The 144,179-nt window shown below is 41.5% G+C and overlaps 4 protein-coding genes and 1 long non-coding RNA gene across 7 annotated transcripts in view; 2 read left to right on the forward strand and 3 right to left on the reverse strand.

Moving 5' to 3' along the window:
* Positions 1–15,681: 15,681 nt before the first annotated feature.
* Positions 15,682–18,287, reverse strand: LOC306967088. Its single transcript, XR_013793153.1, has 6 exons — positions 18,078–18,287; positions 16,850–16,867; positions 16,661–16,687; positions 16,532–16,576; positions 16,355–16,405; positions 15,682–16,282 (listed from the first exon to the last, which is right to left on the reverse strand). It is a non-coding gene; the product is annotated as an uncharacterized lncRNA (long non-coding RNA).
* A 295-nt stretch (positions 18,288–18,582) lies between these two features.
* dhdds (dehydrodolichyl diphosphate synthase) lies at positions 18,583–24,579 on the reverse strand. Its single transcript, XM_079561261.1, has 9 exons — positions 24,430–24,579; positions 24,174–24,251; positions 23,493–23,609; positions 23,272–23,414; positions 22,081–22,197; positions 21,618–21,719; positions 19,771–19,885; positions 19,590–19,697; positions 18,583–19,335 (listed from the first exon to the last, which is right to left on the reverse strand). Exons 2-9 carry the CDS (start codon positions 24,234–24,236, stop codon positions 19,099–19,101), a joined length of 1,002 nt encoding a protein of 333 aa, XP_079417387.1. The 5' UTR covers positions 24,237–24,251; positions 24,430–24,579; the 3' UTR covers positions 18,583–19,098.
* A 2,355-nt stretch (positions 24,580–26,934) lies between these two features.
* Positions 26,935–59,333, forward strand: ago1 (argonaute RISC component 1). The gene is made up of 19 exons (XM_079561885.1): positions 26,935–27,437; positions 32,663–32,849; positions 34,279–34,399; positions 35,013–35,194; positions 37,507–37,643; positions 37,934–38,068; positions 38,204–38,291; positions 41,774–41,921; positions 42,013–42,132; positions 43,533–43,655; positions 47,593–47,726; positions 47,988–48,172; positions 49,741–49,900; positions 52,207–52,297; positions 54,993–55,187; positions 55,262–55,396; positions 55,469–55,570; positions 56,467–56,666; positions 56,750–59,333. The coding sequence occupies exons 1-19, from the start codon at positions 27,413–27,415 to the stop codon at positions 56,856–56,858; spliced, it is 2,577 nt and encodes an 858-aa protein (XP_079418011.1). The 5' UTR covers positions 26,935–27,412; the 3' UTR covers positions 56,859–59,333.
* A 1,165-nt stretch (positions 59,334–60,498) lies between these two features.
* ago3a (argonaute RISC catalytic component 3a) lies at positions 60,499–106,408 on the forward strand. Of its 2 annotated transcripts, none has more exons than XM_079561883.1 (19): positions 60,499–61,302; positions 81,446–81,617; positions 82,378–82,498; positions 82,573–82,781; positions 86,500–86,636; positions 90,080–90,214; positions 91,771–91,858; positions 92,367–92,514; positions 93,903–94,022; positions 95,820–95,963; positions 99,031–99,164; positions 99,365–99,549; positions 101,183–101,342; positions 101,437–101,527; positions 101,870–102,064; positions 103,440–103,574; positions 104,068–104,169; positions 104,879–105,078; positions 106,276–106,408. In XM_079561883.1, exons 1-19 carry the CDS (start codon positions 61,281–61,283, stop codon positions 106,382–106,384), a joined length of 2,607 nt encoding a protein of 868 aa, XP_079418009.1. In that variant the 5' UTR covers positions 60,499–61,280; the 3' UTR covers positions 106,385–106,408. The 2 variants fall into 2 exon arrangements, with proteins under 2 accessions (XP_079418009.1, XP_079418010.1); XM_079561884.1 differs by having other exon boundaries at positions 95,820–95,942.
* Positions 106,409–129,523: 23,115 nt separating this feature from the next.
* LOC306966885 (uncharacterized protein) overlaps positions 129,524–144,179 on the reverse strand; it is an 18,479-nt gene continuing 3,823 nt past the window's right edge. For both annotated transcript variants that reach the window (XM_079561709.1, XM_079561708.1), the window contains exons 3-6: positions 141,361–141,729; positions 136,121–136,360; positions 131,209–131,311; positions 129,524–129,649 (exon numbers count right to left, since the gene is read on the reverse strand). In XM_079561709.1, coding sequence (XP_079417835.1) covers positions 129,586–129,649; positions 131,209–131,311; positions 136,121–136,360; positions 141,361–141,729 — 776 coding nt within the window. In that variant the 3' untranslated portion in view covers positions 129,524–129,585. The remainder of the gene's footprint in view (positions 129,650–131,208; positions 131,312–136,120; positions 136,361–141,360; positions 141,730–144,179) is intronic.

Below are 144,179 nucleotides of genomic sequence, written 5' to 3' on the forward strand. Positions count from 1 at the left end.
ATGTGTCAAATGCAGAGGACAACATTTTCTCAATGGGCCCAATAAAGCATAACTTTCCCTATAGCACCGGTGTCCAATTTGATTTAATTCGATTTTTTTTGGCCTGCAGACAGTAAGGAGGGCCACAGAGGGGGGTTAGAGTGGGTGAATGCGGTGTTAGGAGGAAGTGGAGTCCAACACACACATTCAGGAAGGACACAGGAGATCATCAGAATTAGGAGCAACATGACCACCTCTACTACGTCATGAAGACACAAGTGAAACGGAAACACCGTCTGAAAAGAGAAATAAGGAATGGCTTTATGACAATGCAGCAGCTGGGTTTGAAATGCCTTTACCGAGTCCAGGCATTCGGATCAGAGGAACCATACGCTTCAATAAACTTATGAAAACACGGACGCAGTAAAGAACGTAGATGGGGTTTTATTATGACATGAGGCATGACAGACAGGTACTGCACACTCCAAACCACACATGCTGAAATAACATCCAGGAGAGGCAGGAGGGAGGAGGAAGGCAGGCCGTGGTTTGTTTTAAGTGTCAAGTGTCAGAGAAAGGTAGTAAAACTATTCCACTGTCACTAAAGCACAAGCAAAGAATCAGGAAGCAATTTTCATTTACAACTTGTTGCTCAGCAACAGCACATGCAAATCCAGAGGTTTTTTTTTCAGAATTGCGCTGAAGCAGCAGCTCCTCCTGAAGTGAACACGTGAGCATCTGATTGCAATCCTTTCAAGCGACCAAATAGAAGCGGTAGCACGATTCAACCAGTTAGGCCTGTATGCACCTTTACTGTTTGTATGGCCTACTTGAAGTTTATGGAAACGGCAATGTAAGAATTTCTTAAAGACCCTATACCTGATTTTCTGATTACTTTGTTTGCCATCATTGTTAAAACGTCAATGGTTAGATGTGTTCAAACTGACTTTTAACCTTCCTCGTGCATTTCTAAAATTCCATTTCATCACAGGAATGAGTTCATAAGCATGTTTTGCAACTTTCAGGGTCACTATTCATGGTCACAAACAATAAAGACCCTGTCTGCAAGTTCTTGAGGGAAATTAAAACAAGCGTTAGATGCACAGTGTCTTTTCACAAATGTTTACTTTAACAATTTACTGAAGGAGATTCCTTTCCACTACCAGGAAATATATTTGTTGCAGGGCCTTCAACATCAGGTTCTGTCTGTTTATTTGCAGGTCTTTTACAAACAAAGTCTTTTTGCATTATATCAATATGATAAAATGGTACGCTGTTGATATAGGTCAATTCTATATTACTTAAGAACTTGAAGACCTAGTATACTGTGGGAACCATATGTTCACATACATTTTACACATTTTTTTTTAGGTCAATTAGAATTAAAAAAAAATATTTCCATTTGTCAAATTCCAGAAGAATGAGACAATTTTACACAATTTTGTATTACTTTTTACAAAACCAAAAGTTTACATACATTAATATTTGGTTGCATTGCCTTTAAACTGTCAAATGTTTTGAATTTCCTTCCACAAGCTTCTCATTATAGTTGGCAGGAGTTTCCTCCAAACATAAAGTCTAAAAATTGTAACATAACTTGCGGGGTACCACAAGGATCGGTCCTAGGACCCATACTTTTTCTTCTATATGTAAATGATATTGTGTCTGTGTCTCCGTTACTAAGGTGCATTCTATTTGCTGATGACACCACTTTATTCTATTCAGGGAAAAATATTAAAGATGTCCTGCATATCGTAGAGAATGAATTTGAGGAAAATTATGCGGTGGTTCAATACCAATAAATTGTCCCTAAATATTAGCAAAACCAAGATTATGATCTTTTGTAGTAAAAGGAAATATGTCGAAGCGTCATTGTTTATCAACAGATTAGAAATTGAAAGGGCACATGAGATTAAGTTTCTAGGTATCATGACTGATGAACACTTGACATGGAAATCGCATATTGATAATGTCAAAGTAAAGGTATCCCAAATAATAGCTGTGCTGTATAAAGTCAAAGATTCTCTCAATAAGAATGCATTGTTTTTGTTGTATAACTCATTGATTGTTCCATATCTGACCTATTGCATTGAAGTGTGGGGAAGTGCCTGCAAAACATACATTAATCCAATTTTTCTGTTACAGAAAAGAGCGATTAGAGTCGCCAGTGGAAGTGGATGCAGAGACCAGACCAATCGTTTATTCATACAACTAAAAACACTTAAATTTTCTGAATTTGTAGAGTTCAACCTTTTAAAAACCATGTATAAAGCTCACCTGGAAAGTCTACCAAATAATTTACAAAACAGATTCAATAAGAGAAAAAGAAGATATGAACTAAAAGGTACTGAGGTTTTTACAAAACCCAGGTTTCAATCGGCAGCAAAGGAAAGATGTATCTCAATCAAAGGAGTCACTCTGTGGAACAGTCTTGATTGTAAAGTTAAAACTTCTAAGTCCATTGATGTGTTTAAGAAGTATGTATAATTATCAATGTTACAAAAATATGACATACATAAAATATTTTGTGTTTTGATGTCTTGGACAAGAAAAAAAAAAGACCAAAACAAGAAAAAAAGACGGCTGCATGAGACAGTTTAACATTTAAATGAACTGGAACTGTAAATAATTTTGTGTTGATTAGGAGCAGACATTATAAGTTTTTACTTCTTTCTGCTCCTTTTCATTCATGCTAAATGCTGTTGTTGCATTTTTAAATGAATGAAATAAATAAAAAAATGAAAATAAAAAATGTAACGTTCATCTCTGGGACACAGAACCCGCCTTCTTTCTGATCTGTATGATGATTGGTCCCAACACCCAAGGATGAACCCAAGGATGAACCAAACCTGTGCTTCCAAGGTCATGACATCATCATCTGGGCTTTCCCACATTGTTTAAATTAGATATAGAAATCATTTATAACATTCTAATTGACCTAAAAATCATGTCAGTGAGGAAAAAATGCAAATGTGTCTTTTTATGAAGTGCATGTAAACATATGGTTCCTGCTGTTGCGTGTTTCGTATTATGATATGTTGGCATTGCTTGTGGTCAACCCAAAATGAAAAATGGTGACAAAAAGGGATCAATTTTCAGATTTTAACACCAAAGGATGACCATGTTGGTAAAAATGCCCTTATTAACTGCAAGGTATTTCTTTTCAAAACATTGTATTGCTAAAATCGTCATAAAAAAGGTCTTTAATATGACAATTAGTTCAGTATATGGCATATATTTGTGTTTTTTGGATGTGGGATGCTCCTGGGGAACAACTGAAGGCCATGAGCCCAGGACAACGCTCCCTTTTGCAGAAGAATGCTCTTTGCATTATGTGCCGACATCCATGTAAGTAAATACTGACTCGGCGCAACCTACAAAGACACAACTGTACGTGCATGCTATATCATGTTTCAACTTATATAACCTCTTGTTTGCTTAGCCAGAGTAGGTCATTGCCTGCAGACATGATCTCTGCCACGTTTATGTGTTCCGAACTGCCACTGACTTTTGCATGTTTAACGTATCTTATCCAAATGGCACTTTAACCTATGCTCACTTTACGATTTCCTGGAAAATCTAGAACTTCCCCACTTCAACAGTTTCACAAATGTGGGTCAGTGCACACCCTGTCAATGCATTCACAGAGATTAGATTGGATGCATTAGGGTGCTTGGAGCCTGGAAGATAGAGAAAATGACAGCTTTATCCAGGTTGATGGTGGTGAAGGTAAAAACTTAGGTCTGCCTTAGTGTCTTTTGTACTGCTGGGCTTGGCCCCTCTGGTCACTGGCGTTCTCGTGAGCATCGCTTTTATTACAGACAGGAAATGGCGAGCTCACTGTGCCTCCTGCCTTTGTCCAGAGGCTCAGCAGAAAAATGTGCTCATCAAGGCCGCACTGGTCATTAAAAACTACACTGTCAAACTGCGGGAATCCAAAGGCGTTCTGCAGGCACTGTACCGTCACGCCACAGAAGGTACCTGTCAGTAAAAGTACTCTCCAAGTCAATTATCAAAGATTGGTATTGGTTTCAAAGTCGCTCAAGGCAACACCGGCGCTGACTGAAGTTTACAATCTCACACGCTGAAATGACGAGTGCAGGCAGAAACTTGATTGTGTTGTTCAAAACCTCAGGCCTCTGAATTATGGCTACCGTGTCAGTGCAAACACATTTTACTGAAAAGTGTTTCAAGCTATCGCTATCAGCCTTCATTGTGGCAACTTCTTCACTTTCTCTACAATAGCAATGATTGTCTGATAGGGTGACCAGATTGTCCAATTCGACCTCCTAACCCCTACTTCAACTGAGCTTTGGCTTTTTAACCCAAATGTAAAAGCTGCTCGACTGGAGAGATCACAGCCAGGCCAGTGTTATGCCTCATTTGAAAGCTAAGACCAACAAAACTGAGAGTCTTTCTTTCTTTTTTAAGTAGAATGTGTAATTTTGGGACTATATTGGCCAAAAACCGGGACAACTGGGAAGAGACCGAGTAAAACTGGGATAAATCAATGGTTTTTGGAGAAATCCATTGGGACATTGGACAAAAAAACTCAAAACTGGGACTGTCCCGGGTAAACTGGGACATCTGGTCACCCTATTTTTCCCCCAAAATGTACTTTTCTCTGTTTTCTTTGTTTCTTTGCCATAAACCATTACGCTACATAAACAGAGTAACTTTGGGGGCCAGGGGCTAAGCAGCTTTCCTGTTAATCCTGTTGAATGAAAGCCTGCAGGGAGATCGCAAAAAACAGAAGAGAGTCAGATTAACAGACAGAGCAGCAGCGGCCTACATCACTGGACCAAAGGAAAATGCAAAAAAAAAAAAAAAGAAGGAAAATAACAGTAAACTCTAAAAGGGTGTCTGTTTAAACCCTGTTTGTACAATCCCATAATTACTGCAAGCTTATACTATCTGTTCGTGTGCGTTTTTAGACACATGTCGTCCCGCGCCCCTGTCACATCAGCCACAGCTCCCGGGGCTGTGTCTGCACCGGCGTGACCCCGATTCGGGCACATGCCTCCTGCTTGCACGTGGAGCTTCCCCTCCGCTCCCAAATCCAAACGTGACCTGTGTATGCCAAATAACTGCTTGCTGTTATTATTTTGATATTGCTGCTAGAAGAGAGTTTGGGGAGAAGTCTTATTTGGACCAAATCTGTACACAAAGGACAAAAGTCAACCTAACCTTACTGTCTTTTTGTTCCGTTATTCATTTCTCCAGGTGAAAATGTAATCAAAAGCGGGATCTGACTTCGCCAAGGCCCAATGTTTATGAAAAAATGACAGCAAAGACAGCGAAGATCTATACTGGATCAAAAAATGTGTTCAGAATTCAAATTTCCTCCTGGTAGGAAAATATGTGTTGCATTTCTTCTACTGTTTTCCCTTTTAAGTTCTTAGTTTGAAGCACTAAAACAGTTACACCTTGCTCTGAATGCATTTCCACTGCTTCCTCGTAAGTTGAGGTGGTGACTAACAAAACACAGTCAAAAAGCACATGAGGCCGACGTCCATATCACTCTTTTATTTGAAATAGTTTGAAATGATTGACAAGAGAAACGGGGAATCTCATCTTCCCCCGGATCAAAAATAGCTACAGTACATTTGATACAAACCTACTTCATGTTAATAGCTTGTCCATCAATACAATATTGCACAATCAATGGTAATCTATACGTATGTACAGAGTCTCTTGATATCTTCATAAGGTGCTTCAGTTCATACATTCAGTACGTTCTTGTTCTTGCTTACACTTGCTTGAAACTCCAATTGTTTTATCCCAAGAAAAAAAAAAAAAAAGGTTGAAGATTCACCTCAGAACCGTCACTTTGTTTGGACTGGCCTACTTTTACTGCGATCTTACGTCAGTGATAAAAAAGAAGAAAAAAAAGGACGAATTCAGTGACGTTGCCCATGCTCTATGCAGCTAAACCTCAGAGATATAACAAAAGGGGGTAATGTTATATTTGTTAAAGGGTGGGCGGAGTCAGGGCGGGGCTTTAGGGCATGGTGCAGAGGTTGTGTCGTCATCCCGTCACAGAGCATCACATCAACCAGCCCGACAGGAAAACACGCATCCGGCGAGACGACGACACGCTTGGACAGCCGGATCAGAGCTGTGTTTGCAGGGAGAGCGATGGACATCGTAGCAAAAGTAGGGCCTGAAAAGTGACGAGTAGAGTCTAGAATCTCCAATCTGCGCGTTATCTGCTTTATTTCCCCCCCCTATTCATTCCACTTGCTTGTAGTGAAGCCTTTGCCAACAGCTTTTTGAGCTTGAGTTGGACCATCAGCCGCTTTAATCGCACTTTAGTCGCTCTACTACAACAACAACAAAGATATAGTCCAACGGGCCCCATCTAAGTGGCTTATAAAAGTGAAATTTTCTTGCTTTACCTTATCCGTAGCCAACATCCAGTTCATTTGAGCTCACGGGATCTCAACCAAACACACCTGTACACCTATACATGACTGTACAACGTATTCACAGCTTTATTGATTTACAAAAGTGACACATTCATTCATCATCAACAATAAAAACAAGAATTCATATGGGGGTTATGAATCGGCACACCCATGCAATGTTGAAGACATTTGGGCTCTTCCACAAGGCCGCCAACTAAGGCAAAAAACAACAACAAAAAAAACATTGCAGTGAAAACAAAAACGGGTACAATTCTCGGGACAAAAACGACACGGTGATCAAAACAAAGAAGGTAGCGTGTCCCTTTGACGAGTCTGACATGAAAGACACAGGGGTTTTGTGCAAATAATCCACAAATCTAAAACACAATAGACATTTTTAGACAGTTAGCTCTGTTCAGAACTTCAGAAAAGCTCTGCAATGCTTTCCCACTTTTGGGAAATGTATATAAAAAAGAAGAAGGTTTTTACTAACTCTTCCTTATCTGGGCCCGGCATCACTTCGTTTCAAGGTGCATCTCAAAAGCAAAGGGGCAATACTGTTCTTATCGACCCATTCTATTCAATTCACAGTAATGCACGAGTACGCCCTCTGCTTTTGGGGGGGATGGGAACAGTATTCTCCGCATGTTGCTCGCATGGACCTTTTGAAACAACTAATGCACAGACCCACTTTGGAACACGCCGGACTGCATCACCCCTTTGTGAACTGCCCAGAACCAAACCAGACCCCGGAGAGCGACCCCATCCTAAACATCCCTGGAGGTCATAGGAAAAAACAAACAAAAAAACACTAGCAGCGGTAGTGACGGTGCTAGGATTTCTTTCCGGAGCTGACTGTTGAGGAGACGGAAAGTGCGGCCCTCCACGACACTTCCGACGCCCTCTCGCGCCTCTCGGCTCCTTCACTTGCCATCGGCTCGTTCCGTTTGAAAAATATCAACAACAACAAAAAAGGGTCAAAGATCGGAGAGTCCCTTTCCCTTCAGGGCGTCTGCTGGGCGTGCACCTTCTCGGTCATCTGTTTGGCGCTGTAGTAGGACAGGCTCAGGCCCATGATGGCCAGCATCATGGCGATCTGGTTGAGGGCGCGGTCCTGCGGCTTGGTCTGGATCTCACCCGCCACCTGCCGCTGCAGAGACACAGAGAGGAAGCTCAAGGTTAGGGATGGTTACGATATGAATGTTCTGACATGGTGACGTCCTAAATACAAGGGCCTGCGCTTTATGTCTGGACTGGCTTGTTAAAAATACTTCTTCTCTACTTCTCAAGTTGAATCAGTGTCAACAACAACAATGCATTTTTTGTTTGTTCAGCCAACCAGCAAGCGTCTTCAAGATCACAGTAGATCAAGATCACGAGAACTCACGCCATTTGTCACAAATTCTTTCCTTACTCTTTTGAGACTCAGACAAAGGGATTTATTTACACATTTTGAAGTATTTAGGAGACCAAAGAAGTGCATGATCGCTTCAACTATTGGCATTCACATAGGAGCTGAATGCATGCACAGCCTGCGTTAACTATCAGACAGCCGCCCACTACCACTACACTTACTTTTTAAGATAAGAGGCCATTTTAGTGATAGGAGGCATAGAAGTGGAAGATCGTGGAACCTATATATCGACCTGTGAGGACTCCCTTTACACTGGAGGAACTTTGCCCAGTGCTCTATTAAAAAAACACTTTCTAAACAAGGTTCAAATATGGGCCAATGTTTTTCCAAATTACAAAAATAGCCATTACGTAAAAATTAATTGTTTTGCTTGGAGAACACTTGCCGCCATTTCAGCCCTTATGCAACTTCCGCTCACTTCTCTCCGCTCTGTTGAGCTTCTGAGTCCATCTAAAGCCGTATTACCGGACAGCCTTTGTCTCCAAATTAGTGTAAATATGCGGACAGTAATTGCGTACAATGGCGGTGATGTACAGACGACAGCTCCGTCGACGAGCGGACTATGATGACAGTAATGTACACAAAGGAAAGCTGTGACAGTAATTAGTGTCCGCTCTGTTTTGATCAGGGATGTAAAGATATGGCTGGTTTGAAGAGATCACGGGCCCCTTGGCCGTTTGGGGAAAGGTTTTGAGAAGTAGTCATCTGGGTAGGGTGTCACCCATTATCCGGTTTGGGGAAAGGTTTTCAGAAGTAGTCATCTGGGTAGGGTGTCACCCATTATCCAAGAAGCTTCTTCAGTACAAAAAGGTCTGCAGATCTGGAAACTGGATCCAGACAGAGGGAGGCAAAACGCAGTCGAGATCTGAACTGTTTGAAAAAGGTGGCCTCTAAGAGATCTAAGAGTAAAGCTCAAAATAATAGTAGGATTCTTATCTTTTATATTGAAGCTAAAGGCTCTGTACCCATTTTTGCCAGTGAAAGAGGGAGTTTGTGGTGGGCGGACAACTCTTACCAAACACATTCCTGACATCCCCAATCTTGGTGGGGATACGTTTACTAGCCTGTTTTACAACGTTTGGGGAGAAAAGCAAAGCTCTACTGGCACGGCGCGTCATATAGTCAGTGCTACTTCAGATGCGACGCCGCAGTTTGACTTTTTTTATTTTGGAAATGGCGATTGCCAACTTTGGCTGTACCTGCAGGAGGCGGAAGTATCCAGGAGTCAGTCTGCCCAGTCTGATGATCATGTCTGCTGATGTGGTTGGAGGTTTTAGCAAGACAGAGGAGCTCCGGAGGCTCTGGGGACCTGCGACAAAAAGAGGAGAGAGAATATTTTTTAAAAACAAATAACCAACCCACACTTTCAAGTTGAACAAAACAATGGAACTACAAAGCGGCATTACTAAGAGCAAAGTGGCACGCACAAATGCCAGGCCATGTCAAAAGAGGAAGACAAATAGAAAAGCCAATTTCTGAGCATGAGGAAGGATGTCCATGCCCTGCAGCGCGCATATCGAACATGCTCGTATTTCTCACGCGAGCGACCGTTTTACGCTTTCACCAACTTTGCCTCTTCCATCCTAAAAGCGTTGAGCCCTGACATATTAAATTTTCAAGCCGATCCACATTTAGACCAGAGCAACAGCGTGCCTATTCATGCTGCGCCATCAGCTGAACAAGTGGGGCAAGGATAATTCAACTTTGTGCAAACCAAGTGGCACGAATGACAGGCGCAAAGTGTTAAAGAAGACGATCAAAGATGAAACATTTGACGGGCGCATGCTTGAGGAAAGGTTCGGAGACCGGAGTGACTTGGGGAGAAAGGAGGAAAGTGTTGGGGGAAACCACAACATTTGGGATTTTAAAAAAGGGGAAAGACAGGAAGCACTTTTTTCAGCACCTGGGAAGAATCAAATGAATGAAATCCCAAGCGCAAAGTCAGCCCCCGGAGGAGAAAGTCAAGCGCGCTCGCTCTGAAACCCAATTTTTTTGCATTCGAATTCCTTACTTTCCGAGACTTCTTCTCACAAAATCATGGAAGCCACGTTGTGAATCCCCGGCCCGAAAGAGTTGAAGTGAACTTGAACTACTGAGTGAGCTGCTATGCCCGAGCTCCGCCTTTTTATAGCCTCGTGCTCGCTCACCCAACCAGATCGGCGGCATATCCCCGAACGCACACACCCACTATCCCAACAACACAGACACGCGCACGCACAACTGTCCGAAAACATTACTCTCAACACGCCCCCCTCCCTCCCTCCCCAAACACAGTCACTTATGGTTAAGTCGTTTTGGGACAGCGCATCCAAGGTGAAGAGTGGAAGAAAAGTAAAGCAAAGTGAAGCCACGCGAGCGCTCACAGATTGGAACGGGTTGATTTGCCAACAATATCAAAGATTTGGAGACAAAGAAAAATGAATTCCTTTGCCTTCTGGGTGCTTTCCTTTGGGTAAATGTCATGCAAATATGCGGAGAACATGTGAAGGCATTTGCGGCGCCGCTTCGTCACTGAACTTCTTGCATGCTCTGGCAAGACTCCAAATGAATCACATGTCAAGTATTCCAATTTTAAAGGGTAAAAAGGCGTTTCCCCTTTGGATGTGTTAACAAGAAACCAGGTGTTGTCTTGCTCATCGAGTTAGTGTATGCCTCATTTGAACCCAACAAGAATTCCATTTGTAAATTTGGACCTTACTTCCAAGACACTGCAGATCTTCATTGTCTATCTCTGCATATTGATCCAATATCCAGATCCGTTCGATAAAATTCATAATAACTTCATAAAATATTCATACAGGCTTTGTTATGAACTTCCATATTGGATAAAAATCATTCACTGTTATGTTGATCCCTATGCATTTCATAGATTCACAGGGTACACCGTGTTCTCTCCACTCAGCCAATGAAATGTCATGGCAGCTCCTCTCTGTGCTCCCCCTGGCCCCTCCCCCTGCATCATGTATGACTCTTGAGCAGCAGCAGCGCTTTGCCCGTGAGCAGGGGATCTCCTCGTGTGGACATGAGCGAGGCCAGGCGAGAGTTCAGTGCACAACACTCTCCCCAAAAATCTACCAACCGACGTTTTCATATCCAAAGTCTGGCCAAGTGTCTGGGTGTGGGCCGCCCCTTCCTCACCCATGACAATAGCCTGTTCTTTGCCATTACCACTAGATGAAGACATTGTGTTCCCATGTTGCACAGCAGAGTGATGACAGCTCTGACTGAAAAGAAGCCTGTGAAATACATTTTTTACAAGATCAGCACATTGTGTTCTTAAGCGGAAAAGTTGACAATAAAATGTATGCTTCCCAAGGAGAGGTCAACTTTGAATATCTTTTACCAGGCAGCTGTTTAATAGTACGTGTGTGATTAATAAGGGTAAGACATGTAGTGAGCAATATGTGATCTTTGCTTTGTTATTGACGGCATTAAAGCTGTACATGAATGAAAAAAAGTCAAACCGTCTCTACCGTTTGCCCTCGCAGCTGTAGAAGTGAATGTTTGAGGACGTCCAAGGAATGAAAGTGTTTCAAAAGTCACACAAAATGAACCGCTCTAAATGAAGGGACTTTCACAGCGCTCTTCTTAAAATCCAGTGTATTTAAGTGCTGTTTAAAGAGCTCACTTGCACAGACGCACCAGCGCAAAGCCCAACAACAGAATGCCAAGAACCAAATGGTCAACAGCTGTCTAAGAAAATGCTTCTCGACTCAAAAAGCTCTAAAATGTTTTTAACCCCTTAACGCCTATTGGCGTAAATCGGCAACATACCTCTTCTTGCCAGACTGTGGCTAAAATAACGCACGTTTTCCCTTGATACCTGTTTGCGCACATCCATGCCGTACCTAGGAACGTTTTGCAAGCACTAGTTTCTCGTAGGACCGGTCAGAGAAGGAACCACAAGCGGGTCATGGTAGCTATTTAGCGGAAATAGCATTTCTGCAAATCAAGGCAGCAACTTTGATGAAATCTTCAAATGTAAATTGAGTTGTGCTAAAATAAAATTATGCAGCAGCTCCTTGTTTCCATCTTTAGATAATTGATTGGAATGAACTTCGTGTGATGGATTTTTTTTTTGTTATTTGAAGATTTAGGTACGTTGCCAATCGGCAACATCAGGCCATAAAGGAAAACTGCAGTAGCTCCATCTGGTGGCCACAGTGACCGCATTTTAGTAGTATTTAGATGTATTACAGTGCTAAAACGTTTTTTAGAACATGCCATTTTAGTGAAATTCTATAATCATTGTAACAATAACATACAAAGATATAAAAAAAAAAGTTAGCCCTTTTTTTACACAGAACAAAATGAAACCGTTGGTGTTGTTTGCAAAGCGACCACAAGGTGGACCTACTGGACCACAAACAAGAGTTCCACGTCCGAAAATAATGTGCAATTATAATATAATTTGCAAATAAGTAATGGTAAATAGAGGTATCTGATGTACAATGTATTATAAAACCTCAGGAAAGGGAGCAAAATCTGATAATTAGTCATAAAAATTGTAGATATTTTGTAGATAAATTGTCTGCACCTTTATAAAGTGTTTTTTTTCACCTCCCTACATCAGGTGATGAAAGCAGCAGCAGCAGGGAAGGCACTGATGACAGGAACAGCAGTAATGAAGATGTTACTGAACATCCTGATGCCCTTCCTGTTACCAGTGCTGCTGCTGCAGGACGGCATCAGCTGCTCAAAATCAACACTTTGCAAGAATTTAGTGAAAAGCGTTAGCTCTGTTTACTGTTCTAATATCCTAACCTGAATACACAAGTGTTCAGTGTATCTTACAGTGCATTTACATTTGTAATAATTGTGAATAAATACATTTTGTCATTTTCATACATTTACAACTTTTGCCTGTTGTTGCCGAATTACAACATACCCAAAATTGCACTTATGCCTGTTGTTGCCGATTGGCAACATACCTAAAACTATATCTATACTATGTGCGACATAAAAATTTACAATCTCCACTTAATTTAGCATCAGCTTGAAAGCAAAAACACTGATAATAAATTTTTTTATATAATGGGAAATTAGTTCAGGCGTTAAGGGGTTAAGAGACTACTAACATGTGTTTATATTCTTTTAAGTTTGAGACATCCAATGAAGTGTGCCCAGAGAGGAGAGAGAGTGATGTCTATACTCGGGGTACAGAATGTACAGTTCAGAGACCCAAGATTTCAGAACACACAAAGACTGACTACTTATATATCACTTAAATACACAGGTTAACAAACACAAGCCATATTTTAAACATCAAAACATACAATGTCATTAAGAGAGTATAAATAATGATCAAAGATTTGAAAAGTTAGATGAAAAATAGGCTATGTTTTACTTTAAACAACAAAGAAAACAGTGTTATTATTATAGAAATGACAATCAAACTGTACTTCACAGTTTACCAAGCTATTATTATCTTACAATATCCCCAACCATTGAAATGTCGAATTCCATTGTCTTAATAAAGATCAGAAGAATCAGCAAAAGTATAACATTACATAAAACTAGGTTTTCTACTGTCTTTAAATTGATGAATATAGAACTTTATTTTAACCACAGAAGGAAATTTGAATGAACATGCAGCTGACAAAATGTAATCCTACTGGCACAACTGATCACTTTGTTCCACTTCAATCCACTGCTCACAAATGCACATAAAAGTTGTTCTTATCTGATTATTAAAGAGCTACTTCATATTACAAACAAAAAAGATTGAACTTACCTGGAGTTGTGCTGAGGTTTGGGCAGCTTTCAGGACGGACAGCCTTGGCTGGGATGAATAGTACACTGTGTTCACGCCACTCTGTCTTTATAGGAAGCCGGGGACATGTTCTATATGCTCAGGGGGGTGGGGCCCTGAACCATGAGCGCTCACAAGCCATGCCCATGAACACGGTAACTACATGGACCCCCGCGCACTCCGGAATGAGCTCGTCCACACTGCACACATGTGCACACGTGCTGCCTACCGAAGTCTGCACTAGAGTCGTGTGTTGAGAACATTTTGTCCATTGTTTTTACTATTCAGACACAGTGTTTTCGTGCTTTAGGCCTATTTGACCTGGCATCTACGCGTGGTTGGTTCAAGTGAGATGAATTAAAGGAACATGGTGTGGAAGGGCATTGGTCACGATTGATCTCCAACCTCCAATTCGGTCTGTCTTCTTAATGGCACAAATAAAACACTGGATATAAGAGGTGACAATGATATAGGAATGTAAGCATGGTGTGCCATGTGTGCAACATGTGCATCATTCTGGCTGTGTGGCCTTAAAAAAAAAGAAAAAAGTTTACTCACGTAACGCACGCTCCAAACGTAAGACTGCCCTGTGTGCCCTCCACGAGGAGGGGTTTCTTTTGGTATTACCTTTCACCCCATGGTCATGTGCCATAACGTTCATGTAGGTCTCTGCATGAGAGAAGTGCAAACTGTTCTCGTTCTGGTTTGCACAGCACATGGAGGACGTCTGTCCATCGTGAGGAAATCCCTTTCTGCAGGCTGCCTTACTGGACTTCTCGAGTCTTAAAGGTTCCGTTCGATAACCTATTAGGCCTCCCATGCATTGAGCCACTTCATCTCAGTCATTCCTCACGCACTCTGAAACCGGCTCCATTTGTGTTGAATGTGTGACGTATAACAAGGCTGGAAGCACTGCCAAATGCCAATCTATGCCATTTTGTTCAAAACAAACCTGCAGCAGCTTCTGTTTGGCTGTGTTTGTTTAGGTTTTTTTTAAGAACGAGTCCGGCCGCAGCTCCTACGGACCTGTAGTGACCTGACATTGCCATCTGGTGGCAAGAAAACGCCATAACATGCAGACAGAATATTGCAGATGAAGATTTGAAGTGAAAAGACGATCTTTTTTAAACAGATATCTCTTTGGCATGATTTTTTAGTTTGTTAGATTGAGAGTTCTTCCATAATCAGACCCTCAACAGGATAGAGTTAACTGCTTTTGCTCCTGGGCAACAGTGTTCATTTCGTCGACTAAAATTAGTCGACTGAAATTGGACGAAAACTAAATTAAAAGATTTTTTATGAGACTAAAATGTCCAAATATTTTAGTCGACTAGATAAAAATCAATAAGAGACTAAAATCATCCAAACTTCCACTCAGTCTGAAAGAGCTTGAACAGCTCTGAGCTTTGTTCATGTGGGCGCAGATCAAGCAGAGGAACAAGATTAAATATGATTCTAATGAACATTATAGCCTAAATGCAAGATTAAATTTACTTTTAATTTTAGTCGACTAAAACTAGACTAAAATTAAAGATATTTTTCGACAAAATCTCGACTTATTTTCATAAGATTTAGAGTTTAACTGCATGGTTTAATCACGTGATCTCCTCATCTGCTCCGTTTCATTCAAGCTGTTTTGGTTTGGCGGTTTTGTTGGGATTGTTTTGGATGCCACTTTTGAATGAAAAAAAAAAAAAAAATCCAAGCAAGTGTACAGATCAAACATACCTTTCAATAGGCCAATCAAAAATGTAATTTCATATTAAGCATAACTCCTATATTATGATCTGCTTTAATCACTGCATTGAAGGATCTGAGCATTTCAGGATTTCTACAAAACAGTCAAATTTAGCACAATTACAAGGCCTAAATTCTGTATTTTGAATGCTACTAAAGTAAAAAAAAAAGTTTGATACTCAAACTTCAACACAATGCAGGAAAAAGCAATGTCATTGTGTGTTGTCGCTAAGGAAAAATTATATTTTCAGACATTTAGGTTTAAGGCCAGTTTGAATCTTTAAATGACTTTCAAGGTCTTAATTTTAGCAAGGTTCATTTAATGACTGTCAACACCCTGCAAAAAAAACATATATATTTTTTTTTTTGCTTGAATTCACTTAAGACGAGAACACATTTTGAAAAATTTATTCAACATGAAAAGCAACCATTCAGCCAAGAAAAGTTTCCTTTTCCCCACATATAGAGCATAATTTAACAGTTTTTTCAAACCCAGGTTACATCATGTTTTAGCAATGTATCAAACTTCATCTACAACTACTTTCAAAGACATTTGATGTTTTACCATTGACTAGATTTTATGATTCTAAAGTAGTTCAAAACATTTGGTAAGCCATTCTGTGTTTAGACGATAAATGTATAGGGAGTGTTTTAATTCCTATTATCCCCATGTTTGTAACAATGTTTTAGCTGCCACACAATGTTTCAAATTACTTCATTTCAACTCGTTGCAGTCATTAAATCAGCAGTTAAAAAGAAAAGGTACGGGCAGTGTGTCATACAGAATATGGACGGTACTTTAAAGAGGATATAAAATTGATATGAAGGTGAAAACAACTCATGTTACATCAAGTGCAAGCCAAAAACAAATCTATGACATTTATAATATAAAACTTGGTAAAAAATACTTATTTTAAAACTGTACAATCACCAAGTACACAGAGTAAGCACAACAGCAATTCATTTGGCTTCTGCGGCTTCAGCCTTTGGCTCCTGTGAAAGAGAGGGCACATCATTAATACAACACACTTTCCATACAACGGATTTTACAATTTCCCTACAAACCTCAGCCTTGCTTCCATTCTCTGCTGGCTTGGCCTTCGGCTTGGCTGCCCTCTGTAAAAACAACAACCCTCCATTAGTACAATGTGCAAACATATGAACTCAAACCAGATCTCTCAGTTGTGAATTCCGTGAAATCATCTGACAGATTTGCAAAACAACTAAATAAAATGAATTAACCTTGACAACCCTTTTCTTGATCTCCACTGGTGCAGCTTTAGTTTTCTGCAAAGGAAGCAAAAACATTCATACCGCCGTACAAAGACAAAAGCGAAGGACAAAATGTAAATAAACCAAAAACAAACTTACGCCTGCCAGACGTAGAGAGGTTCGCCTCTGTGGAAACACAACTTGTTAGTACAGAGTCACGATATAGGTCTACGAAGTAACAACACAAAGACTCCTGCAAGATGAGAGGGGACAATGTGGCAACTCATGCATGACTAATACTCCCTAATGAAGAGAGATAAACCCCCCAAAATGTGACAAAGTACAAACCTCGGACGTGTCAGATGACTGGAAAACAGAAGAAGAGACAACATATGTTAATAAAGGGACTTCTACATGTTTATTAATGGCTAACTCTTGTTGACCTATATTAACAGCGCAGTGACTCCATCATGGGCCGTTGTGAAACGCCCAGATGGCTTTAGTGTCCTACAATGGGGGGCCCGGGGCTGTCGTTAATTTGTTGACAAAGACTTTCCCGCTCGTTTCTGAATTCAAACCGCGGCACGTCGTGCGCGGTGACGTGGCTTTGGCGCCTGACAGCTTCCTTTGTTTTGTATCGGTTCGCGCCGACGGACAGCTGTGGTGACACACGGGATTATTGCGCCTTGAAAAATCACTATCTGCCCCCAGACAATAACCCGAGACGAATGTCCGACGGAGGCTTTTGACGATGTGTTTTTCTGCGGATGCGTAACTCAAAAGGGCAAATGCGGAGCCTTTTTTCTCCCCCCCCCACATCTCCTTCTTATGCAAATTCAGCACAAACTAATCCACTGCAAGGTTATTACTCGCAATAACATCTTTTAAAGGCATCGCTTTGCCTTTGATGCCAGTTCATCGTTTTAGGTCCGGCGTTACATTTGCGACGTGCATTTGTGAAAACGTCATTAAATGCATTAACTTCAAAATCCCGTTTGGTAAAAAGCTGCTGCGACTTATCTTAATCTAAAGAGGGCATAAGAAGGGACAAGAATAGCCGCCCCTCCCCCAGTCTCTTCCCCAAATAAATAATTTGGCGAGCTGGGAATGTGTTTTCTGGTTAAGAATTTTGGCGGGCTTTGCATATTATTCTCCTAATTCCTCCCCCGCGTGTGCAAACGCGTTTTGGACTATGTAAAGTTCGCTACTGCGTGTAACCTGTCAGGATTTGCATCCCCCACAGGCGGCTGCCCTGCGAAGACAGGCGGCAAAATCCTGCACTCCTTTTCTACAAAAGAGCTGCGACTCAGAACACCAATGTGTCCTTTTGGTTTTTATCATTTCAACCCCAGCCTTCCATCGGATTAACCTTTTAGCGCTCAATCCGCACGAATGCTCGAAAATTGCAATGCAGGAGAAAATGAGAGGGCAGATCAGTGCCCGCCATCGCTGTTGCGTTTGAGGATGATGACGTCCCGCTCATGCCCTTATTTTCTTTCAATACAACCCCGCGTTTCCCCCAGTTATTCGCAAATACCACGCAATAAATCCAAATTAAATGTAAAAAAAATATTACCTTTGTTTTGCCCATGTTGTTCAGAGGAAATGCAGAAAAAATCTGAAAAATATAACTGTAGAAACGGAAGTTTCTCAGGAAGATTTACACACGACCACCGGCGAGCTGCTGCGTAAAATGGCGAATGTATAATGCAAACGAATGTTTTTGTAGTTTATACTCTGAAATGTAAGAACGAAACCGGTTTGAACCGGTTTGGTGTTTCGACGGTATTCATTGGACGTACACATGTCACGTGGTTTGTTTCACAGACCGCCCATTTGTCTGAAAAAAAAAAAAAAAAAACAGGCGCTCACTCGCAGATATAAACTCAGACGCACGGGGGCGCTGTCTGTTTTTTATACGTCGTGGAGTTTTTCATTGACAACTCAATTTTACGTTTTCCACATCAGAATCTAGGAAAAGTCGAGGAATAATATATTTTATGTTTATAACAAATGCAAAGAAACAAAGACAAACGACACTCATGTAACGATTTATTGTTTTGTGAACTATGAAAGTTAGTCAATTTGAGGGCTTTTAGATGTTCAGTAAACTTTTGATACTATATAAAATAGTTTAATCAACATGGAACGCACGATCCAAGAACAAAGCCTTGAAGGGACTGAAATTGATTTTACATTATTCCTTTTTGCCACATAGTGATTCTCAATTATGTTTTACAAATCTGGTCAAAATCTAGTTAGATTAAAAACCACTCAACATTCAACATTCACCTTGGACTTTAACAAACGCAAAGACTTTCAAAACACATTCCTTCCTTGACATCATCTGTTCACACCAAAAGCATGCTGACACAGTGCACACAATGATTTAACTACATCTTGACCAGACATTTCAACATAGTTCTTTAAAAATCTACAATCATAAATAATATCACACTTGCTCTTACGGCCCCATAGGGGTAATGTGCCCTCTTGTATAATTCAGGAAGAAAAAAAAATATCTGTCCCAGTTTCTGCACACAAGTTTCCCACAGAAGCGAGAAAGGACGTTTAAACATGATGGTTCTTTAGTCTTCCTAGGTAGAGACCGCTTGACTGCTTAAGTCACTAAAAAACAAGTCTCTCTTGTGCTTCAGGGCCTGTAGGAAGTCGTGAACGCGCTCTTCTCGGCAGGCGCTGTATTGCTCCAGTGCTTCTTGCCGTCGCTTGCTGTCTGCGGGTTTTCCATTTCCCTGGTGCTGCTCTGCGACACAGGCTCGATCTGCCTCCAGCTGCTGTAACGACTGTTGCTCTTGATAAACATCTCTGGCTTTCTATGACAGAAAAGCAAGAAGAAAACAATACACTAATCAAAAGGTCTTCATTTTCATTTTGATTCAATCTAGACTTTCACTATGAGGTAAAAACAGATAAAACAGATCAATACAGACATAGGAAAGGCAGAGGTTTGCTTCTTCACAGCATTTATACAAGTGTGATACTTTGCTGCAGAAAATGTTGTGATAAACAATGACATGTCCCACCAAATAGCAATACTAACCCGTTTACCCCAAGGGGAAATAATTACCTGAATGGACTTGTGATTCAGCTGATACTGGATAACGGCTTCACACAAATTCCAAAACGTGTACTCGGGCCACAGAACTGACTGAAACACTATACACGAGTGAGAGGTCTGCGTGGGGTGAAAGAAAACAATTAATGCATTTATAAAGTTACGCTTTTTGAAAGTTTGCTTTTGTACTAACCTGCCAAAGTAGGAAGTCACTTAGCCGCACTTCTCCAGATGTTCGAATGAGCAGATCAGGATTGGGAGAATTATAGCTGTACAAGCACTCGCTGAGCAATAGTTCAGAAACGTCACTGTGGACAGAAATTACATTAAACAATTGACATTGATCGACCAAAGGAAACTCCCCCCCCCCCTGATGTGGGGGACGCAAGATGATTTTGAGATTTTTTTTTTTTACAAGTCTGACATTTAATTTGATGTATTTTTGACTGAAAACAGCATATTTTAGTGAAATTAAGCCATCTATCAAAATACAGTCTCCAATTAACCTCATTAAACCAGATTTGAAATGTTTTACACCTTAAATTATGACAAATGCTTATTACATTTTCCTGCTCTAGAACATTATGCTGCCTGTAGCATCATCCAGTCAGTCCAGCGTGTTGGCGGGCCAATGACGGTCCAGACTTAGGAGAGGGGTACATCCATAAAGTGAGTAGAGGATAAAGAAAACGACAGACCGCCTGCCGGTGCACTTCTGACTTGGTTAACTCCACAGAATACTTTTAGGACATTTAGTTTAGGTCCTGCTGGTGCTGGAGATGCCTCTAAACACCCCAGTGTCTCACTACGAGTACTTTATTTCAACAGGGACAATGTGCAAAAAGCATTAAAGATACTTTTCACCTGAGTTAAAGGAATAGGCCACCGTTTTTACATACTAAGATATGTTCTTACCTAACCTTAGTCGAGTTAATATATACCCGTCTGGTCTTTGTCCGTGCGCTCTGTCACGCAAACGGAGCACATACGCAGCCTCTCCCACATGTCATATAGCTCCAAAAAAGCTCTCGTAGAAGCTACCAAGCTCTTCCACGTGTTCCCTATTTAAATAAAGTTACGTGAAGTGTTTTCATGCGAAGTGTATTTACACAGAAATGTAACATGTCGATTTTATAAGCAAATAAAAAGGGGGACTATATTGTGAGGCGTAATGATACGAGGAGCACAGCGTCCACGCAGTAACTCCTAAAGACTTCCCCGCTCACTTCCGTCAATAGAAGCTGCGTATCTCAGTATGTAAAAACGGTGGCCTATTCCTTTAAGTTACTTTCCATCTACAGTCACTGACCAGATGAATTGCAATGCAACATAGACAATATAAATACACACACAAACACACAGTCTGCCATTCACCCGTGACAACCACTCTGGGCGGCACGGTGGTACAACGATTAGCACTCGTGCCTCACAGCAAGAAGGTCCTGGGTTCCCACCTGGACGGGGCCCTTCTGTGTGGAGTTTTGCATGTTCTCCCCCTGTTTGCGTAGGTTTCCTCCGGGTACTCCGGTTTCCCCTACCACTAAAAATATGTACAACAGGATACCCCTGTAAAAGAGATTCTTAATCTCAGTGGGACTTTCCTGGTTAAATAAAGGTCAAATAAATAAACTCTACACAGAATCATGTAAAAGTACGACAAGTATGCCACGCGTTTCTAAAGGAGTCAAACACCATACCACTGTTGTGCTTCTGGAATGAGACTTCTGTAAAGTGGACTGGCCAGCCACATTGTGTTTGGGGATTTTTAAGCTCTTTGTGGAGTGATGGTTTTCCACTTAAAAGCAGAAATCACATCACTCTTTCCACATCCGTGTACATTTGCTACATTCATTTCCACATTGACGTACAGTATGATGTGTTTTTTAAGTGTTCCTTTAATTATTCTTAATAACACAAACATTGATGTGAGTCGTCTGGGCTTTTCAAATCAACATTTTAAGAATCGCCACCTTTACATTTCTCGAGCCGTATCCTCAATAAGCCAATCAAGACTAGTTACGTGCAGTGCAGTGAACTTACCTTGGTTTGATCAGGCCCTTCTCCACACCCCAAGCCATTTCTCTAACTGCATTTGTGATTTCATATCTTGATGTGTAAGCAAAACATACATTGAGGAAACATCTGTGAAGCAAAGCAAACAAGATATTACTACGGAGAACCTGTAAGTGCCCAGTAATTACAATTGCTCAATACATAACAACATACTGTTAATAAAAGTGTATGTTTGTGGTAAAGTTCATTCAGCGACCATCATGTTACATCTGCCATTTAAGTGTGCATTTTAAGAATAAAAATAATTTGAACTTTTAGTATTCATAATAACAAAGGAATAAATAATACTATATAGGCTAGTACATCGTCTGTAATACGACAGCCGTATAGCACATGTTTTGGAGAAAAAGTAGCACTAAATAGCATCATGTGCTTAATACCATGAGTCTCATGACACACAGTATATTGTTACATTAAAAGCATAACTTACTTATTATGATGTTTAGTTGAGACAACAGCTTTAGCAATAAGCTGTTGAAGATCAAGTGGCAGCATATTCAAATCTCCTAGTACTCGAACGCAAACTTCATGCTTTTTAAGATTATCCCTGAGGAAAGAGACACGTTTCACACGTTAGATCTTAGAGGACAGTATTGCAAAGGCATGAAAGTTTAATCTTAAACTGTCGGTGACTTTTCACAATGTGGCAATATTTGAAGCATTGTAGGGAATGTGGACACATGAACCATGAGCCACAGAAAAAAATATCGTTAGCCACGTAGCATAATTGCCTAACGCATTTTTGTTTTGTTTTTGGAAAACATTTATAGGCAACACATTGTTTTTCTCTTTTTGCCATTTTAACAAAATGACTTAGGAAATTATGCCATGTGGCTATCGATATGTAGGTTTCTAATAGACATAGAAACGATGGTTATCACGTGCTGTCAACTATGTGTATTTTTTGTATAAAACAGTGGTTTCTTTGTGCTCTGTTATGTGGATTCTGTGGCATTAACGATGGTTGACACTTCAATGCGATCGATTAAATTTGCCATTCAGTTTTATATTGGTGACTTCTAAAACCTAATATGGGCTATGGACTACAAGATCAAGCCACAAATAATGTTCTGGTCAAAACGTTTGTTAAGTGATGAGGTCATCGCTCCACTTCCGGGTCCAACGGAGCTTTAGCCCTATTCACTATAATGGGATTTAGCTGATTTTAACCTGCTGTAGAGCCGACTACAAGGCTCTTTTTAAAACATCTGATCACAAAGAAATGTTACAGTTACTCAGGATTTCCATTAGTGATGCTTTTCTGGCATTAACGATCAAATTAGTTTTTTCCATTCACAATGAAGGCTTAACATACAACCATAAAAATATCTTGTTATTTCAGCAGGATTTTAATTTTTTTGCTGTGTTTATCAGAGGAACGCTCAACATTTTGGACCTGGAAGTAGCTTCTTATTGCGTATGATGTCACACTTAACAAACGTATACAGAGAACTAATGCATTAGGCAAAGACTGAAACACTATGAATAACCGGCAGTGTCTAAGCAGAGCAGCACCTCCTATTACACTTTGAGGAAGCTGTGGATCATGTGATGGGCAAAGTGAGTGTTGTCCCACGACACCAAATACATACGCTTCAATATAGCATTACTTTTGACTTACATTTCATCCAATAATCGTAGAAACTTTTGCCTGGCCAGCTCCATCAATCCATCCACTTCATCTTTAGTCCGCTTGAAGTTCTCAATACTGAAGGCATACACTGTGACTTCCTGGATGTCCAAATGTTTACACCACCGCAGCGTCTGAGATTTTAAGAGCAAAACAATCACTTATTATAATACAAATGGTCAAACTTCACACAGTTTAGTCAGCAGCCTCACCTCTGCGAGCTTGTTAAAGCCTTGCATGTGTCCTTCTTGGCGATCCACGTTTTTCTTTCTCGCAAAACGTCGGTTGCCGTCCATGATGAAAGCCACGTGTTTGGGCATGGGTCCTGCCTGAGTAGAACAGCAATGTCAGTGGGGCAACATGACGGAGAAATCATTGAATTAGGGCTGGGGGGGTTTTCAGCAAATTGTGTCAAAACCACAAAAAAACTTAATTAGAACAACAACAAAAAGTCTAAAATGTAACTGAAATAGAAAAAATATGAATAAACCTGAACAGTTTTGATTTACAGTGCATTTAGGGGTCATACCAGCGTTTGCAAAATGTGTAAATCTCAGACAGACCTCAGTGATTTTGCCATTTTTGAGGCTCTTTGCAATATGAATGTATTGGGGAAACAACAATTTGCCAACACTGTGTTGTGCAGCCCTACATTGTAAATTGCATTCGTGCAAAACGGTAAGAAATGTGTGCTGACCACGCAAGTCCATTAAATATGTTGTCAGTAAGTCTAAAATCTAATACACAATCTCAACAATGTGACAAGTGTCCTTCCACTAAATCCATCCTGAATAAGTGCCATGTCAGTCAGCAGATTATGAATCAGTCCATTGTCACAGCAGTCCCACAGGCGCAGGCAACAGCACACACCTGATTGTTTTTGTTAACTTTACCTTTAGAATATTTGCTGCGATTCTTTCAAGGAAGTTCAATTCGCCTTCTTTTATCCAAGACATGTTAGCTATATAAACCTGTTGGAACAAAAGAAGGCATCGTTGAGCACTACACAAGACAAATCGGACGTCCAACCAAGCGTTTAATTTCAGCAATCTTTCACCATAAGCGGATAGTGATCGGCTAAATATGTAACGCTACTGATACTTTGGCTAGGAGGCGTGCGTGCAATGAATGAAAACTGACGTTACTAACCTAGCGGCAGCCGTCCCGAAGAGATGTGTAAGTAACAGCGCACGCTTCATTCAGTCAGAGCGTTTGTTTAAATTGGCTTATGTTGGCAGGTTTGACAGACCTTGCAGGCGCTTCCAACTCACAGCTCCCTGCTCTAGCGATGACGACCACTTCCGCGTTGGAGTAAAGTGACGTACGGGTGTTTTGATGACGACTTCCTGTTCACGTCCAGTTGATTTTTGAATCTCGTGCATGTGTGCATCGTCATGTGCGTGGCATGTAGGCTCGCGGGCCAGCCCACACACACTTCTTTCTCTTTATTATTTTGAAATATATTCAATTCTCCCGTTTAGAATAGACATAGGAGAGTAGTCTTCCGCGTCAGGCTACATACTGTGCACGTGGACTGTGCAGAATGTCACACGGCAGTGAAAACACGAGCATTGTTTTTCCTGTGTAGTCATCAAATGAACGGAATATTAACCTCTTAACCCCCACCTGAACCAACCGAGTACAGTTTGGCTTTAATCTAGAAGCTTCTGGACGGGAGTTTACAGTGTAATGCCTACAAAACTGATCTAGGACCTCCTTTTTTGATTTTTTAACTCTTCCAACGGTCTTATGGCCACGGAATCCAAATTTGTATTTTAACACTTGTTTGCTTTATTGTATTTTTGTTGTAATTAATAAAGAAATGTATACTTTTGAAATAAAAAAACGGAGCTTTTTCCTTCGTAGTTGCCGTTTTTTCCATCTAAAAAAAAATGTTTCTAGTTTTTGTCTTTTTTTTTTGCTGCACTTTCGTCTCTTTTTTTTAATCTCATTTTTGTTGCTCTTATTTTTTTAGCTGCACTTTTATATTTTTTGTCACTTTTGTTAAATTTATGTTGCTTTTTAGTGGCTTTTTTTGGGTCACCTTTTTGCCACTTTTTTGTTTCATTTTCATCCTTGTGTTCTCATTTTCTCTCTATTTTCACACTTTTTCCAAGAAGCCTTTAGATTTGTGTAAAGCCAAACTGTAGAAAATATGCTCAGTTCAGGTGGGGGTTAAGGGGGTTAATACACTGTGTCTGACTGCACGTGCAAACCATGTCAGTGAGTGTGAATGCAGCGTATTAAAATCAACTCAAGCATGCCCTGAGAATCAATTTATAAAGTATGTGATCATGTCCAGGCAGCAATATTATATCAAATACTTGATTTGATCCGCAACAAGTCGACTAAAACGATGAAACAACAATCATGAATGTTTAGTCATATTCCCAGATTGCTGTCATTCCCCCCACACTTTCCTCACATACCTCCTGACCCATGTCTGCGTTGCCCACACCAGTTTGGGAAACCACTGGTGTAACATTTTAAAAATCCCGTAGATTAATAAAGAGGTAATGAAAAGGCAGGAATTCTGTTGTCAAACTGGCCTTTTAACATCCAAAATGCAGATGTTTAGACCTGGATTATAATTTCTAGGTCTGTCCATGAGAAACAAAAACGGCCAAAAAGTTCAGCCTTCTCTATCAGCACTGGCGGTCCCCAGTGGTTTGCCTTTTTATAAAACATTTGACCATTGGTACCACCATGCCTCAAGATCAAACTAAACTATGTGACTCATTCAACCGTGCTCAACAAGAACATAAGTTTATGTTATATATAAGTCATTAATGCATTAGATAAACTATGTCAATGTCTATGTCAGCTTTATTTGTATAGCACGTTTACAACAACACTAGGTGCCCAAAGTGCTTCACATACAGGTACACAATATAAAATTACAGGACAAAACAACAAGAGAAGCACACACAATAGCGTTATAATACAGCTCAGCTTGAATTGAACGCCAACGCAAACAGATGTGTTTTAAGGGCAGTCTTAAAGGTTTCTATGGTTGGAGCAGCTCTGACATTTAGGGGGAGACTGTTCCAGAGTTTGGGAGCAGCCACACTAAACGCTGGATCTCCTCGCGTCTTTAAACTTTAAACTATCTCTTAATACAGTCTAAAATGGCAGACCCTGCTTACCATCTGAAGAAGTCCTCCAGAGAACAACCCAGAGGACCACTGCCGTAGAACTTGACTTCCAAAATGCAGATGTTTCGACATTTAATATCCCTGCAATTGCTGAGTCGCATGTAACAAAAACTGGCACGGAGTTCTCTTTCAGCAAAAAAAAAACCAGACATAGGCTATAGGGATTGTAATTTGATCTCAATATAGGTTTTAACATTTGTGGATTTGCTGTTGGGCAACTGTTGTCAAAAGCAGTGCATTAGCCTAGAGCTCCTAATTTATGGCCCCTCCATCTGAAATCGTCACATCTGGGCCTGTAGCTACGGCTGCGAACCATGGACCAGAAAACTATCATGAATCGTTCCTGTTGCTGCGTGCACCATGGTTATCTTGTGTCTGATGATAAAAATGTGATATTACTGTGTGTCCCTTTACCTAAACTGAACTCTGATTCATTTGCATATCTCTGCTGCAGTTTCCTGCGCAGCCACTAGAGTGAGACGGTAAGTTCATTACCAATCCCGCGGCTCTTTTCTAATGGAAGAGAAGAAGTTTGAGATTTTTGGGGGGTGAGGGGCTGGCCTTTTTGTTCGGCTGGAGGAGAATCCTGCTTGAACGGCAAGCAGGAGCACAACAGAGTGTGAAGACAGCCCCGCGCCGCGGATGAACGGCTGCAACACGGCGGAGGAACACGTCTGACGGTCCGCAGCGCGCAGCCTGCCCAGTGCCAAACCCACAGACAGCGGTGCGCCGTTCTCCACTGCGGCCGTCTGCAGCGCCAGGGTCAGCGGGCTGCTATCGCTTAGCCTCGGATCCTCTGCGGGTCTAAAGGGGTTCGGGCAGGGGCAGGGGGCGGGGGTGCACCGAGAGGGGAACGACTACACGCCGAGAGGAGGGGGCTGGAAGTCTGAGACGCTTCCAGCCTGAAGGGGCCGGCTGGCTGTTTGGCCACAGCTGCACGGACTAGCTTGCCTGTTCGGAGCGGCTAAGTGAATGGGATGGAGCCGGGACCGTCTGGCGCTGGTAGGTTCATTTTTAATTTGATGCTTTACGATTTGAGCTTTATGGAGATCCGAGTTGTCCTTTCAGTGTTGCAGCGGTGCGCACAGATCACCAGCAGCAGATGTTGTACGAGTGATAGCCTACTATACCGCATCATATGCTTTTGGAACAGAGGGTACACTCAGTACTAAACGAACCGGTTTGGTCAGATTTACAGCTGGACACAGGATGAGGTTGGTTCATCTGGTTGTGCGCATGGCTGGGGAGGTCGTGGGAATCTCTGAGAGGAAACCGAGGTGAAGCCCGCCTTGCAGCAGCAGCAGCAGCAGCTGTGTGCAGCCTGCACAGCCCACACAGCCTGCATGCCCATTGCTCAGTGCCCACTGACAGCCTTTAGAGTTTTGGGAGGACTGAGGTTGGGAACAAAAGGGTTCAGTTTTATCTCCAGAGGCAAAATCTAAAAAAACGTTGTACATGGAGAGCTGCAAGTATCAGTGCTCGTCTTAATGTGGGATAGGCATGAGTAAAAATGTTATAGCCTTCCTGACTTATGGCCTGATCTGAACTTTGGCTGTCATAATGCAGCAGTTATTCAGTGTGTGGCAAAGTGGTTTTCCAAAGGTGCACACTGACCCCTGTACACAGCACACACTTGGCCAACTATCTGTTTGAGAAACTGATGATTAGGTTTTTTTGACTTTTGTATAACAAATGAGTTCATATGAGAGTTGAGTGTAGGATGGGCCTGAAACATCCAGTTGTGGAGATGCTTCGATTTAATGAACGACTGATGATGTCCATGAACTTCAGAGTGTCAAGCTAATCTTCTTGGCCAGTTTTTGGACAGTGATGTGACTGCCTTGTAGTCTAATGATGAGAGACGGGAGCTGTAGAAGAGTCACGTTTGTGGAGCTGTACTTGAAATCACAGAATAGCCTTCAAAGTTTCATTAGCCACATGTGTACAGCATCAAATGATCCAAATGATCAGCGTCCCCATATGGGTACAACGTTACGTCATCGCCAAAACGTGAGTAGTGAGTGTGCTCTTGTTGCGATGCAGAACTAAAGCGCTGCTTCAAGACTTAGCACCAGGAAAGACAGCTATTGTCTTGGGGTTTGTGAGAGAGCCCTGGCTGCGCTTCTCACCATCTGCCTTCACTGGCACGGCCGTGAAGAGTCTGTTAGCGCCGTGTGTGAGTGCGCTCGGATCACAACAAAGTCTGGACGCACATCGTACGCGCTCTTTCTCACATGTGCGTCGAGCGCGCACAGGGAACCCATGTTTATCGTGTTTGGCACGTTTGTCCAAGTGTGATTTTATGCGTTCATACATCGAGGACGCCCGCGTGTATTGCCAACTAGAACTCGCATGTTAAAGCTAAGCCACCTTATGTCAGTGAGGCATTTGAGGTTTGGAGCATATGATGGAGAAACGTGCTCGACCAAAGGTTTCTACTGTGGCTATTTTAGGCAAGGCTTTCCCTGGTTGGGAGGAGGGCTGCATGGTATTGCAGTATTGCTAAAAGGGTGACAATGAAATTAATATTATCATGGCTACATAGGGGATGAGACAGGTCATAAGAAAGTCTGGGGAAGCTGCAGAGTAGTTAAGATTCTGTTGGACCACCTAACTGTGATTAGGTTATGGTTATGTGGTGATTTCTTTAAAAGATAAGTTAACACTGTGTATGCTTTTTTAGCTTTAAGGACCCTCCCACCCAACATCTTCTTACTTGACCAAAGAATGTCCACAGTGGTCTGTTAAGTCTTGATGTCTCAGTCTGGGATTGTGGTTGAACTGGGCACAGCACTTCATCATCTGTTTTATCAGGGGCCGAGTCATGGAGGCCGTAGTCAAAGCACAGATGCTCAGACTTCTCTCATTGTAAAAGCATTGTCCAATCATCTGGAGTCACAGTACCTGCAGAAACAGAATGGAATGCAGTTTTCAACTGGTGCTTTCTCTGTCCTTTTGGGCTTAGGTTAATTAATACAGCCAATCCTACATTTAATTAAGTTAAAATTACTCCAGAGCTACCTTGAGATGAAAGCAAGCAACCTATGGATGCACAATATATTGCAAAAATAATCAACATTAACATCGCAATATTAGGTAACGTAACACCATGGAGTTACACATGGTAATAGTTTCCATTATGATTTTTCTAATTGCCTTGCTTTGGTCCTAATCTAGTATGTTTTCTCTCATTCATGGAATATTTCATATATCATGAAATGGTTTAGTAAAATGCTGTATGTAGCTATTGTTTCCCCTGGGGTGACTGCACACATCTGCGCCAACCAGACCACCACCATTCATTCATTCACACACACTCAAATCACTCATCCTGGCCTATTGTACATGTTTTTAGTCGTATGGGTCTGTGGAAAGTGGAGTGGGAACCTCTGCAGACACGGGTAGAACATGCAAACTCCACACAGGAAGACCCCGTCCAGGGATTGAATCTGGGATCTTGTTCATCAAATATGGCACTTTCTCATGTTCGGTGGCGTAAAACAAGCTGTTATTGCTTGAACATAAGGTGCAAGCTCCTAAAATGATACGATTACATTTTAGCGGGCAGGTTTTGATGCACAGGCATCTTGGCCCACAGTGGGAACTAGTTCACTGTTGCACCCGAAAGGCCAAGGTCTTCTTCAACATGACCAAAAGTAGCACCCTACCTCCTCCAACAACCCAACGCACACCGCTCCCTGATATCCATGACAATACTCAGTTGCCGTGGAGTCTCCATGGTGAGGCGGGGAATGTGGAGGGGGGCCCCCAGTGTTTGTGTGTGCGTCGATCGGGGCCTGGGCACTCCCTCCGTACGACAGCCGTGTGCGTGCGTGTGCATGCGTGTGCGTGCGGCTGGGACACACTGGAGCGGGGCAGCTGGGGTCTTTGTTGTGTTGGAGGAGGGCCGGTCTCGGGGGACCCAAAGGTTAAGGCATGGGCCCCTCTCAAGCAGGAGTCACCGAGAGGCTCACACACAGCATCCAGCCTGGGACCCCCTTCTGACTGGGAGCGGAGGCGCTTTTTGAAACATGCAACATATACAGCCACTTAGAGCGACTCGCCACTGTGACGAAAGCGATGGGCGTCCCGGGTTCTCTGGGACTTTTACTTCACGCTGCAAACACGCTTTGATGGAGATAGTAACGGTTGGAAAGGACAATAGGCTGCTACAAATGTCTTCTTTGTGCAGAATTTCTATATTGTTTTAGAAGAATAATTTATCGAAATATTAAAACAACACAAAACATGATAAGACGATCCACCGCAGTGTTGCCCAGTCAGTCACACAGGCAAAACATACATCGTCCCTGTTCAAACTCGACACCCTCCTTGTATGAATGTGCCCCGTAAACGCAGATTTTGAGTCAATTTTTCAAACACATGACCTGACTGTGTCTCCAGATATGAGGTATACGTTCTATTTGATTTACTGAAAACAAAAATAATGTTGATTTTATTCACAATTACAAAAAACAAATTGCATTGCAACAACTTACTTTCAGTCTTAAGATGATTATATCTGAAACCAGAGTGATGGATCCTATGACTTAAGTTTTGGCCGTGTGGAAATGAGCATAGATAATCATAAGGGTCTCTCACAATACACGTGTCCCTATTAGTCCTAATTAGTGCCAGTGCCGGCCAAGTTAAAGCCCATTTTCTGAACTTTTTGCATAAGAAGTTTCCTCACACATTGTAAAACTTGTGCTTGTGTCCTCTTATGCAGCTTAAAGATGCATTATGGAATTTGTTATGTGAAATGAAACTTTTTCTTTGATTTGACCTTTTAGTGACCCTGTATGAGTGGTCAGCATGGCGCCTTTGCTTTCCACTATTTTGTTTTTGGAGTTTCTGGTAGAGAACCTACAAAACAATTGATCCTGGAGTGTTATAGAGGCCGCCGTGATCCAAAGTAAAGGCATCGCCCTAACCACCCACACTGTACAGCCATTGGGTCACAAGAAGGTCAATTATATTTTTGTTTGCATAAAAAGTTTCATAATGCTCCTTTAAGGCAACAGAAGTTCAGTTGTAGCTGTAAAGCCAAACCCACATGACTTAACAATAAAAACAGCTGTTTCATCACACACAGAGAGTAAACAAACTCATGCAGGAGTACTTCATTACTGACCAGGTCTTACATTATAATATTCATTTAAAAAGCTACATTTAAATAAAGTTACATTTTAGATGAACAAGTTACCACCTCAAAAACACCTTTATCACAGGGAAGAGAAAACTTCCTGAGTTTAAAGATGGGGCTTCTTTGTTATTTTTTTCAATCAGGTAAATTCAGCTCACGTCACATCTTGATATGTGGCCAATCACCGTGCGATTGATAGGTGTCACATGACTGGCATCAATATGGAAAGTTCCAACCGGAGCTGCTCATCACCTGTCTGAAAAAAAGCAAAACATTTTAGCTGTCAAAGTCTCCCAGAAGCACCCTCCCTCCTCCTCCTCATCATCACCTGAGCCTCTCCACACTCACCCCCCACCCTCACCCCCCACACTCGCCGGGGTTCAGTCATGTGTTGATTTACAATTCATGTCAGAAGTTGATGAAGTCTCAAGATAAAATGTAAGCATAAATTTCAAAGTTCAAGTTTTAAGAATTAATAAAACCCAATCCAGATGTGTCTTGGAAACTTTTCTCCATGAATTTCAAGTTCACTGAATTTAATCCTTTTGTGTGCTGCTGCATTTTCTATGAAGGCATGATTTATTACTGCAGTGCAAATTTCACAACATGACATGTTTGTTCAAAAGCTGCTTTTTTAAAAGATCAGAGAGCATTGATAATGAGGGCGTTCCTTTCAAAGTTTGGCTGTGTGTCATCTTTAAAAGATCTGTGTTCTTGCATTTAATAAAAAAAAAAGTTGGTAGCGTGTTGGTAGTTGTTTGTGTGGTAATATAGTGGTATATATGGTTCAAGACCAGCCTGAGCATAGTGTTGAGTCCTTGGGTTCCAGTGTCACTTATGGGCCTTTGTGTAATGCTCCAGCAATCCCAATCAAAACGGTATACAGTATATTGACATATTATATTTGAATATCTCTGAGAAATCCTGTTTAAACGATCACCAACATTTCTGATTGTATCACAGTTTGTTCTGTTTTCCAGGGGATCTTCTATAATACAACGTTCTGATTTGTCCCAACATTCTGCGTGTGTTGTTTTATACCTTGTCCTCATGCTGTGTTTATCTTCTCTTCTGCCTGCAGTGCCCTTGGGGGCCTTCCCCCCACCCCTGCAGCAGGTGTTCCATGCCCCCCGCCGGCCGGGCATGGGCACAGTGGGCAAGCCCATCAAGCTGCTGGCCAACTACTTTGAGGTTGAGATTCCAAAGATGGATGTGTACCACTATGAGGTGGACATCAAACCTGACAAGTGCCCTCGACGAGTCAACAGGTAAGTTAGTAGGTCAGGGTTTGTGCCACGGCTGCTCCGCTAACTGTTCTTACTTGTTCTTACTTGTTCCTTCTAGTATTGGGAACTTTCCCGTCAGTGAAATTTATTCAACATGCAGCGCTTTCTTCAAATGACAACAAATTGACTTCTAAGTTGCCTTACATCCCCCTCTCTCAATGATCCCTCTTTCTTTGGGGTCACATTAGCATTCAGAAAAATGCTAGTTATTTATATTTGTTTTAATTCATATATTAAATCAGCATTTGTTAAACTTTTCATACAAAGTACCACCTCATAAAATACTTCACCAGAATCAAATCAGAACTAAACGGAAGTCTGAACTGAGTGTGAACCATGTCTAAACCAGAAAAAAACACAGAAATTAAAGGCATTACTAAAGCAGTGTTGCAGTGTTTAGCCCGGACAGATGGAGGAGTCCAAAGCGAATGAATTAACTGACCCATTACTTCTCCACTTCCAGAGCGGTCAGACTCATCAGCTGCATGGGAAAGGTGCCCTGGTAGATCCGTTAACCAGTTAGGATAATATAAGCAGGGAACACCGTTAAACATGGTGGCAAATTTGTTGTAATGACACCTTCAAATCTTACCTAATATTCAAACAAGTCGTTGAAATTAGAGACGATTATGTAACAAAAGCATCATTTTAACAGATTCAGGACAGTCCAGCGTGAAAAGGTGTGACGAGCGGTTGTCAAATTGTCAGTGACGGGAATTGCTCTCATGATGCTGAGGAAGACAAAGTGGCCAGCATGTGTGCTACAACCTTAACCATTAGGCCAGTGGTTCTCATACTCGATACTGCGTTATGATTTGGTTTAAAGTGTCGGTATCTGTTGTCATTGTTTGCCTTCGTTGTGATATTATTTCTTCTTAGCTGAAATATACGGCCTAGCAGGGAACACACAAGGAGAAACACATGTGCTCCTCTTTCATTCCTTCTGCCTAAATATGCAATTGAAAAACAAAAAAAGAAAAAAAGTTGACAACATGAGTGAGGACTGCTGAGCAAAAACACAACAACATCTTGTGTCAAAAAAGCAGTATTTTGCTTATGGCTCTTCTGGCAAAAAGGTTCCAGGAAAGGTTTTAGGAAGGCATTCACAGATCATGACACTTGACCCTGTCCCATTCAGAGCGGGCACTCATCCCCCACACTTATGTGAAGGCCAAGGCACAGCTTATTGAAAAGTGGCCCCATGGTACACCCCTCCATCTTTTTGTCCTCTCCCCCCCTTCCGTGACCATGAAACATCGCGTTCAGCAGCTGTACGCCCTGATCGATATGCGTCGAAAACAAAGGGGGCGCCGATCGGGAGATGGATTTAATTGGCAGATTTGCGCCCCGGCCCCCTTGTGCGTCCGAAACAATAGGAGCCCGTGTTGATATTGTCTTTCCATTCTCGCAGGGAGGTGGTAGAGTACATGGTGCAACACTTCAAGCCGCAGCTCTTTGGCGACAGGAAGCCAGTTTACGATGGCAAGAAGAATATCTACACGGTGCTAGCGCTTCCCATCGGGAGTGAGAAGGTGGGTGCTGGTGTTGGTGGTGGCGTGATCGCAGAACCGCCACAGGAGAATGGTGATCAACAAAGTTCCTCACTGCTGGTCTTGGTCTTTCCAGAGTGCTGTACCGTGTATGATCATCAATACACTGACAACCAATGAGTTAAAGCACCATTTACTCGAGAGTAAAGTTGCTGACTATTTTGCAAACTAAACAACGTGTACAATTGGCTTCCCTGTTTGTTACGGGCTATCCCGGTTAAATAAAGGTCAAATGAATGAAAGGACAGCAAGGGATAATGGATTGTATCTAAAAATGACAAGGTAAAAACAATTTCATCAATATGTTCAGTCTAAATATAAAGAGTAAAGTAGAATAAAACTATAAAAACTTAAAGTATTCACTGTTGTAACTAGCACTGATCGAATCAAAAACTGCTATATATTTGATAGAGACATTTTAGCCACAAATCGGGCCCCTTCTACTGACATGTTGTCCCTGGGCAAGCGTTTCCCAAATTACTTGAAAAATCAAAGCAGTGGAGTTAGGAGGTGTTGGTGTGCGTGTTGTTTGTTGCTGCTCTACGTACCCATCTTGAGGTTAACCTGTGATTCTCCTTGGTCTTCTGTACTCCAGGTGGACTTTGAGGTAACAATCCCGGGCGAGGGGAAGGACCGGATCTTTAAAGTGTCCATCCGTTGGCTGGCCAAGGTGTCGTGGCGCCTGCTGCAGGAGACTCTGGTCAGCGGTCGGTTGCAGGTTCCCCTCGACTCAGTTCAAGCCTTGGACGTCGCCATGCGCCACCTTGCCTCTATGAGGTATTGTTCTGTAACAGACGAGAAGTAGACGCTTAAGGGACAGCCCATTGTAGCGGACATTAACGCTGCATATCACAAGAAGCGATACCGCAAATTCCCTGTGATCTTCCATTTAACTGAGATTTACACATTTTTTGCCAACACAGCCTTAATAAAAACACATAGTACTCAGAAAGTTTTACTTAGGATTTTCCTAGTTTAGTTCAATTTTAGCCTCGTTTTGGCTTTGATTAAAGGGGGGGTATTATGCAAAATCGACTTTTTCAAGCTTTACATCACGTTATTATGTCATTCCCTCATTAAAAACATGCCTGAAGTGTTGCCTTGGCACATTCACATATTTTTGAGTAATCTGTAAAAACTCTGATGGCGGCCATTTTAGGGATAGGTTTGCCTGAGTCCTCCTAGGAACGCCCCCACCTCCTGGAGACGCCTCCGAGCTTTCGTCACCAGCCGAGTAACCAACCACTGCTCCTCAGCAGAACCCCCTCCCCACTGATGCCACAGACAGTGTGTGAAGGGGGCGTGTCTGAAAGGGTCAGAGGTTCTTAAAGAGACAGAGGCCTATTTCAAGACATTCACTACAGCCATTTTAAGAGAGCAATTTATACAAGGCAGTTATTCTAATTTACTGCATTTACAGACCAACAGAAGGTTTCGTCATCATTGTAGTGTGATATAGACTGGTGCTATGTGACTGAAAAAAGCATAATACCCCCTCTTTAAGTCTTTTTTAGATCTTGATTTAACAAAATTCTCTGAAAAACAAGTGACATTTTATTTCTAACTTAATAGAAGGTATGGTATTGGTAATGGTAATACTGCAATAATATCGTTATTACAATACAATCATGCAGCCGTGGACATAAAAAGCCTTTATATTATGTGTAAGCAGCATTTGTAAAAGTCGTGATTTTTTGCCCTGAGGAGTGAAAGTCACTTAATGGTCAAGTGATACTTGTGTGACAGTGTCGTCTCCGCGCTGCTGCTGCTGAGCCGCCCAAACAGGGAATGTGTTCAATGTCCTGAGGGTCGGAAAATCCCGTTGTGCAAGATATAAAAAAAGAAAACCCATGTGCTCCAACTTTACTATAAAAATGTTCCCTGAATCTGACATGCTTCTCTATCGTGATGTAACAACTTATTCCCAAGTTTTCAACTAGTAAATCATTGTTACAATAATCAATGGTTTTGTATAGCCCTGTATCACAACAGGAGCTGCCTATATTATATTTCACACTCTCAATCCTCACTACAAATGTATTATTGTCCCAAAAGTATATAACGGAATTATTACAAAATGTCAGTTTTTGTGTTGATCACCTGTTGATAAACCAAATGAGTGTCTTGAGTTGAGAAGTAACTTTAGAATCTGGGTATCGATGTTTTGAAGTTTTGTGTTTGTATTCTCAGCTGAAGCTTTATGTAGTCAATATAAAACTCTATGCATTTTGTCGTAGTAAGGATTTTTAAAATTATTTTTATCAAAACTATGGGATTTCAGGGCGACATGGTGGTGCAGCGGTTAGCACTTCTCACAGCAAGAAGGTCCCGGGTTTGATCCCCACCTGGCCGAGGCCTTTCTGTGTAAGGTTTGCATGTTCTCCCAGTGTCTGCGTGGGTTTCCTCCAGATACTCCGGTTTCCCCTGCCACTAAAACATGTACAATAGGGTCCCCTCTGGGGCCAGGACTCCCCTGTAAAAGAGATTCCTAATCTCAGTGGGACTTTCCTGGTTAAATAAAGCTAAAAAAACAAAACAGTGAAGGTTCGGAGCATAGATTCACTGACCCCCCAAAAAAGCCGTCTTCATAAACTAAGCTTACACGTTCTAATATATCGTTAGCTTTCATTACAGCATCCGTTCACTGTGGCATTGTTTCAATAAGCACTGCTATGTTGAAAGATCCGCAATGTTGCATTTATCTTTTCCCAAGATCTTGAATTGACGATGGGAGAGTGTGACCACTACACAAATCTCAAAGATTCTCAATGGGGTTAAGATCTGGACCCTGTGGTGTCCGATCCATGTGTGAAAATGATGTCTCATGCATGCTCACAATGTGAGTCTGATGAGTCATGTAGGAATAAGAACGTGCCATTAGAGAAGAACAAATCCATTGACAGCCTCTCAGTGTTGCTGAAACAAGACCTGATCAACTGCTCTAAACCCAGATCGTAACACTTAGTGAACACTTAGATTTTCAAGACAGAAAATGCTGATGATTCACCACAAAAAAACGACTAATTGCAGACTCTTGTTAGGCAGTCCCCAGCTCAAACATGATCCTTAACTTCCGTTTCCTTCCATAGGTACACTCCGGTTGGGCGCTCATTCTTCTCCCCACCCGAGGGATACTACCACCCGCTGGGAGGGGGCCGGGAGGTCTGGTTCGGTTTTCACCAGTCTGTTCGTCCTGCAATGTGGAAGATGATGCTTAATATTGATGGTTAGTCATCTTCACACTGACACATAGCAGTTACCGGAGCAGACGGAGGGGGGTTAGCTCAGCCGTGATATCACATGCTGAGATTGGATGGTAAAACAAGTCCCGAAATCTCGCATCACTTCCACCACAAAACATGAGTCACTCTCGCCAGCACATAAACGAACTCTCCTCTACTTTTAGCATGCTACCTAAAGAAGGTTTTTCAAACATTGGTTACAGGTCGCTTGTCTGCCTGGCGGTTTAATCTTCCCCTGTTACTAAGGGCTTTTCTGCTCTCTGTCTCCCTCTAGTGTCCGCCACGGCCTTCTACAAAGCCCAGCCTGTGATTGAATTCATGTGCGAAGTTTTGGACATCCGCAACATAGACGAGCAGCCAAAAACACTTACCGACTCACAACGAGTGCGCTTCACCAAGGAGATTAAAGGTGAGCAAGGACACGATGTGGAAATGTACCCAAAACGTCCGAATAAAGACTCTTTGTGATGGAAAATTATTGAGCGTGTCCTTTTAAATTGCTTTTTCAAAACATGTCGTTGCTGTTGTTGTTGTCGTACCATAGGTCTAAAAGTGGAGGTGACCCACTGTGGACAAATGAAGAGGAAGTACAGAGTATGCAATGTCACACGACGTCCTGCCAGCCACCAGACGTACGTGCCAAACAAATTACAATTGAGACAAAGTTAGACCCGAGCATATTTTTGTTGTATTAAAGGAACAGGCCACCGTTTTTCCATACTGAGATATGTTCTCACCTCAGCTTAGACGAGTTGATGCGCACCTGTCTGGTCTTTACGCGTGCGCTCAGTCACGCACAAAGATCAAAGATGTTGTTAGCATTTAGCCTCTCCCAGTATAGCGACCAAGAAGCGACCAAGCTCTTCCATGTTTTCCCTATTTAACCTCTTACCACCCGCCTAAACCAAATGCATTCTGTCCTCTTTGGCTATTATATAGGCCTGTGTAACGCCTCATTTTGGTCACATTTTTGTTGAATTTTTGTCATTTTGTTTTGTTGAATTTTTGTCACATTTTGTTGAATTTTTGTCACATTTTTATTGAGTTTTTGTCACATTTTTGTTGAATTTTTGTCATTTTTTTGTTGAATTTTTGTCACATTTTTGTTGAATTTTTGTCATTTTTTTTGCTGAATTTTTGTCACATTTTTGTTGAATTTTTGTCATTTTTTTGTTGAATTTTTGTCACTTTTTGGTTGAATTTTTATCACATTTTTGTTGAATTTTTGTCATTTTTTTGTTGAATTTTTGTCACATTTTTGTTGAATTTTTGTCATTTTTTTTGCTGAATTTTTGTCACATTTTTGTTGAATTTTAGTCATTTTTTTGTTGAATTTTTGTCACTTTTTGGTTGAATTTTTATCACATTTTTGTTGAATTTTTGTCATTTTTTTGCTGAATTTTTTGACACATTTTTGTTGAATTTTTGTCACATTTTTGTTGAATTTTTGTCATTTTTTTGTTGAATTTTTGTCACATTTTTGTTGAATTTTTGTCATTTTTTTTGCTGAATTTTTGTCACATTTTTGTTGAATTTTTGTCATTTTTTTGTTGAATTTTTGTCACTTTTTGGTTGAATTTTTATCACATTTTTGTTGAATTTTTGTCATTTTTTTTGCTGAATTTTTTGACACATTTTTGTTGAATTTTTGTCACATTTTTGTTGAATTTTTGTCACATTTTTGTTGAGTTTTTGTCACATTTTTGTTGAATTTTTGTCATTTTTTTGTTGAATTTTTGTCACATTTTTGTTGAATTTTGGTCATTTTTTTTGCTGAATTTTTGTCACATTTTTGTTGAATTTTTGTCATTTTTTTGTTGAATTTTTGTCACTTTTTGGTTGATTTTTTATCACATTTTTGTTGAATTTTTGTCATTTTTTTGTTGAATTTTTGTCACATTTTTGTTGAATTTTTGTCATTTTTTTTGCTGAATTTTTGTCACATTTTTGTTGAATTTTTGTCACTTTTTGGTTGAATTTTTATCACATTTTTGTTGAATTTTTGTCATTTTTTTTGCTGAATTTTTTGACACATTTTTGTTGAATTTTTGTCACATTTTTGTTGAATTTTTGTCATTTTTTTGTTGAATTTTTGTCACATTTTTGTTGAATTTTTGTCATTTTTTTTGCTGAATTTTTGTCACATTTTTGTTGAATTTTTGTCATTTTTTTGTTGAATTTTTGTCACTTTTTGGTTGAATTTTTATCACATTTTTGTTGAATTTTTGTCATTTTTTTTGCTGAATTTTTTGACACATTTTTGTTGAATTTTTGTCACATTTTTGTTGATTTTTTGTCACATTTTTGTTGAATTTTTGTCATTTTTTTGTTGAATTTTAGTCACTTTTTGGTTGAATTTTTGTCACATTTTTGTTGAATTTTTGTCATTTTTTTGTTGAATTTTTGTCACTTTTTGGTTGAATTTTTATCACATTTTTGTTGAATTTTTGTCATTTTTTTTGCTGAATTTTTTGACACATTTTTGTTGAATTTTTGTCACATTTTTGTTGAATTTTTGTCACATTTTTGTTGAATTTTTGTCACATTTTTGTTGATTTTTTGTCACATTTTTGTTGAATTTTTGTCATTTTTTTGTTGAATTTTTGTCACTTTTTGGTTGAATTTTTATCACATTTTTGTTGAATTTCTGTCATTTTTTTGCTGAATTTTTGTCACATTTTTGTTGAATTTTTGTCACATTTTTGCTGAATTTTTGTCACATTTTTGTTGATTTTTTGTCACATTTTTGTTGAATTTTTGTCATTTTTTTGTTGAATTTTTGTCACATTTTTGTTGAATTTTTGTCATTTTTTTGTTGAATTTTTGTCACATTTTTGTTGAATTTTTGTCACATTTTTGTTGAATTTTTGTCATTTTTTTTGCTGAATTTTTGTCACATTTTTGTTGATTTTTTGTCATTTTTTTGTTGAATTTTTGTCACTTTTTGGTAGAATTTTTGTCACATTTTTGTTGAATTTTTGTCATTTTTTTTGCTGAATTTTTGACACATTTTTGTTGAATTTTTGTCACATTTTTGTTGAATTTTTGTCACATTTCTGTTGAATTTTTGTCATTTTTTTGTTGAATTTTTGTCACATTTTTGTTTAATTTTTGTCATTTTTTTGTTGAATTTTTGTCACATTTTTGTTGAATTTTTGTCATTTTTTTTGCAGAATTTTTGTCACATTTTTGTTGAATTTTTGTCATTTTTTTGTTGAATTTTTGTCACTTTTTGGTAGAATTTTTATCACATTTTTGTTGAATTTCTGTCATTTTTTTGCTGAATTTTTGACACATTTTTGTTGAATTTTTGTTGACTTTTTTGTTGCGTTTACATCCTTGTTTTCTTTTCATATTTTGTAGCTGTTTTGGTGGCTTTTTTCCGAAGAAGCTTTTTGATTAGGGTAAAGCCAAACTGGATAAAATGGGTTCTGTTCAGGTGGGAGTTAAGAGGTTAAATACGGTTACGTGAGTAGTTACACGATGCGAGTATAGTTGCACAAAATGAAACCTAAAAGTAAAAGCGGATTAAAAGGGGACCATAGGAATATGCTGGGAGAGGCTAAGTGCCAACAAGATCTTTGGTGTTTTTGAGTGAGCGCACGCGTAAAGACCAGACAGGTGCACATCAACTCGTCTAAGCTCAGGTAAGAACATATCTCAGTATGTGAAAACTGTGGCCTGTCCCTTTAAAGCTACTTCAGATGTCCAGTTCACTCTATGGATTGAGAAAATGCCCATAATGTTGAAACCGGATCTTGTAAAAATTTACCTTAACCAAGTGCATTTTCCCCAGGTTGGCTTCACCCAAATCTAAAAGGGTACAGCCTGTAGGCCAGTGCAACGCCTCATTTGAAAGCTAAGACCTACAAAACTCATCTAAAGGTGTTTGGCACATTTTTGTCACAATTTTGCCACATTTCTCACATTTTTGTCACATTTTTTTGGCTCTTTTCTGGGTTTTTTGTCACTTTTCCGTCTCATTTTTATCACTATTTTGACGCTTTTAGATTTGGGTAAAACCACACTGGAGAAAAAATGTTCCCGGTTCAGGCGGGGGGTTAAGAGGTTAATAAACTATTCACCGACGAAAATCCTTTTGTTTTCATTCCAGGTTTCCCCTCCAGCTCGAAAGCGGGCAGACAGTAGAATGTACAGTGGCCCAGTACTTCAAGCAGAAGTACAACTTGCAGCTAAAATACCCCCACCTGCCCTGTCTACAGGTGGGGCAGGAGCAAAAGCACACCTACCTGCCTTTAGAGGTACTTAATCCGCTCCCGAGAAGCCTTTTGAGGCGACGTGTGACAGGCAGTACACCATAACGCTATCTTATCTTTCTTTCTTTTGTACTAGGTGTGTAACATTGTAGCAGGCCAGCGTTGTATCAAGAAACTGACCGATAATCAGACCTCCACTATGATCAAAGCCACAGCCCGCTCGGCTCCAGACAGACAGGAGGAGATCAGCAGGCTGGTGAGTTTTTTTTTTGTTTACTTCATTGCCCCTTGGCCAGGACACTCAAACCAAATCGAACACAGAATCAAACTCGCCCTATTGTTTTGACTGGAAATAGACTCATCTTCACAATTTTAGAATTTAGTGACGTCAAAGTCTCAGAAGGACAAGGGCTTGCGTATCTGTGGGATTGCCAGTTTTGAAGAAAGCAATCAAAACCAAAAATCATGTTGGCCTTGATTATTATTCATTCGGTGTAAGGTCCCCAAACCTGCCACGTTTGTTGTATGACTTGCCGTGCTTTCAATTTGTAACAGTTTCTCTGCTTTCACCATTATCTGCCAAGTTTAGCGAGCACTAGGGCTGGGTACCGTTATTTGTTTTTCGATACTGGTACTTTAATGCTAAACTATGCTAAACAGCTTGATGTCTAGAACCAGAAAACGGAATCAAAATCAGAATTGTTTTTATTGGCCATTGTTGGTGAACAGGTTCACAACTAGGATTTTTTTCCCCCCCGTTCAATCGTGCAACATGAGACATAAAACATATAACACATACTGTAAGTTGTACAATAAGACTGTGAAGTAACGCCGACTGTAACAAGTGAATTTCTCCTTTGTGAGATGAATAAAGGTTTATCTTATCTTATCTTAGAGACATGATAAACTATAAAAATGCAGAACTATGAGAGTATAAGGGCATGCATAAAGACGATTAAGATAAAATATGACAAAGACAACAACAATTTGACATAAAACAACAATGATGTGTGGAAGATCTGCAAATTTACAATATCATCTCCAACGTCAAGAAATGTGATACTTTGGGGGGAAAATGAGAAAAATTGGGAGAAATTAGGCAAAAACATGGAAAAATTGAGAATAAATTGGGTAAAAAAAAAAAAGGGTAAATTTGGAACACATTAGGAAAATGAGAGAAATTGGGGCAAAATAAAAAAAAAAGATGTGGGGAACATGGGGCAAACATTGGGCGAAAAAAGTTGGGGAAAAACACTTCCTTTTAACAGTATCAAAACTTGGATCTAAAGATATTAGATTTATTTCGGAACCTGCTTTTGATACTTTAATTTTTTCGAAACTGGTAGTAAATTTGTTTTTTCGGTACCCAGCACTAGCACTGTCTATATACATTTACATTAGCCTATACAATTTAATGATAAGTTAACAGTGAAATTGTTCAGCTGCTTTGTCTCTTCAGGTAAGAACATCTAACGTCCTAATGTTTCAATGGGAATGATAACGCCAGTATTTTACATTTTAATTCTCCATTGGCTTTTTATTATGGAATGTGCCATGTTACACGATGTCATGAGAGCGCGTCCTATTGTTGAACGTTTTTTTTATTTTTTAAGACTGTAGGATGTTATTTCATTGTATGTCTTTTGTTCTCTGTAGATGAAGAATGCAAACTTCAACCTAGACCCGTACATCCAGGAGTTTGGGATCAAGGTGAAAGACGACATGGCGGAGGTGACGGGCAGGGTGCTCCCAGCCCCGATCCTGCAGTACGGAGGACGGGTAAGGCCTAGTTGCTGGATGAAAGTAGCTGTTTTTTTTCTAACCTCTTAACCTCCACCATAACTGAGCACATTTTCTTCAGTTCGGCATTACTCAAATTTAAAAGTTTCTTGGATAAAACAGTGAAAATAGAGACAGAAACTCAACAAAAAGAGCCACAAAAAAGGTGATTTAAAAAGAGAGACAAAAACATGACAAAAATGCTTTAAAAAAATGTGATAAAAATGCAGCGACAACGTGACAAAAAAGTTAGGTTCAGTTATGCAGGTCTTAGCTTTCAAATTAGGCAATTGGCGAAAATGTGCTCGGCTCAGGTGGGGGTTTAAAGGTTAAACAGAAGTATTTCAGGTTTACTTGGCTTTATTGGCCATTCCACCACATGGAAATGCTTTAGAAAACAAAAGTACATTCTTTCTACTGGACTAGTTTTGATGTTATTTCTTTTAAGACGGTTCAACCAAGCAGTCATCCAGCCGTCCTCATCTGTTCAGTCAGTTTGGGCCCTGTCCCAAAGCTCGCACTTCCACCCTCGCGCCCCTCATATGCGCGTTCCCGATGATGGGTGCGAGTGCGTAGGGCGTCCCAAATCCTCCACAGAGGTCTTTGGCTCCGCCCCCTTTGCGCCCCTGATCCACACTTCGCCGAAGCCCGCATCCAAGCGGACTTTGGCGAAGCATATTGCCCATAATTCTTTTTGCGGTACAGCCCAAAGAGACAGAAAAATGGCTGCATCCGCGGATCTTGTGCTGAAAAAAATGTACTTTTAATGAAATATTTCAACTTTTCTTATGCTGTACATCTGTAAATACACTCAAGGTTTGCGGGGCTACTTGGAAAGAAGCATACAAATATCTGATGGAGTATTACGATGATTTGCGCACCGGTGTTTACGGACATTATGCAACAATTTCATTACTTTCTTTGTGCAATCATTCATGTAAAATTCAGTTTCAACTTTTAACTTCAACAAAACGTAGGATGTATAAAAACATAAAACTTACCAGATACCAGTTGGTTACACACTCTACATTTAAAATAAAATTTTTACAGCGAGCTCAAATATATTACTAATATCGAATATACATTAATTCTAACGCGTTTTAACGTCAACTCATTTACTACTATTTTTTCCCCAGGGCTGGACGAAATTACATTCAACTTTATTGAGTTTAGGTCTGAAAATGACGTCAGCCGCATTGTCCCAATTCTGCCATTTTTTGCACGCTTGTAACCTGCGCACTCGAACCCTTGCGTGCACTTCAAACAAGTGCACACTTCGTAGAGGAGCGTAGGGTGGGTATTGGGACAGGGCCGTGGAGCGCTGGTCTTACATACACAGCTGTAGGTGATGACCCATTAGGCCACACCTGCATCAAACTGTGTTGCCAGTAGTGATGGCAAGATGAAGCCCCATGAAGCATTGAAGCCTCAAAGCCGATTGCGTCACACATGGTTCGAAGCATCAAGGTGCTTTGCTCCACTACGCCATCATGTGGATAAGAAATGTATCAATCAATCAATCAGTAAAAGTTTATTTATATAGTACTTTACAACAACACCAGGACCAAAGTGCTTCACAGAAAGATAAAAACAATACAAAAAAAACAAAAAAAAAACACCATATGTTTACAACCTGGACACAATTCAGTGTGCTCTAAGTATTAAAAGCAAGTTTGAAAAGATGAGTCTTTAATCTGGATTTAAAAAGGGACAGGTCCATGAGCATGTATACAATAAATGGTGGGGGCTGAAAGACTAAATTTGCGAATTTATAGAGTTGTGATGGAAAATGTGCTTGTGTTACTTTGTTTATGTCCAACCCAAATACAGAAAATGTCACTGTTGCTTTTGTTTTGAATCACGCTTCAAACCCGCAAATCATTTCCTGGATCAGTCACGTGGTGCGGCCGCTTCCCGAGGCTTCGAACGCCACCACACACGTGATCAACACACGCATCGATACGCGCTTCAATAGACACTCCTCTAGATTACTCGGCACACGCTTCGAAGCCTCGACACGATCGGCACATCACTAGCTGCCAGATAAAATGGTAAATTTTCCCAATCTCGTGCAGTGAATACTTAAAGTTGGCATGAGATTGGGAAAATACACCATGTTATCTGGCAACCCAGTCTGACCCAGGTGTGGCCTAATGGGGTCATCACCTCCAGCTGTGTAAGTCAGACCAGCTCTGTCTCAGGGCGCTTTCACACAGGTTCTAGTTAGGTCCACCTAAAGTGGCTTTCGACCGAGAGCGGCACTTCTGTGTCAGTGTGAACTCAGTCGCAGCAGTCTGGGCCGGTCCGAACAGCCTGAGCCGCTCTGAGGACGGGATGTGAATGTGGCCAAATAATAGAATAAAGGATGAATGTACGTGCTCCATGAGGACATTTGGACTACTGCTCTGACAATGCAAAATGGATCAACTTTTCATCATCCCGGTAGGCTATTAAAGTGCATTTCTCCTCGCTTCACATTCATCAGCCTCACTGTATTTAATCACGAGAGGGAGAAATGACCAGAGCGTAACATTGGGGAAGTGCGCTGGTGACAGCTGGACGACTGTTTTGTTTAAACCTCGTCTCAACCTCTTCCCACCGCCTAAACCCAATGTATTTTCACCACTTTGGCGATGGGCCAGTGTGTCGTCTCATTTGAAAGCTAAGACCGACACTGATCTTTTTCTCGCGTTGTTGTAGGTATGTGGATCAAATTTTCAAACTCAACAGAAATGCAAGTAAATAGTTGAAGTGGAAAGACATAGCGACCCCCTACAATATGCAATGAAATGTGTGTGTATATGTTCAGTATGAAGAAAGTTACAGCGGTTTCTAGTTCAAAATCAGCATCTCTCTTTAGCCCATTCCATAGAAACGAATGGAGGTCAGTGTGACCTAAAAAGAGAAATGACCAGAACTTTTTAAATATTCAAGATTCTTTCATCAAAATGTCAGTAAACATTGATTTAATATATTTCCATTGGTTGCTTGAGTTTGGTTTAATTAGGCTATTTTCAGTTGTGTCATTGGACAGAGTAAACAAAACTAATGGTAGTGGACAGAAAGTGGGAAAAACAAGCAACAAAAGTGGAGCTGAGTAACTGAATGGTGTTGGCACTGAGGTTTATCTCTTCCACACGTGCATTGGCAGGAGTGACAAAAAATGTTGGGGAGTTTGAAAGATCACGAAACTTTGAGCAGTAAACGACAACAAGACGATCTTCTTGTCCACCTCCTTCTCCACAGTGTCCACAGGATTTGAAAGGTGTATATTAAATTCTTGCATATTGAAGTTAAAATATATATTTTTTAATTTGCTACTGCGGGAGTAAATGAAGACCGATTCTCTCCATTTCTACACGAGACAATTATCCTGTCACGTAGGCCGTCTAATTTCAGCCAAAAAGGCCATTTGCTGTCCCGCTCTAAAAATGATCAGGGCAAAACCCGGTCACAGATATTGGGGACAAAAATGGCAACTCCATTTTAGAAATCTCCACATACCTAGTTGTTGCCGTCACTTTTTTCACGTTCTCTTTCATCCCATTTTTGCCATTTTTTGGATGCTTTTTTTTTTTGTTGCGTTGACATGCTTTCTTCTCGTTTTTGTCGCCATTTTTTTTTGTTTTTCAAGAAGCTTTTACATTTTGGTAAAGCCAAACTGGAGAAAATGTGCCCGGTTGAGGCGAGAGTTAAGGGGTTAAAAGAAATGACATCAAATCAAAACGAAGTCCAGTAGAAAGAATTTATGGATGTGAAAACAACTCATTTACACAGACACCACATGTCACACACATAAAGAGAATCGAAATGGCATTACCATCAAACCCCTCAAGCCCTTTGTGTTAAAGAGACAGCCCTTTAATCTCCTATTTCTGTTGGTGGTGTGAGTTCCTTTTTGTTTTGGGGAATACTAATATTTTAATTTTGTCCACAGAATCGTGCCATCGCGACTCCCAACCAGGGCGTGTGGGACATGAGGGGGAAGCAGTTTTACAACGGCATTGAGATCAAAGTGTGGGCTATTGCCTGCTTTGCCCCACAGAAACAGTGCAGAGAGGAAGTCCTGAAGTAAGTACTAATGAGCGGGAGAACATGTTTTCATTTGGCACACTTATTAACCGGCTAGTGGGCTAATTTGGAAATGGATCTTGTTGCAAATCTTCTGATGTTGTAAATGTAATAATTGCTGCCTCATAATCCGCTAAATTTAAAAGTTTTGTTCCTGTGTTTGTAATTTAGCACCGTTTTTGTCCTTATAGAGCCTGGATGATCTCATTAAGAAAAAATCTTCGATGAATTATATATAATTTGTTGTGTCTTTCCCCTCAGAAACTTCACAGACCAGTTGCGTAAGATCTCGAAGGATGCTGGGATGCCGATCCAGGGCCAGCCTTGTTTTTGTAAATACGCCCAGGGAGCAGACAGTGTGGAGCCCATGTTCAGACACCTCAAGAACACCTACTCCGGACTGCAACTCATCATTGTCATCCTGCCGGGGAAAACTCCTGTCTATGGTAATGCCCGTTCATCCCAATTGTATAAAACCACTTAGATTGTACAACACTATAGATACAGACGGCAACGCGTAATACGTGGCCTGGCCGAGGGGGAAGAAAACCTCTCACTATAAACTATAAACATAACACACGAGTAACGTCAAGCCAGAATCAGGCCCATGTGGATGTTTTTTCACAGCAAATTGTTCAGAAGAAGCGAAAACAATGCCATTATGCTAACACTAAAGCAAGCTAGCATACTTCCTGGTTAGCATTGTCCGTTTTTCATTTTTTGTTTATTTTAGTATTTATGGGCTGTTGAACCACTTTCCTCCATGTCTCTGTATTTTTATTTAATAGAAAAAAAAAAAAATCTTAATTCAGTATCTGTTAAAGGAATAGGCCACCGTTTTTACATACTGAGATATGTTCTTACCTTAGCTTTGACGAGTTCTTTAGGACCTGTCTGGTCTTCACCCGTGCCTTCAGTCACGTAAACACAGCGCAGACGGCGTTAGCATTTAGCCGCTCCCCCTCTCCTCTATAGCTCCAAAACAGGTCAAGATAGAAGCTACCAAGCTCTTCCACGTTTTCCCTATTTAAAGAGGGGGAGAGGCTAAATGCTAACGCCGTCTGCGCTGTGTTTACGTGACTGAAGGCACGGGTGAAGACCAGACAGGTCCTAAAGAACTCCTCAAAGCTAAGGTAAGAACATATCTCAGTATGTAAAAACGGTGGCCTATTCCTTTTAAAGGAGAACTAATTAACTTTTGCCCCTGGAGGCCACAAGCGCCACTGCAGTTGTCGTTGCTTGTTGCGTTTTTTACTCATTTATTGTCCATGAGAGTAAATACTACACTGAGAAAAGACAAAGGGAGAGAGGGATATTGTACATTATGCCACAACCCAATAATGCATTGGAGATATTTTTTTCCACTCAAACTTTGCTGTAAATACTGCTAAAGTGACGCTAGCTCATAGTTAGCTTTGCCCGTTAGCCTGTTGGCTTCTTCCGATTGTGATAAACCAAATAAAGTTTTGCAAAATGTTCATCAACAAACTGAAAGCTTTAGACAGGCTTTAGGCTGCTGAGTCGGAGGCAGAGAAAGTTGCAAGCGTGGTAACACTCCCCGGGGGAGATGAAAGACCCCTTATCATCTCATTAACACTTGTATTATGCCCAGAGGGGCTATGAAAAGGATTTATTAAGGTAAAAAAGTTACTTAGTTCTGCTTTAAAATAACGGTGGGGAAATGGAAGAAAGTGAAGTTTTTCCTTCTTCTTTGTTTTCACCCTCTGGCTGCTTCAAGCATAACCATATATGGGCATTTGCAAAGATGCCTTCTGTATCGATGCTATAAGTTTGAAAACCTATAGTTAAAAGTCAAACGAAATCTTCTAATGGGCTCAGAACATTTTTGGACCTTTTTATATGGTGCTAAAATTGTACCGTTTCTATATCAGACAACATCAACATGACTTCAACATGATAACGAGGGATATGAATAGCGGGGTATGGATTCTCCCCCCAAACCCACTGTACCTGTGTAGAATTTGAAATAAAGAGGCCAATTGTCGCTTTCCAGCGGAGGTGAAGCGCGTGGGGGACACTCTCCTGGGCATGGCCACGCAGTGTGTTCAAGTGAAGAATGTGGTGAAGACCTCTCCTCAAACCCTCTCCAACCTCTGCCTCAAGATCAACGTGAAGCTCGGAGGCATCAACAACATCCTCGTTCCTCACCAAAGGTATTTTTTACAGCATCACAATGCTCTCTGTAAGTTCATTATTATCATCATACATTATTACTTTTGTGTTCCGTTCAGTGGATGTATTTTTTTTTTTTTTTGGGGTTCTTCTGAAGTATTGCCATGAACTAACTTGAGAAATAATTGCTCGATTTGCGAACTGCACGTGCTCAGATGGTCTCGTGCCTGTGTCACGGTGTGCAGAGTTACTATGGCAACACGGGGAGAAACCATTTCTAATATGCTTCCGTTGGATTTCACCTTCTTTATGTTCATATACTGTCAAATGTAAACATGCCTTTAAAGGGCCAATAAACCTATTTCAGATTAGTATTTGCTTGGTTATTGCAGCGGGTCCAATTTTGGACGCTCTCATGCAGATTAAAGCATAAAAACATAGTCAGCTGAACAGACTGGCTTGCTTGATTTTTTAATATAAGGGTCCAAAATTAATCGCCAGATGATAATTCAACCTGAAAAGACTCACAGAAACGGAATGAAGGTATGAGTGTTTTATTAACGAACATGAATCATCACATGGGACTCAGACCCCGGCGGAAGACTGAACGAACGATATGGAATGCATGGCTTTTGACGAATGATAGCCATGATCTTCCCCGGAGCCTGGACCCTGGCGGTGGTGGAAGAGACCTGGGTTGGCCACTTGATGAGCGGAGCCGAGGAGGAGCCAGGCGGAGAAAGGGGTGGAGGAGGGTCGTAGCACGGCTGGCAAGCGGCTGAGTGATTGACCAGGGAGCTTAAAAAGGGGATCCTGAGCGATGACAGGCTGGTGAGGGGATGAGCAGCTGTTGTGAAGGTGCGGCTTGAGCGGGGTCCGTGATTGGATGATTGGAGTGCGCTGCCGGTGATGAGGTGATCCAGGTTGAATTTGCGCACAAGCTTCATTTTTCAGCACATTAACCTTTTACCCCCCAACTTTAACCAAGCACATTTTTTCCAGTTCGGTTTTAAACAAATCTAAAAGCTTCTCGACTGACTGGACTATCGGCCAGTGTAACGCTACATTTGAAAGCTAAGACCAACGTAACTGACTTTTTTGTCACATTGTCACCGCATTTTGTGCAATTTTAGAAGCGTTTTTGTTGTGTTTTTGTCTTTTCTGTCATGCTCATCACTTTTCTGTGTTTGTCATTTTTAGTCGTTGCTTTTTTGTCGCTTTTTTTGTTATCGGCATGGTTTTCTTTTGTTGCTATTTTATCTTTTTTTTTTTTCTTCAAGCTTTTAGATTTGGGTAATGCAAACTGGATATATAATATATGCTCTGTTCAGGTCAAGTGATTAGTCTTTGTGATGGGTGCATGTGATCACCCGCGATACTGAAGGCTTTGGGGTTGAGATGGATGGAGTAAATGTCCGGGATGGAGGCTCTGTTCGGCCGTACCACACAGTGATGCAGCTGGTCAGGATGCTCTCTGTCGTCCATCTGTACAAGCTGCACATGATGAGGCCGCGACTCTGACTGATGGTGATGTAGTGTCTGTAGACCAGGACAGGTTCTCTGTTAAGTGCAGACTCAGGAACTTGGTGCTGGTCACGCATGTTGGATATGCACTCTTCGGAAATTCACAACAATCTCCTATATATTCTCCTTTTAAGGTCTAGTCAAGACACAAAAAGTCTGATGCTGTGTAACCTCTTACCCTCCGCCCTAATAGAGCGAATTTTAAGTTTTATCCATATCTTAAAGTTTCTTGACTTGAGTTTACAGCCTATAGTGTAACGCCTTATTTGTAAAAAAATTTATGTCTCTTTGGTCATGGTTTTGTGTTGTCTTTTTTTCATGTTTTTGTTGCATTTTCCTAATTTTTCTTTGTGCTTTTTTGCCGTTTTTTTTTTTTTTTCATCACATTTTTGTCACCTTTTCGTTGCTTTTTCATCACTCTTTCGTTGTGTTTTTGTCCCTGTTTTGGGGGATGCTTTTCTTTTAGATTTGGGTAATGTCAAACTGGGGGCGGGGTTAAGAGTTTACTTGGGTCACATTTTTGCCAGACATTTCAGCCGTAATAAGCTGCAGTATTCATAGCCACTCATGCTTTAGTTTAGTATCCGAGTATTGATTTATTTTTTGACAACCCTAACTAAGTATTTTTAGCAGTAGAGAATACATACAGTGTTGTTGAGAGCTGAATGTAGCAGGGAAAGTGATTTCAATAGTTGAAGTAGAAGTCATTAAAAGTGGTGGAAAGTTGGTGAAGCCACCGCACATCAACAACTTATCACCACAGCAGCTCTTTGACACTTTTTAATTAGCCGCTCATGATTTCCCTTGTTCCATGTGCGCTCAGGTCGGCCGTGTTTCAGCAGCCAGTGATCTTCCTCGGAGCAGACGTCACGCATCCTCCCGCTGGTGACGGCAAGAAGCCCTCCATTACTGCTGTAAGTGTCTCCATAATCGCTAAACCCCTCATACGCTGGGTAAATAAATAAAAAACAATAAGCTGCTGTATAAAGTCGTCTCCCAGTGCGAACGCCCATGATGCTGTTGGCTGGATTCACTGATGTCATTACCTAATTCAAATCAGTGCACCATCACAATGCTTGTTCATTTTCTATTTTATCATTTGCAGCTACTAAGCTGCTACTTGGCCCGAAAAAATACTCAAATGAGAACAACATCTCTTCAAAATATTGTTTGACTCAAGTAGCAGTGAGAAATAGTGTGCCACAATGATTACTCAAGTAAGGACCATCAGAAAAAATCCTCTAAAATAAAGTGGGAAAAGTCATGCATGTTTAGATTATACTTATGTGTGAATGGATAAAATATTATAACATTCATATTTGAAATCCAGTACGTAACATAGATTAACCTATGAATCAGTAGGTCCAGAGTAGTGAAATGATCAGGTGCGCTTTGAGGACAAAACCCGTGAAAACATGGCCTGAAAGGACAAAATGCGATGTCTGAGGCACTCCTTTTATTAAAATAAGTAAGTCCTGTTTTTGAACGAGGGACGCCAACGCGTTTCATCAGGGCAAGTCATTTTAAAACCACAACAGGTGGGCGGCGCGTGAGACGATCACGTGATCCCCTCCCAGTGAAGGGTAACCCTGAAATAAACAGAATATTGAAAAATAAAATAATAATATTCTCGGAGGAGAGTATGTAGTGAAACATCCATGTAAAAACAACATGCACAAATGACAATGTTGAATATTACAAACATGGATCAGTCTTTCACATACAGAAAACTGACAATATACAAAGATGATCTCAGGACCTTTTGAAATGAGATAAGTGGTTTGTTTACATTCATTTGTAGGCTAGATGTTTTTCAAAATACTTCTGTACTGACTTCTAATTTTGTTCAACAATGGCCATTGTGTACTAATACATTTTTTTTTAAAATATATTTTAATACATTTCTTTTAAGGTTTTATTTGTTTGGTGTTAAGCTTTATCTACATAATATAAATGATAAAAACATGTTACAATCACAGCCCCGTGACCTCATTATACTACTGAAAGGAACGATCTCATAAGAGCGTGTGAGAAGAATAAACAATTACAAAAAGACAGAAATCTGTCTTTGTCTACAGGCCACAAAGTACCCAGGTCTAAACAGTCGATCCAAAACCAATTCTTTTTGGGGGGGCAACCTTATCCTGTCCCACCTCGTATGTTATGAGTGAAAACAATGACCAGAGATGGATTTACCTGCACTCAAAAGTGGAGAGGAGCACGAAAGTAATATTTCAAATGCCTAAAAAATATGACAGAAAAAGTATTCCTAAAACAATTTCTTGTTTGTTTTGTCCAAACAAATGAGCAAAGAACATGCATATTTTGAGGAAAAATTTAAATCACTGTTGCTTAGAGACAGTACTTGAGAAATTCCAAAACGTTATGCCACAATTAGATATTTTTAAGCTTTATATCCACGTTTTTACTGACAGAAATGATTAGCCCTGACATCAGTGGCTTCCGCTCATTGCTTTTACGTGCAAAACAAAGGCAAGCCTGGAGTTTGTGAGGGATAATGGGGAGAAGAGGTTCATCGCTGACGTTGGCACAGGAAGTGACGTCAGCGCCTCGTCTGCCCTTGGGCTCTGGTTGGTTGTGCTGTTGCTTAGAGACAACAAGAGATGCCAGAGTCAAACAGTAAAAGAATGTTAGTGGTTTTTCTGGCAATAAATGGGGAGCAAGAATATACTGTACCAGCTTCACCTCTCCTCCCAAGAGAGAGTATAGCACAGTGCATGCCAGAGTTGAGTTGAGCTGTTCTGCAAATTGAAATTATTCAAAGTTTTCAGAATACAGCACTCTGATTAGAAGTTACGGAATATGTTGCTAAATATATTTTAAGGTGAGTATTCTGTAACTAAATACAATTTCAAAGTATTTTCTCCAACACTGACTGGAGAATGGTGATGGACTTAAGTGGGGGTGGCTTCCTACATAAACCAGTTCTCAATGTGGGCTAACTGGAGCTAACTGGGTTTTCGGAGGCAGCTCCAGCTGACCTTTTATTTAACCAAGAAAGTCCCACTGAGATTAAGAACCTCTTTTCAGGGGAGTGCTGGCTCCAGAGGGGATCCTATTGTACATGTTTTTAGTAGTAAGGGAAACCGCAGTACCCGGAGGAAAACCTACACAGACATGGGAGAACGTGCACAGAAAGCGCCACCGTTCTGTCCCATTTAGAGCAGTGGTTCTCAACTGGTTTGGCATCGGGACCCACAATCACCCTGGGATGACGAGCCATGACCCAATTAGAGATGTATGTTAGTAATATATTGTAAAATATTGTCTATTCCCTAAAAAAAAATGTGTTGAATAAGCATTAAATAAGCCAAAAAGCAGAATTATGACAAGAACAAGCCAATAACAGTCATTTTAACAGGCTTAAGTAGTGATCCTATACACTGTTTCAATAATGACCTTAAAATGAAGCATAGAACTGCCAGAGCCCGCCCCAACAAAGCCATTATTCAGGTGGTATTAAAATATCCCTTGCCCAACAAAGTTACACGCCTGGTCTGTGGGAAAGTGAAATGTTTTGCAGTATGGTTTACTGTTGTCCTATATTGAATGGATTTGTCTTTCTTTTATCCACTTTTCCTGCACTAGGTGGTAGGCAGTATGGACGCCCACCCCAGCAGGTACTGTGCCACGGTGCGGGTGCAGAGGCCCCGGCAGGAGATCATAGAGGATTTATCTTACATGGTGCGAGAGCTGTTGATTCAGTTTTACAAGTCGACCCGCTTCAAGCCCACCAGGATCATCTTCTACAGGGATGGAGTGCCCGAGGGACAGCTGCCACAGGTAACCCACGCCCATGCACTGCATTACGATTATTAATTAAAGGAGGTCTAAGTCCAGCGTCCTCTCCTTTTTAGATTCTGCACTATGAGCTCCTGGCCATCAGGGACGCATGTATCAAACTAGAGAAGGACTACCAGCCTGGCATCACTTATATTGTGGTGCAAAAACGGCACCACACGCGCCTCTTCTGTGCGGACAAATCTGAAAGGGTAAGAAATGGAACCAGTCTAATGTTTATATTAGAGATATTCCAAATAACATGTTTTTTTTTGTTTTGTCAGATTGGAAAGAGTGGAAATATTCCAGCAGGGACAACAGTGGACACCAGCATCACTCATCCCTTTGAGTTTGACTTCTACTTGTGCAGCCACGCAGGCATCCAGGTGAGTCTCACACACCAAGCTTTGTCTATGATTAGACGATTGTAGTAGTATTTTGTTTTGGGCTAACAATGATTTTAAACCAAGCTGCATCCTGCTTCCATACTAATTAACATTTAGCATTTTATATTTCCGTTGTTTTTGATCAATTAAACGGACAAACCAAGACTGCACTTTCCAAATAGTAGAATATGTGCTCATTTTTTCTTTTTCATACTAGCTTTTTGAGTTGTTTATCGAGCATGACTCAGGATGAGTCTGTTTCCTGGAACTAGAATGACAACGCACTGAGCTAGACTTACTGGGGTTACTAGCGTTTGAGGATCTGGTGGAGTGGTTCATGGCCGATTGGCATGAAAGGGGGGCAATGTAGGATTTTTGTTATTTTATAAACGTTACGCATCTATGTCTCTAAATCTGAAGTAAACATGTTCAAATGAAATATTTACTTTACTGACTGCAATTGTAATGTTGCTTTATCGAGCAAAAACGATAAAGACAAAAAAGTATAAAAACTCTCACCACCAAAATATCAGCACTTGTGGTCAGTTAAGGCTTAATATTTAGTGCTAGTGCAGGACTCCAGGAGTTAAAGGAATAGGCCACCGTTTTTACATACTGAGATATGTTCTTACCTCACTTTAGCCGAGTTAATATATCCCCGTCTGGTCTTTGTCCGTGCGCTCTGTCACGCAAACGGAGCACATACGCAGCCTCTCCCACATGTCATATAGCTCCAAAAAAGCTCATGATAGAAGACTTGAGTTATGGCTTGTGATTGCAGTAAACTGTGTCATGTAAAGCGCTTCGTGACCATGTCTGTGAAAGGCACTACACAAATAAAGCTCTTCTAAACCACTGAGAAACGTGCTACATCTTCTGAAATGGCTTGTTTCCAGGGTACCAGCAGACCGTCCCATTACTACGTTCTTTGGGACGACAATCGATTCACTGCGGATGAGTTGCAGATCTTAACCTACCAGTTGTGCCACACGTACGTGCGCTGTACCCGCTCGGTCTCCATTCCGGCTCCAGCCTACTATGCGCGTCTCGTAGCCTTCCGTGCCCGTTACCATCTGGTGGACAAAGAACATGACAGGTATGCCTAACTTTACAGGAGTTGATGATTTTTTTTATTGGCATAATATTTAGCACACTTGTTTTGTTTTTTGTCATTTTCAGTGGCGAGGGCAGCCACGTGTCTGGTCAGAGTAACGGCCGGGACCCTCAGGCGTTGGCCAAAGCCGTGCAGATTCACCACGACACCCTGAGGACCATGTACTTCGCCTGATCCATGTTCCCCTCCACCTCATATTTACGTGTGTGGGCAGATCGTCCACCGCCACCTCATCCCCATCCCTTGTTCCCAATGACTGCCCACAACACATCCTCTACAGACCTGTCTATCATTCAACCCACAACCAACAATTCAGCTGTACCACACAGGCTCTCAGCCTCATGCACTCACGGTTTGAACTTTTTGTTATTGTCGTTTTGTTGATTTTTACTTTTACAGAACTGTTTATTATGTTGAATTTTTAAAACCTGGGTATTATTATGAAATTGTATTGTAAGCTACCTTCACACTCCTATCTATGTAAGTATGCAATACGGATAGAGGAGAAATTGGCAAAAAAAAAAGAAGAAAATCTGAATCTTTTTATTGCCGCCACAATGCTGCCTCCAAACCTATCCAAATGCCAGATACCAGTGTTCTCCGCCCATCCATATGGGAATCCTGGGTGGCACTGGGCGCACACTTACATGGGTCATGTCACATGGTTTTGTCATGAATTAGTTTCATGTTTTTAATTGTGTATTTTTTACAGCATTGATGAGTATTTGGAGTTTTGGTACATTAGCACTTAGTGATAGCATGTAGGTGCCACAAGTCCTGCACATACAAGGTTGTCAGTACTGTAAGACTAGTCTTCTGGCCTGGGACTCGAGGAGCAGGCAGAGCATATCATAGACACAGAAGAGATACTCTTTACAGTCTCTGTGCTGGCTGGCACGTCCCTTTTTAGAGAAGTAGACAACTTAGAGTAACAGTAGAGGGACCATTTTTAGTGTGTCACATATGTTGTACTTGCACCCCATGCACCTAAACCAGCATTAACCAGCCAAAAGTGATGCCAACTAACAAAAATGGGCACTTAGACAGGAAGATATTTCTGCAAATTTTAATTTAGGACTTTGAGGCACTTTTTAGGTTTTGTTTTTTTTTTAACTGCAAAATGATGAATTTATTCCCCGATGCTTGACATAGCCTCTACAGACTAAGTTCTCACACTTTGTTATCTTACATAACGTAACCCTCAGCTTTCGTGAGAAAATGGTAACAAAGGTAATAGGCAAGGTCACCACACCTCAGTAGATTCGAATGCAGGCAACTACGTCTGTGATCACACAAGTGCTGCAACGCTGAAGTTGAATTCAGTCACTGACCTTGCTCCGATCATTCTGCACATTCCAGCCTGTATTAGCAAAGATTACACCGCGGCATGCTCTCCAAACATGCACCCACGCACTTCTCCTCATGCCTCTGCTACACGCTACGCTACACTAACGCCATTATTGCCCACATTGTAAAGATTTTCACGTCACAGCCTTGGTAGCCGAAGTGCGCATCTTTCTGCCACTGTAAGCATCTATTAATGCACTTGTCCTCTTTTTTTTTCTTTTTTTTTTTTTTTGTTGTTGCTCAAAAACGACAAACAGTGGCTCACTACCCGCGCGCCATTCTCCCCATCCTCGCCGTCTCGTGTCATTGTTCTCACTCAGAACAAACCACACCCGCAGCACCCTTGGCCCGATCCCCTGGCCTGTGTCTGCCACTCCCTAATGGTGCTCTGTGTGCATGGGCGGCACAGTTGGGGGACTGCTGCATTTAGAAAGAGTGGGCGATTATTTACTACTTAAAAACATGCCCTGCCTTTTACATCTAGTCACTTTCGGGAGTTGTTGAGAAGGAAAAAAAAATGCATGTAATATTTTTTTATGACTGGATATTCTGAGCCACCTTATCCTGGTTTCTTAGAGGTAGGAGCCTTCGCGCTCACCACTGCCTGTCAGTCGTTTTTTGCCTCGATTGTGTAATAGTTGACTGCTTATTTTCTTCGTTTTTGTTATTGATATGAATATTGTGACTAGTGTCAAAGTGTATCCTCAAGAGGGCACTGTAGAGACTGTCTCAAAGTTCCACCTCAGATGCCCTTAAAGCGCCTCAAACCTTGTCTGATGGGTTTAACCCCTTTGAGCTGAAAAGGGGGATCAAAAGAGTCAGATGAGTGTGATTTTTAAATGATCTTTATGAACTTGCGTAATCAAAAATGCCTTTGTACACCATTTTACTGATTCTCCATTGTGTCCAAGGTGATTTGTATATATAAATGCATATATAATATTAAAACCTGTTATGTATTCCGGCTCACCCGTTGCTGGGCCTGTCACATTTGGGGCCAGTGTCCTTACCCCCCACCCCCCCTTTCTGTACTTAAAGAAAATGAGTCTGGGGGCATTATATCCAGATGCAGTTCTTCACTCACTGAAGCCACAAAGCACCTTGTTAAACGGGGGGACACCAAACGGCAGTCACCCTTCCAATGCATCACGTGGACAGCGGAGAGGGCCCCTCTTCTCCACGCAGCCTCACTGTCTAAGCAATATCGAAGCCACTGATCAAGAACAGTCCTTGTCATAGCACTTCCCAATAGATTTGAATGAAAGGACATGGAAGTGTAATATTTTGGCTCTGTGTGTTGGGGAGGGTTATTTTTTAAAGAAAATAAAGTTGTTTTTTATTACATCCGCGTCATGTTTTTATTATGAAGGGCTCATTTTAAGCTAAGCTAACTTAAAAAAAAAAAATACATAAAGTACCTATCTAAAGTTTGTAAAGGCTTTTAATGTAAACTATTTGCATCGTATGATTCTCATTGAAGAATTGAATGGAAAAACTTTGTCTACCATGCACAATGATAGCAGACATTTCCCTTTGGCTTGACATGACATGAAACTATGAATGAGCACATGGGACAAGGGTGAAATGTCTATGAAAATGTCTAAAACTATGTTTTATATTTAAATTCTTAGACATTTGAACGTGTTCATTCACAAATGAATGCCTTCACTAGTTTTGAAATGAAAAAATTAAAATAAATGTTTCTTGCATCATACATTTTGTCTCGAAACATTTTCCGCCACCCGCTGATGTCACAACTTGGTCTCTCACTACGAGTCCAAACCGCTTCGCCTGGCTCACCTGACATTCTGCCCATTTCAGCTGTCAAATTGCCTCAATGACAAAGCATTCCTTGCCAATAGGTTTGTTTGCTGTTTCAAAAAAAAGCTTCACTCCCTTATGTATTTGCAGTGGATGAGTCCAGCCTCCATATATGCTCATATGAATTCATTTTATAAGTTATTTAACCTCTTAACCCCCGCCTTAACCAAGCATTTCCCCCCCTTGTTTAGCTTTACCCAAATCTAAAAGCTTCTCGTCACAGGCTGTGGGCCTATACGCCTCATTTGAAAGCTAAGGCCACGTTGTTCCCGCGTCGTCACATTTATTTTGCCGCTTTTTTGTCACGTTTTTGCTGCCTTTTTTTTTTTTTTTTTTAGAACAATGTGTTTCTGTAACTTTTTGATTGCGTTTTCATCCTCGGATACGTCTCGTTTTCATCGCTATTTTGGTCCTTATTTTCAAGACGCTTGCAGAAGAAACCAAACTGGAGAAAATCTGCTTGGTTCGGGTGGGAGTTAAGAGGTTAAATAAAAAAATAGCAACGGGGTCTCCAAAAGTATGTAACGTAGCACGCTTAGTTTAAGACACTCTGATTTGCACTCGATAAAAATGCATCTAAAACCAATATTTAGAAATGGAATGATGCGTAAAAGTCCATACATTAATGGCATCGTAGAATAGGCGGGGTACTTCCACAGCTTTTTCGGAAGGCGGAGTGAAATTCTGACGTAGGGAGTCTCGGGGCCCACCTCTTCCTGTCGGTGTCAGCAAAGCAACTTCACCATATTTAGCCCCGCAGAGTTCATCTGTCATCCAGATCGAAAAATTTGAACACTTCTTAGCGGATTCTACGCGGGGCTGACAGCTTTATTTTCGCGCAGAAACAACATCTACCGAACACGGCGTCGTTTGGGATATGCTGGGCGGCGAGTGGGGTCGTGTCACGGGCTGTTTTTAACGCCATAAAACTACCTTCGTCTGTCAGAACTATCCACGGAGCCAGCGGAAGCTAATTACCGACGCTAACCGCGACCGCCGCTGCCCGCTCCGCCGTAAAAACCAATACATGCCGTCCATTTTACGCATCGGTTTCTGTTAGTCATTTAGACGAACTCGCCGACCCCGCTGTGATGATATCCTGACAGCACCTCTCTTCCGCTCCTGGCACTTTCCAATCCTCGGGCTAGTGAGCTAAAAGCGGCTAACTAGCAGCCCCAGCAGCCGCCGCAGCCGTGGCACTCGCTCCCCCGTCGGAGACGTGCGTAAAGTGGGGACCGCCGACAGCCCGGACCCGGTGAAGCGATTGCGCACCGAGGAGAGGAGCTGGGGGGGGTGACCCGTTGGACGGTGCACACGGGAGAAAGGAGGAGGAGGAGGTGGGGGGGGAATTAAGCCGAAGGAGACACCGGGTTGAACGGAGGAAGAGTCCCGAGATATTTGACAAGTGTGAGCCACAAGACCTCATGAATGGACATCGGAACTACTACAGGTAAAAGCAGCCGCAACGCACTGACCGCACGTTTACGGCAGCACTGTTAATCTTACAGGTGTTTTGCCCCAAAAGCATGCATGTTTTATTTATTTATTTATTTATTTTTTGTCATATTGAATTTAAATGATCCTGGAATGACTTCTTTTTCTAATTACCCACCTGACTGATCAAGTCATTTGACAGTCTGTTGTCTTTGCTCATTTATTTGCCCAGTTATGTATTTATGTATGATTTTTTATTATTATTGAAGGTTATTTTCATTAGGCTAAAGAATGTAATAATGCCATACTCGCAGATGATGGGGCCCAGTAGGCATAAAAAGACACATTTAGAAATGATAAACAACCCATAAAAAAATGGCAAATTAAGAATGTTTTTGTGACGTCAACCCAGAATTTGCCCACTAAAAACTTGACAGAATCCTTATTTTGTAAATGATACAGTGAAAGGTGTACCTTTTTAACGTAGTCTTAATATCTAAATATTGCTTGGCGCCCTATAGTGTTGAAGTGAAGATACTTTCACTATAGCATGACTCACGGTTTAAATGCTTTCCCTGTCTCCATGCAACAATGACTTCAACTCTCCATTTTACTACAATGCCAGCAGAGGTTTCATAATTAGTAAAGCTCGGGTAATTTCCCTGAGGGCCCTTGATGGTGAAATGTTTGTAAATTCCTTCAACTTTTCGGCAGGTGTGTGTGTGTGTGTGTGGGGGGGGGGCTCCTGTCGCCAAATGCCCCGGTGTTCCCCCTTTTGAATGATCTGTTTAGAAGCCCACCCACACTGTTTAATCATGATGCTCTCGGTGTAGCCCCTACTGTTATGTTTACTGCCTGCTTTACCCTCAGTGTGTGTCGTGCTGCTTTTCAACATACTGGGATTGTTCGCCTTCCCGACCCCGAGGCGACCTTTGGCACATCTGACGGCCGCCGTCGCTGCTGTCACCTACAATAACAAAGTGCTTTTCTTTCGACGTGCACCGTGTTTTTTAGCTAACTTATTGCATAGCCGACTGCTCTTATGTCAGCCGCTGACATTTGATCCAGCTGTAAAGTTCGGGATCACATCCTTCTCATCCTCTTTCTCTCATTAACAGCGGAGCAGTTTGTTTAAGGACACCTGCCCACGCTGTGTAACATGACTGGCTGAGTGTGCCCGGTGCGTTTAGAAGTTTAGAAGACAAAAGATTGCATTTCAACCTGGATTTACAATTTGTGTGCTTGTCCACCGGATGATATTGTCATGTTGTTGGCCAAGAACACCTTTATGCGTTGGTAATGCACGGCAAGTTTAAATGGAATGACTCCTTCATGCCAAGCGTTTAGTTGCCGATTTAGAAGATTTAGAAAACTGCAATATGAATTACATTTAAAAAGATCATTCATTATCACAACGATATATTTTTTTTTACTTGATATAAACATTGTAACCTCTTCTTAACCCCCACCTTAACCGACCACATTTTCTGCTTTACCTAAATCTAAAAGCTTCTTAGGAAAAAAAAAAACGGCGACAAAAACATGACAATTATGCTACAGAAAAAGTGACAAAAATACAATAAATCTCCAATAGCTTTTAGATTTGGGTAAAGCCGAAATCGAGAAAATGCGCTTGGTTTAGGCCGGGGGGTAAGAGGTTGACATTAGGGCTGGGACAAAATATCAGATTGGATCGTATCGCGATGCTTTATGCTGCAATACCAAGTATCGATACTTTATCAAGTATCGCAATACTTTCAATACTTGTGGAGGCGTTTTTACCGCGCACTCACACATTTTGTGTTTATGCATTTCAATCTTAACACTTCAATAAATGTCAAATGGCCTTTGGTTTATAAACTTTGGACACATGGCTTGTGTACTTTTTACACATTTTACGGTAAACATATTTCTGATCATGATACTTAATGCATCGTGACAAAAGTGGATCGTCTCAGCCCTAGTTAACATCATCACACCAGCGTATTTTTAATAACTTTTTGTCACTTATTAATTTGACTTTTTAGTAACTTGTAGCATAAAACTATTTTTTCTAACTTTGTCTGTCTGTGCCCAGCATAAGCAGATCTGTATTTTCTGACATCATTTCGTATTGCCTTGGGAACATACTTGGGGTTGTGCTGTCTGTTATAACTGCTTAAATTCTGTTGTAGCATTCGATCTCGAGCTCTGTTAGCTAACAGCAGCGTACAGTCCATTCACTGAGCTACTCCAGACCGGGAATGCATTATTTGGTTATTTTTGTTGACTTCCGTGGAGTGATTAGTTGCTTGCCAGTTTTCTGCCCGGCCTTGTTATTGTGTGTTCATGATTCCATATCACTGGCTCCTGCCCAGCGAGCGCTGTGCTCAGTGAATGATTAAAAGAGGCCCTCGCCGTCACTGCTCCTACAGTGGCCCAGAGAGCGGCGTGAGAAAATGCTAATGAGCTGCACGGCGTCCTTAGAAACTGTCAGTCGACTCGTCTGTCTGAGCAACAGCATGAGGCGTCGAACCGAGGCACGAGACAACGGAACTATGTGCGGAATTTGGAAATCAGGCCTTGTTTATAAAATGACTGGATGAATAAAACAGTTTCAAGTTTTGATTTTGGCGTTTACCCAAATCTAAAAGCTTCTTGAGAAAAGCGACAAGAACGAGACAAAACGTGACAAAAAAGCCACAAAATAGGAACAAATACATGAGGTAAAAAGTAGGACTGAAAGATATATATATTGTTTTCGTATTGATATCGAGATATGAGTATTCAAAATATTAAAATCGAAAAAAGCAAGATATAAACGATATAGATTTTCGTCAAAACTGCACTCTTGTTATCTTATTTTTCTGAGAAATGCTTAGTTTTCACCTAACCCGTAGTTATATCGTATCGTATCGATATCGAGACATCTGTCATGAATATCGAATATCGAGATCTCTGTCATGAATATCGAGATATCTGTCATGAATATCGAGATATCTGTCATGAATATCGAGATATCTGTCATGAATATCGAGATATCTGTCATGAATATCGAGATATCTGGCATGAATATCGAGATATCTGTCATGAATATCGAGATATCTGTCATGAATATCGAGATATCTGTCATGAATATAGAGATATCTGGCATGAATATCGAGATATCTGGCATGAATATCGAGATATCTGGCATGAATATCGAGATATCTGGTATAAATATTGAGATATGAAATTTTGTCCATCTCGTTTGCCAAAAAGTTCCAAAAAAGCCACAAAAACCAAGATGAAAACGAGGATGAAAACCCAACAAAAGAGCGACAAAAAAGTGCCAAAACACACAATGAAAAATTGACAATAATGCGCTGAGGAAAAAGATCAGTTTAGATCATTTTTTTTAGCTCTTGGCTTTCAAATGAGGCGTTACACTGGCCTAGAGGCTGTAAGCTGTAAGTCCCAAAGACTCTCAAAGGGGTTCGGATCTGGACTCTGTAGTGGCCGATCCATGTGTGAAAAGGATGTCTCCATGAATCACTCTGGCACAATATGAGCCCGATGAATCTTGGCATTGTCATCTTTGAAAATCCCTGTGCCATCAGGAAAGAAGAAATCCACCGATGGAATAACCTGGTCATTCAGGATGTTCTGCTGATCTCATTCTTTGGGCACATGCTGAACCATCTGCAGCAACCCCAGATCGGAACAGTTAGTTAAATCCAGGTGCTGACTTTTTTTTCTTCTTTTATTTTTAGTTTTACTCAGGCAGTGTATTTATCAACACCATTTAAATTCTATATTGCGTATCAGCAGCTGAATCGGAGCGACGGTGGCTTAGTTGGTTTGTGCGTCCACGGATTCAAAGTTGAGCGCTTGGAATCCCGACTCCCGACTATTCCTTGTGTCCTTGGCCAAGATACTTCGCCCACCACCCGTGTGTGAATGCTGTGCGTGAGTGAGTGCTTGATGTTTGTCGGTGGGGCGGATATAGCACAGATTAGCAGTCTCGCTTCCGTCAGTCTACTCTACGTACCCCTACTCCATGGCAGCTGCTGCAAGTAGCGGCACCAAAACACAGTGTTCTGGCACAGAGCTCTGTTGAGTCATGCCGTGATCATATGACGATCAAAACTATGATGACAATTTATTAGTGTTCAATTTCAGCAGAGATCAGCGACCCACAGAAGCTTTTCTAAACAATCCAATTTTGGCAACTAATACTTTGTCCCCGATTGTTTTAACCTTGATGGGGAAATGTAGCTGCTCAACATAACATGGTGTAACAGCGTTCTTATAAACCAGTCATATCATTTCTGAGATTGCTATGGTACTTCTCAGAAAAAAGCTTGATTTGTTGCTGTTGACATTTTTCCTCGTCTGGCTTCACGTTTCCCGGAAGATAATGTGGCAGATACAGACAGAGCAACATTTGCGACCGCTGCCCCCTCCCTCGCACTTGCTCAACTCACTTAAAGTGACCAGGTGGGTTATGAGTTGGAGGGAAATGACTCAGCTCAAAGCCCGTGTTGGTGGAGGTAGGCCGGTGCTTGCTCATTCAAGTTCTGTCATTATATATTTTGTTTTGGAAGCTGAGCTTTCGTTTTAAGTAGTCCCCTTCCCCATTATTGTTCATGTTTTCAGTGATGTTGCTCAAGTTTGTTTTTGGCTGGCTCTTAGGTGGATATTTTGGAAGAACATTCAAGTGGACAAATGTTGTACCATGAAAGAATTCTGAGAATGTTTCACAAATCCACAACTGGCCCTTGCGTCACATGAAATCTCCAGCCATTCGCGAGACGATTAATTATCTTTTAGGACTGATTTGCTTTGTGAACAGTGACACGCGTGTAGAGCTGTTCAATAATCTCAATAGATTTCATTTTTTGGTTATGAAACTGAAATAAATGTAGCTTTTTACTGCTATCATTCATGAACATTGGCACATTAGAACTTCCAAATAAGCCTCAGCTCAAACCAAAAATGAATGCTTTCCACTCCAGCGCCATTTAACGTCCAAAAAGCTTCCATCGTTCTCCGCCAAACTCCGAACCAGGTGCTCTCACTTCCTCAGAACTGGCTTCCAGACCTGACAGTTCAAAAGCCCAAGACAAAAATCAAAATGTACCATACTTTTGATCGAAAGAAGACTATATTATCTATCGTCGTGGCACCTTTTTGCTCGGTGGAATATCGTGCGAGTCCACATTTTGCCAGAAGTTGATGTGCTGAAATGAAAAATTGCCCGGTATACCGCATTAGGGCCAGTCTGTGATTTCTGGATGACAGGTTCTGAGAGTTTCTCCCAAACTGCAGCTATTATGGGATGTTATCTGCCAGCAGTGGTCAGTAATGGTATCTGTCAAAAGTGGATGGATGGGCGGGGAGAGTGATTTGTGAACTGACCCTTTGTTGCACGTTGGACTTTACATAAGTGATAGTTTTGATGATTCTGTGTCTGATCGGAAATGATTTGATCTGTGATACTTCTTGAGTACTGAGTAACTGTTTGAGTGCGAAAATCCTATGTTTTAGTGTGACTTGAATCTTGAATCTTGAACAATGGCAGCCTGGGAATACCCATGCTGCTGTGTGCGGCACAGCAGTCTGGGGACCATGGCTGAAATTTTCACATGGATTTGGGGACCAATCACAGAACGAGGAGGGACGGCAAAATGACGATGCACTATTCGACATACGGAAGCTTGCAGTTTGTCTACAGATGAAAACCTAAAAAGAAAAAGTTTATTTACAGATCCAACATGACAGCAGTGGCTCCATCTTTCGATCACGCTTTAGACCGTGTTCTAAATAGTTTTGCTCGAAAGTTTACAGCGGGTCCGTCATCGGATACAATTGGCTATGGCTCCGTGCAGACACATACACATTGGTAGCGCTCAATAAATGACTATGGACGATCGTAAACCACACCTGTCCTACGAGAAAAGGAATTGGTTGTCCCCACACTAAATATAACTTGTGATATTTTGTCTGGCAATAGCCAGGCTATTAAAATGTGACAGCCAAGACGGAAAATAACGCTTTCTCATATATATAAAACTTTAATTAAATATTTTTTTCATTCTAGTTACAGAAAATCAATTCTAATTTAAAATACTTCAGTTTTATATGTTGACATCAAGCTTTTGTTACTCCCTGGTTTACTCACAGTGGGAAGAGTAACCAAGTGTATAGGGCTGGGACAAAATATCGGATCGGATTGCAAAACCAAGTATCAATACTTTCAATGCTTGTGTTTAGTGGCATTATTATCATGAACCTTTTTATTTTCCAGTAACACTTTTGCGTTAATGCGCTTTTCAATCTAAACATCTAAGCATTGTAGCCTAAGGATAATTTCCATCCGTAGCCCCACAGCAAGTACTGTTACTTCAAAATAATATTACTCAAGTAGAGGAAAAAAGTCCAGTGTGGAAAAAAAACAAAAGAACATTTACTCCTCTGCCCCACTCTTTGATGGAGCAACCTGTCAGGTCAACTGGGAAACTGAAGAAAAGCACTAGTGACGGGTAATTGAGAACGATCCTGATCTTGGAGACGTTTATTTTGAGTGAGCCGGTAGAGTCCCGTACATGACAGACGAATCTTCAGCTGCTCCACCTCTGATCTGCGCCAATTTATTTGACCGCGCAGCCAATCACAATTGACGACTTTTTAACTCATTGTGTGAAATCAGTAGGAAGGGGATCCGTAGACAGTGAAGTGTGGTAAACCGAGCGTGGCGACGGGCAACATGAAACGGGCGAGAGGAAATCTGTCTGATCGGTGATTATATGAAAGACAGAAATCATCCACAGCGAGTCGCTTGGGAGCCGTAAAACCCGGCTCTTCACCAGATTCAGCCCATCTAAAATAAACCGAATCATTGCCAAAGTGCGGTATTACCCACACACTAGGGCTGCTCGATTATGGAAAAAATAATAATCACGATTATTTTTGTCATAATTGAAATCACGATTATTCAAACGATTATTTGTTGCCTTTAAGAAAAAGTCTATCTTTATTTTATTAATTTATTTATTAATCAAAAGTACAAATGATTTCAAGTTTGCCTTGATTAAAGAGAGGTCTCTGTTTCACACCTGCCCCCTGCTGGCCAGCCCTCACACCTGCGCAAGTAAACTAAGCAGCGCGGCCTGATGACATCATCACACAGCGCCGTTTGTTTTCTATGTCGGACAAAAGCATGAGCCATGGCACGTGAAAAGCGAAGGGAAAATAATCCCAGCGCCACGAAATAACGCAAGTCTGCTTTGCAAAAAAAAAAAATTGAAAAAATAAAATAAAAATTGAAAAAATAAAATAAAAATTTGCAAAAAAAATAAATAAAATTTGCCCCAAAAAAATTATAATCGATTTTTTGAGATTATGCAAATTTTGTAATCGTTTACTGTTGTAATCGAAATCGTAATCGAATTTCGATTCATTGCACAGCCCTACCACACACAGGTTACTCTGCACTAAAATACCCAAATATGACCTGGGAGTTGAACCTGGGACGTCCTTGCAGTGGGACAGAAACGCTAATCCTTCAGCCACCTAATTTGATCCCTAGTAAACACTATAATGTTATTTCTGAATGTCCCTTTTACCCTTTTCTCTTGTGTTTCCCGCTCTTTTTTTTTTTTTGACCCACAGACAGACACTGGCCCCCCCCCCCCGCCGTCCCCTGGTTACCGCCTCTCGTCCCCTTTGAGAGCCCCGGTGGGAAACCCTTCACTGTCATTGTCCTAATGGCGCGGGACTATCGAGGACTTTGTGTGTATAGTGGGCTTGGCTTCTGGGGAGGTCCAAGTGCTTGATTTGTAGTCTTTTCCCATCGCGCTCGGCTCACATCTTCATCGAACCATAAGCCCCCCCCCGTCTATTGCCGTATTGTGTTTTTTTTTTTTTTTGGTGTCCATGGAGAATGCGCTTTGATGTTTTGGTCGAAGATTTACAGCCGATATTATTACCGTTTTTTACTTTTGCTTTAAAGGAATAGGCCACCGTTTTTACATACTAAGATATGCTCTTACCTCACTTTAGCCAAGTTAATATATCCCCGTCTGGTCTTTGTCCGTGCGCTCTGTCACGCAAACGGAGCACATACGCAGCCTCTCCAACATGTCACATAGCTCCAAAAAAGCTCACGATAGAAGCTACCAAGCTCTTCCACGTGTTCCCTATTTAAATAAAGTTACGTGAAGTGTTTTCATGCGAAGTATATTTACACAGAAATGTAACGTGTCGATTTTATAAGCAAATAAAAAGGGGGACTATATTGTGAGGCGTAATGATACGAGGAGCAAAACGTCCGCGCAGTAACTCCTAAAGACTTCCCCCGCTCACTTCCGTCAATAACCTTTAGGAGTTACTGCGCGGACGTTTTACTCCTCGTATCATTACGCCTCACAATATAGTCCCCCTTTTTATCTGCTTATAAAATCGACACGTTACATTTCTGTGTAAATATACTTCGCATGAAAACACTTCACGTAACTTTATTTAAATAGGGAACACGTGGAAGAGCTTGGTAGCTTCTATCGTGAGCTTTTTTGGAGCTATGTGACATGTGGGAGAGGCTGCGTATGTGCTCCGTTTGCGTGGCAGAGCGCACGGACAAAGACCAGACGGGGATATATTAACTTGGCTAAAGTGAGGTAAGAGCATATCTCAGTATTTAAAAACGGTGGCCTATTCCTTTAAGGGAAAAAAACAAACAAGGGAAAGCATGTGTAGATAATCCGGTGATCCCCGCTTACACAAGTGCTCCTTCAGATTAAAAAAAAAAATCTTTCTTTGTGGTAAACTTCTACCTACATTTTTTTTGTCAGATTTTACCATAAAATCTTGTGTCTTTTTAGCCTCACGAGATCTTAGCCCATCCCTATTCAATGTCTATCGATTTTTCCGGCCCTTTATTCACTGAATCCAATATACTCATTGTAGAAGGCTTTAACCTCTTAACCCCCACCTGAACCGAGTGCATTCTCTCCAGTTTGGCCTGATCCAAATTTAAAAGCTTCTTAGAGAAATGAATAAATAAAATCAAAATAGTGACATAAAGAAGGATGAAAACCAAACCAAAAAGCGACCATGAACGCAACAAAAAAAGAGACAAAAACATGCCAGAGAAGCAACAATAACACCTTAAAAAATGTGGCACAAAAAGAAACTATAAATACCACAAAAGAAATGAAAACGTGATTAAAAACGCTGCAAAAATGTGACAAAAACGCGATGAAGAAAAGCAACGATAAAGCAACAAAAAGTGACAAAAATGCTTCATAAATGCAGCGACAACACAATGAAAAAAAAAAAGTTTAGGCCAGTTTTTTAGGCCTTAGCTTTCAAATTAGGCATTTACTATCACAAATTATGTCAATCTTGCCCCGTTCTTGTGTCTTGGCCCATCCTAATAATGAACAAATGTTTTTAAATGCAATTTTTTGTTAACTAAAACTGCCATGTTTTACCGAAATGTTGATCATTGTCCCGGTTCAGTCAAATGAATAAGGGAACTAAAACAAAACCCGTTTTCTAAAGTAAAAATGAAGAATAATCGCAAACGCTCAAGTTAAGGGATACAAAAAGGGGAAAAAATAAGATACGGAGCCACTGTGTCATTTTTAATAACGTCCTGTCACATGCAGCCTTGTCTTAGGTTAGCCTTGTTCTCAGCTGCTGGTTTTTGTGTCCATGGGCAAGACACTTCTCCCACCTGGCCCGTGTGAATGTGCAGGAGAACTTAATTGATGCTACGATACCAATACCTGAACGATCCTTTTTTCCGATACCTACTCACCTTAATAACCCCGTGGGCGCCTCCATGAATTGTGCCCGCCCCTTCACTCCCATTGGTCTATACAGGACTGGAGAAGTCGAGATAAAATCAGTTCTACGCTGTTGACTTGGTGCAAATGAACATTGGACATTTTACCCAAATCGATCTACTAAACATCAGATTTTAGTGGCGAACATTATCCCTTATTCTCCGCTGGACTTCGGACTTCGTAGCGTCAATACAAAGGCAGTGCCGATCCGAGGCCAAAGTGGGCGGGGTGGAATAAGGTGATACCAAAATATTTTTCATCTAGAACCAGGAAACAAAACAATAATGCTAGTTTCTAACATAAAAGACCATCTTTTATTATTATACTTGAGTGGAAACAAAAGTAAAATGGTCCCAACTTACAAAGCACTTTACTCATTCACATGGGGGAGGCGTCTTTCCCGGATCCGAAACCCCCGACTTTCCGATCATGAGACAACCCGCTCTACCATCTGTAACGCAAGTTTTTCGGTACCTGCTTTTGATGCTTTTGTTTTTTCTGTACCTGTAGTATGTAAACTTTTCTTTCAACACCTTACTGGGATCGTTTAATGGTACCCGCCCCTAACCGTGAGTGGCTGGTGGTCGGACGGGCCGATGGCACAGATTGGCAGCCTCGCTCCCGTCAGTCTACCCCAATATGCAATACAAATGTAAGCCATTATTACTTCACAATATATGTATCTTTTTTACCAAGGTAATTAACTTCTCCAGTTCAGCTTTACCCAAGTCTATAAGACTTACAGCCTCTAGGCCAGTGTGAGGCCTCATTTGAAAGCTAAGACCTACAAAACTCATCTCATCTTTGTGTTTTCATCACTTTTTTGTTGCTTTTTTGTCGTGTTTTCGTCACACATTTTTGTCATTTTTCATCATGTTTTCGTCACTTTTCTGTTGCCTTTTGGTTGACTTTTCGTCACTCTTTTGTCACTCTTTTGTCACTCTTTTGTCACTCTTGTCACTCTTTAGTCACTCTTTTGTTGCATTTCCTCCTCGTTTTCCACTCATTTTTGTCGCTCTTTGAACGCTTTTCTCAGGAAATCTTGTTAGATTTGGGTTAAGCCAAACTGGAGAAAATGTGCTCGGTTAAGGCGGGGGTGTCAACTTTTAACATCTGAAATTTCAGTACTCAGTTGATTTGTTTTTTGTTTTGCGAATTTTCCTCAACATCTGCGTCTCAGTTGCTAAACAGTGTTTGGTATGTGTCACTTTCCCACATTATCATGATTCTGTGACAGACCTGACTCACTGATACTCGAACAGAGATCATCCGGTGGAAGGTTCTGAAAAGAGAAGCATAGCACTGTATTCTGACGGAAATGCAAATATTACTCACATGGCCCTTTCCTTCTGTGTACTTTCTGAGTAGACCTTTAACCATGAGGCCCGCGGTGGATGTTGGGGCTGCTGGATGACACATGTGAGGAGTCATGTTGGCGGAGGCTCGGGTTAAAAAGTCAAAGGAGTGTGTGTGTGTGGGACGTGACTGCTGCTGCTGCTGGAGGGAGTATGTCACACAGCAGCCAGACCCTGCCCCGCCCACTCCCTCCTTACTTCCTCAGATGTGTTTTGGGGGGGCTCAGGATAAGGGGAAGGTTAGGGACTTGGATGAGGAGGTCTGTGTTTTCACTTGAGGAGGCCCACTCAGGGACAGACAGCAGGCTGTTTGTTTTCAACATCGTCTGACCAGTTCTCTGTTGTTTCTTTCAAAAATTGGTCAAGATCTCGTATGTTTATCATCTTTTTAGATTTTTAAACATATTGCCATCTTTGTAACAGCTTTGTTGTGAGAATACAAGTTATTATTATTTTGAAAATCAGTGAGTGTGATAATCTGTAAGTTAGTTTTCAATGCAAGCAAGAAGCTGTAGATGAATAGTGGAAAAACTGAAAGTAGATATCACTTTGAAATTCCATATAGTAAAAGAGGATTTTCTGCAATCATATCATCAACTTTTATTTCACAAGGGCTTTTAATGAGGGCGATTTTGAATATTTGGTCACATTCTAGTAATGGGATTTTTTTTTTTTATTCATTTAATTGATAAGGACATGTGTGAACAATAAACATGTACCACACTACAACATTTATAGCCAAGGCTAATTTGCAATGTCCGTCCCGAAGGGCTTTTCAAATTCACCCAGAAAGTACAAAAAATACATTTACAGTAACATTAAAATTAATTAATTCTGACATTACACAAAGGAAGTGCATTGAGTGCAGACTAAAAATGATTGCAGACTTGATCTCTTTTTAAAATACGTTTTAGTTCATTTTTAAAAGCCCCCAGATCTAAGTCCTGTTTCAGCCCCTGGACAGTAAACGCTGACTGTGCAAAGGTCTTTTTTCTAACGGGTGCTTTCACATTTCCATTAGCAGCTCCTCGTGTGATGGAGCCACTTATGACTCTTTACTGGGAGTCGAGTCTTTGGGATCTGTTCATTCCAAAGAGCTGTTCAAAATACTAGAGGTCGACCGGTATGGGTTTTTCAAAGGCCGATTGTGATATTTGGGGGGATTTTTATTGGCAGATGCCGAAATGCTCCACCGACATTTTTGGCCGCATGAATACTTGGCCACTCCAGCAGTGGCTGATTTTATTTAATTACTTTAGGTGATTCGATCATAGTTCTGTCTAAACTTTGACTAGTTGCCATAAGCATTAGCATGCCGTTTGCTAGCCACAAAATAAACTGGAGTTTAAAACAAACTCAGAAATGAATTTTTCAGGTTCTGTGCTTCGAAATGAATATTCACTGAGGTTTAGTGAAACTTATATTCAACAAACTTAACCAATTGTCATCACTCTGTTCCCCTGAGGCCGAGGGAGCTGAGGCGGGACTCAAGCCCTAGCACTTTCAGTCCCAGATATGTCTGCTTTTTTTCGCCTCTAGTTCGGCCAATAGCCGATATTGTAAAATCCCCAAATATAAAATAGATACATCGACCTCTACAAAAGACTGGCTTTGTAATGTCAAATTGTAATAATGCCAGTCAGATAATTTATTTAAATCATCTAAAATTATAATGGGACCTATATTTTATTCACAAACATGTTTTTCAAAGCGTAAACCAATAAAAAGAGGCTGCAACTGTCTGACAGATCATTTTGAGTGCATCTAACTTTGACTTTCACGTGTGTTTCCTGCTCCATTGTTGGGCTGATTCTTCTTTTCATTCGGGGACAAATCTGTGTAAAATTGCCTGAATTCCGTTTAGAACCGTTCACTGTAAAGAGCCGTTCAAAAGAGCCGGTCGGGCATGAACATCAACTTCACTTTCGGATACTTTCAGGACCTGACGTCGTGACGCAATATCTGAAACTGAATGTGAATGGTGGAACTCTGCTCAACCCAAAGGTGAAGCTACAGCAGCAGTTCTCTGCCACGGCTCACTCTCTGGAGGTTTGTGGGACACCCTTCAACTGCCCACTGTTGTCTTTGGGCCGTGTCTGGATCATCTGGTGTCTGTGCTAATATTATTGTAGGGTTTTGAGCATGTTTTGGGAATAGTCCGAGGCTTGTATCGTACGTGTAAGTCCTCGTGAATGGGGAAAGGCAGTCGGTTGGTGTCGTACATGATTCTGCCGGTGCCAGATATCCGAGTGTGTCTGCAGAGCTTGTATGAGAGCGCTCCTGGGCCGCTGTGACTGACGCCATTGTGCCTTGGCCCGGAGCTCTTGGCCTGTTCCCACCGCTCTGGCCCCTCTGGATTAGCACAACAGCTGTATTGTGTGTGTGTGTAGCATGTATGTGTGCGCCGGTTCACTGGGGGATGTGGCTGTAGCTCTGTCGGGCCCTGGATGTTAGCCTTGCCCCGCTCCTCGCTATCCAGTCGTCCTGGCTCCCGGCCCACTGTGTACAGTGTGTAGTGTTGTGTTGCACAGCGGCAGAGTGGAACGAGTTCACATTGCTGAGATGTTTGTGCAAAAGGCTCATGTGCTAAGTAAGGCCCGCTGGATCCGCCAGCGTGCTACTGCAGGAGCGCGGCATTGTGCACGCTCTCTCACGCAACGCAGCCATTGGTCATGTGTTTGTGTTGTCATGTTTAGTAAATGAATGCAGCTGGTAGCAGACAGATGAATGGAAGCAATGGTCTTTACCAAGTTATTCAAATGAAAGCGGTAAGTGTTCCAGCAGACGTTAACAAGGACTGCATTCACTCTACTTTCACATTACAGCATGACCACATATGTTTAAGTGACAGATTGTTGCCATGCTGTTATTGCATCATGATCATAAGCAATTTCGTTGTCACTTAGTGGAGCCACAGGATCTTGTAATAATGACCTTAGATCCGTTAAAAGCCTTTTTCGCCCTTTGTTTGGGTGGGCAGGCTGTTTGGTCGGGACGCTCAGCTGGGGCCTTTCGTTTACATCGTTGTTGCTTCCTAGATAACTCTACATCTGAGAGCGCTGCTAGTTTCGGCTAGTTCTTCTCAGACGTACTGTCCATTATCTGCTCCACACGTTGAAAGTCTCCTCGCCCACATAGACATTGCCACCGTTTAGCCCTGTCCGTTTTTTGTTTGGCCTATTCCAGTGTTAATTTCGTCGACTAAAATATTTAGTCTTAATTTTAGTCAGTGATATTTTTGCCGACTAAAATTTGACTAAAACTAAATTAAAAGTTTCTCATGAGACTAAAACTATGACTAAAATGTCCAGATATTTTAGTCGACTAAAATAAGACTAAAAAAAAATGAAAAGGAGAGACAAAAATCAGCCAAACATCTATTGACAGTCTGAAAGAGCCTCAGATCATTTAAATTCACTGCCAAATGAACAGGTTTGTTGTTCATGTGGAAGCAGCTCCATGAAGTCGAGGACCTTGATTAATTATGATTATAATGAATATTATTAATGCATAGTCGCCTAATTTTGTCTTACATTTAGTCGACTAAATTGACTTGCAATTTTTGTCGACTAAAACTAGACTAAAATTGAAAAAATAATTTTAGACTAAAACTCGACTAAAATTAGATTACATTTTAGTCAAAAGACTAAGACTAAAACTAAAATAAAATATGTTGTCAAAATTAACACTGGCCCATTCTCTTTCCAATTGTTGTTGAGTCCGAACAACTGTGTGTCTCCGCTGTTTTCCGTCTCATGGTGAGACTTGAGCGCTCTCGTGGACCCTCCACCAGAGCCTCAGTCAGTGAGGACTATGTGCTGCCAAAGTTTAGAACTCTCTCGCCACTGGACTAAAACTGCAGAGTAATGTCGGCATCTTCAGCTGAGAGCTCAAACAGTGGCTGAAATCCTAAATTGTCCCCATGTGTAAAACCTGCCTAATCGTGTTCTGGTGAACGACACAAAAAGGGTTTAACCTGCTGTAACGTAGAAGCCCCCAGTATGCAGTAGTTTATATGATTTAAGGAGATGTCTCATTTGTACATGACCTTCTGCTCTCTGGGAGGAAACTGATTGTACCTGCAAAACTGATCTACACTTGTCATGTTCTCAGTCACCTTTTTGACTAATTTTGCTGTTTTGTAAAGCTGAACGCTTTTTCCTCGCTTTTCCCCATGCTTTTTTGTTGTTTTTTCTTCGATCTTTGGCACTTTTTCATTGCTTTTTTGTCACGTAATATCCGTATTATATTGGCTATGTCTTGGGCTACCTTTTGGCATGTAATCGATTAATCGCGAAAAATAATGTGCAGATTAATCGATGAATTTGCTTGGCTGTGAAAGGCTGAAAGCTGTTTTTTCAAACTTTTCCCCACATGAAGCTAAAGTGACGCCACTTGAGGATATGTTGATGCAGTAAACTTTAAGTTACTGTTTGTAGGAGGTTTTTGGTGCTTTAACCTCTTGACTCCCACCTGAACGGATCCCATTTTCTCCAGTTTGGCTTTACCCTAATCAAAAAGCTTTTTGGGAAAAAAGCACCAAAGCAGCCACAAAAAAATGAGAAGAAAACAAGGATGTAAACGCACAGAAATGTGACAAAAAATCAACCAAAAAGTGACAAAAATTCAACCAAAAATGACAAAAATTCAACAAAAATGTGACAAAAATTCAACCAAAAAGTGACAAAAATTCAACAAAAAATGACAAAAATTCAACAAAAATTTGACAAAAATTCAACCAAAAAGTGACAAAAATTCAACAAAAAGTGACAAAAATTCAACAAAAATGTGAAAATAATTAAACAAAAATGTGACAAAAACTCAACCAAAAAGTGACAAAAATTCAACAAAAAATTCAACAAAAAGTGACAAAAATTCAACAAAAATGTGACAAAAATTCAACAAAAATGTGACAAAAATTCAACCAAAAAGTGACAAAAATTCAACAAAAAGTGACAAAAATTCAACAAAAATGTGAAAATAATTAAACAAAAATGTGACAAAAACTCAACCAAAAAGTGACAAAAATTCAACAAAAAAAAGACAAAAATTCAACAAAAATGTGGCAAAAATTAAATAAAAATGTGACAAAAATTCAACAAAAATGTGACAAAAACTCAACAAAAAAAATACAATAACTCAACAAAAATGTGACCCAAAAAAATAAAATAAAAACAACATAAAAATGGTTTCACAACACAGCAACAACGAGAGGAAAAAGATCAGTTTTGTGGGTCTTAGCTTTCAAATGAGGTGTTACACAGACCTATGTAATGGCCAAAGAGGACAGAATGCATTTGGTTCAGGCGGGTGGTAAGAGGTTACAATAGTCACTGCAGCTGAACTCGGTCTAGTTAAAGCCGCACATGAACAGAAGCAAAAGTGTCTGAACAGGTCACTCCTCATTTGAAAGCTAAGAACCTCCAGAGTTCAGCCACTGAGCTGTAACGACTGGAGCCTGCACTGGCACTGACCGGGAACTTTACCACAATGTACTGTATATTATCTAAATGTGTTGGGCATAATCCACTGTTGTGGCAGCAACATCCTTGGATCATCATTTACCTGAACCAAAGATGGAGAATACATCAAACACTCCGCAGTTCCTAAGCGAACAATAACCCCAGTATTTTCCGTTTAAAATCGGTTGGTTCTTGTGCCGCTAAGCCCAGAAAACGCGGTGGTTTCTTTTTGACGACACAATCCCTCGCTCTATTCCTCTCAGCAGCGCCGCGTCCAGAAGCAGGATGTCGCTCCCCGGGTTTCCGTGGTTACGCTGTGACTCACTCCACAGCAGCCCCGTTCCAAGTGGCCGACGAAAGCCGGAAAACCGTGTAGGCAATGCCCCGCTGCCAGGCGCCGAGTGACCCGCCACTCCCTTTACGCTCTGCTCCACCAGCTTCCTTCCATCACCTACCTACACCAGCGTCCATCAAAAACAAACCAAATCAATCCCTGCTTACTCTGAAAGTGTTCTTCTGAAATGTCATTCTTGTGGGTGAAATTTGGCTTACCTCAAGTCATCTGGCCTCATGGGAATTTTCGCTTGGATGTATAGGCTCGACTCGCTTTATACTGGATTATAGCTCAGCAGGCTATTAAAAACACATGCCTCCGCCAGCTGTGGACCGCGCTTGGCCCGGCCACCCCGGTGAGTGGCCCACCAGCGCAGGTATTCCAAGAAGGGAGAGCGTAAACAAACCTGCTCGTGTTGTCGCGTTGTTGTCTGCCCCCCCTTACCTCACACGCGGGCCTCTGTGTTCCAAGGGTGCGTAAACTTCCCCCTCCACGGGTCCCCTAAGTTCAGCCGCCCACTCACGAGCCGCCCGTGAGTCAAAGCGAGGATGAATCAGTCAGTGCGGTTTGCATCCGACCAGAGGCTTTATAATGTACGGCGTTTGATTTGTGAAGGCACGGCGTTCGAGACGGCTTTGAAGTTTGTCGTTTCGGAGGCTTCCTGTTGGTTTCGAAGGGGGGAAAATAACACACATCTAGCAGTGATTCATGGAGATTTTGCTGACGTTCGACAAGCCCAAGCTCAGACGAAATAGACAATCCTTTTCTAGAAAGATAACCTTTACAGTCACGTAGGGACAGCACTGACGCATTGGCGAAGCGTGGCTGTCGCTGTATACTGTGGCTGTGCCCTCAGGCAAAGACGCCTTACCTATACGGTGCGCGAGTGGAAGATTCGGGTTGATCCAAGAGCCGTTGGTAGAGATTGGCACAATTTGGCAATTGGCAATTTGGTGAGTTTGCTCCCAGCAAAAGGTACGAGTCAAGTCTGAGGAAATAGGAGGTAGGCAGTTCTTGGCAGCCAAACCCGCCCCCCAAAACATCGGAAAAAAACGGCCAAAACCCACGGGCATATGGCGCGGCTGGATTTTTCAAAGTTTTTAATTAGTTTAGAGCCTCCTGGGATGATGAAAAACTGCCCGTTTCGTCTGCTTCCTAAAAAAACGTTTGGTATTTGAAATAGTGTTTTTGATCAAGCCTGTTTTACATTGCAGTTTCACCCATGGCAACCTGGCTGCTCACAGTAACGTATTCCTAGAGTCAATAAAAAAAACATATAGTGAGCAATATGATGAAAAGAAAAGCCAAGTGCAAATGAAAGTCTTTATTTTCTCCATATGGTGCTCTTATGTTAGTTTGCTCTTCTATTGAGTTATAGTGGGGTCTGAGGATTTAGCAAGGAAACTGTAGATCATTTTCTAAGCAACCAAAAGTAGTATTAGTAGGAAAATGTTATCTATAGCCGTTTTTTGATAACACAAGGCTTTGAGTTAACCGCTGTGTAAATTGTATTGAACTAACACAGTATATACTGGCCTGTGGAGCCTTAAAATAGAATCCCACTGTTTTCAAACGGGACATAAACAAAGCCGGCTCAAGTGGCGGACAGATGCTGCGGATTTAAATTCTCCGATTGCACGTATTTGAAATCCAATCATTGTTTGTATTGGCTCAGCGGCAAAGCCACGATGCGACCGGGCAAGTCTCGGCACATCCCAAAAATAGCACCGGCGTGAGCGTGGCACATTAAGCCGTACAGGACGCCACGTTTTTCGGATCAAGGTGACTCACGGCAAAGTCATCCCCCCGCGCCTTTTTGGAACAAGAGTCGCAGCTCGTTATTCCGTTCAGAGCAAAAGCGCAGGTTTTTTTCTCTCTTTTTTTTTTTTTTTTTTTGGGCAGTTTGGGCCGTTGGTAATAGCGCCGGCCATCACTCACTTTGCCGCGCTCTGGCTCGGTAGCTGAGCGGTGTCAGGTGTCGGCCTTTGTTGGCTCTGTTCTGGACGTTTGTTAAGAAAAACGGAAGAATGCATGAAGGAAATGTGCCCAGCTCTCCAAGAACAGAGACTCATCACTCTTTTGCGGACATAATTTCAGTTGAGGTGGTTTTTGCAGTACCTTTCAGAATGATTTACCCCTGCTTTTGTCCGTCTGCCACTATTGCTTTTTCATTAAATTTATTACAAGCAAAGAGGAGACAAATATTGAAATGTGTAGCGGTTGTATTGTCCAAAATAATCAATACGCAATCTTGAAATAAATGAAATCTTCTTGAAATAAGTAATTTTATCCTTTTTATTTGAGAGTCTAGTTTCAAGAAATCTGTCCATGGGGTAAGATATTTACACTTAAATGAAGATAAAAGAAATCCCCGCACCCAAAAATAGATGAAACTAAATCGTAATGTACTTGAAATAAAGCTGTTGTAGTTGCTTTATCTTAAGGTAAATTTCTTGCTTCAAGGACGTATTTCTTGAAATTACACTCTCAAATTAAGGACAAATGTACTTATTTCAAGATTACTTTTTGCAGTGCCCAGATGCTAATCAATACAAAATCTCATATATAAACCAGATGCTCATTTGTAAAGGTATCGCTGTCGTTCTAAATCAAACCTTTCATGAAAAGACTGAATGATAAAATGGGAAACTACTAGGCATCCTGTTGCATTCTTATTCTTTATATAAATAAAGATCTTCTTCTTTTTAACCTTATCGAGTTTGAAAATGTGTTTGACACATTTCTGAGGTCCATCTACGGGTGTAAATGATCAAATACGTTATTCACAGACGGTGTGTAAAACTCTGACTGAGCACAAGTAGTGTTTTACTTTGCGAATAGAACGATCAGCCTGAATAAAGTTGTGCAAAATGAAGTGGAAGCCCAGACAAAGGGAACAAAGAGATGAGGGCTCGTTTCACTGGTCCCATTGGGGCTGAGGGTCCCAGTGCGACCGCAGTGACTGACGTACGTTACGCTACTTTGAATATGCAAACGGGTTTAAAAAGCTGAGCCTGTGCCTTGCTTGTTGTCATATCTGCTGCTATTGTATATTCAAGAAAAAAGTTATTCTTGGTGCTAATTTCTTATATATCCTTTTAAATGATCAGTAATGTTTGGTTATATTACTTCCTAGTGCTTGTAGTTGAAAGTACCAGCCCGACTGATGAGGTGCTGTGTTTTTTTTCCCCCCCTCCAGGAGCCGTGGGGGCCCAGTCCCTGTTCGCCATGCCTCGGCGGCCTGGCTATGGCACCATGGGGAAGCCCATCAAGCTGCTGGCCAACTGCTTCCAGGTGGAGATCCCCAAGATGGATGTCTACCTTTACGAGGTGGACATCAAGCCTGACAAGTGCCCCCGCAGGGTCAACAGGTAATACCGCTGTTCTTCTGATTGTTTTCATCGCCCGTAAATTCTGCAAATACCTAATAAAGAAATGACAGTGACAAGCGGGAAAGGTTTCTCCGGATCGCTTTCAATGTTCAGACGTCGTCTTTATTTTATGCTTCAGTTGTTTTCTGTTGCTGAAGTTGGAACATATTAACACAGGAGAATCGCTGCTAAGTGCAGTGTTATTTAAAATACAGATTGACAGTGCGCTTTTTAAAATACCAAGTGTGATCTGCAAAGCTAATACAAGAATGACATGCATTTCTAAACATAATGATCAATACTTTTTTTTAAATTTACCTTACATAATAATAACAATATAGAAAAAGACAGATGCACAGATAAAGAAATAACAAGCTAGCAATTCTTTAAGTTTTATGGAAGGCAGCGACTATATCTATAGAGTTCAGGACTGTGATGTCATATCGCCGAGCATCATGGAGTTTGCAGCAACCATAAACCAATGGAGACTTTGGAAGGCAAAACACTGGCGCTATTGTTCACTTTAAAGCACCCGGACACCGCAGTATGTTAAATGTACTCACCAGTAGTGATTCAACAGCCAACGGAGTGGTTGCGTGGCTTTTTCCTCCGCTTTTTACACTGTTTTCAGCCCATGTTATTCCATGGAAAATGTATGCTAACAGCCACAAGTATGGCAGATTATGGCCCGTACAGTCTCATGCGTCTTTCTGCTGCTTTGCATTCATGTGTTAAATGCTGTTTGCTTTTTTTTTAACAGGGAAGTGGTGGACTCCATGGTGCAGCACTTCAAAGTGACCATCTTTGGGGACAGGCGGCCAGTATATGATGGGAAGAGGAGCTTGTACACGGCCAACCCACTTCCTGTGGCACCAGCAGGGGTAACTGTACACCTCGTCTTGGGTCTTCTCGTTGCAAGCAAGCGTCTCTAAGCTGTATTTGCCTTGTGCACCAGGTGGACTTGGACGTGACCTTGCCGGGAGAGGGGGGCAAAGATCGACCGTTCAAAGTTTCCATCAAGTTTGTGTCTTTGGTCAGCTGGCACATGCTCCACGAGGTGCTGACGGGCCGCAGCATGGCTGAGCCGCTGGAGCTGGACAAGCCCATCAGCACCAACCCGGTGCACGCTGTGGATGTGGTCCTACGGCACCTCCCCTCCATGAAGTAAGCAGCTTTTATCATGAACAAGTGGTGGAAAGGTACATTACCAAAGTAAGCTTTAAAGGAAAGGTCAGAAAATGGTCAAGACGCAGGAGTCACAATTTTTTTCACCCAAATCGCATGCTTTCTGTTATATGCTGTAGGTTTCTTTTTTTAGGTTTACTTATGACACCAGAGCCATCATAAATTTGATATGGAGTAAGTAGGGGGTAGAAAATACACATTTTTTTTAAACATTTTTTAACTCCATATAGTCCCTTTAACACAATTGAAGAAAATGAAAAGGAGAATTTCCCAAAATGTTTGCAAATGTTTGTTATTGTCAGAATCAGTGTTGGCAAGATTACTTAGTAAAGTAATTATTTTTAGTTACCTGTTCATTCTCCACAAAAGTAAATGTGTAGTAAGTGAGGTACAGTATGATAAAAGTAACTTGTTACTGGACAAAGTAATTACTGAGTTACAAAAAGTACTGCAATGAAAAGCACTCATTCGGCATGTTGGCGCAAACGTAAGCCTGTTTTAGCCACAGAATCATTAAAGCTGTCAGAGCCAGCGTTTACTTTCAGTCCATGACCCAGAGCTCAGCCACTGACCCTAACACAGCGACTCAGAGGCTCAGATCATATCCAGGCCCCTGTCGCTGTGTGTAAACTACGATAGATGAGCCGCAAAGTAAATAAACAAATCTGTGCACTGACTTACCCTCATCGCCGCGGACTTCAATGAACTCCATAAACGTGATGCCACTCCTGCACCTCACGGCTGTCGTCACTAGCTTTAAATCCATCCAAACAAGTCGTCAAATGTTGAAATATATCCGTAAAAACAGCTCATTTTCCTAGCTGAGTTTGTTCCAGTTTTAGAAAGACGACAACAGAACACATGCGGCTTAAGCCAATGAACGCGTCGTACACTTTTCGCCCGCAAAGCACCTGCTCTGATTGGTCCCTTGTGCCGTCACTCACTCTGTCAGCCAATCATTTTCACTGTTGCTCTTTCTCACTTCCTGAAACAAATCTGCGCCTTTAAAAGCAGATGAGTGCAGTTTTTCTGCTAATTAATAATTACCTTTGTTACTTAAGACAGAAACGAGAACACCGTTCTCATGGAGGAAATGGTAATTAATTAAATTACTGGAAAATCTAACAGAGTTACTAACACCGTTTTTATAAATGCCGTTATTCCCAACACTGGTCAGAACAAAAAGAAAATGCAAGGCAAGGAAAGTTTATTTACACCATGCATTTCACACACACACAAGGCAACTCAATGCAACTAAAATACGACTCACTTAAGCATATCGGAAACTGCTTGGAAAAAGGCTGGAGAGCCCTGCCCTATTAGCCTGGCCAGCGGAATACACACGTTTCCTAATGTTTACAAAGACGTGTACAAAAAGCAGGAGTGAATGGCTGGCCAACTGCCCTATGGGGAAATAAAGTCAACAAAATCCAAAAACTAAATAATCTATCACAATGTCTCTCTTTTTTTTAACCACATGCGACTACAATTGTGAAATAAAAAACCCTTTTAGCTGGAATAAATATGATGATGTAACTAGTGCATTTGAAAGAAATGTTAGTTTTAGCCTTAATATAGTTACAGTGCATTTCTATACACAACAATTGAGAATATATTGTTTCTCACTGAACATAACAGCACATACTTTCAATTCAACCTGAACTGGAGCATTATTACACCCAGCCGCAAGAACAGGATTTTTCGCTCACACCCGCAGCACATCTGCCGTTTCCATAGCAACAAAGTCTGTGACAAACATGACCCTTTGCTCTTTCCAGTGTTAATATCAACTCAAATACATTATCCGGTATTTACTCTGCTACGGCGGTACCAATAAGAGGAGCCGGCGGAAATGAAAGACTGTCGGTGTAGGAGAGCACACAGAGCCGCACTTAACCCCCGCACCGCCTCCACTTTAATGCCTCCTCCTCAGACGCAGACATGGGCCCAGTGTCACAAGGGCCTTAATGAAACAAGCTCCGTCTGACACTTTACACTTGGCTCTTTATCGCAGATCAGAAACACGCTGCCGTAATTGGTAAAAAGACAATCAAAAGGAAAGCCAAACAGAGGCAGCGGACAGACGTATGAAGAAATGCTGTATTATGCAGTTGCTGTTGGAGCCGCAGTTTAAAACCTTCAGCACGCTCAGTTTTTGTTGCATCAGTCTTCTTAAAGGAAGACGGTCTCCAATTGCTTTAAAAGTCGAATGCAAGCTCAGTCCATGGAAGGAGGTTGATCATTGCTTTCGTGTTGTGTTCATTTCCCACCAAAATCCTGTATTGATGATGGGAGAGTGTGACCACAGCGCAAGGCCTCCTCCAGCACATCCCAAAGACGTGGGGTTAACGTCTGGAGTCTGTGGCAGCCGATCCCAGCTCACATACAGCATAAATTTAAAAAAAAAAAAGGAAAGATTTTCACACGTGTCCAGCAGAGGGCACTGAATAAGAGATCAGAATATGAACAACACATTATAGCCACGTGGTAAATGGACAGTCTGCCCCAGGGCGGCTGTAGCTTCAATAACAGCTCACCACCAATGAAGTCAATGAGTAATGACTACAATGTAACACTTTAAGAAACTTGTGACACAGGCTTGTAAAGTGCAATACAAGTGTAAGCCGTTGTTATTGATTAGGCTACATAAATCAGAAAAACAGCATCGCACACTCAAGTAGCCGATGTCCAATTTTTAATCAGGATGATGAAAATTGGACATCGGCTACTTGAGTGTGCGATGCTGTTTTTTTTTATTTATGAAGATTTTCCTCAACATCTACACCTCTGAGAGTACTTCTGGTGTGCGTTGCTTCTATTTTTTCATTGATTAGGCTACAGTCAAGTTGGGGCTTTGACCAAATCGCAGCTCATTATTATTATTCATTTATTGGAAAAATGTGTCCGGTGACCCGCCATGGGAGCTGAATTTCGGCTCACGACCCAAAATGAGTTTGACACTCCTGACCCTAACCTATAGAGTTCGGGAATGTGACGTCATATCGCTAAGCATTATGGGATTAGCAGCAATTGTAAACTAAGATGGAGATTTTAAAAGTTAAAATACTGGAGTTATTGTTCACATTAAAACACTTGGACACCACAGTGAGTTAGATGTATTTACCAGCAGTGACTCAGCAGCTAACGGAGATGTTCCACGGCTATTTTCTCCACTTTTTATACTGTTTTTATCCAGTGTTAGTCTATGGAAAATGCATGCTAACGGCTGCAAAGATGGCGCATCTCCATGGTAGCTGTGGATTTTCCCGAACTCTATACAAATCTAATATTTGGCTGCCTTTAGTCAACATCTCTATGGCGAAGTTCTTTAGGTCTGAGGAGACGTGAGCTCCTCACAGCAAAGACATGTGTTTATTTGGCCATATTTTAAAAGTATGTTTCGACAATTATTCTATTTATTGGGCAAAATATTACGTCGTGTGGCTTTTAAAAGATGTGTAAAATTGGTCACTAAAATATGACTTGGCTTCTTTGTGAGTAGTAGTTTTAGTAGTACTAGTAGTAAACGTACTAGCAGAAGCCGGGGCAGTAGAAGTTGTAGATGTTTGTGTAGGCACTGACCAAAGGACCAAACTGACCAAAGCAGAGATTTCATAGACGATTTCACAGAATAAAAAATGCCATATGATTATTGTTATCCTACGATTTACTGTATGTGCACACTTGTCCCCCCCAGGTACACTCCAGTGGGCCGCTCGTTCTTCTCTGCCCCAGAGGGCTACGACCACCCTCTGGGAGGGGGCAGGGAGGTGTGGTTTGGCTTCCACCAGTCTGTGAGGCCCGCCATGTGGAAGATGATGCTCAACATTGACGGTGAGAAGACCATCCTGCAATTTGATGTGATTGGCTTCTTAGATCCAATTCAACATAATTCTTCTGGCAACAATCACACACTCATCTGTCGTTTTGAGTGCATGGACAGTAACCAATTGTGACTGGAGCTTTGTTGACAACGAAGGCTCGTCATTGCTCAATATTTAGTCTTTAATTGGCTCACCGTTTCCTCGCGTAGTAGCACCTCTCTGCCATCTGCTTCGAGCTGTTGAAGAATGAGGGGAAGTCATTCAATGCATCGCCATATGCTCCCAGCAGGAGGCAGTCAGGGAGGTTTGTGTTTACGAGAGAGAGGAGTCGGAGGCAGTTTTTGGCTGGCTGGGGTTTGGCAGCTCGGTTGCCGCGGATACAGAAAGCAGCCAGCGTGTGTGCAGCGCGACCCGGATGTGGGAGGCTGGTGGGTGTAACCAAGGTCAGGAGAGAGGCAGAGGCGACTTTTGTTTGGCTCAAAGTCCTCCCAGCTTTCCAGGCTGGCTTTAGTGTCACTTTCCCGCTCTTTACTTGCAAGTCAATAAAACCTTCCAGAAGTCGTAAGTTGGTTTTAGGCACTAAAAGCATGAATAAACAAGAATGCCAAGTCAATTATGAGTGCTATTTATTTATAATTTTAGAAAGAAAGTTTTGGTTGGTAGGTTTTATTTGACGGGACTGCACAGGGTGAAATGTGCTGCAGCCTTAACTAAATTTGAGAATGAATGCTTGATCCACTGGCTCACCTAATAGCATAAGCTGCACTAAAAGTTACCTTTTTTCTGTAGTTTTTAGTATCATTGACCCCATCTTGACCCCTCTTGACATTGAATAAATATTCATGGACCACATATCAGATATTCACAAGTTACAAGTTCCCAATTATAAGAATAAAAAACAGACTTGGCTACTTGGTTAAAAATGGCGCTGGACTGGATCTGGGTATATTATAGGGCTGCTCGATTATTGAAAAAATAATAATCACGATTATTTTTGTCATAATTGAAATCACGATTATTCAAACGATTATTTGTTGCCTTTAAAAAAAAGTCTTTATTTTATTTATATATTTATTCATTTAAAAAAAACGATAAAGTCATAAAAGCACAAATGATTTCAAGTTTGCCTCTATTAAAGAGAGATCCCTGTTTCACACCTGCCCCCTGCTGGCCAGCCCTCACAGCTGCGCAAGCAAACTGAGCAGCGCGGCCTGATGACATCATCACACAGCGCTGTTTGTTTTTATGTCAGGCAAAAGCATGAGCCATGGCACGTGAAATTTGAAGGGAAAATATCCTAATCGAATTTCGATTAATTGCACGGCCCTAGTATATTATTCTTCATAACCTTCATAACCTATATATTATAACCTATATACTATATATTATATATTATTCTTCATAACCTCTTTCACATTCAACACAAGCAAATCTCAATAGTGTTTTCTTCTTTTGTGCAGAACTACGAAGCGATAGCCTCATTTCGTTCTGTGTTTTCGAGTTTAATAACCGTCCCTTCCTACGACTTCCGTTTCACTCGAAGCGGGAATTCTGGTCTCAGTAAATGTAATTATGCAAAAAAAAATGGAGCCTTTCAATTCAGCATTAACATGAGTGACTCACGCCTCCGTCCAAACACAATGTGAAAGTACAGGTTGCACTGAGGCCGTGTTGTCACTTCCTCTTAAAAGGCTTCAATGTGTCATCCAAATACCCAACCTTCCTTTTATTACGTATTACAGTGTGATTTCAGGTATAGTTACAAAGAATTCCTTTTCCTCGTAGACACAACGTTAATTACACAAATGATGTTTATGTTGGAGGTTTCTTCATTTGGAAACTGACGTTGCTGAAGCATAATTCTCTCAGCGCTCAAACAAAACCACTCTTCCATTAGGACTTGCCATGGATAAAATTAGCCTCTGAATATGTGTTGCATAGATGTAGTGGCCATTCTGCCCCGTTCATGGTAATGGGCCCGTGTATTGTGTTGGATAGAAACACAGTAATGGACTTTACATTTCGTCCATAAAGTAGCGCTCTCTGGAGATTTATAGGATGTCTGTGGTGTTTTATTTATTTTGTTTTCAGGACAACACATATTAATGAACAATGATACCAGATTATAGCTAACCGGCTAATTAATTGTGTAATTGTGTGGTCCCAAGGCAGGTCACACAAGTCATACAATAGGAATGCAAAACACAATATTACACTATACGAATTACACTTTAGTTAAAGCTAGTGCAGGACTGGTTTACTTAAACCTCTTAACCCCCACCTGAACCGAGTATGTATTCTCCTTTTTGGTGTTACCCAAATCTAAGCGCGTCAAAATAACAAGGTTGAAAACGCTACAAAAATGTGAAAAGATAGTGACAAAAAAGGTGGGAAAAAAGTGGCAAATATGCGACGAAAGAGCATCAAAAACATGCCGGAAAAGCAACAACAGCAAAAAAAAAATGCGCCAAAAAACATGTCAGAAAAGCGATGAAAAGGCCATAAAAGAGCGACAATAAATGTGACAAAAATGCGGCGTCAAAAAAGTTCGGATCACTTTTGTAGGCCTTTGCTTTCAACTGAGGCATTACACTGTCGCTCTCCAGTCGAGAAGCTTTTAGATTTGGGTAAAGCCGAACTGGAGAAAATGCTCGGTTTCAGGTGGGGGGTTAAGAGGTTATGGTGACGTTTCAGTTGTTTCTTAAAGGGGATGAAAGTCGGGCATTCTCTTATATCTGTCGGACAGTACAGTTTGTCCAAATGTTGCTCTTCTGTTTGTTTTATGGACTTTTTGAAAAGGTTTTCGATGGGTTTGATATTTGATTCTCCAGTGAGTGACCAGGATGTAATACAGCAATCTGTGTGTGGAAATATCATTGAATGTAGAAACATCTTTGCTGAATTTATTGTCACAAATGGCCTTAAGTTATGTAAATTTGAATTTATTGTGTGAGCAGTGAGTTGAATGTGTTTTGGGGTGTTTAAACTTTGTAGAAACGATGTTAACGCAACATCGAAACAGACATTTGGTCCTTTATCCACTCGTTTGTTTCAGACTTTTTAGTACCTCGCTCCTGTTAGACGCACAGAGGTTTTTTTGCCTCCTACGCTATTGAAAAGCAGTGATTTTTAGATTATTTTTTTGAGTTTTGAATATTATTGATGCACACTAGAGTCAGTGCTTGTTCACCAGCTGCCGCAATGTCGTCCATTTTTCTAGGAAATGGTCTATGATTCGCTTAAGTGGACCAAATGTTGGCTTTAGACAAACTTAATTGATCCACAAGGGAAATGATGTTGTCACCGCAGCTTAATATTATAATTAGTCTTTATCGTTTCTTCCAGAATTTTATCCTAATTCATGTGTCAGAAACATTACAGTACATTCCTAACTTCATGCAACAGGCTGCTACAAAAACCTTTTTAACCGTTCTGTTGTTCTCATTCCCGTAGTCTCCGCCACCGCTTTCTACAAGGCCCAGCCAGTCATCCAGTTCATGTGCGAGGTCCTGGACATCCACAACATCGACGAGCAGCCGCGTCCTCTCACCGATTCTCACCGAGTCAAATTCACCAAAGAAATAAAAGGTGAGGAGGCGGCACACACTGTTCCGCCGAATGAAGGCACATGGAGTCCCTCGTGCAGAAAGCTTTGGGAGAACTGGGACAACCTGTCACACTGTTCACTGTTTGATGGCCGTCATCGCTCAGTTCCAAGCCGTTTCGAGAGTCGGCAATATTTGTAAAGACGGTCTGGTGAGGGATTTGTGAATTTCGGAGATCAGTTTTGAAGAAGGCCAAACTTGAAGGCGCATTATGCAACCTTTTTGTTGATATTTGTTCGTATTTGAGCTTGTAGTGACCCAGCGGCTGTATGAGTGGTCAGCATGGCGCCTTTACTTTTGGTCACAGTGGTCTCTACAACGCTCCGGGGTCAATTGTTTTGTAGGTTTTCTGGTGAGAGGGTCCATCAGAGTGAAATACTTCCAAACAATTGATCCTGCAGCGTCCTAGAGACCACTGTGATGGAAAGTCAAGGCGCCGTGCTGACCACTCATACAGCCATGGGGTCACTACAAGGTCAAACACGCAGAAACTCTTTTTTTTTTTTTTCTTCTTTTTTTTTTTGGAATAAAATAAAATATAACAAATTGATGAAATGATCAAGACTGGATCAGGGTTTCCGTGTGGCAGTAAAAAGTAATTATATGAATTATGACTAAATTTAGGCCTGAATGATCATGAAAAAGCATTAATTGGTGCAGTGTTAATTTCGTCGACTAAAATATTTAGTCTTAATTTTAGTCAAAGTGATATTTTTGACGACTAAAATTGGACTAAAACTAAATTAAAAGTTGTTCATGAGACTAAAACTATGACTAAAATGTCCAGATATTTTAGTCGACTAAAATAAGACTAAATAAAAATGAAAGGGAGAGACTAAAATCATCCAAACTTCTATTGACCGTGTGAAAGAGCCTCAGATCATGTGAATTCTCTGTTAAAGGATCAGCTCTGAGCTTTGTTCATGTGGAGCAGCTCCATGAAGCAGAGGAAAAAGATTAAATATGATTATAATGAATATTATAAATGCAAAGTCGACTAAATTAGTCTTAAATTTAGTCGACTAAAACTAGACTAAAATTGAAACGATTTTTTTGACTAAATCTCAACTAAAATTAAATTACATTTTAGTCAAAAGACTAAAACTAAATTAAAATATGTTGTCAAAATTAACACTGAATTGGTGTCAAATCCAAACTTATTTTTTGTTAATGCTTCAAAATGACATTAAAAAAATCTGTTCTATTTTGCCTGAATATATACAAACAAATAAAATGTGTTAATCCAAAATCTGACTGAAATTAATCACGATTAATCGGCACAGTTAATCAAGTCGATAGTACAAAGGTTGTGAAGGTAGTTTTTGAAGGCGATTCATTTTAGAATGTCAAGTCAGTCATTATGTTTTTCTTCAATAATTAATTAAGTAATATGGATAAATGCCGCCCTAAGGGATGGACCCGTTATCCCGTTATCAGCCAATTATCGCGTGCTCGGAAGTGGCCTCCGAAGCGCTTGTTAAAATAACGTTGTCGTCGAAATTAACGGCGCTCACTCCGACCCTTTTCATTATTGAGCAGGTTTGAAGGTGGAGGTGACGCACTGTGGAACCATGCGGAGGAAGTACCGCGTCTGCAACGTGACCCGGCGACCGGCCAGCCACCAAACGTGAGTCAGGCTGTGAGCGGGCGGGCGGGCGGGCGGGCGGCGGGACAAGAGACTGCGAGGGGAGGAGGGGAAGGGACAAGGGGGAAGGGAAGAGGGGTAGGCCTCTCCTCTGCTCAAACTACAAAATAATGGCTGAATCATCTGACAAGCATCCTCTCAACATTAGTCATAATTCAGTGAAGTAGAAATTAAACACAGCTGCTGCCAGAAGTTGATCGGAGGCGGAGCACTTGCCATTTCAAAGGCTTTACATCACCATCTTGTGACCAAATGAACATATAGTGATTCTTGGCTCTCGATTGTGTTATAATGTTAAATTTCCCCCAAATACCTGGAGTTGTATTTTGTTTCTTTCCTGTATGTTTTTGTAATCCAGCCTTGTTCAATCTCCCTCCTTTTTTCCATACCCTGTTCTATCTAATAACAAATACAAACGTTCCCCACATGTCCCGCTCTGCTCTTTCTTTGCTCCATTTTTGACCCGGCACATGCTCTGTTCCCCCCGCAGGTTCCCTCTCCAGCTCGAGAATGGTCAGACAGTCGAACGCACAGTAGCCCAATACTTCAGAGAAAAGTACAGCCTGCAGCTTAAATATCCTCATTTACCCTGTCTACAAGTGGGCCAGGAGCAGAAGCACACCTACCTGCCTTTAGAGGTGAGCAAAACCTCAACTCATAATCTTGGAAGAGCCCGTTATCGGAAGGGTTTCATTTGTTTCGCCTGCTTTCAACCATGTGACACGGTCCGTTATGCGGCTTCATGTGGCCAACAAAAAAACAACATAATGACCAGGTTAGTCCATCACTAGCTAACCCCCACCCTCCGATGGCACGGGCATATTCCAAGATGACAATGCCAGGATTCATCGGGGGCACGTTGTGAAAGGGTGGTTCAGGGAGCATGAGGCACGATTTTCACACATGGATCGTCCGCCACAGAGTCCAGATCTTAACCCCATTGAGAATGTTGCTGGGACGTAACACTGTACTGAAAAAAATAAAGAATAAAAAATTGTCTCAATAATATAAGATCTCACACTCATAATACTAATAACAGGGTTTTCGCGAGGCATTAAAAATCTTAAAATTAATTTTGTCAAAATCAAGGACTTGAATGTCTAAATTCTGACATTACTCAATCTCTAAAATATATACATTTGCAGTTTTGGCTGAAATTGCAAATCTTAAAGGGGCTAGATGCAAGTTTGTGATTTTATGCTCTCTACTGCCATCTCAGGCCTTATGTGTAACTGCAGCTTCTATATTAGGCTTGTGCATGACGGCGCTTCGGACCCGAACTAAGATTTCAGAGGGAGTTGTGGCGAATAGGTCTGGGCTCATTCTACACATTAGGACATGGCTGGAACATGTGGGGGGAGGAAAATACATCATTTTAAAAAATTCAAACTCGTATAGTCCCTTTAAGAAATATAGTATATAGTATTGAGGCATTAAAATGTGCATTAAAAACCCTGTTATATTCTGTTGTTAGCTTTGATTGCAGCATTCACTGTGGCATTGTTTCAATAAGCTTCTGCAATGCCAAAAAGATCCAGTGTTGCATTCATTTTTCACCTAATTGAGGTGATGATGGGAAAGCGTGACCACTGCGCGAAGCTTTCTCCAGCACACCTCCCAAAGATTCTCAATAGGGTTCAGATCTGGTTCAGGTCGTGGCCAATCCATGTGAGAGAATGATGTTCCTACTTCACCATGTGAGCCCGATAAATCCTGGCATTGTCATCTTGGAACATGTCCGTGCCATCAGGGAAGAAGAAATCTGTTAATGGAAAAACCTGACCGTGTGAGCTGATTTGTGTGTTTATTGCACTACCTTTTTACATATTCACCACTAATGAGACACTGAGCCGAACTCACACTGGGAGCAGCACAGTTGTGGATCAGCTATAGTTCATTTAAAGGCCCTCCGGTTTGCAGACTAATAACTGTGACAATCCGCGAATCAGTTTTAAACCTTCATTTTTTATTTGAAAGAAAATTGAACTGTAATGTGACCCCCGCTCTTGTTTGTGTTTTCTCCTAGGTGTGTAACATTGTAGCAGGCCAGCGGTGTATCAAGAAACTGACGGATAATCAGACCTCCACTATGATCAAAGCCACAGCCCGCTCGGCTCCAGACAGACAGGAGGAGATCAGCAGGCTGGTGAGTCCAGGCCTCAGTGGCACAGTATTCTATTTGATTGGTCGTTGCAAATATTCTAAATTCTTGGCCTCAAATTGGAGAGGGACACAGAAATATTTGTGGCTTGTTTTGCCCGTAAGGTCAAGATGCTTTCATCTGAAACCAATCAAAATTTAAAGCGATTGGGAGACATTTATCTGTGCTTAATAGTAAATATAGTCATATGTCAGGTGGGATAACATTAAAGAGGGCACATGTCGACAAGTTTGAAGCTGAGGGTTCTATTTAGAAAGAAAATGATGTATATTACACTATTCTTATTCAGTGCAACAGTTTCGTGCCCAAATTCATTTCAAAAACCACCTTGACTTGCCAGTAGTCAGCCACATTGTTTTTGTTCCCTTTTTATATTGTGGTGCTGCAGAGCTCTCTCTTAGTCTTGTTTTATGTTATCGGCACTGGCATGCCCGTCCATCACATGTGCTGATTAGAAGGCTGCTTTGGGGTCGGCCAAATGCCCCCGTTATAATGGTTTTAATGTGTGCGAGGCTGTGTCGGTGCTCGCAAAGAGACTGCCATTATCAGATTAGCCACAGCGTACCTGTTCCATGTTGCCGCGCTGCTGTCTCTTCGCTCGGGAGCTAAATAACTAGATTGCGGCTCACTGCGGACGTCATTGGGTTGCAGAGCGTTTGTTTTTTGTTTGTTTCTGGGCATTGTGGGTGGAATAGTTACTACGTAGGAGGAAAAATGCCCCTGAATTTCCAGAGAGCTGCTTAATAAACAGATGATGTATCAATTTTCCAGTTATGACAAGCTGACAAGCTAAACATCTTTAGTTTTAAAATACCGTCATACGGTGCAGCTTCCATGATTTATTCTTAGCTAATGTGTTTTGGACACTCAAATAGTAACTAATATTGGATGGGTAGCACAACTGGATATTTCAAAAAGTTAGGAAAGAGACCTATTTTGGTTATAGTTGAATAAACCAGAGTCAGGGTTGTTTAAAGTTTATTTTCTTGTCAGGCCATAATTGAATTGTGGTCAGATGCAACACTATGCAAATACTGCAATACTTTATCAAGTATCGCAATACTTTAAAGACTTGTGTTTGGAGGTATTTTTCCAGGCCCATTTTCTGTGAATGCACTTTTCAATCTTAGCACGTCAACAAATGTCAAATTTGGATTATAAACTTTGGACATGTGACTGTTACCTTTTTACATTGAGGTCACAACACATAACTTATCCTAATAACTTACTGTATCGCGTTAAGTATCGGATCAGCCCCTGAGTATCGGGATATGTATCAGATCGTGACAACAGTGGATCATCCCAGCCCTAAAAAATATCTCTCACAAATCACAGCGCTGCCCTCGCAGGCCAAATCAAAGCCCTTTAAAGGGCACTATCGGCCCTTGGGACCTCATTTGGGCAACCCTGCAGTAAACAATGACACATTTAAGCTTGAAGCCTTCGCCAGAGCATTTACGGTCTGCATTTTTACCATGTTGTACATGACCTTCTACCCTGTGACACTCCGAGATAACTAGAAATGCAACCCGTCATTGTTCGATCCACTTTTCGGTTTTGGTGTTTTTTGCTGCTCCAACCCTCTCTCTCTTCAAACATTCATCATTAAAACGTTGTCGCTTAACTGTTTTGTTTTTTTAGGTCACATTAGGTCATAAAGGTCATGTGATCAGTCGGGGGTTTTGACGATCTACTGCTTTACTTGCACTTTTTTGTCACTCTATTAGTTTCCACCTTGTCATTGCCTTTGTGACGCTCACTGTCACCCTCTTTTGGCTCCAGGTGCGCAGTGCCAACTACGAGTCGGACCCCTTCGTGCAGGAGTTCCAGTTCAAAGTGCGCGACGAGATGGCCCACGTGACGGGGCGAGTGCTACCCGCCCCCATGCTGCAGTACGGCGGCAGGGTGAGCACTGAGCACTTTATGGTACCTCCCTTTAAATCACCACCATTCTCTATGTTTGTGTGCCCGCTCCGTCTGTCAGAAATGTCACGGTCACTGAACTAACACTAGCTTCTGTTCAGAGTCCAGTCGTTTTGGCCTGGACACTGTGTTTCAGCCTTGATGTGACTCTTTGTGTTGTAAAATTGTTTATTCAGTTTAAAAAAAATCAAATATATCAAAATTCTAGTCATAAAAGATGCCGTTGATCGAGGCTGAACCACTTTGTTGATTAACCACTCATTGTATCATTCACATATAAAGCACTTTTGTGACATTCAGTTACAACTAGATTAGCCTTATTTTGTGTAATGTTAAGTGCAATACACATGATTTATGGGGAAAACAAACGCTTTCATGAACACGTCATCACCTTTTACTGCGGCATAGACCGGTTAATCTCGCACAACCTGCCTTTGCTTTACTACTGAAACTTGTATTTTAGAAAATGTATGCAGTATATTTGAAAAAATACAGAAACACTTTTACATACACTCAAGAGTTTGGTGTCACCCAGTTCTTAAGTTTCTCTAATCAGCACAACAGTTTTCAGCAGTGCTAGCATAATTGCGTGAGGGTTTTCTCATCATCATTGACCCTCTAACACGACTAGCTAACACAATGTACCATTAGAACCTCTGCACCTCTGAATATGTAGGTGTTCCATCAAAAATCACCCGATTCCAGCTAGAATAGGCATTCACAACATTAACAATGTCTAGACTGTATTTCTGATTAATTTAATGTTATTCTCATTGAATAAAGCTTTTCTTTTAAAAATAAGGACATTTTAAGTGACCCCAAGCTTTTGAGCGGTATTGTACATGTTTGTGTGGGCTCTCAGTCGTACAGGAGAGTATGGTTGTTTAAATCGTCATCTGTACTGGTAGGTTGCTGACATTTCGCCTTTCACTACAAAGGTGACCCACAATCAGTCAAATGAAGTCATGTGACCACCGACTCCGCTGGAGGTGTCATTTCGACTGCGTGTCATGTGACACCTGTCGTGTTGATTGGTTTGCAGCACGGAGAGAAGGAAATCATTGCCCCACGGCTGAGATCCAGGCCAACTGGTCCTCTGCAAATTTGCTCAACCTGCACTTTCAACATGGCATCTTTTCCACCTAGGAAACCTATAGAAACGTAGGTTTCGGTGTATTTTTTGGTCCGAACAGCTATAGGTGTTCACCATTTTCTTACTGCAAACGTTTCTGTTTAGTTGTAGCCAACGTAAATAATCACTCTGCATCCAACCAAGCAGAACACGTGCAATGACATCTACTCTCCACAATGGCGCACTCCTGGGACGAATTTTTTGACCGATTGGGACAATACATAATAGTATCGCTCATCACGATGAAAACCGCTGCAATTAATTGATCTACAATCTGAATCATAGAATTTGAAAATTATCTACAAAACACAGTCGAAGAGCACATGGCTGTGTAAACAAAGTGTGTACCCATCATATGTCAGTCTAGCTACAGCACCATGTTTCTGCCAAAGTTCAGCGACTTTAAAGACTTAATGATGGTATAAGGTACTTATTACTATTTTTGCTTTTACTCATGAAAATTGGAGTTTGCATTTTCTACAGCGCCTTCACAGTTGGCGTTTTAGCTGCTTGGTGTGTTAGCGGAAGCTTGTAGCTGCCACAATGCTAATTAGCCTCCACACATTATCTCAGGGGCTCAACCCTATGTTCCCCACGTTGGGTGTTCCGTCAACAAACGACAGGCTACATTGCTTGTTTGTTAGCAAGTATCGTATACGAGGCGCATTACTACACTCAAAATTTTGCACAAGACTGCAAATGCGCTAAAAAAAATAAGACTATAGCATAAATAGGTTTTTGTTTTACGAAGCACAATTAGGCTAAATGTTTGCCAGTGTTACGTAATAGGGTCTTAGCCTATGGTGCATGTGGACTTGCTTCTGGTCGCAGGAACGGTTGGAAATTATAGCCTAATTGTTCTAAGAGTCGAGACTAAATGGCAAGCTTTTTTTTTTTAATAATGCAGTTCCCCCGTCTATAGAAGTGGGAGAACATAGGACCCGGGAGAACATAGGTACCCACCCCTATCTCAGTCAGCATTTTGTCCAAGACTAACCAGTTTGACAGTGATACAGGAGCGTTTTAGAAGCATGTCCAAACTGTAGCTTTATTCACCGAATAAGTTATGAAATATTAAAATGTGTAACTCATTGAACTATAATCCACAGATATTTAGTTAAATACTGTATATCATCCATAAAGTGTTTAGTGTAATATCATTAATCGCAATTATTTTGTCCAAGATGACCGCAGGACAACATTTAAATATCGTCTCATGCCTAATCAGCAGTATCTCAATCTTAAAACACTGCCATGTCATGAGGTTTAGGACCAGGCACAATAACCGCTGCTCCGCAGTGTGGAAAACCTGAGACGAGAAGCGTAGATTGAAGCCACAAAAGGATTACTTTTATCTTACTGGCAGTATTGTATCTAAAAAAAATGACAAAGTTGACCAAATTGAAGTTTACTGTAACTAATCCCAAATGGCAATTGAACCAAGTTTCCGGTCTTCATAGGGCATCAGCTGATGGGACACACCTGGAGACCAGCTGTTGTGTGGGGGCAAGGAAATTAAAGACCCTTACAGTGCACCAACCACAAACCGATCCTTAGATGACAGCGAGGTCAGAGTGTTAGCCAAGGTGAAGGGACGGTTTAAAGCTTTGGGCAAAAGGCAGGCCAAGATCAAGGCATTGTTAGCAGGGTAGTAGCCGATACACAAAGCAATGAAAGTGAGAGTACTTATTAAAGTAAACAAGGCGGGGCTAATGAGAATGGTGAACCCCCTCCCTTCTAAACCTGTATAAATGATCCATCACCAGTACAGATGATGACTTAAACAACCCTTCAGATATGAATTGTACTGACGTGGCTGTTGTCTGTAGAATAGTCGTGTCCTTGTGATTTGTACAAAGTTGTTTTTTTCTGTGTGTTTTTTTATTGCCAGTCCGTGAGTGAACGCCTGTGTAATGTTGCTGTGTGACATTGTTGCAGAACCGCACAGTAGCCACTCCCAGCCACGGCGTGTGGGACATGAGGGGGAAGCAGTTCCACACCGGGGTGGAGATCAAGATGTGGGCCATCGCCTGCTTCGCCACACAGAGGCAGTGTCGAGAGGAAATCCTCAAGTGAGATCACAGTGCAGTCGGATTTGCTTTCTGCGCAGCCCTCTGCTTCTTAAAATGACCACACCAACAAGATAAAGCAGATAAAACCCGCATGCGCACTTGCAGGCAGCACTCTTTACTTAGCGTATGGAGCTGTTTTGCGTATACTCGTTGTAATTACACAGTATTTACTTTCCTTTGCTTGTGTTTGTTTGCCACAGGGGTTTCACAGACCAGTTGCGTAAGATCTCGAAGGATGCTGGGATGCCGATCCAGGGCCAGCCTTGTTTTTGTAAATACGCCCAGGGAGCAGACAGTGTGGAGCCCATGTTCAGACACCTCAAGAACACCTACTCCGGACTGCAACTCATCATTGTCATCCTGCCGGGGAAAACTCCTGTCTATGGTAACATCCTGGGGGGGGGAAACAAAACAAACAAGCGATAATTTTATTTGCAGATTTTGCCCCCTGTTTTAGGTCTTATGTCTTCAAACTGATGTATGCATACAGTGGGTTAGGGAAGTTGTCATACTGAAAATGATGAAGTGGTTTTTAATCTTTAAAAACAATTTCTTATGCAGATGCTGCCCCTTTCTGTCTCTGGGACAATTAATTTACCATTGAACTATAATTGAGAGTGGGCTGGTTTTCAGTTGTTCTGTAGTCTGATCCCCTCCTCAACCTTTTTAAAAGTCAAACATTTTATTGTAGGGCAGTTTTCAATTTTTACCAATTTGCAAGAAGCCTTCAGTTTCATTCTGCTATGTAATAAAATCGAAATATTTTTAAAAAGTTTAAAGAGTTTCTAACCCACTAGGGCTGGGAATGAAATATTGTTTTGTAATTTTCCGCAATACGTATTTGTTGTGATGCGCATGTACTACTGTATGATACCCAACACAGTTCTAGGTTAAAAAAATAATACAAATGTTTTTTTGCACTTGAAGTTTAATCGTGACGTGTAAACAAGCAGCAACCCCCCTCTCGCTTGGTCCAGCTGTGTTTTTTTGCCTTTTTCTGCGAACTGCATTTGTGGTTTCTGTGTTCAACACTGTTTTGCTGGATGCTTTCGTAGGTCTTTGCCGTGTTTTTGTGGGGTTTGGTTTTTTTGTTTTTTTACTGCAGAGATTCCATAATGGTCCTGAAGAAAGCAGCTTTTTGAAAGTAAACAAACAGCTAGTTTATGAGCTAAAGACATTTGATGCCTACGAAAACACTGAAGAGGCACAAAGAGCCCCCACACCTGCAGCACAGTGGAGGCACAAGAAGTGCTACAGGAAACAAAAAAGGGACAAACAAGGAGGTATCCGGGCAAGACTCGCATCTAAGCTACACATGCCTTCTATTGTTCTGGCTAATGGACGTTCATTGGAGAATTAAAACAGATTTACTACTAAGCTCTTCCCAGAAGATGGTTAAATACTGGTGTGGAGAGGAGGGAGCTGCACAGGAGGAGGTGGAGCTGACCAGTGCAGGACACCACGCTCTGAAACGGGAACAAACCCAGGAGGCTCTTCACCATTTCAGAGGATCAGAGGAGACTGAAGCTAGCCAGGTTTTCTTCAGGGGGCTAAGGTTTACCCGACTTTCAAAACATGCTGCTCAGGTCGGCCCACACTGGCGGCGCGGCTCAGTCGCAGCGGCTCTGGACTAACACTTGAACACAATTTCTAAAAAAGCACTTCCTTATTTACTTACTTAAACAAAAGAGCCAGAGTTGAAATGTTTCTGCCATTGCACATTTTAAAATGCTTTACTCAATGACGGAAATTCAACTTGTGCTTTCTTATTCAATTCCTTCAAGGCAAAGTGTTGCAGTTCGTTTTAATGACAAATCAAAAAAATCATTAGTGCATTAAAATATATTGTATTTTGACAGAAGTGTATCGCTCCAGCCCCAAAACCCACTATAGGTAGACTGACCTAACAATTTGCATATTAAGATTGATGATGTTAAATGATGTTTTTACATCAGGATGTGTCCGCATCTTTGCAGTCGCCACATTATGACCAGTTGCTGCTCTTTTGTTCTGTCCAGCGGAGGTGAAGCGCGTGGGGGACACTCTCCTGGGCATGGCCACGCAGTGTGTTCAAGTGAAGAATGTGGTGAAGACCTCTCCTCAAACCCTCTCCAACCTCTGCCTCAAGATCAACGTGAAGCTGGGAGGCATCAACAACATCCTCGTTCCCCACCAGCGGTCAGTGTGGACTCGCTCCTTCAGCCTCATGTGTGGCTTTTTCGCAGTTTTGTTCATAGTTTACCTCATAATTCTTTATCGTTTGGGTCTACAGGCCGTCAGTGTTCCAGCAGCCGGTCATCTTCTTAGGAGCGGATGTCACGCACCCGCCTGCTGGAGATGGGAAGAAGCCCTCGATTGCAGCAGTAAGTCGGCGTGTGCTTTTGGCTGATACTCTTTTCCTTTTTGCTGTAGATTGTTGTTTTAAATGTATTTATTTATTAGCTTTAACGTGACACAATGAGGTTCCTATATAACAGTTTTTTCTGTTTATTATCCTCATATAACATGTCATATAACATTCTGATGGCTTTCTAGTCATAGCTTTTGTTTCACAGGCTACTCTTTATTTAGTCCGAGTCTAATTTAAATCAGCAAAATATTACATTACCTAAAATTATGACAGAAAAATTCAGTGAACGAAATGAAGCCCGTTTTAAATCTTCACAAATTCAGATCTCCTCCCTCTCCTTTCGTCTGGCGCTCAGGTGGTAGGCAGCATGGACGCCCACCCCAGCAGGTACTGTGCCACGGTGCGAGTGCAGAGGCCCCGGCAGGAGGTGATCCAGGACCTGGCCTCGATGGTGCGGGAGCTGCTCATTCAGTTCTACAAGTCGACCCGCTACAAGCCCACCAGGATCATCTTCTACAGGGACGGCGTGTCAGAGGGACAGTTCAGACAGGTCAGCCACATCTGCGATTTTTAGTTTTGGTTCCTTATTAGCGGACTGTTTTCTCTTTGTGGACAGTCTTCTCTTTTACCAGGCAACAGTAATGAAAAGGGGGCGTTGCATCTTACCCTTTTTGCACCTTAACCAAATGATGTGTTCCATGTTCCATCATTTGCTCAACCCTGCCATCAAGTGGACAAAAAATATACTGCAAGCTAAGGTCTATATCAGGTCTCTCCGTAAAGGGCATTATAAAAACAATCGTATTCATGCAGCGATGTATATTTTTCCACTCTAGCTTTTTGTTGCCTTAGTGGGATCACACTCCAAACCAGTGAACCTGTTCCTGAATTAGTCACAACTTGCGAGGTGTTTCAGGAGGGTTCGAACATCACCCTATGGCGCGTGCGTGATTTGATACAGAGAAAAAGCTGAAATAGCTGAAAGTTTGGCAAGAATTACAGGCATCGCAGTGACAGAGGTTGAAAACTGTCACCAAACAAATGTGTCGAGCCAAAAATGAATAGATAAAATGTTGACTAAAACATAAAAATGATCGAATGATACTTGATAGTCTGTAAGTTGAAATGTTTTACAAATTTGATCGATAATTGACCACCCGGGCCTGCAATTTGTTGTAATGTAATGTATATTGAATACTTATAGTCCCTCAACTAATCAGAATCCCCTGGCTATGACTTCACTGCAAAAAGTATTTAACTAGATCAGTATAAACATCTCAATTTGAGCATAATAATCCAAATTTTAGTTGTTTTGACTAGTTAAGAAGTTCTTGGGCATTTGTCCTAGATTATTTCACTTGTTCTGAGATGTTTCTGACTCGTTTCGATACATTTCGTCCTTATTTCAGGTCATTTTCTTTGCCAATGGGGTAAGAAAATTGGTCTTATCTCATTGGCAATTTTACTTTCTTATTTCAAGCGAGATTTACCCTAGAACTGGTCTGAAATGTCCTCAAACAAGCAAAGTAAACTTGGTCCGATCAGGAAAAGTGTCTAAATTAGTGAAAACCGCTCAAAACAAGATACAATTCCTCAATTCAAGTCATTTAAGCCAATGCTTGATATTTAGTTTTTGTAGTGTTCGACCAATCAAGCGAGCTTTCCTGTGAACCGGCCTGGAAGGGGGCGGGAGCGTGATAGTTTTTAAATGACTCAATCTCCACTCTCATTTTGCAATCTTGCAGACCATCACTTTAATTGTGCCCCGGCCTAATGGGAAATTAAAATATTTATAGCCGATTTTAATACCACATAAGTCATGGTGCTTTTCCAGACACTGAAAGTCACGTCGCAATTGCAGTTTGTGTTCACAGTAATTATGAACATGTTTTGATCAGTTATATGGTAAACGTTTTGTCTTTTAGGTGCTGTACTATGAGCTGCTGGCCATCCGTGAAGCCTGCATCAGCCTGGAGAAGGAATACCAACCGGGCATCACGTACATTGTTGTGCAAAAACGCCACCATACTCGCCTCTTCTGCGCCGACCGAAACGAGAGAGTGAGTTTTTTCCAGTTTTCGGGACTTTACAGCCTCATTAAAATGGCCACGTTCTTTTTCGTGCATTCACATTAAGCGCTCAAAACGGCCCTTCTTAATTACCTTATTGTGGTGCGCAGCAGTGTTCGCCCTCTCAGCCCCGGTAATTACAGGCGATTAATGCATTAGAGGCTCTTGCGAAGACGAACGCTCTGGAGTGTCACTTAAAGCCCCGAGAGCAAAGCCGGGTTAGCAACAGGCGCTTTGTCGTACGGACGAGAGGGGCTCCCAGCAGCGTTAGGCTTTTAATTGGTTAATTGGAAAGCACTTGGTAAACCGTTGCTCGGGAGAAGCAATATTATTATTATGTTCTTTTGTTCTTTTCAGCGATAACATTTACTTCTGAAAACAAATGCACTGAGGCCTGTTCTTTTTCTTGTTTTTATGTTTCACGGTTTTTTATCAAAAATGAAAATGAAATACAAAGTGTGAAATAACCTTTGCCTTTTGTCAGGTTGGACGTAGTGGAAACATTCCTGCTGGTACTACTGTGGATACGGACATCACACATCCTTACGAGTTTGACTTTTACCTCTGCAGTCACGCTGGGATACAGGTGGGAACGCGCCTACGGCATTCGCGCTACCGTTTTAGATGGACAGGCTTCATCTAAAATTGTTATAAAAATGATCTCCTGTGCTGAACAATCTCAGAGTTTTGTAATTGCATTGTGGAAACATCCAATCCAATCCACTTTATTTATATAGCACATTTAAACAACAAAACGTTTCCAAAGTGCTGCACATGCAACAAAATCAATAAAACCAAAACAATACAAATGAGCTCTACCGCTATAAGGGTGTAAAACAATAAATATGAATAAAACAGTTTAAAAGAATAGATATAAATAAAAACACATTAGAAACTATAAATAAGAATAAAAAGACACAGGGGACCACACAACTTACGCGGTGCTAAAAGCCAAAGAAAGATGAGATTTAAAACACTCCGCGGTGGTATCTTTATTGTTCTGTAATCTAATAGTTTGTCTTAAATACAACATAGATTAAGTTATGTAGCCACTGAGGGACTTGTATCAGCCTTTTTACTCTGTTGTAGTGCTGTGTGAAGATACTTGGTTTATTGCATTGGCCCACATCACATCAAGGGTCTTAATGTATTGGGCATACTTATACAGTGTAGTGAATAGACTGGTCAGCAATATCTTTCCATTTGCTTTGTCTGTAAACCAAAATGAAACCAATAGGGGCTAGACTCATGACTGTACATTAAACTATAGCCTGGTGTTTGTCCCTGATTTGCAGGGCACCAGCCGACCCTCTCATTACCACGTCCTGTGGGACGACAACTGCTTCACGGCTGATGAGTTCCAGCTGCTGACCTACCAGTTGTGCCACACGTACGTGCGCTGCACCCGCTCTGTGTCCATCCCTGCGCCCGCCTACTACGCCCACCTGGTGGCCTTCCGCGCCCGCTACCATCTGGTGGACAAAGAACATGACAGGTGAGGACTTGGTGCTTAGATAAAAATAGATCAAAACTCGTCTGGGGAGGGCTTGATCCTTTCATGCTGAATTAATTTGCATTGATTGCTTACATTTGGGCATTGTAACTAATGATATTGATTGAAACACAACCAAATTATTATACTAATATTTTAGTCAATAGGTGGCGTTCACGATTTATAATGTGATGATGTCATAATGTCAGATGGAGGGCAGGGCCAATACAACTCTATGGGAGAAATGCAGTTTTTGGAAGAAATCTCCAAAACGAAAATTGGCAAATGTTTTTCCTCTTCAGTGTTTGATCGTGATTGGATTCAAAACCTGTGATATTATTTTTATGTCTGAAAGTCCTTTCCATTGGACAACATCATGGTCATGTTTTCGCATATTGTCACCACTTTTTGACATTTTTTAGAGATAATAATTGGACATTAGCTCATATGTGCCGACAGAGGAGACAATGAACTTTGTGACAGTTTTTGTTTCATGTGGATTCCTCCAGTAATGACTGAGATATGAGCCAAAAAACAAAGACATAAAAATATGCATTTTGTCAGTTACCACCGTTACCATAGTTACCGTCAGTTGCTCCACCTCAATGTTAAACTATGGGCTCTTTAGAATTTTGTGATGTCACGTGAACGCTACCAATTAAGTGAATAAAATAACATTATTTATTAATCATCATTATTGTACAAGGCATTTGTTGAAACTGTCTTTTAAAAATAGTTTTGACATTTGTTAAACCAAAAATGTCTGTGTTTAAATGGTGTAGGAGACTTAAAAACATGTGTACATGTAACTGGAGTATGTTGGTTAGAATTAGACTATAAACGAGTGAATTAAGCACAAATATTGCTAACATTTCATCAGCAAGGTTTAAACACCACCAAAGCAGAACATGGATGTCAGATGCACTCCAGTGAGAGTCTACATAACAATAGTGCTGCACTAAACCCCATACTTTACCATCATTAAGGTCCACTTTTATGTTTCCATCCACCATGAACCTACTGCCCCCTGTTGGCTAAGGCAGTTACTGCGCCCTGTGAACGCGATCCAGGCCAAACACTGATGCGGATTAACCAAGTAGTCGGAGTCTGGCAGACCAACACATACAAACATGCCCTCCGGTTTGCTTCTGTTGCCAGCGAGATGATCTTCTATGCCTTACCTCTTCCTCTCGTCCGCAGCGCCGAAGGCAGCCACGTGTCCGGTCAGAGTAACGGGCGGGACCCTCAGGCGTTGGCCAAAGCTGTGCAGATCCACCACGACACCCTGAGGACCATGTACTTCGCCTGATCCCACCCTCCCACCCCTCATATACATATACATATACACACACAACACAACCACACGTCTGGTCCTGTACAGCCGTTCTCATCCCTTTACGCCCAAGTCAATCCGGACCGGACACTGTGCAGAGGAGAGCAGGGAGGAGGGACCCCGACACTGGACTTAAGAATGCAAACGCTGCTTTAAAAACAAAAAAAAATGTACAAGACAAACTCAGCACTATTATGCAATATCGAACCAGCCAACTCGATTCCTACCCTTTTTTTTTTTTTTTCTCTTGCACCCCTCCAATCTATTTCCCCCATTTGTCTGTTGCTTTGTGGTGCTTTTTTTTTGTTTTTTGTTTTTTGTTGTTTGACATTCTATCCTTCCAAATGTACGTATCGTAATCTCTCTCTAGTGAAACTGCTCCATTGCCATCTTCAGTCCGAGCAGCAGCACTTTTAATGCCTAAGTTATTGTTTTGTTGTTGTTGTTGTTGTTGTTGTTGTTGTTTTTTTTCTTTTAAAAACGGAGCAGAGAAAGGCAAAGGTTTGAAATCTAGAGCCAGACTTAATTTTACTATCGTTTTAATAGGTTTTTATTCTTGTTGTCTATTCTGTTTGTTGTTTCTTAGAGCGCACTGCCACCTTTCTGGCTACGAGGTAAAAAAGACAAACAAACAAAAAAACAACGCCCCAAGCTGTGTCTTGTACGGTCCCAGACAAGGTTTCGTTTCGCTGTCTTTTCCTGTAAACGGGGCACAGTGGCTGATCTATATATATATATATATGAATTCTTAGCCAATTTCTCTTTCGTACGAACAATATATTTGGTATTATGTGAACCATTTTAACTCTATATTTAATCTTTTTAAGCCTAAAAATGTTAGTATCCATTTCCTGCTATGCTTTTCTTCTTTGTATGGCGAGTCAACGCATCACAATAGAAATCTCTATAGTGCAATAATCAGCTGAAATGAAGGGATTTTTTTTTTGGGGGGGGGGGCGGGAGGCGCAAGTGGTTTACGGAGACATTTCATTTCAAAGCGAACGTTCGGAAAGTCCGCGGCCTTGAGTGTGAACGCCATTTTTGGTGAATTGTTTGTTATTGTACTTGAAGGACTTTCAAGTTTGGCGGCGTTTCGTTGTTGATGGGCATATTGAGGAAATTCCTGGTGCAGATCGAGTTTATACAGAGTCATATCCAAGTGCCTGGTGGGGTTTTGAGCATTTGACGGTCAGTCCGATTGTCCTTTTGAGTAATAATAAATGGGTAGTACGTGTGTTCGCTATAACTGACATTACTAGTAATTTCATTAGTGGCATTTATATATATATTATATATTTATTGTGTTAACCAATTTTAGCAGCATTTAAAAGAAACTAGATTTTTGTATTCTTGAGATATCCTACTATACAACTACTACCCAAAGCAAGGGGTGAGTCTAGTTTTGAGAACAAACTGAGAGATCAAGCTCTGGATTGTCAAAGTGGGAAACTGCTGCTGAAGATCATCTCTGCCGTGTGTGAATTAAAAAAAAAAGAAAAAAAAAAGTCAAGTGCACTAAAAGAAGCGTGTGTTTCAGGTGGGAACACAGGCGTTGGTGCTAATATTTCAGTCTGAATATGAACCTCTGTGAGCAGGAGGGCGCAGGGTCTTTGCGGATGCTACACCTCAAGTCGCATAGCATCATGGGAGGGTCCTCGGTTTTTAGTCACAAAGCGTCATGATTGTGCTTTCTGGCCAGTTGTTTAGTGCAAGTGTAAGAAAAATAGATGCATTTACCGTAAGTCACGGCGGTTTTCAACCCGTGGAATGGACCTGAACCGGGTCAAAAACCGCAAGTTGTTTTTGTTTTTAGTTGACGTTGGTGTTTTCATTGAAGGCGAGTCCTGAGTTGAGAACCGCTGTGGTTGTTTTCAGATTGCGACTCGAGGGAGGACAAACCGAGATGACGCTTAGATAGTGTTATTTACACATGTCGATTTACGACATGTGGAGGCCATTTCTGAGTTGAGTGCAAGTTGTTGAATGTGCAAATTCAGTTATCGCCACTTGATAGAAAAGGTCCAATATGACGCTAAATGATGCCAGATGGTATCCCAAATCAAATGGCTATGATGGACAATACCAGTGAGTTTAGCTTCCATTCCGAGTAACGCAAGGCATGACGGATCACTTCATTGAACATTGAAACTTAAAGTGGACATATCATGCCAGTTTTACTTTTTTGAGCTTTAAACCATGTTATAATGTTCCCTGGTCTGAGACCGACCTTGAGTAGTATTTCACTTCATTCACGCAGTTTTAAGTAAGCCCCAGCCCGGTGTCAGCCCTTTGCTCTGTACTCCGCGGAGAGATTTGCGTCATTATTAAAGCCCTTAATCCAACATTATATCGGTTCTGTAATGCAAGTGTATTTATCATGCGGTGCTGAAGCTGTAAACCACGCTGTAAATCGAAACTGAAAGTTACTTTTTGAATAAGTTAGTATTCACCTCCTCTAGCGCCATGTTGCTATTTAGTCATTCTTTGACATAATTTCAAATAATAAGCCACAATATACCAATGCTTTAAAGTCTATTTTTAGCCCTATATTCAGGATATGTCCGCTTTAAGAAATGACCAAGGCCATCTCTAACACTGCTTACCAACTCCAACTGAATGAGAAGGAAAAGTAGTTCCTCTTTACAAAACATTGTAAAACAGTGTAAAATTATTAGAAACACACAAATTTTATCAATCTATTCAATTTGTTTTAAAAAGTCGTATTTAAGAAAATAAGATTTCAATATTTAGACATAAGGATCAATACTTTTGAAATATAAGACTTCTTGAAATATAAAACGGGCAGTTAGCTTTGCCCGTTTTGGTATTGATCCGTTACTGGCCATGAGGTTCATGTTCTGCCCCGTTGCTGGATGTGTGATTTGACGTACTAGCAGGGTACTGCCATAGGGGGGCGCTCTCTCCTCTGAAGCCCCATCATCGCAGGCTTGCCTTTCCAACATTGAAGCCTTTTCACTTGTGTCTTTTAAAAGACAGACAGAGAGATGGAGGGAAAGTATATTTGTACATTTTAAATTATGTGACGCACACCACTTATTTTTGCTAAGAGAAAATAAAATATTAACGCTTGAAATAAATGTATACGTTTTAGAAGAAAAGATAAAGTGATCAAGTTTTATTACTGCAACTGACTGTGTGGCCGTGCAACATGTGGTGTCATGCGTGAATTTCGTACTGTTGCTGATATAAGGATGTAGACTTGTTTCAAATTGTGGATTTGTGGATTTTCATGCTTGGGCCATTAAAGCCACACTGCGTAGTCATGAGATGGCAGTTGTTGATAATTGTACAATGAAAAACAGGCCCATCTGCTGGAGGGGCCGCTGAATTGCGCTATAATTTTTTTTCACCCTATGAGGTCCATGCTCCTGCCAAGTAGCTACAACGTCAACTGCTTTAAGACCTAACTTTGGAACAGAAAGTGAGAGAGACTTGTGGTCTTTTGTGTCGGAAAATAGAGATTTTAAGCTTTCAAACAAAAGCACCCTGTTCTCCTCGGCATCAGAGGAAATGTGTACATTCACATCAGAACTGTAGGCTTGTTTCATGATTAAACATGTTCCGATATAACAAAAACCGTTGGCTAAAATATTTCGTCATAGTTTTAGTTAAAGTAGTATCCTTGCTGACTATACCTAAAACTAAATTAGTAGTATTTACTCTCACAAAGGGAGAGAGGGATATTGTACATTGTGCCACAACCCAATTATATAATGGAAATATTTTTTCCCGCTCAAACTTGGCTCTTAATACTGCGAAAGTAGCGCTAGCTCACAGTTAGCGTTACCTGTTAGCTTCTTCTGAACCAAAAAAAAGCTTGGCAAAATGTGAGAATACTGTCAGGACTCACCTGAACCATGTCATAAACCTCAGAAATGCGAGCCAAAAGTGATTTTATAGACAACTGAGAGCAGTGAGGGCGATGTTTTCCATTGGTGTGTATTGGGGTTTCCGGGTCGGAGGCAGGGAAAATTGCACGTGTGGTTTTCTGGCCAAAGCGGAGATGAAAGTTACTTAGTGTTACTGCTTTAATGAGACTAAAACTATGACTAAGCTCTCCAGATTGATTTTGTTGACCAATATAGACAATGAAAGAAGGGTCTAAAACATGTGAACTTCAGTTTGAGTATCAGCCAAAGGAACAGGTCTGTGCTTTGTGTCTAGATCATTTCGATGTTACGCAGTGTGGCTTCAAATCCTGACTCTGTTGGCGATATTGTTTCGGGGTGGTCAAGGGCGAGCGTCATCTTCTCTGCACTTCTTCTGAATGTCCTTTTTCTTTTTTTTTGGTGCTGGCGCTCGCTCCTCATCGGTCAGAGTGCTTTTGAGAGTGGACTGGCGCCTTCAAAGCAAATCGAGGCTCGACGTCGTTGCTTTGAGGAGGCTTCGGGTCGGGGTCGGTCGCTGCCTTTCTGAAACGTCACAAAGAGAAACTTGCCTCGTTGCCCCGACAAAGCCTGTAATCGTATTGTTCCCTCTTTTTTCTTTTTTTTTTTTATTGCCAGGCCCAAGTGCCAAACGGAGCTACATTCCACAGCTACAGAATCCCATCCGTTGTTTTTGTTTGGGAGGTTGTTTTTTTTTTTCTTTTTTTGACAGGTGGGCGGCAATGTCAGTAAGTGCGAACAGTAAGATGTCAAAGAGGTCGTTGGATGTCGATAGAGCGCGCTCTCTATGAAGGATCAAGTCTCTGCTGTGCCTAAAGGACATTGGGGCACGAGAACACATGTTTACATAGCAGATGTGTTGGCCCCTCATTTGTATTCAGTAAACAGCTGTGAGTATTTATCAAGTAAAAAAAAAAAAAGGTTTGAGTCCAGTGGAAGAGACTTAGTCGAGGACGGGATTTAGTGTATTAACCAAAGGCTGGCACTTTCTTACACAAAAGACGCATTGAGTTAGCACTGAAAAGTAATAATGTTGAGTAGTAAATACAAATGTGAAAACAGCTCATCCAAAAATCATCCAGAACTCTTCAGACGTCTAATCAGAGCTATTTAAGAGTCTAATGTCTTTAAATATTGCTGTACACTCGATTTACTAAAAGTAAATGTACGTTTTATTTCATTCTCTTTGGTTAGTGGATGAATACAAACAGATGGCAAGTGTAATACTGTGGAGAAGCTATATGCTATGTTCTTTCTATAATAATCTCTTTCTACCCTTCACTGATAACTTCTCTTTGTGGCCCTGTGGTTCAGCCCTGTTAAAGCTCTGCTCAAATGTGAGAGGCCTTTGGCATTTGTAACCGTTGCCTTCTAACTCTCTTGAAGTCTACAAAGCCTTCTAAATGTCTACAAAGTCAGACGTGCGTCAAGGTGTTTTTCAATAATTTAAAGGATTGTTTTGGTCGTTCAGTTTGCTGTGAGAAGCAGTAGCGGAGTCAAAGTCCATAGGAAGTGCCTTTCTATCGATGGTGCTGTTAACTGAACAACGAAATGTCAAATCAAAGAATTCTCTTTCACACGTCTAGCTGCATTTAGCAAATTTGCACCCTCTTTCCATTGTTTTCTAGAGGCGGGACTGCAAACAAGGGTTTCATGTAACAGAGTTGGAGAAAAAGCCAAGTGGCAGTGGTGGAGGTTTTGATTAGTGCTTTAGTTCCCTGGACCAATGGTACATCATGTGTTTGCGATGGGTTTATGGGGGATTGTTGGGGACATTGCTGAGATTAGTCTTTTGACACAGCCCTGATCACAAACTTAGCACAGCACTTTAGAGACTGCCACTTTTACGCACACAAAGCCAAGAGGCTTTATCTGCCCTCCAGAACCCACCGCACCAGACCCGTCCACACTACAGTGTGCCCCAGGACACAGTGTGCCCCAGGACACAGTGTGCCCCAGGACACAGTGTGCCCCAGGACACAGTGTGCCCCAGGACAGTGCTCAGTCAGCCCAAATGTCACTAACACTTGTTTGAAACGGCTTTTGTTTTAATTGCCTGTTACAGCTAGTGCTGTGCATCACAGGACGTCAGAAACATTACATCGTGTTTTATAGTCTTATAGTCTTTATAAGTGTGAGGGAAATGCCAATATGCAAGTAAAGATCGTTAGTCTGGAAGTTATCAAGATAACTTGGGAAGAAACTGAAATTGGTTGAATTAAAGGTACAGCTTTACCTTTTTGTACAGAATGTTTCATATTTGTGTACAAGATAATGCTTCGATGTTAAGTATGTCAGCCAAGAGCTCAGGTCTTTCTTGAAGTGGGGCCTTGTGTTGCAGCATACATATGTGGCCTGTATGTTTAATAGAAAGAATTACCACTATGTTAAATAGTCCAAACCTTTGTTTGTGAAACAGTATGTCGCTGGTGCGAGCCCAGCCTGAGCTCACACTCTTGTGCCCCTGGGTCACCCCAGTCATATTCATGTGGTTGGTTACAACAGGAAGGGCATCTGGCATGAATAATCTGCCATATTGCCGTGCCACTTGTTTGTTTTGGTGCACTCAAATGAAGAAATAAATCCATTATAATGTGTGCATTAGTAAACCATGTGACAGGACCTAAAGCATCAGATCATGTTCAAATCCTTTGACTGTTCTTTTGATACTCAGCTCTAGCTGTAAAGCGCAGCATTGACATCACTGTCACCAATGGAGTCCCAGGGTGTTTCTATACAGATAGTTCTGTGAGTAACTCTTCAGTTACGGAAAAGGGGGGATTTTCATATTACAAGAGATCTCAAAACACTGCACCTCACTTACGTACCTTGGTATGCTGCATATGTTAAACTACATGAACTGATAAAAAATACTGCAGATCGCTTTTACATACAATGCTTGAGTAATTGCCTGATTACAATATTCTTATACTATTTTAGAAAACTGTAAGATATTCTGTTTTGTCTTAACATTTATCCGATTTTGAAAAATTGTTCTTGAGCCGACTTTTTTGTTGTCCTATTTAAATGTGTTGTTCTATAAATATATATGAAAAGTATATATATTCGGAATATTTTATGGTGTATTTATTGAGTATACGCGGCTGGAGTCTCCGCATCACATAGAATATTGCATGGTGGGGGCGGAGCCAACGGGACGAGGCCTTAGCCCCTCCCCCTCCATGTTGACGCCTTATTCTCAGACACAGCAAGCACAACAACATGGAGGGGGCGTGGAGTGGAGTGCAAACAGAGCCAAAAGTTCACCTTTTCATTTCTCCTTTCACTAATGTTTCCAACCGATCACTGCTCCTCTCTGGACACAGTATGTTCACAGGCAACAATCTTCTTTCAGACACCGCTTTACTGTGTGAGGAAAATGCCCAAACCCATGGGTGACCAGCAGATCTTCAGCTTCACGGCCTGGAGTACCAGACTGGAGGATTGTGTGTTTAAGGCTGGGGTGCCCAAACTTCTCTCACTCGGACTCGGAGCCTCTGATTATGCAGGTGTTTTAGCCCCCCGAGTCTGAGGGCTAAAACACAACAGCGCAATTATGTTTCTCATGTAAATGGATCATTTGCAAGCAGATCCATGGTAGTTCATTATCCTTCATTGTGCTCTGCGTCAGTTTTGCATGATTCAAGGGGTCCCGTTTGGCCCGTGGGCCCCACTTTGGGCACTCCTGGCTTAAGAAACCGAAACGCTCCAAAATCACCCCAAGATGAAGAGCTAACCCAACCCATGTTAGCGATGTGACGTATTGATAACTTCAGATTTAGAAATCACTTGATCTTTGATTATTATTTTATTGACATCTGTGATTTTGATGAAAATAAAACAAGTTATTTTTAATAATCCTAATCAAGCCTTGACATTGACACTAGTCAAACACTGGTAGATTTCTGTTTTTGGATGTAATTTTTTTACTCACTAATTACTTTGGCCAGTTGACTTCAAAGTGATAGTCTGGAAGTCTAAATGTATTACACATTATATAAAATGTGCTAAATCGACCACCTGGTCTTGCATTTTGATCTAAAGTAATAATGTATACAGATTTTTTGTAAAGTCCCTCCTTTCTGGATCTCAGCAACTAATCAGAGTCTAGTATCCTCCCGCTTTGACCAATGAGACGAGATTTTCCTGTGAACCAGCCTGTCAGGTCCAATCAGGAGCGAGGGGGAGGAGCTGCATCCTGCTCCTCATTTTGCAAAGAAGGGCTTTTTGGTTAAAAAGGCAAGGGATTTGATTGTTTACTTTCAAATTTCACCCTCCTCACTTTGCAAACTTACAGACTATCACTTTAATAACGCCTAGATCTGATTTTGTGTAGTTAGATCATGAAATTTAGGCCTGGTTTTATCAAGTTTCTGTTGTGTTGTATAGGTATGCCTAGCGCACATAACCACTAGGCATTCACTGTATATAAAAACTGATCTGTGACTAATAACAGCACTAAATGACCAGTGTCATTCCCGTCGAGCCCTGATCCTCACTGTGCCTGTGAACAGACTGTCCCAGAAGCTGACACAGCGACGTCAGTAACCGGAGCAGAGGGGAAAGTCTGGGAGAGAGTTGATGACCTTATATCTGTCATTATAGTTTTTTTCCCCCTGGTGCCAGAACATTTTCAGCAGGAACAGGTCTCATTCCACTAGAAAAAAAACAAAACAAAAAAACATGCCTGAACCTTAAGTGCTTTTCAGATTTCTACGTGACTCTGCAAAATGCCTAACTCAAAAACCTACGTACTTGAGCTTTTTTCATGTTTTTGTTTTTTCTCTTTCCCTTCATCGTCACTCAAACAAACCACTACCGCCGCTTATGTACCACAGTCAATTTGAATTCCAGTGAAGATGCCTGCCCAATAATAATAATAATAATAATAATAATAATAATAATAATAATAATAATAATTCGACTCTGTGTCCATTTTGTATTGTGCGTTTCAAATATCCGTTAAGAAATGCCGTGACTTGGAGCCGATGATCGAGTCCCTTCTTTAATGTTTAAAAAAAAATGTTTATCTGTGATGTTACTTCAACCCGGGAAGAGCTGGATTTACAGAGACCTGCGCCTGTGTCACGATTGAGTAAAAAATGCTGTATTTTTTATTTTCTTTGGCACATTGGGATGCTTTAACCGTCGCTCAATCTTTTTTTTTTTTTTTTTTTTCCTCCCTGATCAAATCATCTGTAAAGTTTCCTCTGACGATAATCACCTGTTTAATGACATTAGCATTCCGTCTTCAAATACTGCAAAAAAACTAAACGAAAAAAAAAAGGTAAAAAGAGATGATGGCCCGGTGGGGACGTGTTTTCTATAGTTCACAGTGCTTTTGTCTTTGAGGGCAGGTTATTTCATAGCGGCCAAGGACCTAATACTTTTTGACAGATGATCCGCAATGTAGCATCGCCCGTATCGCGAACAGTCTTATTCGAACGCTCGAGCGCTGCACCGCGATGACGTTACAAAAGGCTCTGTAAAAAAACAAACAAAACAAAAAATACAAAAAAAAAACACTGACCGTTTGTGATTCCTCTCACTTTTCACTACACGTTTATTTTTGTATCTGTTGTTGGCCTTTTAGTGTTGCTTTGCTTCAGTTTGAAGTGTATCTTTGACTAATACTTGCAATAAAATGCCTTGCTTTACCTCATATGGGTGTTTGTTGTGTTTCAGATAAACCAAAAGTTTTAACCTCCATTATTGTATTTTTGATCGCCAGTGCTGGAGCGGCTAAGTATTTGTTTGTATAAAATTGGCCAAAAATATCAGCCGAGCATATCTGCATCGGCCAATTAACATCCCAAAACATTGGCATCGGCTTTAGAAAAACCCATATCTGTTGACCTGTAGGATTTTACTATGTAGGGCGAACGATAAACCCTCTATACCAGGGTCTCCAACTGGCGGACCTGGACCTCCAGAGGCTTTAGTCCAGACCCAAAAGCCTTTTCATCCTGTCAATATACTTAATTTCTAAGGCTAACTAAAAATATCTAGACAATCACATTGAAATAAGATTGATCAGCTCTGCTATGTAAATGGACAACCTGTGCTCATGTTTTAACATTTTCAAGAGCGATGACTGCATATGTCCGACCCGGGACATATCTCAAAAGTTATGAAAGAAAGGTTTGGGGACCTCGAGTTGATTCAGTTGGGGACCCTGTTCTACACAATGGTAATTCCTTAATCTATTTATTTACAGCGATATTCTCCTCCTTGGTGTCAATTCTTCATGGAATACAAACCAGATGATGTCCAAAAAGTATTGATTCGCATCAAATTTGAGAGTAGAATTAAAAGCAGGAAAAAGTGATCTGTCTTTAAGTCTCCAGGGTTGTTTATAGGTCATAAAGCAACGGCTCTTAAAGATAATTCACCTTTTCCTCCTCTCAAATGATGCACCTTTGTATCAGAGAGCTCACACTGAAAAGCTATTTCAGAGTCATTAAAGGGATCTTTCTCTCTTCATGGATCTTCTCAAGGTCTGGTTGAACGTGTAGCACCACTCCTCAGGTGCTTTCACAGGACACAATTGGGATGATAATAATAATTTATTATGTAACTGAAGACTTTGTTTCTGATCAACCATTTACAAAACACCTTATTAAAACGCCATCTGTGCGAGTGCATGCTCAAATTTAACTCAGAATGTACTGAATTTTACCAATCGACCAATCAACATACACAGTAAGTCCAATAAATCGCACCAACTGGATTATTTCACTTTATGCCGACATTTCACCACAAACCCTGTGGCTTCTTCAACAGGCATTAAGCCAAGAAACATATTGGAACTATATGTAACACACCTTGTTTTATCTCACTGTTGTCGGCTTACAAGTCGACATAAGGTCACTTTTCCTCAGTTTCACTCAGCACAGTGATAATTGTGAATATCATTAGTGTGTTTTGGGGCTCCATCTTTAAATTAGCTCGTGGGAAAACAAGTCATGGATACAGGCGTCTGTAGTTTGATTTTCTTGGACAAGGATTTCCCTTTCCCACCAGAAGAGGGAGACATTTCCTCTCAGTATGGTTCAGTCATTGTAAAATGTGTACAGTATGGATTTATTTAGATTTAGCCACTATAAGACCAGCTCTAAACCCACATTTGACACACACACACACACACACACACACACACACACACACACACACACACACACACACACACACACACACACACACACACACACACACACACACACACACTAACACACACACACACACACACACACACACACACACACACACACACACACACACACACACACACACACACAGAGAGACAGTTATGACATTAACCTCTTAACACCCACCTGAACCAAATGCATTCTGTCCTCTCTGGCCATTATATAGGTAACATTTGAAAGCTAAGACCCACAAAACTGATCTTTTTCCTCGCGTTGTTGCTGTGTTGTGTCACCTTTTTAATGTTTTTTTTTTTGGTCACATATTTGTTGAGTTTTTGTCATTTTTTGTTGAGTTTTTGTAATTTTTTTTGCTGAGTTTTTATCACATTTTTGTTGAATTTTTGTAATTTTTTGTTGAGTTTTTGTCACATTTTTGTCACATTTTTGTTGAATTTTTGTAATTTTTTGTTGAATTTTTGTAATTTTTTGTTGAGTTTTTGTCACATTTTTGTTGAATTTTTGTAATTTTTTGTTGAATTTTTGTAATTTTTTGTTGAGTTTTTGTCACATTTTTGTTGAATTTTTGTAATTTTTTGTTGAGTTTTTGTCACATTTTTGTCACATTTTTGTTGAATTTTTGTCATTTTTTGTTGAGTTTTTGTCATTTTTTGTTGAGTTTTTGTCACATTTTTGTTGAATTTTTGTAATTTTTTGCTGAGTTTTTGTCACATTTTTGTTGAATTTTTGTCATTTTTTGTTGAGTTTTTGTCACATTTTTGTTGAATTTTTGTCATTTTTTGTTGAGTTTTTGTCATTTTTTGTTGAGTTTTTGTCATTTTTTTGTTGTTGCGTTTTTGTCACTTTTTTGTTGCGTTTACATCCTTGTTTTCTTCTCATTTTTTGTGGCTGTTTTGGTGCTTTTTTCCCCAAGAAGCTTTTTGATTAGGGTGAAGCCAAACTGGAGAAAATGTGATCCGTTCTGGTGGGAGTTAAGAGGTTAAACATAGGCCTATTCATCTTAAAGTGCATGTGACAGGTTTTAATACTTTTGAAAATATGACTTATTTAGATGAAGATCATCTGTTATACCGGAAAGTTCATCAGTTGCATAATCATCAGTTTATTTCAGTGAAGCAGCAATTTTAATGGCAAAAAGTTGGGCAGAAAAAATATTGGAATTGGAATGTTTCAGCTCCTGACAGGAAGTGACATAGACAAAGGTAAAGTTCCATAACACTCACATCTCAACACTCAAACTGCCTCCACAAATCTATAATTAATGGCATCATAAAACATGAAATACATTTAAAGTACATTTTCCTGAACAATTTTTCGTACTTTACACTTGAATTCTCCCTTGTGCTCGTGTCCGCGGTCCGTCCCGGAGAGCTGTTGACCCCCTGTATGTTTGCACTGTATCTCACTGGTGACATATTCATTTGGGGCCAAACCTCGCCAAGCACTTGTGTCAGTGTGTTTGGGGCAGTTGATATAGAGCGGGGCAGGTGCTTGACTTACTGCCACACCCCCCCGTCCCCTGTCCCCCCCCGTCCCGCGGATGACAAATGGCCCGGCGGCGTGGCCCTGGGAGGTGGCAGGCAGCAGCAGCGGCGAGGAGAGTTTAGCCGGGTTGCTATATAGGCCCAGTCAGCAGCTCGTATTGATCCTGTAATCTTTGTGTATAGTGCTGAGGGAAGTTCTGACAGTGCAGAGATATATTATTTATGAAGCTCACCTCAGATGACCCGCACCACCACATTTACATCACATTTTACAAATGCAATGAGAGACAGTTTTAAGACTTAACTTAAGAAAATAAACCTTAAAGAGGGGGTATTATTACCAGTCTATATCACACTACAATGATGACCAAACCTTCTGTTGGTCTGTAAATGCAGTACATTAGAATAACTGCCTTGTATAAAATTGCTCTCTCAAAATGGCTGTAGCAAATGTCTTGAAATAGGCCTCTGTCTCTTTAAGAACCTCTGAGCCTTTCCGACACGCCCCCTCCACACGCTGTGGCATCAGTGGGGAGGGGGTTCTGCTGAGGAGCAGGGGTTGGTTACTCGGCTGGTGACGAAAGCTCGGAGGCGTCTCCAGGAGGTGGGTGCGTTCCTAGAAGGACTCAGGCAAACCTATCCCTAAAATGGCCGCCATCAGAGTTTTTACAGATTACTCAAAAATACGTGAATGTGCCAAGGCAACACTTCAGGCATGTTTTTAATGAGGGAATGACATAATAACATGATGTAAAGCTTGAAAAAGTCGATTTTGCATATTTTATTTTATTTTATTATTTGAGCAGCAAACAAAGGTAATAGACAGCATTGCATACTGAAAAAGGAGTAGGTTGGAGTTAACAGAACTTACGTAAAACCTACCGCTGACTTATCACACATGAAGCTGCTGTTTTTGACATACATGTTCACTTTACAAAAGTTAACTCTTGATAGACGTCAGGTACGGAAATATGCTGGCATCTATTTGTATTGAAAAGTTGAAAGGAATACAAAAGCACAAGCATTTTCTTAGTCTTTTGACAGGTCCATAAGACCTATAATTTATCGTTTATGATTGTACAAATGATAAAAAAGGAAAAAAGAAGTACAAAAACATTTACCAAGCATTTTCTCAGTCCTTTGACAGGTCTACAATACCACCTATTTTGTCATTTGTGATCGAGCAGATGATAACAATAGAAAAGGAAATGTAAACATTTACCAGGCATTCTCTTGGTCCATGTTTTACACAGTCGTTTTGTTCATATTTGAAAAATAGACTCTTTGTAAACCTTCTAAAAGTGTGCCAGATTTTTACAATGTTTGATGATCTAGATTTTCCATATTTCTGCACCACTTCTCGGGGCACACATGCTTTTCAAGGTAGTTCTGGAGTAGTGTTTATCAAAACTCATTTGACCTCTCAAGCTGATTTGATTTGAGCCATCTTAAATGTCATTGTTTTTGATTAAAGAATAATGGAGTTGTGTGTTCACGGTATCCGGCTAAATGGATTATTTTTATTGCCCTTTTCTGAACTTTAAACAATGGGTCAAGATTACTTATATACGCATTTACCCGAATCTCTGCACAACATGTTAAATGGGGAAGGATAAGTGAACAGTGTATAGTATGTAGATATATTTAGATTTATTCATTAGGACAGAAATCTTTGCAACTTTAGTTTTAATTTTTGTGATATGAGGTTTCCAGCTGATTTTATCATCGAGTGTTCCATCCATCCCCGAGGCGACACCAGGCCAGCTCGGAGACATAGTCCCACGGCGTGTCCTGGGTCTTCCACGAGGCCTCCTCCCAATAGGACATGCCCGGATCACCTCCCGCAGGAGGCCACCAGGAGGCATCCGGAACAGATGCCCTAGCTACCTCAGCTGGCTCCTTTCGACGTGAAGGAGCAGCGACTCTACTCCGAGCTCCTCCCAGGTAACTGTGCTCCTCACCCGATCTCGACGGGTGCGCCCAGCCACCCTGCGAAGGGAGTTCAATTCGGCCGCTTGTATTTGTGATCTTGTCCTTTCGATTGAGCGTTACATGTTCATAGACTCTTTCAATAGTTTTGTTGTCATTAGTATTTGTACATTCATTACACGATTGAGCGCAGAACACAACTTACAGGTGGGGGACGTAACTGGTTAAAGGAGCCATGATTAAAAAGGTAGGTTTTTTTGTCCTCATTGTGAAAAGGATTTGTCTGTCTCTATGGTTCACAGAAACTGACCTTTTTATTTGACCAACAATTCATAAAAAGGCTCATGTGCTCTCGTGCTCTGAGCTGAAAACACTGTGCTGAAAACTCCAGTTGCTTTGAGCTGTAATTAAAGTGAAATCATTTTCTGATACCGGTGACCTTTCCCAGACAGCGGCCCTGAGCCCGTACTTTCACTGTGTACGCAGAGCTCTCTTGTGCCTCACCGAGCTCCCTTTATAGAGGGCCATTAAAAACTAAAAAGCTGTCGATTTTTTGGATGTAAATCTTTCCTCGTCGTATTTCACCTGAGCTCCAACGCTCTGACAAATAAGGTCAAGGCGTTCCTTTAACTTTAATGAATTGTGTTCTTTGCTGAAATGGCCGCGCAGGGATTTGGAGAATTTATGGCCAGGCATACTTCATTTGCTTGTTTTTTTTTTTTTTTTTTTCAAGCGCTACAATACATTATACATTTGCTCCCCTCACGCTCCAGTCTAAACCTTTTTTGTCGTGTTGTCGCCGCATTCACATTGATGTTGCGGTTTCATCAGGTCTTTGTCACATTTTGCCGCTTTTCAGTTGTTTTTTTAAATCTCTTTTCTAATTGTATTATTGTTGCTTTACCGATGCGTTTTCCTCTCTATTTTGACGCTTTTTTCAAGAAGCTTTTTGATTTGGGTGAAGCCGAACTGGATAAAAAGGTGCTCGGTTTAAGTGGGTGTTAAGAGATTAATAACTTTAATATCTATGGGGAGAGGCACATGATGAGGCGTGAGTTGAGGGCAAGTCCAAACGTTTCCTCTGTTACATCCGGCCCCACTAGCATTGAGTGAGTTGGAACATTGTAGAAAAAAGCCTGTTATATTTTGTGTGTGTGTGTGCGTATGTTCTTGTAACTACGACATTGTGAGGACCAGTTTGAGTTTTTAAACAACAGAGTGGGGACATTTTTGGAAAGTGAGGACATTTTGGGTGGCCTCACTTATTTGAAGGACTGTTTGAAGGTCAAGATGTGGTTTTAGGGCTAGGGTTAGAATTGGGTTTAGATTGGGGTCAGGGTTAGGTTTGGGGTTAGGGTTCGGGGTTAGGGTCTGGGTAATACATTATGCCTATGAGTGTCCTCACTTGGATAGAACTACAAACGTGTGTGTGTGTGTGTGTGTGTGTGTGTGTGTGTGTGTGTGTCTTCTTGTACATAAGACATTGTGAGGACCAGTTTGAGTTTTTAAACAACAGAGTGGGGACATTTTTGTAAAGTGAGGGCATTTTGGGTGGTCCTCACTTATTTGAAGGGCTGTTTGAAGGTCAAGATGTGGTTTTAGGGCTAGGGTTAGAATTGGGTTTAGATTAGGGTTAGGATTAAGGTTAAGGTTAGGGTTCAGGGTTAGGGTCGGGGTAATACATTATGTCTATGAGTGTCCTCACTTGGATAGAACTACAAACGTGTGTGTGTGTGTGTGTGTGTGTGTGTGTGTGTGTGTGTGTCTTCTTGTACTTAAGACATTGTGAGGACCAGTTTGAGTTTTTAAACAACAGTGGGGACATTTTTTGGAAAGTGAGGACATTTTGGGTGACCTCACTTATTTAAGGGCTGTTTGAAGGTCAAGATGTGGTTTTAGGGCTAGGGTTAGAATTGGGTTTAGATTAGGGTTAGGATTAAGGTTAGGGTTAGGGTTCAGGGTTAGGGTCGGGGTAATACATTATGTCTATGAGTGTCCTCACTTGGATAGAACTACAAACGTGTGTGTGTGTGTGTGTGTGTGTGTGTGTGTGTGTGTGTGTGTGTGTGTGTGTGTGTGTTTGTGTCTTCTTGTACTTAAGACATTGTGAGGACCAGTTTGAGTTTTTAAACAACAGAGTGGGGACATTTTTTGGAAAGTGAGGACATTTTGGGTGACCTCACTTATTTAAGGGCTGTTTGAAGGTCAAGATGTGGTTTTAGGGCTAGGGTTAGAATTGGGTTTAGATTAGGGTTAGGATTAAGGTTAGGGTTAGGGTTCAGGGTTAGGGTCGGGGTAATACATTATGTCTATGAGTGTCCTCACTTAGATAGAACTACAGTCGTGCTGAGTATAAAGTAAAGTAAAATCTGCCTTGAATTTCAATAGTCACACACAGTCAAACACTCGAGTCAGCTGATATTGAAAGGTGCATTAAGCAACTATTTATGTGAGAAAAGTTGATATTTGTGCATATTTGACTTTGTTGTGCGCTGTATGCGGGGTCAGCATGGCGTCTTGACTTTCCATCATAATGGTTTCTAAGACAGGATCAATTGTTTGGAAGGTTTTCACTGCTGACGGAGCCTCTCACCAGAAAACCTACAAAACCATTGATCCGTCTTAAAGACCACCGTGATGGAAAGTCAAAGCACCATGCTGTCCACTCATACAGCCGCTGGGTCACTACAAAGTCAAACACGCACAAATATCAACTTTTTTTCCCCTCACATATAAAGTTGCATAATGCACCTTTAAAGGCTAAAACTAAACTCCCTGACCCTGGATAGAGAGGATGTTAAATGAATGGGTGGACTGCGGTAAAGAGAAGTTTGATGTTTTGACCCACATCCTTCAGCTCCACATGGGGTCACCTGAACAATGGCCGATTCTTGAATGTTTGCTCAGGACCGACCCACCCAAATACAAGCTAAATGTGCAAAGTCCACACAGAAACACACCAGCCTTCAGAATCCAACTCGAGCTCTTCTTGTTCTGAAGCACAAGCACCAACCACTCAGCCACCGTGGTAATAACTTAAAAGCCAAATTAGCATGACATAGGCCCTTTAATCTCATCACATTGTAGTCTCTTTTTCATCACTTTTTTGTCTCGTTTTCATCACTTTTTTTTCTCTTTTTCATCACTTTTTTGTCTCTTTTTCATCACTTTTTTTTTCTCTTTGTCATCACTTTTTTTCTCTCTTTTTCATCACTTTTTTTCTCTCTTTTTCATCACTTTTTTTTTCTCTTTTTCATCACTTTTTTGTCTCTTTTTCATCACTTTTTTGTCTCTTTTTCATCACTTTTTTGTCTCTTTTTCATCACTTTTTTGTCTCTTTTTCATCATTTTTTTGTCTCTTTTTCATCACTTTTTTGTCTCTTTTTCATCACTTTTTTGTCTCTTTTTCATCACTTCTTTTGTCTCTTTTTCATCACTTCTTTTGTCTCTTTTTCATCACTTCTTTGTCTCTTTCATCACTTCTTTGACTCTTTTTCATCACTTTTTTGTCTCTTTTTCATCACTTCTTTGTCTCTTTCATCACTTTTTTGTCTCTTTTTCATCACTTCTTTGTCTCTTTTTCATCACTTTTTTGTCTCTTTTTCATCACTTTTTTGTCTCTTTTTCATCACTTCTTTGTCTCTTCTTCATCACTTCTTTGTCTCTTCTTCATCACTTCTTTGTCTCTTCTTCATCACTTCTTTGTCTCTTCTTCATCACTTTTTGTTGCGTTTTCATCTGTATTGTCCTGATTTGTCTCCATGTTGATGTCTCTTTCGACAGGCTTTTAGATTTGGGTAAGGTAATGTGCTCGGTTAAAAATGCTAAACTCCGCTTGTCCTGAGCAACAGTCCTCAGAGCGCCTAAACCTGATCAGTATTCAGCGGGCGCTCCTCTTTTGACATTACCTCATTACAAGCAGCGCTTCCAGAGGATACAGCCGGAGGGAGCCATCTTTCTTCCCGCTCTTCTTTAAGGTTATGCAGTCTCTGGGAGCTTTATGACCACAACGTTTCTTCTCGGGCCTCGAGTTTGTAAAAGTTGAGACGGCCTTTTGGCTGCACCTCCCATGCGGCGCACACGCCTTTCGCTTTTGAAACATTCTGAATAGAGTTTTTCTCCCCCTCTCCCACACCTGCCTCGCCTGTGTGCCCTCTGCGCTCCATTCCACCTTTTTCCCCCCTTTTTTTTTGGGATGATATTTCTCCATTTGTGTTCCTGGTCCGTTGCCATGGTGAAAAAGGAGGTGAGTGGGTTCCCTTTTTCCTTTTCCCAAACAGATCACTTATCGCGCACATGCAAGCTGCACTTTCTGGACACGCGCCAAGGACAGGGAAGGACACCAGGCACGCTGAGTTCTGAACAATTCGGAGGCTATTTGCACAGTGCCGTGCGGCCCGGGGACCGAGTGCGGCCCTCAGACCGGTTTTTGGTGGCCCTCAGGCTTTATGTAGAATCGATGCAGATCGCCAGTGATAGTGCTTTTTTTTTTACAGCAACACAATTAAAGCCTCAAAAATTAACATTCTATTGCGAGATAGCGCTGGCATTAAAGGGATATTTCAGGAGTTTTGACATAGGTCCTCATAGTTATCCAGAGTGCTGTTGATTTCTGGAGATTTAAAAAAAAAAAAACTTTATACATGCAGTCCTTGTATTTGAAGAGTTTAGTGATGCTAAGCTAGTGCTAGGCTAGCGCACGTCTATGGTACCTAGTAGCCTGCATTAAAAACACAGTGCACCTGAGGCAAATCACTTATAACACCAGACTACCCATATAAATGTCTGTGTCGACTCAATAATGTTTGAAATATAACCATTTTGCATTTAAAACAACTATTTGAGCAGCATCAGCTTCCTGGTTGTAAGCTACGCAGCGGCGGAGTGTAGGGATGGGCGAATCAATACCAAAGTATCGATATATCGATACCAAACGGCTACTTTTTAAGTATCGATATTGGGCAAAAAGTATCAATACTAATTTGCATATGTAAAAAGAAGGCGGGACAGCAATTGTCAACCCAAAAGGATGATTTATTTGTTTGTTCTGAGCCAAAACAGTCACAACAGCAAAGGATTGAACTGAGCCAGGCATATCATTCTGGTTTAGGTTCTGTTTGTCATTTAAGTATTAATTTTAAATGTTGTTTATGTATTTAATTTCACATAAGTATTGTTTAGTTTACCAGTTAAAGTAATATAATTTTAATTGACCAATTCATTATATAAAATAACCAGTTTTAGAAATGTATATTGATTGAAATATATTCACCCGTATGAAATGACCAGTATCGGTATCGGTATCGGTATCGACGAAAAATACCCCAAAAGTATCGGTACTGTATCGATTCCAAGAAATGTGGTATCGCCCATCCCTAGCGGAGTGATCTGCTGGCTTACCGGATCTACTGTAGTTTGTTTACCTGCGGTCGGCATTACTACACGTGGAATTCACAAAGGAGCTTTCTACAAATCAGATATGGCAACGTTTGGAGGACTAACCCATGATTTTGAAGAGGTTTTTAATGCAGGCTACTAGTTACCATAGACATGCACTAGCCTAGCACTAGCCTAGCACTAGCCTAGCACTAGCCTAGCACCACTAACCTCTTCAAATATAAGGGCTGCATGAATAAAAAAAAAAGAAAGAATCTCCAGAAATCAACAACATTCTGGATAACTAGGAAATGAGGCCCTATGTCAAAAATCCTGAAATATCCCTTTAAAGGACCTATATTGTTTCTTTTTGTAGGGAAACAGTATTTTTCCCCATGGAAGTATATTGTAAAAGTTGTCATTTGTAAAAAAAAAAAAAAAAAAAAAAAATCAGCCTAATGCGTGAAGTCTGCATTGTACTAGGATTTGTTGATGTTGTGAATGGTCAACCCAAATGGTCAATATGTGACTAAAAGGGGTTTACCTATTTCGTCACATATTGACTCTGGCAGTGACGGTAAAAATGACCCGTTTTGTCACATTTTGACTAGAAAGGTTAAAAAAATTATGTTCAAAATTAGGTAAATAAAAGGAGCGGGACAGGGTTCAAACCCCTTTTAAATGCACCCGGTTAAATATTTCACCGTGGCCCTGTTTGCTGTATATACGCTTCAGTATGCGTCCCTCGCATTGTGTGTCCAATAATGAGTCCAGTAAAGCCATTTCCATTTGCACAAAGTGATTTCCGTGTTTCCATAACACTTGGGTTGCAGAGGGGGCCTGGTGCTTAATATGGGCAAAGGTTCGTGTCAAAAATGAAATTATTTGAGCAAATTAAATGTAAAATTCAACATCCTCTGCCTGACAGTGTATATTGTGAAAGAAGTACAGGTGCTGATAAATAACTTCCCTTTCCTTTCATTGGTCTGACCTCCCTCTCTCTTGGTACAGCTGTGTGTTTTTTTTGCCTTTTTCTGTGAACTGCATTTGTAGTTTCTGTGTTCCACACTGTTTTGCTGGATGCTTTTGTACATCTTTCCTATGGTTTTGTGGGATTTAACAGATTTTCTTTTTTTTTTTTAACTGCAGAGTCCAAAATGGTCCTGACCAAAAAAAGCAGCTTTAAAAAAGTAAACAAACAGCAAGACATTTGAGACCAACAAATTTCTTCTTCTGAAACACCGAAGAGACACCAAGAGCCCCCCCCCCCCCCCCCCCCCACACAACACAGCGGAGGCGTCACACGAGGACCTACAGGAAACAAGGAGCGGAGCGGAGGGAGCTGTGCAGGAGGAAGCGGAAGGAGGAGGTGGAAGAGCCGACAAGTGCAGGACGCCACGCTCTGAAACAAACTCAGGAGGTGTTTCAGAGGATCATACGGAGTTTAAAAATGTTAAAATTAAGTATTCTCCTCCCCCTACGTGTCCCAGCAATGTCCTAATGTGTAGAATGAGCCCAGACCTGTTCACCACAAGGAGTTAATTCGGTCCAAAGTGCCCTCATGCATGAGCTTAAAGGGGGGGTATTATGCAAAATCGACTTTTCAAGCTTTACATCATGTTATTATGTCATTCCCTCATTAAAAACATGCCAGAAGTGTTGCCTTGGCACATACACGTATTTCTGAGAAAACTCTGATGGCGGCCATTTTAGGGATAGGTTTGCCTGAGTCCTCCTAGAAACGCCCCCACCTCCTGGAGACGCCTCCGAGCTTTCGTCACCAGCCGAGTAACCAACCACTGCTCCTCAGCAGAACCCCCTCCCCACTGATGCCACAGACAGCGTGTGGAGGGGGCGTGTCGGAAAGGCTCAGAGGTTCTTAAAGAGACAGAGGCCTATTTCAAGACATTCACTACAGCCATTTTGAGAGAGCAATTTTATACAAGGCAGTTATTCTAATTTACTGCATTTACAGACCAACAGAAGGTTTGGTCATCATTGTAGTGTGCTATAACTGGTGCTATGTGATTGAAAAAAGCATAATACCCCCTCTTTAAATATTGAGACTGCAGTTACGCGTACGACCTGAGGTGGCAGTAGTGAGGATAGAATGACCAACTTGCACGTAGCCCCTTCAAATAAATGTTAGTTGGTAGTTATGCTTCAATGCTTTTGTGGGAGCCACGGTTTGGGACCAGGGCCTGACTCCAGCATGAGCATAGGGAGTTTCAGGGAAGAAAAAGAAGTTTGGAAACCACTGATGAATGACTGAAGCTATTCAACTAAAAGGAGACCTAATTGGGTTCTGCAGGGTCACAGCTTACACTGCCAGCCACTCCTACTTTGTGTGTGTCCGGAACCGCGCTCACTATAGTTATAACTGTTGCATTCAGAAGCCATTTTCTTGTGCTCCTTTCCTCCACCGGCTCCCCTCTGGTGGGTGACTAAAAGGCCAAGGACTATTGCGCAGGGGGGGACTTCTTGCGACTTTGGACCTTATTTTTGGAGCTGCCCTCGCCTCGGCCTCTGGAACTGTTTGTCTGGACTTCAATTACTGAAGTGCCGGGCCTCCGCTGACTACCGTCTGCGGTCACGCTGGGGGGGGAGAAACTCAGACAGATATTCTTCATCTCACAAATACATCATCCAAAAAAGGCTCGAGCAAGGCGCCCCTCAAAAAAACAGACCGATTTTATTCCTCCCCTGCAGTTGTTTCGTAATGGAAAAAATATACCCTGCTCCTTTGCTTGACTTTGTCCAACACACTCGAGATGAAAAGGCTTGAGACTTGACAAAAAGTTGGGAACCACTCACGCTTCCCGATAACAACAAGTGGGCGTTTATTGATAACAGCAAAAGTGTCCTCTCATTGGGCCAGTGTGGTGGAAAAGAGACGTAGCTGCTGCTGTTTTTTAAGTAGAATAATAGCACATGTGAAAACAGAGCTGCTTAGAAGGTAGATACGGTAAAACAAGGCATTTTTGTACATGTTTCAAGCTGTCGCCAACAGGAGGCAGTGTAGAGACATGGTTGAATCAAGCTGAAAATTCACTTTTCATATTCAGAATCAGTTTGCACAATATCTGTAGTTTCATTCAGACGTCTATCGGGATTCTTAACTTTGTCTTGAGGCTTGAATAGTTGTGGACCAGTTTCAAAAACAATCACAGCCAACCTTATGAAACCAGTGAAGATTGCAACATAGTTTGATTTTGCTACAAATGATTATAGTCTTTGTCAAATCTTTTTTTCTCTCCAACAGATGGATCAGGTTGCTCGCAGCGATGTGTCAGCTCCGTGTGTTTTTTTTGGCTTTAGCTGTTGTCGTCCACGTGCTCGCGCAGACGCTCCCTGCTGCTGCTGCCGCCGCGCCGGTGCCTCCTGGAAGAAGCACAAAGGCAGATTCAGAGTGGCAGCGCGAGGAGAGGACGTGACAGTGGTTTTTAGTCGGAGAACACGGCCCTGTCAGGACTGGTCAGTGTCACGTGTGCGGGGGCCCGGGCTCTGACCGGGGCTGCAGGAGTCTTACGGTTTTACAGTGTGGGTGTTGGAAATGTGTTTTAACCGACGGGCCCTCGCTGGTCAGTCAGACCGGATGAAGCCTTTGGGGTCAATGTCATGCATCTGTAGACCGGAGCAAAAATCTATAGAGATGTTAACCTCTTACCCCTTGCCTTAAAGGAGCAGGCCACCATTTTTACATGCTGAGATATGTTCTTGCCTGAGCTCAGACGAGTTGATGTGTACCTGTCTGGTCTTTGTGCGTGCGCTCAGTAACGCAAAACGACAAAAGATGTTAGCATTTAGCCTCTCCCAATGTGTTCCTATAGCTCCAAACGAGGGTGAAGTTGGAAGTGACCATGCTCTTCCACGGGCACGCACAAAGATCAACTCCTCTAAACTCAGGAAAGAACATGTCACAGTATGTAAAAACGGTGGCCTGTTCCTTTAACTGAGCACATTTTGGTTTTACCCAAATCTAAAAGCTTCTCAGAGCTTACAGCCCATATGCCAGTGCAAAGCCTCATTTGAAAGCTAAGACCCACGATGATGATTGTAACTTTTTTGTCACTTTCCACTGTGTCACATTTTTGAAGCATTTTGTGTTTTTACATTTTTTTTCGTCACGTTTTTGTCGCTTTCTTGTCCCTTTTTAGTTGAGTCATAGTAACATTTTTGTCACTTTTTCGTCACTTTTATGCCACTCATTTGTGGCATTTTGCCTTTTTTTTTTTTTATCACTCTTTAGGTTTTTTTTCCCGTCACTTTCTCATCATGTTATTGTTGCCTTTCTGGCCCACTTTTGTCGCTCTTTCATTTTCATCCTTGCTTTCGTCGCTATTTTGACACTTTTGAAGAAGCTTTTACATTTGGTTAAATCCATACTGGAGAAAATCTGCTCGGTTCAGGTGTGGGTTAAGAGGTGAATAATTTTATCTCCTTTTGTAACTGTTACATACGACCATATTAGTCCAGCGCTCAGGTCTACATTGAGTTTGCTCCTCTTTAGCCACATGCACATCTCGCACATGCGCCCCCCAGCAGACTAAAGTCCAGGCGAAGTCAGGATTTTTGGAAGAAACTACCAGGACTTCAGCGCACTTATGTGAATGTGGCTATTGATGCTTTTCCTGACACAACAAATAGGCTACATGTTCATCCAATTGGACAGATGCCGCTGTTTGACAAAATGACGGTCCTGAACCTGTGGGGGGATGAATGTGCAGTGCGCTCCACTTTGCAGATTCATCTTACCCCCCCTGTTGGAAAGCAAATTGACTTCTGTGTGACTGTGCTCATGGCGTTTCGTGCCATTATTGCTTGACTGCCATTTTGAATTTAAATATCAGACTCGTGACGAAATAACAAGCTATCCGTTGCCAGTGTAACGCTGCGTGTTTTGCTGACGTCTGTATGAGGGATTTGAAGTGTCCTACCACCAGAGGAGCAGGCCCAGCAGTCCTCCACAGGTCAGCAGCAGAAGCACACACACTACAGCCGCGACCGTCCCGCTGTTGTCCTCTTGACTTTCACATTGAACTGCGAACAGACAACACCCTCATCAGCATCGGCCCCTCCGACCATTCACGCACACACTACGCTGGTCAGGATTTTCAACTAATGTAAAGCACTTCGGTCACTCGGTGCGCTGTAAAGGGCTCTATGAATAAAGGTTGATTGATTGATCATCTTAAATTTCTAATAAACAAACCGATAAAGCGATAAGTTCTTACAAGTTGGGTCCGGGCATAATAATGGCAATAATCACCAAGAATTCAGCCAGTAGAGGGCAGCACTTGGAGAAAACTCTATCACACAAATATATTTCTGATAGTTTTCATGATTTAAAAAAAGATTAATTTGTGGTTGCTTTATTGTTTTTGAAACAAGACTGTGGTTCCTGTGGTTTATTTAAATGTAAATGATGTCATGCCAGTGCTGATCAATCGACCCATTTTCAGTGTGTAAGTAGGATCATTTATTCACTTATCGATTTAAGAAAAAGGGGAACAATGCACATGAAAACAAATGTAAATCGTAAATAATATGTGGTGTGTTAAAGGTCCTATATCATGCAAAAGCGACTTTTCTGAGCTTTTAGCCATGTTGTTTTGCTATTTCCTCATTAAAAACACCCCCAGAGTGGTTTTTGACTTCATTCACATAGTTCTAAGCAATCCTGAATCCTGCTCTCTCATTATTTCTGTTGTAAGAAAGAAAAAGAAGTAGAAAAAAAAGGAAGTCCCCGACACGTCTGCGGGGAAAACAAACACACCTCCTGAACGTCTGAACAGATGTCATGTTTGCACTGAAAGTTGTGAAGAAGGAGCTCTTTCTAAGCTGCTCTGGACAACTGTTCTTTTTTCTTACCTAATGATAATGTCATGGAGAAAAGCACGTTTGGCAGGACTTTATTCAACCTTCCTAAAGAAGAGGCCACTCCCCAGAAGTTGGCATTTCTTTTTCAGCGATTCAGCAACTATCAGCCAAATTAGTGTTTTTCTGTTACTGTCTCTTGATGGATATTTGGTGAACCTTCGCCAGAATATAACCAACGTGATGGAGCGGCCAGGACAGAGCGGTGAGTTAATCAAAGCGTGTGTTAGCTTGTGTGTGTTAGGCATTTACGAAGCTGTGTTGCAGATGTCAACTCCTTATAACTGCATTGTGAAGTAACTTCAATTATTGCTGTGATTTATATATTTCTTTTACTGCTAATAATGCATGGGCAGATTAGCTCGGAGAGAGGGGGCGGAGTTAACTGAATCAAAGCGCCTTGTCTTCCGGCTTTGCAAAATACCCCCAGAAAATACTTCTATTTCTCACAAAAATTAGTACTCCATAGTGTACTCCATAGTGGAACAATATATCATTTAAATGCCTATACTTTACTTTAGGATGGCTAAAATAGCATGATACAGATCCTTTAAAAGAAGGTAAAAATCCCATATTTTCTCTAAAAATTGCAATGTGTCGTATGTCATTGTGGTTAATGTGAGCCATGTATCGCCATTGAATCATGAGGTGCCCAGAGGTGCCCCCTGACTATATCCTCCCCTTTTATTATAAAATCATTGAGGTACGTGTAATATTAGTGAGCCCTGGAAAAAGCAAATTGTTTATGTGCAATTGCTGTATCAATGCAGCAAAGGTACATCCAGTCTAGTCGTGAACAATAGATCCAGGAATAAACAGAGAAGCCGAGCGTTGTGTACAGCACTGTTGATGAATTGCAATTAGACGTTAGTGCATAAAGCGCGGAAGCCCACCTATGTCCCGCCCACACCACCTCCAGCCAACTGCCTCATATCGCAGGCAACACCACAGGAAGCGTCTTGAATGACCCACGTCCCGACAATCTCCAGTTTATTCCTGTGTATCCATGTGAAGAAATAAACTAAGGGCAAGGAATGGCGCGATTGAAGTCGAAATAAATCAGTGTATTTTATATGGCTGTTGGCCCGCAGAGCTGCATTTATCTGGGACATATGGCGCGAGAGGCAGCGGCAGCACAGCAGTTGTAGCACAAGTGATTTATCGATCCCACACCGGAAAATGCTTTGTCACGGAAAAATGGCCGTCGCCACAACTCCTGGAAATCTGTACATTCAGCAATCCGCACACTCCGTCATAATGCACGACATACAAGTCAGTGAGAGACCCGCACCGGACAGTGTGGGATGGTCTCATTTATGCCTCACTGACATATAACGGCTTACTCATACGTCAGCAACTACACAGCATTAGCTTCATTTAGATACAGAGATCGTCCATGCAGACCGCGCAGAGAAAGAGTTCACAAACTTTGGTCAGGTCGCGACCCTCACTTTAACGTTTCAAACCACTGAGGGCCCTCACAGTAAAATGTAATTAGCGCTTGTACTCATTTTAAGGGTCAAACGATTTAAAATCCAGTCTCATCAGATTTATTCTAGTTGTTTATATTAGTATTTGGTGTATATTTCTTTGAAATTATTTTGTAAACCCATCTCAGTGCTTGACTAAACTTGTGTTGTACGTTGCATTTCCAAGGACTTGTTGTCTTTGATAAGAAAATTACATCTCTCTCTTGGTTCTGAATCATTACGTGCAGAGAAAGAATGGGGATTGTGTTTCAGTGCAAGGATTATTTGTGTGATTTACCATTTAGTCTCCCCTATCTTCAACCTTTAGATTCTCAACCCTCGCAGTGCTTTCTCAGAAACCAGAAAAAGTATCTACGTCATGTCCTGTCTGACCTGCGGTGTAGGAGTTTGTCTTGACCTGTGGTGTAGGAGTTTGTCTGACCTGCGGTGTAGGAGTTTGTCTGACCTGCGGTGTAGGAGTTTGTCTGACCTGCGGTGTAGGAGTTTGTCTTGACCTGTGGTGTAGGTGTTTCTCTGACCTGCGGTGTAGGAGTTTGTCTTGACCTGCGGTGTAGGAGTTTCTCTGACCTGCGGTGTAGGAGTTTGTCTTGACCTGCGGTGTAGGAGTTTGTCTGACCTGCGGTGTAGGAGTTTCTCTGACCTGCGGTGTAGGAGTTTGTCTGACCTGCGGTGTAGGAGTTTGTCTTGACCTGCGGTGTAGGAGTTTGTCTGACCTGCGGTGTAGGAGTTTGTCTTGACCTGCGGTGTAGGTGTTTGTCTGACCTGCGGTGTAGGAGTTTGTCTGACCTGCGGTGTAGGAGTTTGTCTGACCTGCGGTGTAGGAGTTTGTCTGACCTGCGGTGTAGGAGTTTGTCTGACCTGCGGTGTAGGAGTTTGTCTTGACCTGCGGTGTAGGAGTTTGTCTGACCTGCGGTGTAGGAGTTTCTCTGACCTGCGGTGTAGGAGTTTGTCTTGACCTGCGGTGTAGGAGTTTGTCTTGACCTGCGGTGTAGGAGTTTCTCTGACCTGCGGTGTAGGAGTTTCTCTGCCCTGCGGTGTAGGAGTTTCTCTGCCCTGCGGTGTAGGAGTTTGTCTGACCTGCGGTGTAGGAGTTTGTCTGACCTGCGGTGTAGGAGATTGTCTTGACCTGCGGTGTAGGAGTTTCTCTGACCTGCGGTGTAGGAGTTTGTCTTGACCTGCGGTGTAGGAGTTTGTCTGACCTGCGGTGTAGGAGTTTGTCTGACCTGCGGTGTAGGAGTTTGTCTTGACCTGTGGTGTAGGTGTTTCTCTGACCTGCGGTGTAGGAGTTTGTCTTGACCTGCGGTGTAGGAGTTTCTCTGACCTGCGGTGTAGGAGTTTGTCTTGACCTGCGGTGTAGGAGTTTGTCTGACCTGCGGTGTAGGAGTTTCTCTGACCTGCGGTGTAGGAGTTTGTCTGACCTGCGGTGTAGGAGTTTGTCTTGACCTGCGGTGTAGGAGTTTGTCTGACCTGCGGTGTAGGAGTTTGTCTTGACCTGCGGTGTAGGTGTTTGTCTGACCTGCGGTGTAGGAGTTTGTCTGACCTGCGGTGTAGGAGTTTGTCTGACCTGCGGTGTAGGAGTTTGTCTTGACCTGCGGTGTAGGAGTTTGTCTGACCTGCGGTGTAGGAGTTTGTCTGACCTGCGGTGTAGGAGTTTCTCTGACCTGCGGTGTAGGAGTTTGTCTTGACCTGTGGTGTAGGTGTTTGTCTTAACCTGTGGTGTAGGAGTTTGTCTGACCTGCGGTGTAGGAGTTTGTCTGACCTGCGGTGTAGGAGTTTGTCTTGACCTTTGGTGTAGGTGTTTGTCTGACCTGCGGTGTAGGTGTTTGTCTGACCTGCGGTGTAGGTGTTTGTCTGACCTGCGGTGTAGGAGTTTGTCTGACCTGCGGTGTAGGTGTTTGTCTGACCTGCGGTGTAGGAGTTTGTCTTGACCTTTGGTGTAGGTGTTTGTCTGACCTGCGGTGTAGGTGTTTGTCTGACCTGCGGTGTAGGAGTTTGTCTGACCTGCGGTGTAGGAGTTTGTCTGACCTGCGGTGTAGGTGTTTGTCTGACCTGCGGTGTAGGAGTTTGTCTGACCTGCGGTGTAGGAGTTTGTCTGACCTGCGGTGTAGGAGTTTGTCTGACCTGCGGTGTAGAAGTTTGTCTGACCTGCGGTGTAGGTGTTTGTCTGACCTGCGGTGTAGGTGTTTGTCTGACCTGCGGTGTAGGAGTTTGTCTGACCTGCGGTGTAGGTGTTTGTCTGACCTGCGGTGTAGGAGTTTGTCTTGACCTTTGGTGTAGGTGTTTGTCTGACCTGCGGTGTAGGTGTTTGTCTGACCTGCGGTGTAGGAGTTTGTCTGACCTGCGGTGTAGGAGTTTGTCTGACCTGCGGTGTAGGTGTTTGTCTGACCTGCGGTGTAGGAGTTTGTCTGACCTGCGGTGTAGGAGTTTGTCTGACCTGCGGTGTAGGAGTTTGTCTGACCTGCGGTGTAGAAGTTTGTCTGACCTGCGGTGTAGGTGGCTGTGGCGGATCCCAGTTTGTTGCCGACCCTGCAGGTGAAGATTCCACAGATGGGGCTCTGGGTGATGCGTAGGGTGGTGCCGTCCTGGGACACCTTGCCCACGGTCTGGGTCAGGGCCATGCGGTTGTAGAGCCAGCTGAAGTTCGGCTCCGTGCCCCAGGCCTCGGCACACACCAGCACCGAGTGGGACACGTTGATGCTGACCGACACGTGGTGCACTGCCTCTGGAACAGAGAGGGGGGAGGATTATCGGGAGTTTAGAGAGATTAACACTGGGAAGAAAATGGATAAATATGCACATTTTCTGGCATGATTGTCATCCATATACATGTTGAGTTATATGTAGACCTGAATAAATGAAATATTTGTTGAATAAAAAATCATCACATCCAAAACATGAAAAAGAAATTGTATTCCTTCATACATGGTACCACATTATGATGTTAGCACTTCCTGTGAGCCGGGATTTGTCAATTAAAGAGAGTGAAGAAAACAAATGGGAATGAAAGGAAAACCAATGAAAAGGGAAATAAGTTTGCATGGCCTCAGAGCGGAAAGATGACATGAAAAAGTGACCTCATATTGTTTTTTGTGACAAATTTGTTTACTTTCTGTTGTTTCTCTGTGCATAGCAAGGCGATCAATATATTCACACGGTGGTATGTTGCAAATGTTACTTCAAAAACAGAAATCAAAGCCAACGTCAGCTCAAGTCAGACCACAAGTCAAGTCCAGTTTGGCCCTGAACACAAGATGAGGGCTCCTGAACAAGGTGAATAATGGAGCTTTACAGCCTCTACAGTCTTATCCAATTTTTCTAAATTTAGTTAATATCACAGTGAACCTTCAACAAATTGTTCTTTTTTATATTGGCGGTCCATCGGGCTGTGCCAATAAAACAAGTTTTCATTTAGCTTATATTAAATTTATCTTCAAAGTGACCGAGCGATCAGCCTGAGGTTATTTAATCGACATCCAATCCTTACGATTTGGCGGGGAAACTGGACTTTGATAACCTGGACTTTGATACGGTGCCACTAACATTAGCACTGATATAACAATATTAATTTCATATAGCGCTTTTACAAATCAAACGGACAAAACAAAGATGAGCATGAGGTTATGAAGGGCTTTGTAAGTGATGAGCAGAACCTTGTAATGGATGCGCCGTAAAGGAGGCTATCGCGGTAGTCGAGACTTGATGTAATAAATGCTTGGATGGGGGTTTCAGCAGCAGATGCGGAGAGGGTGGGGCGGAGGCGAGCAATGTTCCATAGGTGGAAAAAAGGCTGCTCTGGTGATGTGACGGATGTGGGGCTTAAAGGAGAGTGCGGGGTCAAAGATGAAACCAAGATTTCGAATCAGAGGAGAGGCGGTGAGTGAAATCCTGAGAGGACGGGATGGAGGGATACGGGACCAATGACAATGACACATTTCAGATTTATTGCAGTCAACCTGGGATCAATTCAGTTTAAATAATTCGGGAAGAGAATGCTGCTGATTGGATCAATTCAATATTTAGTCTTGAAAAATGTGTGTTTATAATGTATGTATCAGCACCTTGTGTTTTTCCATCATCGCCGTGTTGTTAATTAGCATCCATTTAGTCCAAACCATTTTTGGTTTTGGATTCAAACAGATCGGCAGGAGCAGTACAAGGTGGTTTCTTGTGTGTTTGTGCATGAATTCACAAATACAGAGAGAGTTCAGTCGAGGTTATGACTTTAGAGCAGGGGTGTCCAAACTTTTTTCATGGGGGGCCGCATACTGAAGCGTACACAGGGTGAAGGGCCATAGATCGGTGGTTAGCGCCGCAAAAACGAGGTTTAAATTGCGCCCCACACCTTTATTTATGCTCAAAACCTTCATGCCAGCTCTGTCTCACAGTAAAATGTTAGTTGTTTGGTTAGAATTGTGTAGAATTATTACATTTCAAATAAAAAGGACTATCTCTGATGATGTGTCCCGATTCAGCAAGAAGGCAGAGGGCCACCAAAAATTGGTCCCATTTGGCCCCCGGGCCGCACTTTGGACACCCCTGCTTTAGAGGGATCAAATCAGAGCTTGTTTTGTGTTAAAACTGGAGAAGAAAGCACTTAAAAGGCACATTGAGGCATATTTTTTCACATTGTCCACCTAGAACTTTTCTTCTCGATTTGCAGCCGCAGTTTCCGTCTTGAAGGATCACAAAATGTCATCTTCGCCACTAAAAAAAACCCCGATTAGGGCTGAACTGTCAATCCTGCTTCACAGCAGCATCACTGACATCAGAGCAAACAGGAACAATTGCGGCGCTTGTGTCTGAAAACGTTGCTTTAACGCTCCTTGAAAAACACCGTTATGGGTTTAAACTATAACTGAAAAAAAAAAGAAAAGAAAAAAACATGTGGCAAAACTAATGGTCCGATGACAGTCACTCAGCTGCGAGCTTCTGTCAGCAGAAAGGGAATATAGAATCGCGGGCGGCTGTCCGGGAGCGGCGTTAGACAAAGAATCATGAGAAGCGTTTAAGTGCTGTCGGGAGAATCCGCTTCACTTTCCCAGACGATAATGACACCAGTGAGGTAGGCGAGTATACCGAGCATACGCGTGTGATGGACAACCTCAGCAGCTCCGAGCCTCCGAGATGAATGGATACCGCTAGACGCGTGCGGGAGTGCTTTTGACAGAAGTGGAAGCTACTTTAAGGCAAAAAATTAAAAAAAAACCTCTCCACTCACAGAAACAAAAGAGGGGGAAAAACAAGAAAGCCGAGCCTATGGGCGGTTTTCATTTCAAGTGCTTCATTATTAAATACGACATCAGAGGGAAACAATGCCTGCTGGTGTAGAACCAAAGCACTTTCATTACACTGTGTGGGTAATTGCTCGAGTTAGCGCTAGAACAACTGGGACGGGGTGTTGGAAAAAATATGGTTATACAGTAAATGTAGAGCAGAGCAGTGTTGAATGTTCCTGCAATGTTGTACTACTTGTTAGAGCGGAGAGAGGTTAATCTTCTTTTTTTTTTAGCATTTTCGACGCAGAGAAGGAGGCTGCGCGTACACAATGCAACCTACTCCTCCCTAATGGCTTTGAAACACATTTGAGAAGAGCTGAAGTCTGGTGGCCTGCCAAAAAGACAAAGCAACATAATATTAGCCCACTTGCTGCAGCTTGAGAGTTTGAGACCCAACTTGGTGGAGTAGCCTCTGGGTCCGGGACGGTGCCACGGCAAATGGTGCAAATTGGCAACACAAACGAACACTTTGCTATTAGGCCCACTGTTAGAAAGCTCAGCGGTCCATGGTTATTGTCACCTCTTAAGCCATTCTCCATGTTGCTGTTTCCGCGCCACTTCGGCAGAGATATTAGCCTATTCAGCCTGTCCATGTTCAGCCCTATGCCTGATGTTCTTTTCCACCTCTTAACCCCCACCTGAACTGAGCACATTTTCTCTAGTTTGGTTTTACCCAATGTAAAAGTCAAAATAGCAACCAAAATGAGACAAAAATAAGGATGAAAATGCAACAAAAGAGCGACAAAAACGTGACCAAAAAAGCGATGAACATGAGGCAAAAATGTGAGGAAAAGCTAACAAAAAAAAAGATCCATTAAGAGGAGTTTTGTAGGTCTTAGCTTTCAAACGAGGCGTTGCACTGGACTATAGGCTGTAAACATTTACACTTTGGTAAAGCAGACCGAAAGAGGTAGCCACAAAATGGCAATGCTGGTTGTGGTCCAAACTCATTCCCAACATATTTAGGTGACAGTGACGAGTTTATCGGCCCATTACACAACTTGCAGGGTCACTTTTCTGGGTCACTTTGTAAAAGAACTAAAGGAGGAAAAAAGCAAATGTTGTTTCATTACTAGATGTACTGTTGTATTAGATAAAACATGGAAGTGTCATTTGCAGGTGGGTAGAGCAGCCGAAATATCTACTCAAGCAACAGTAAAAAAGTACTTCGAGGAAATTTTACTTGAGTAGTGTGAGTACTGAGAAGCTGTTTGAGCGTAAAAGTCTGATTTACAGTATGGTCCGGTAGTGACACATGATGAGAAACAAAACATGGTATAATGTGATTTTTTAAATATCTTTATATTATAAAACAACATTATGGAAAATGAAATAAACAAAACACAAAATACATGTATTTTACGTCACTATGAAGATTAGCCACTTATAGATTTACTCACAGTGTCACTAGTTGCTATTTATTTTGAGCATTTCTGCGCTTAATGAATGCCCTTGATTTGACAGCACGCTAATGGTTAAAAATGACAACTTTACAGTGACAGTCTTTAAGTTTAAGGGCCAGATCTTGTGGCAGCGCACGGGGCGGCGCAGGCTCTTGGCGAATTATTTTCTGAGTGGCAGCGCTATTTGTGCCATTCACCTCCGCCACCTGTGAGGGGGCGTCACAAGAGGAGGCGACTGCACTGATGGAAACACGGCTGACATTCACTTCCTCGTTCGTTTACATTGCGCTGTCTTGCGTTCTTTCTTAAGCCTTAGGCTCTCACAGGTCAAACTAAAAACTTTATTTACCCCATCGTGAGCTAAACCATGTTCACGTCTCGAGAGAAAAAGAGCTACAGCGTCCGCTGTGGCGCGGATCTGCCCGCGCTCGGCGTGAACGCGAAGCAAAACAAAAGCACATGTTCACCCCCCACTCCCACACAACCACTCTCCTGGTCGCGGAGTCCATCTGGTTGGAGGAAAATGTGTGTCTCCAACCACTTAAATGCGCTAAGTCTGGAGTGGCAAGATCACAAAGTGCTCCGACTGAGCGCAAAATGTCACGCTATCGTCTCCGTTTTGATGCACAAGATCGGGCCCTAAATGTTTCACCAATTTTTATAGATTTCGTATTATTGACCAAATGGGCCTGCAAAATTACATAAATATCTCCCCCCCTCCCCCTAAAGTCCCTCCCTTTGCTGGTCTCATCAGCAGAATCCCCGGTGCCACAGCTTTGACCAATAAGACGAGCTTTCCTGTGAACTGGCCTGTCAGGTCCAATCAGGAGGGGAGCTTCTGTTTACTTCTGAAATGACCTTTTCTCTTGCCTCATTTTGCAAACTTGGGAGTGGCTTTCGGGTCCAGTCAGGAGCTCATTTTGCAATCTTACCGACTGTCACTTTAACAAGCCGACAGACAATCCCCACTGCTGCCAGCAGAGGGACAAAAGTTAGTTCTACCTTGGTTCAATTCACAATCCTGACCTGCTGCATGTACTCACCATACTCTCTGACTATACACCTCGCACTGGTCTTGTTCCCATCCTGGAGCGTCGCCGTCACAATGTAGTCCCCTCCGTCCGATGGCTCATATTCACTGATTTCAAGTGTGGTTCCCTGGTCTCCCATGTTGGCCTGCACATTTGGCTTGGTCCCAGCGCACGGACTGTCGCTGCTGCCCGGGCATGTGGCCAGTGTCACTCTGTTGGGCGTGGGTCCCGTCTCAGTCTCGCGCTCCCATGTAATCACGGTGAGCCTCTCCTGGGCTGATGCCTCGATGTGGGCACGGAGAAGCAGGTTGGTTCCAGGGATAACGTGCACCGGCTCCACGTTCAGAATACGCACGTTTATGGACTTGGAAGAACATGGCACTGAGGAAACAGAGATGATATGAGGCAAAACAAACGCAAACTGTTAGACCTCTAGGATGTTATGGCTTACTACACCCTTGACTGTTAAATGTATGTTCAAAGGAAAAATAAACTAACATAGGCTATAAGCTACAGATGGCTTCATTGTTGAACTTTTCCTATCTGGGTCTATACAGTAACTTTACTATTTGTCCAGAACCTTCGTCACTAAACACTAATTCCTTCTCTTTCATGCTTGAAAAAGGGTATTTGACAATGAACAAGTATAGCCACGCAATGCAATCATTTCCTTGTTTATTTTGGGTGGGACAGTTGTAGTTACTGCACACATGAGACGTGTGAACACACCAAGCCGGATTGTAGCTATGGGCTAGTTTCCTTCTGTTGTCCCAGATCGCTCTTACAAACACGCTAGAGGAAGGCAAGTGTCCTGCCTTGGTCCAACATATTGTAAAAACTAAAATGAACACTGGTTGCAGAGCAATTAAACAAATCAAAGCAGGCATATTTTTTTTTTTCTTAAAAAGTGTAATTTAAGTGCTTTAACAAGTCACACAAGCCAGCACCACCTTTCCTTCTTTTTTTTCCAAAGAGCCGTGGTGCATTGTGTGTGATTTTGGCTTGTGCAAGGCAGTGAAGGCTACACTGTTATCCTTGGCAAATTATGCACATGCTAACCAAAGGCAGTGTCACTACCCTGGCCATCCCAGAGGCACGATCCGTCCGGAAGTTCTATGCAACGCCCTGAGGCATTCAAGTGACTTGGTAAAGTATAGTTCAATGGGTGAAATGCGAACATTTGATGATGTTGCCCATTAATATTTAAGGAGCCTATCAGGTAGGGCAAATCGAAGCCCATAGTGATATGCAAGTGTAAGGTCGAGGAAACAAGAAATACAACACAAACGTGCAGCATAGCCTTAGAATTAGTTAATAATAAAAAAACTAAAATTATTATTATTTTATTTCCATTTTAATGTTTTGAGTCAGTTTGCTCTCACCTGGAAACAAATAAATTATGCAAATATGTTTGCATTTCACCAAGTCATTTGAATGTGTCAGGGCGATCGCTGCCGATGCTAATGCTAGCAATATAAAAAGAATTCTTGTAGACATTTTGCTTTTGCCCAATTTTGACATATAAATACATAAATATGACTTGAAATCACAGTAATCAACGTTGTAATTAAAAATAATGTTTAAAACAAGAAGTATCGTGTTTCTGGCTAAAAACCGGATGCCCATATATAGAACTTCCGGTCAGATCGTGCCTCCGGGACGGCCAGGGCAGTGACAGGCAGCACACCTGCATCCAGCACTTGGGCAGCGAGTGATGAAGTGGATGCCTGACCACGCCCACATCAGAGCAAGGCAAGGCAGGATAATGTTCCTAGGCTTTGGGAAAGGCTGAGGGAGAGGTGAGCCAGCAAACTCCACACAAAGGCCCGCCTTCTTCCAGCTCGAGCGCTAAACCCTGATCCACCCAGGCACAGCAGACTAATGTTTTCATGCCTTTTACATTTTGCATTTGCGTTTTCATTTTTAAGGTGCGCTATGTAACTTTCTAGGTGAAATTTGCATGTATTTGACCTTTTAATGCCCCTCTGGCATTATGGGTGCAGCATGGCACTTTTGTTTTCCCTCACAGTGGCCTCTATGACACTCCAGAATCAATTGATTTTGGGTTTCTGGCCCATTTCTGGTCCAAACCTCTAAAAACAATTGATCCTGGAGCATCATAAAGGCCACTGTGAGGGAAAACAAAGATGCCATGCTGCACCCATAATGCCAGAGGGGCATTAAAAGGTCAAATACATGCAAATATATATATTTTTTTGTTCACTTAAAAAGTTGCAAAAGGCACCTTTAAGCTGACATGAAAACAATGAAGCCATGGAATAGAACCTGCTCTGCTAACCTCAGTGTTACTGTAATTTAAACACGGCACAAAACTGTCTCGTGACATTTCCATAATTAAAACAACTTCATTTTCTTTCTTCAGTGAATAATTAGAGTCTATTGTTTGTTAAGAGGTCCCATTAAAAATGCCTCACCATTTATATTCATTTGCCCATATTCTCCCCATTCATCAGCGATATGACCTTTTGCGTTGTCGATTGCAGCGTGCCATTGTTTTTGGGGCGCGATAGGAACTTATTAAACCCACAATGCCATTCTACTCCATCATTGTCTTGCACTACTTTATGAATGTGTATCCCTGCATTCTGTCATCTTACGCCAACATATGATTTATAGCAGATGGCGGCTGTGCTTAACGTGATATCCATCAGGCCACATCAATACCGAAGATCTGCGACCAGGAACCGCAGCGGACCCGGTAAGCTGGCTCTCATTGACCGCGGAGAGTATTAATCATGCATGTCCAGTGTGCGCCGCTCCGATAAGCAAAGCATGCAGGAGATGTAAGCAAAGTAATGTGCTTATTGATG

The sequence above is a fragment of the Gobius niger genome (assembly GCF_951799975.1).
Source record: "Gobius niger genome assembly, chromosome: 8".
Classification (NCBI taxonomy): Eukaryota; Metazoa; Chordata; class Actinopteri; order Gobiiformes; family Gobiidae; genus Gobius; species Gobius niger.

Coding starts and splice junctions, on each gene's coding strand:
- dhdds (XM_079561261.1), bottom strand. CDS start 24,236: ATGTCTTGGATAAAAGAAGGCGAATTGAACTTCCTTGAAAGAATCGCA. Junction 23,415..23,492: donor GCTTTAACAAGCTCGCAGAG/GTGAGGCTGCTG, acceptor TTAAAATCTCAG/ACGCTGCGGTGGTGTAAACA. Junction 19,336..19,589: donor TGAATCACAAGTCCATTCAG/GTAATTATTTCC, acceptor TTTCTGTCATAG/AAAGCCAGAGATGTTTATCA.
- ago1 (XM_079561885.1), top strand. CDS start 27,413: ATGGAGCCGGGACCGTCTGGCGCTG. Junction 32,850..34,278: donor TGCCCTCGACGAGTCAACAG/GTAAGTTAGTAG, acceptor CCATTCTCGCAG/GGAGGTGGTAGAGTACATGG. Junction 42,133..43,532: donor AGGAGGAGATCAGCAGGCTG/GTGAGTTTTTTT, acceptor TGTTCTCTGTAG/ATGAAGAATGCAAACTTCAA.
- ago3a (XM_079561883.1), top strand. CDS start 61,281: ATGGACATCGGAACTACTACAG. Junction 81,618..82,377: donor TGCCCCCGCAGGGTCAACAG/GTAATACCGCTG, acceptor TTTTTTTAACAG/GGAAGTGGTGGACTCCATGG. Junction 82,782..86,499: donor CGGCACCTCCCCTCCATGAA/GTAAGCAGCTTT, acceptor TGTCCCCCCCAG/GTACACTCCAGTGGGCCGCT.